We start from the raw sequence: 144,179 nt of genomic DNA, 5'->3' as shown, positions 1-144,179 counted from the left end.
GTTCAGGTTGGAGGACTTGGTTTTGACGGCTGATTCTGAGACCGTTTAACCCAAGAATCTTTCATTGTTAATTGAAATGTTCCATGTTCAATTAAAATATGGTAAAGTAGTGTTAGTAGTTCTCCCTGGCAGTTTGGAGAAGGCGTTCAAAAATCATTTACACCAACGTGTAGAAACTGTATAAAGTTACAGAGAATATCATTTAACAGTTAAATTAATAAATAAAACACAAAATGTTGTGATGTCCTTTTTCAAATAAGTGAAGTTCCTGTCCGTATGGTCTGAACACAGATAATAAACTACTAGTACACATACATTACAGCTGCTAAGGTGATTGATGACTCACAGAAGTGAGACGAGAACTGTTGTTTAAAGAAGTGATCTCATCCCTGTGAAAAAATACACAATGTACAAGAACATGGAGGGAGAAGCCTGAGGAGCAAGTATTTTCAAAATAAAACCAAAAAAAAAAACCCAAAAACCAAATATATCTAAACCTTTGTAATAACAGACAGAGAGAGCGTTGAGAAACACAATTTGTGAAGAGAGGAGATGAGGAAAGAGAGAACTACAGCCCTGCTGTTGGGGCTGTTGCACAGTTGGATTGGTGCATTTTCTCATAAATATTTCAGGAAGGTAAACTCCCACTCAACACCTCCATCCTGCACTCACTGCTGTGATCTCAACTGCAGAGGGACAAAAGAAAATAAATTGACCTCACCATTACCACAGCTCTGATATGATTTACAAAAAAACAACAGCTTCTGTGGAAGAGTGGAAAATCACTAACGTTTTCATCTTTTCCACTCTTCGTGGCAGAGAGAAGGAATTGAGGGGGGGGGGGTGGAACCAACACTGCTGGTTGTGCTCAGGATGTTCAGTCGAGTTTAAAGGACAAGGCTGATGTTAGTTTATATTTCTCACTATTGTCAACAAATCACATTAAAGGATGTCGATACTTTCTCACTTTCCTTCCCTGTCTATGGCGCTCTACTTACCTCTTCCTGAAGTGCATCTCGGCAGTGTCTGACTCCACCCCTAACTCTGCTAATCGTGTGGAGCTGAGACTTTGGTGCCAACTTTAGTCCTTAATAAAATGTAAACAGGTGAGTTATATAAACAGTTGTCATGAAGGAGGAAATTAGCTCTAGAGACCAAAACTGTTTTTGTACCAGGCTGTAAACATGTTTATTTCTGCTGTGAAGTTGAGTCAAAATGACCTACAGAGTGTGTGTAATGAAGGTTGTTGTTACCTCATGCTATAGTATGGGTCAATGCTGAGAATCATCATCATCATCATCACTGGATCCAATCACTTTATTCAGTATGGCCCAAAGACTCATACTCATTGACTATGTAATATGTTCACTGTTTTCCTGAGCTAAGTGAACGCATCACTGTTCACATTGCCAGATGTTCAAATCTGACTCTAGCTTTGTTCAGTAGCACGTCGGTTGCTAGTTCACACTATGTCCAGTTCAGTAGAAAAACTAGCAGGTGCTACACACAGCTCAGCGGCCTGTTTACAAGTGAGTTTGACAAGTGATCACAATTGTTTCTGTGGCTTATGTGGTTTTTTAATAGGCTTTTAACAAGAAAGTAACACAGCTGAGTTGACAACAGCGCTCTCTGTCAGCAGTAAGTGGACCTCCACCGCTAAAAGCTTCTGTGGTGATTTATTGTAGTCAGGTCTTTGATAAAGCTTGTATATGTACTGAACACCTGTATAATGGAGCTCTATGGCACAGAGAAAGAAAAACATCAGGCTACTTATTAATAGGATACATTGATGTGCAGTGACTTTTACAGACGTAGGAAGGTAGAGCCAAAGAACGTATTCCTTTGAAATGACATTAAACACATCGTATGCGTGGACTTACTGCAGGTCCTGCACAACGAACCCTACAGCTTCATTACCAGAAAGGTATTATGTTATCTGGTTAACTGTAAATATGTATATTGAATAAATATGAAACACCAAGGCAGTATAATTAAATCTAGATACCAGGTTATCTTATAATTGTGAGGAGGAAATAGAGTCCTTTCATCCTGTGGGTTAAAAGGCAACTGCAGTTGAGTAAATGAGTGAATTACACTACATCTTATTATCTTATTGTCATACTTGACAGCAGTTTTTCACAGTGTAATTTTCTCATTTACTTGCTACTGCTGCCTCTTAACGCTGAGGAAGAAAAGACGAAAGCAGTCATGAACAATTGAGGGCGTGGCCTCTTTGAGTGATAGGTGGGTGAGCATATGCACGCATCAAAGTCGCAGCTCCACTCACACCCCTCCTCTTTGACCATATTTGAATATGCTGGGAGTTAGAGGCGGAGTCACGCACTGCTGAGATGGTGGAGCAGCTCACTCTGAGCTTCAGAAACCTGTGGCTGATGTCACAGCGGCTACGTCCATCTTTATTGACAGTCTATGGTCGCTACATGTGTAAAATAATGCGTCACGACTAATCTCAGAACGGTGGAAGCTGAGTCAAGGGGCAACTTGACAAGCACACTTCGGCTAAAGCCAGTCACCCGTCAAAGATCACAGGATTCGTTCGTCAATGCTGCTTCCCCCTCTGCTCGACACGCCCCCAGCCTTTGGCCACGCCTATGAAAATGACAGAAATGGTAGATTCAACAAGCTGTTTGCCAACTGCTAAAAAACATAGAAAGAATTGTGTTTTACAGCACCTGGCATGATAGCATCTTTCAGCTAGTCAATGTAATGAAGCCAGTGGTGGAGCCTGAACCAGCCTGCGATCTATTTTATGCTTTTGAACTGCTGCATCATTTGGTTCATGCAGCTAAATCAAATTTCCTTTGCATCTACAGGATACTTTTACTACACCTCTTTTTTGCATTATAAAAAATATAGGCCCATACAGAGCTGAATTACGTCGGCAAGCCAATCTGTTTCGAGTTGTCCTGTTTTATGACACATTGTTTAAGTGGTAACACATTGACTCACATCGTTTTTCTTGGCTTTTAAAAGTCATCTCTGTCTGTGGCTCTGTCGAAGTATACAGTAACGCATCTGGTTCAGGAAGCGGCAGTGATTGGACGGATGGTCGGAGGAGGCTGTACCTAAAAAGAAAAGCTCAAAGCAGCTCATTAAAAAAATGTGAACTTAATGAAAAATTGTGAACTATGATCATGAAGCAGTTCGTTTGAACCTGTGTGAGCTGAACTCTGAGCTGGCTCTTGTGAGGTGTGAACTCGCACAACACTGACCCTCATAGCTGGTACGAGTCAAACCAAGCCTCCACATCATTAGCAGTGGACGGAGGGACAGATGGAGGTGTGGTCCACCCATGAGTCTACAGAGAGGGAGACAGGCAGAGGACAGAAGCACAGAGAGGCAGACAGAGACACACAGCTATTTAAACTTTGGTGTTGTCTCCCAGCCTTATTGGGAAACCGTCCACAGTGAGCTCAGCACTGAAATTAGATATTGATCCTTCCATCTCCTCCCCTGCCTCCCCCCTCTTTTCATCTCTCCCTCCCTAGCTATGGGACTGCATATATTCCCTTCTGGTGATCCCTTCTCTTTCATTTAGTACTTCTCTTCTTCTTCTTTCTCTCTGCCACTCTTGGGATTCTTTTCAATTGGGATTATTGTCATTTATGCATCCTTGGTTTGCATCTTCCCACACAGGACATCAGGAGAAATTAAGGAATGAGATGTGAGATTGGATGAACACACAACACATCTGTCCTGAGTGGGACATTCTTAGATCTTCTGTAAAACATTGTGTTTTTATCCATTTCCTTCCACGGAACATGACATTCAGTACATAAACATAAAATATTATAGTGGAAAATAATTCTTAATCTTGGAAATATTATTTTGACAAAAAACTTGTGTCACTTTTTCAACAACTCTTCCAACCTAAACAACCATAAAGGTTGTTGTTTTCAACGATAAACACACAGACGGTACTGAGAACAGTGTACCTACCTTCATCGCCATGGTTACTATAGCTGTGTCCAAATTCAGGGGCTGCATCGTTCGGCCTATGAAGGTGTGGCTTGCCGTTACCGTGTCACAAAGCGCGGCTCCTGTCGCTTAGCAACCTTGACAACATGTAACATTTTTTCACAAAAAGTGAAAAAAGCAGGGTCATCCCATAGACTTCTATACAAGTGAACTTATTTTTTCAACCAGTGGCGTTGCCCCCTGCTGGTCATTAGAAAGAATGCAGCTCTAAGGCACTACCGCATTGGCTTCACTTTTCATACCTATGTCTATTAGTCTATGGTTCAAATGGCTTTATTTAAACATGTACATGTTAATATCCAGTATTCTTTATATGTTTTGTTTTAACTTTATTTTAAGTCAAGAAGTTACAGAGTAGGTGGCAGCATGCAGCTTTAACGCTGTAAGTCTGCCGTGTCAGGGAAACCAGAGGAGAAGAAGAAGAAGAAGGTAAGACTGATGGATTTCATGGTGCAGATTAAAAATATAAGTAAATTGAAAGGTTAGAAAATAAAATAGCTGGATGTTCTGACAGAGTATGTCGGCTAACGTTAGTTCTCTGAGTCTGCTTGCTAAAGAGCTAACTGATGCACTTTATTATTTTAAAGTAGTCGCAATTGGAATGATGTTATAAATGGATATACATCAATTTAGACCTATACCAATTTTGACCTCATTAGATTATAAATTCTGATTGGTTTTTATGTTGGGCTTATGGTTGACAGCAATGGAGAGAAAGCAGGGTGGAGCATACTGCAGTTATAATGCCAAGGCAGCCTCTGTTTTACCCACAGTCATTGCAATGATTTCACATAACTAAGCAGTGTGATACCATGTCATCACATTTGGATTCTCCCACACCTCCTTGTACGTTACACATACAGTTTGTTTGCTTTATTTATAATCAGATTATGTCATATTCTCGTTGAATATGTTTGTGTGTGATTATGCAAGAGAGAGACAGAGAGGGGTGGAGAGAGAGAGAGGACTGAGCGATAGAGAGAAAGAGCAGTATGAAGCCCCCTCTGCTTGGTTTACTGTGCTGTTGCTGTGTTTTCTGGCCCCATGCATATAAGCCTGAGCATGGCATCAGTTTATGATGGGGCAAATCTCCTCACCCAACACGTGCATTATGGGTTATGTTTAATTTAATTTGTTTTAACAACACAACACCACTGCACTACTGACTTTACAGATTCTTCCCATTTAGTTCTTTGTGTTTGTTTTCAGAGAGGTGCAGGGATGATGTATTATTGTAGACCAACCCTGAAGTTACCATCCCCCTGGTTCCCTCCACTAACAGTCAGTGGGATTTTAATATTGTCTCTTGGATTATTAGAGAAAATAAACAACAGTTAATGATCCTGACAGGTTTAGTTCAGCAGGATCATCTTCACTAATGAACTTCACTTCATGATGTTTGAAGCCTCAATACAATCAGCAGAAGTAAAGAGCTAATGTTAAAGTCTGTGTTAACCACAGACTTTATTTCAGTCATCTTACCTAAAAACACATTTAACAAACCAGAGACTCCAGGACGGGGGGACCAGAGGAGCTAAAACAATACATTTCCTGGTTTTAGACTCATTCCTGCACAACTCTATAACAGCAGGAAGAACCAGGTGAGAAAGTGAACATATAGTTCACTGGACTGCTTGATGTGATTGTGGTCTGTTCCCATGTGGTTCAGAGACTGAAATAAAATTGTGTACATTTCTGCTCGATTCATATCTGCTTTGCTACGACTGAAACTTTTACTTTGGAATGTTCTGGTCATTATGTGTCTTTGCCTCAGGTTTGAACTGACTGAGCATCCTCTAAACTGAACCATTATTATACAGTGCACTAATAGACCACCCAACTAGTGAACTACTGAAGTGAGATGTGTCAGAGTGAGTGTTGAATACTTTACTTTACTCTCATGTAGTCCACCTGGAAAAGAATCTTTTTGCATGTCTGATCCATCCCTGGCAACCTCCTGACATCCAGCATTCACTGTGTCTCAGAGAGACATCTGGACTGTAACTCAATACAGAGTACGTCAAGCTCAGACTCCTGTACTTGGGAGTTTTTCACACGTTCAACTCAGAAGTCCAGACTCATGAGGACGGAAGGACTATTTGCATTTGAAACAGCAGCCTTCTTCCCAATATCAGCAGCTCAGCTCGGCACAGTTTACACTTCAACACACCTGTACCTGACTTAACTGTGATACATTCATCTAAACTCAGATCTCCACAAACAGATGGAAAAACTAAATTGACAGAGTGTAATAAGATATAGGCTTGTACTTCATATCCAATCTGTAACATATATTCAAAATCGAAAAAAATTTAATATGAAGGCCACTGTTCCTTTTCATTTATATACAGTATATATTTATTTTTAACAGCAATGTGGTGGTATATTTACACACAGAAGCAGAGCCGTTGTTAAAATGCCCAAGAAATCACATATTTTTAGCTTCATCTCCTCAGACTAACCAGCAGCAACAAATATTATATTTAAACTCGGATCAAATTTCATCTTCCAAAAGGAATTTTATCATATATCAATACAGACAACAGAGCCACCAGCAAATGACCAAACAGCTGCAGAGATAACACTTTTTCTACCGGCACAACGGTGCACACTGACCGGCCGGTCATCTCAGGAGCTGGGCAACGGGCTGCTTATGTCACATCTCCAAACACGCCAGAGCAACAGTCTTAGGATGAACATCGTTTCAGCCTGGCTTAGAATATCTGCTGCTGTTGCCATTTTGTGGGAAATGCATTCTAGGTTACTTAGCTGTCCCATGTCTACTTTGTCCGACTTTGAATTGGAACAGTACTTGGGCTGTGACTGAGGATGTTTCACAATAACACAATACAGGGAAGAACGCAGAGTGAAAAATGACTGATCACAAACTGTCCACCTCTATTAAGAAAGGAATCCATCAATGGGGCTGAGGAAAGGCGAGTAAGGTGGAAGGAAAAGTGACACGATCCTGGGATTGGTTGTACACCACTGGAAGAGAACGGTGCAATGCCAGATTTTTCCATACGGTTACAAAATTCTGGATCCCCCCCCCCCCCCCCCCTTACCTTACCTGGCACAATTTACATGGGTCATCGAAGAATATAGCAGGCACAGTGTTTAAGGGTTTAAGCTTCACACATATGTGGTGTAGTGGAATCCTAAACATACTGTAGATTATTTTCCAAAGAGCTATCATGCCCAAGTTGTTCAATACTCATATTTTCAATAATATGGATAAGAGTTTGTGGGTAGCAAATATTGGTCATTCTTGCAAAGATGAAAAAAAAAGTCTTTGAGATATCTGAAATATATGCAAGATCAAATAGGAAAAAACAGGTAACATAGGTAGATGTTTAGAAACTTAGAAGAATAATAAAAAAAAAAGATTGGAAAAGGTAAAAGTTCTTAGGTACTTTTTGACTAGAGAATCTGTCAATTGAAGAAAGACAAAATATACAAAAACACAATGTAATATAATTGATATTGATAAAACCTTATTTCATTAATTACTGAGGAAATTTTATTGTTACTGTAGCTTAAGTGTGACATGAAATCCACATTCAGACGTACATTCACCATCATCACCTTGCGATCAGCATCACTTCTTGTTATTTGCTTTAAACCGAATTTTACAGAACAGAAATGGTACAATATGCGAAAGCTTGCTGAGAAGAAAAAAAACAACCAGCGCTTTACTCCCCTCCCATCTCTTTCCTCTCCTCCTATTTCCCTCGGGCTCACCTTCACTCATCACCTCAACTATTTTTCCCCTTCTGTTGCCAGGCAACAGACAGGAACAGCATCACTTGGAGACGTCAAAACCACAGGAAGGGCTTGCAGATAGACACATCATGTAGATGTTCCATGAAAGAACCGGGCTCTTTCTGTTTGGTTTAAAAAGATCTTCTCTTTCCTTTTTTTACCTCTGATCCCTGATGGAAAATGTAAAGGAGAAAAACGTGTAACAAATGTAACTATAATGAGTTAAAACATATTTTTAGAAGTTACACATTTCTTGTTCTTTAGACTCTGAGCTTCAGCACATTGAAATTGAGATAAAATAAGAGTCTCAAATAATAAATAAAGATCTGATTTGAGTAGATTTAGATCAATATAAGCATGTGACTGGAAGATATAGGCCTTTCAACACAGTCACCAAAACTTATTTTAAAGTATTTGGACAGATACACGTCAACAAAATCATCATATTTAATATGTTGTGGAAAATCTATAGGTACATTTAGATGGAGCCTAATATTAATATTAAGTGGCCTTGGGTATCTTGAAAGTATCTATAAAAATCGGAGTTATTATTATTAATATTCCAATTATGGTTGCAGGATAAAAATGCTCCATCAGCCTCAATCAGAATAAACAGGGCCAGATAGACCGAAGTGGCAATCAGTTGCAGAGGGGTGGTATAAACCTTTTCATAAACCGATCAAAATAAAAATTGTACCATGTAAATGATTTAACCTGTTTACTTTCTAGCTGCTCTATGTATGTTTCTCCATTTCCCAAAAATGGCAACTTCTCTCCGGTCCTCTGCGGAAATGTTCTTAAAGAACTGAAGATATTTGAAAGCCTTGACAATAGGAAAATATATAATAATCAAGAAAACATGAACAAAACATGAACAAAGCTGAGGCAGACAATGTGTTGAACAAATTAAAAATCGCTGGAAAACTTTGAAGGCTGCCTATTGCAAAGCTTTACAAAGTTGGATCTAACCCTACTAACCCAGGGCTGCAACCTGGGTGTGTGTGTACACTACCATTTGGTGGCAGTAGTGTGTCGACTTTCTACCTAATTCAGACTGCAGACCGTGGAGGAGAGGTCTTGGCCCCTGGATAGGTCCCTGGGAACGAGGGCCTGTCCTGGGGCATGGAGAGGTTGGGGTAGGGGGTCTCAGTGTATAGATTATAATGAACTGGACCCAACTGGACATGTGTTCAATCTCTGTAAGAGTTCTGACTTTGTTTTCTTCCATACATTCACTGCACCTGTATCAATCTGACTTACGGCTCGCTGCCGTAGTGCTGTAGTGAATGTTGTAAATATACACTCCCATGACATCAGCCCCTTTTTAGATGCTGCTCACGTCCATAACCTCTGAACATTCATTGCTCAGAATACACACCCATGACACAGATTTTGTCCAATTCATGTACCTGAATGCAGAGCCTAGGTTATGCCAGATGTACAAATGTCTTATCTCCCAACATGCAATGATTTTAGAGGTGGAATTTGAATATGGTGGTCCTTGGGGGTCCAGGAACCTGCTCTGTAAATTTCTGCCTCCTGGCCCAAGGCATTGTGGAGATTTGTCCTCTGTCCACTTGGAATAACCTATACCCTTCAGTAAGGTATGGTAAGTGGACAGACTTTGCACAGTGAACAGACACCAGTGTACAGCAATACCTTTCAGACTGTGACGCCATGGTACACAGTGGCAATACCTTGTCCATGCATCCCTCTGTCCAAATGCCAATACCTTGTATTAAAGAGCCATTGGTATACAATGGCAATACCTTGCCATGGTGCAGGATGGGATGGGAATGGGAGTCCCAAGTCATTGTTTTATTGCAATTTGACACCTTGTCCAATGGTAATAACAGAGAGCTAGCCATCTGGTGGTAGGGGACGCATTGCACCAAAGTAGGGGCCAGAGCTCCCATTTCTTGACCAAGTCAATCCTTGGAATATCTGGGGTTTTTTTGTAGAGCCTTTTCCCGGATTTTTAAGACCCCAGGCAGGTCCTCAAAGAGATATATTTGACTTGTCCAATCTGAGTTTTGTACCCAATCACAAGATATTTGAATTGGATGCCCGATCCGATAACTTCCCTAAATGTTAGTCAAACTAATACCAAACTTTCTTGGTCGCTGATCTACCTCTGCAAGTTGTGTTAAAGTATTGGACATATACTGTTTTTATAGTCTTACAAAGGTAAAGCCAGGTAACGTCTTTTTCTTTTTCCATAATGTTCTTCTGATGACGAGCACAGCAGCATGGAAGGGGGGTGAACATGATGGCTCTCTACAGAACACAGATACCGGAGAAAACAGCAGCTCCCAGAGTGTTGGTCTGACTGTGCAAAGGGTTGCAAAAAAAAGAGTAAGTTACATGCAGAGTAATCAATCTGGCAGAACATGGTTAAATGGAGAACATGTAAGCTGGTTTGGCCGCTGGTCTGTCTGCTCAAAGTATCAGGCTTGGCACAAACAGTGGACGCAAACTTCAGCTCAGGGTTCGCTACACAGGAAGTTAGGTGGGGAAGTACCAGGCATCTGGGGACCTTGGTTGCAGTTTGAGGATTAGAGTTGGCTAAGGCCGCAGGTGAAGGAGACTTCGAGTGAAAACAGTTTCTTGAACAATCTTTGCTCTAAGCTGTGACTCTTCCTGAGGACCAGTCTGTCTGAGGGTTGGAGTCTAAACCAAGGGTACCCCTGAATGAGTGGATGTTGGGGAGCATTAAATAAATGGAAACTAAGTTAATTTTGTTTCAAGTCACTTAACCTGTGTATTGTGAAATACTGTACTGTACCCAGAGCTGAAGAGGACAATGAAGAGAACTGAGCAAAAAGACCTGAGCCCCTTTTCTGTTGGTCCAGTTTTTGGTCCACTTTAAGAGGACTTAATGTGGTTCAATTAATAAGGACTGCATGTGAAAACATCATGGAATCTAATCCTATCTCATTAATACAAATATTTATGTTTTGCTAATTTTTTGTATTTTAATTTCCAGACTTTAAAACTTGAGATATTGAGATCTTCAGACTTGACGAGTTGAATGAACTCCTCAGAGTTCACTCAACCCATTAAATTAAGTTGTTAAAGAAACAAAACTAGCATAAAAGACTTCCCAGCATGCATTGTTTGAGAGTTAAAACTCCCCAGAGCCTCTTCTCTTTGTAGCTTGAAGAACCCATAATGGAAACTTGTTCTGTGTCTTTAACATATGTTGAAATAAATCATGGTTGTTTCTTTTCATGGTAATAAATGAATTCAGTCCTGACATCATACACTTGATAAAGTCCATCTAACATGTCTTTGTACTGACTCTGGTACAAATTGAATGAGAAACAGTGGAAGGAAATCAAAGCTGTTTGTAATCACTTACTCTCCTACCATTTGAGATCCTGCCACACCCTCCTGTCCTGCAGTAACCCCTGCTTTCCCACCTTTCAGCCACCTGAGTCGTCTCTGCCCACCTCCTCACCTGTTCCTAATACTCATCATCTCTTAGAATCTATGCAGGCCCATTTCCACTCCTTCCCTGCCCAGGCCCTGTTTTTACGCTTTGCCTTATGAATGGTTTATCTTCCTACCTGTTACCAACCGCTGCCCACACACTGATTTCACATACTGTTTGCCCTTGCCTGCTTCTGCCTGTTGAGCCTTAATAAAGGTGGACTGTTACCTGTGTCTCTTAGCAGCTGAGTCCTCCTAAACCTGAGCTGTGACAGATTCAACTTATTTTAATTTAACCTTTTTTTCTCAGATTCAGTTCCATTAACTCAATTTCAGTTTTTAAAATGACATTGAATTAACTATTTAACCTGAGCTCAGTTGAGTCCCATTTTTAAGGCAGCAGGCTAAATGAACTTAAAATGATTTACAGTGTACTTTTGAAATAACACACAGCTGACCAAGAAAAAATTAGTAGCCAATTGGGAAGTTACATCTGAGCTCTTGGGTACCATCTCTTTCACATTTCTTTAATTTATGATCTTAACTGACTCAAATTAAAAGTGAGACCCTCCATTTTTTTAATTTTTTATTTTAAATTGAATGTGCTGGAAAAAAACCCCCCAAAAAAAACATTTGTAACTGTCCAAATACTGTAAGTGTCACAGTGAGAGTAAGGACCCAAATGCAGCCAACACATGGGGCTGAAGTGCAAAAATGCTTATTAATGGAAGACTTACAAAAACTGGTGAACCAACAGAACAGGAAACCGAAGCACAAGGAACAACAAGCGACATGAACAGGCAACATGAACAGACCGAGGACAAACCAGACACGAACAGACGAACGGGAGCACAGAGACTATAGTTGCAAGGGAGGCCAGGGTGATTGAACACAGGTGCAACACATTAGGGCGGGGCAGACAATCACCACACAGAGAAACAGGACCAAGACAGGAAGTAAAAACATTGAGACATACAAGGAAACTAACTACAAAATAAAACAGGAAGTGACAAAATCCAAACATAAACTCAAACATAAAATGTCCACCATGGCAAACCATGACAGTAAGCGCACAAATTCCTAGAGGTCCTAGGGCGCATGAGGTGTTCAATTCTCTGTGTAAAATACATCATTCACTGGACAGACAGTGGGCTGAGAGTGTATCGTTCAAGGAATCGTAGGAATGCAAAATCTACCATAAAGGATATTTCCATGGCCAAAAAAGAGGACTGAGTGTCAGGATCTGTATTCATTTTATTGGCATTTCCTGTTTTATTTTGAAGTCTTGGTTATGTTGTGTTGCTGTTTGTTTTACTTCCTGGTTTTTCCCTCCTGTTTTGATTGCTGTGTCCGCCCTAATGTCTTTCACCTGTGTCTTGTTTCCTGTGTATTTAAACCCCGCCTCATTTCTCATGTCTTTGCCAGATTGTCTTTGTTACCCTTGTGTTCAAGGTCTCTCGCGGTTAAGTCCTGTTTGATTCCCTGTGTATGATCTGTTTTTGGTATTTTTGTGACTCTCGATTCTGCCTGTTCCTGATCTGCTTTTTTGCCTGGTCTGACTGTCTTTTGGTATTTTGACCTCTGCTAGGTTTCTTGGATTAAAGATTTGGATTTCGGACATTGTACTTCTGCCTGACTCTCTCTGCACTTGGATCCACACACACCTGCCTTTACACTGAGGGGCGCCCTGGTAGCCTAATGGTTAAGGTGCACACCATAAATTAGATGAGCTAATGCCTTTCAATCTCTTTTAGCTGATCCGGGGCAGCGTGAACACGTGTGTTTTAATTGAGTTTTAACTCTTGCATATATTGTTTTTATCGACTTAATATGTCCTAAATTGTGTTTGTATCTTTGGGTTGTATTCAGGATGTCCTTGAGAAAGACAGCATGTTGTCAGTGGCTATCCCTGTGTGAATAAAAGTTTGAATGAATGGTTATACCCCACACTCCCCATCCTCTCTCTCCATGTTTCCTATCCTCCTCTCGATACAATCAAAAAATAATCTTTAAAGTGAACATTTTTTTTTGCTACAACATATTACTTTGCTTCAAATGAACAAAACCCTGAATTTTTTTTCATTGTTAATTTACATTTGTGGGAACTTACAGGACAGATTTTCTGGGACTCATCTGTTAACATTGCATCAATTACAGGTAATTGCACCGTGAAGACACCTGTGGGCTACAGAGCTGCTGAGGTGACAGTAGGAGTGTATCCAGTGCATTGTTTTATCTGCTGAGGTCTGAACAGGATAACTTTATGGACAGCTACCAGAACTTTGATATGGGCTCTGACACAGAACAAACTGCAGCACCATCTCGTATCTGCGGTCTACTCTACATTCAGTATGAAAATGAGATGCAGTAGTTAGTCTGACAGTCACCGCCAAACTGTCCACATCTGTACGGTGACAGACTGGAAGAGGAACTGTTGGACTCATAGCGGCACTACAGCCTCCAAGTGAACTGGATCCATACTAATGTCATACTATGTCCACACCTGGCCAAGTCTACTTGATTGCTGAAATGTGCAAGCTAAAGCAACTATGTTATAATTTCGTATTGTTTAGCTATTTTATTTGGAGAATAGACCTACTCTTACTGTTTTTGGGAAAGTTACTTAGAAAAAGGAATATAGGAAATCATTTATTATTATTCTCCTTACTGAATAATATGGTACTCCTATCACTATGTCCTGTACAAGCAGCATGAGCAAAATATTTTCTCCTCTCTGCTACATTTATGTATCAAATTCTTTTTAGTCAGACTGCCTCATGTTTCTGAAGTGTGGAGTTCACTATATTTAGTCATGATTTACATGACACTTTTGCAATAATACTGTTATAACCTGGCGCACAGTTGGAGAAGAGGGAAAGCAACATAACCAGTTGGAATTGGTAAAGCTAAATTGGGTAGTTAGGAGGGTAAACAAAGTAATCTACGTGAGGGGATAACTAAAATAGGGTAACAGGGCAAGAAGATGCTACTTAAATGAAAAAATACAACCACAAAAAAGAGGACTAAAAAGACGACTAAAATTAAACATGAGTTGGCAATTTTACACTCTAAGCTAAAAATAAAATGAGAATGAGAAAAACCTTTCTGCACTCTTGTCCTCTTGTGAGTGTCTTCAGCTGCTTCGGCGGTGGTGATGACGTCAGACGCTCCAATGACGTAGACAGTGGACATGCCCCCTCCAGTAACAGCAGCCAGTCCCAAAGAGGGGCCCATGAAGCCTACATTGCATAGGAGTCAACAGGAAACAGGGTTAAGCACACAAGGGTTTGCTGGCTGCAGCTGGTAACCTTTATATGACCTTGATTTTTTTTTTTTTTTGCCGGGCTCCTCCCAGACAGAACATTTCAAAACGTGAGGAGTGGGAACCGAATCGGGACAGGTATGGAGACTTGGTAACATAGTATGTGCCATTGTGTGGGGTTAATACATCCCCAACTGTCACTTTTGCATCAGCTACTGTTACCAAGCATAGTTAGCAATGACTCTCAGAGAATCTTAGGTTAATACAAGATGGAGGACCTATCTCCACCAGAGTCCCCCCTCTGATGATAATTAGTTAATACTGCTGAGGTCCTTATCTTTTTCCTTTATTAGTTTGTTTCAAATAACAAACTAATAGACGTGTATTGCACAGTATATGAAGATCCAGAAGTGGATCCCAATGCAATTAGCTACAATAACATTAGGCTAATTTCTAAGTTTGCTTTCAGTTGGACTTGGAGAAAAGTGTTTGGAATAATTTATAATTTATCTGGAGAGCTTTAGGACGTTTGGGTAGCCCTCCCTACTTTACTGTAGTTGTTTCACGACTCTGCATTTCATCACCCCCGAACACATTTCAGGCACAGAAGTTTTGCTTGTTTTAAGCCCTGTTGAGACGTTTGAGATGTTTATTCAGTGTTTGTTTGATTTCCTGAACCACTGACACTGAACGAATCCAAACTGGGAGGAGCTTACAGTAATGGTGGTGAAGACAACAACATCGTATTTTCTCATTGTTTCGATCGAGACCCCTAGAGACAGAAGTGACATACCTGTGTTAAGGTCCTTCGTTTTGTTGACCCATCCATCCACCCGACCTCCTCACACGGACTCTTTGTCAGTCTATGTCACCTGACTTCCTCCTTTGCTCCTGTCATAATTACGACAGCAACTAGAGGTGACAGTAAAACTGAACTGTGGGTCACAATAAGTTGCTTGCATAGACAACATACAACAACAATAATAATAATAATAATAATAATAATTCTGGTGTTATTGTGTGCATGTGTCTCGACTACATACACATGGCATGTAGAGCAAGGGTTGGTTTGTGTGTGTGTGTGTGTGTGTGTTCTTGTGTGAGCCCAGCTCAGTGCTCATCAGTAGCTGTGTGTTGTTTGCTGCTGCTAAGAAAATGTCCACATATTATTTATCTTCAGTCAGTAATGTGGCTTCTTTTCATGCAAGAAAAATTCATCCTTATCTCTGTGCAGCTCTCTTTCTCTCTGCTCTGCTCTGCTTTTGATTCTCTTTTTCTTCCTCGTGGCAAGCACAGCAGCAGCATTTCCTTCTCCTCTGTGTCACCTCCACTCCCTCCCTCCCTCGCTGCCTCCCTCCATCTCCTGCTGCTTCCATCCTCTCTTTTTTGTTGTGTGTTTGCAGATGAAACAGGCAGCCTGCCAGTTTTTCATATTTCTTGGCAGTAAAGTGGCTAACCAACTTCCTGGGGAAGGGGAGTGGGGGTGGGGTAGCTGGGGTTGGGGCTTGCAAAAGGTTACATTTGCACAATGTGTCGGTGAAAAAACAGCAAAGAAGAGGAAGGGAAGGAGGAAAAGAAAGAAAGAAGGAAAGAAAGAAAGGAAGGAATAAAGAAAGAAAGAAAGAAAGAAAGAAAGAAAAAAAGAAAGAAAAAGAGCTGGCTTGGATCAGCTAAATGACTCCACTGTTCTGGGGTAATGGAAAAAGTCCTCTGGGGGAATATTCACTATGCAAGAGTATCATTACAATGATGTCTGTCTCTCGCTGCTTCTCTCTTCGTCTACCATCTCTGGAATGTTCCCTCCCTCCAGCACACACACACACACACACACACACACACACACACACACACACACACACACATCCTGACTAATCTTAAATGCCAGGAGAGAGACCTGGCTGGCACCTGCGACAAAATCATGAAACTTAAGAAAACACAACACAGGAAGTCAAACTGCCACAACAGACACACACACTCTCTGTGTATGTGACAGTGCTCTGTGAACTGATGGATTTAGGATGGGGGAGCTCGTTGAATCATAGTAGTTCCTTCTTTGTGTATATATGTGTGTGTGTGTGTGTGTGTGTATGTATGGGGGGCGTTGCTGCTGCCGATTATACCCCAACAAATATCTACCACAGAACAACTGTATACTCTGTCCTGCTGTGCCGTCAGGGCCGACTGAATGTGGATCAGCAGTGTGAGACAGAGGGGAAGTTAAACAATGGCGCAAAGAGACTGAGGGGGAGAAAATTCAGTTGTTTACCTTCAGCCACATCTGTCTCTGAGGAGAAAGTCTATGAGTATGTTATGAGTACATGCTCTGATTTAATTGTGAAAGTCCTAAACGGAAGTTGTGATTAATATGTTTCTGCAGCTTTGGCGCTTTTTGTGAATGTTTGACTGCTTGCAACTATTCTTCACCCAAAATGCTGTCTTCAATTTATAAATCGTGTTACAACCTATCTCACTTTTTGCTTAGTTCATATGGAGTATTCATTTGGACAGTGCTTTTATCTATTAATGAGGTGCTATTTGTAAGTGTTTTCATTTGAATGTTCAGTCGCAGCTGACCAGCTAGCCCCAGCTAGCCCCAGCTAATCCCGCTTCACTTTTCCCTCTCTTATCCTGCGGGTGGACTGTAACTGCAGCTGGTGAAAGTGGTTCTTGTTCTGCTCGGGCGAGACCTGGTTCATGTGGAACAACATCAAACTCACCAAGGCTGCAGAGGCACAACAAGGATTGCTGTTGCTAGCTGCAGTTAGCGAGCTTGGCTAGCTGTTTAACAGTTGACAGTGGGCTTGTTAGCATCGATTGAACTTAAGTTATCAGAGAAGAAAAGCCAAGCAAATGTTAGGCAAGCTCAGCTCCCAGCCGTGGGAGATGTCCCGTCCTGTGTGAACCTGCTTTATTCATTTACCGATTTTAATCCCCTGGTCTGCTTGTTGTGGAGAGGATGGCTCTTTGCCGATAGTTCGGCTGCCGGGGAAAACCTGTTGCATGTCCTCCAGCGTGTTCCGGGTCTCCCCTGGGGTCTCTATCAGTTGGACGTGGCTGGAAGACCTCCAAGAGGAAGGCGCCCAAGAGACCCGAAGAGATGCCGGAACCACATCAACTGGCTCATTTCAATGCGAAGGAGCCGCGGCTCTCCTCCACAAAGGTCCTTACCCTGTCTCTAAGGCTGAGCCCAGCCACCCTCCAGAGGAAACTCATTTCAGATTTTATTTGCAATCTTATTCTTTCAGTTACTAACCCAACTCATGACCACAGGTGAGGGTTGGAACGATGATCAACTGGTAGATCAAGAGCTTTGCTTTCTGGCTCAGCTCCCTCTTCACTGCTGACGCTGCACCACTCCATCCTACCCTCAAACCAAACTTATGTGGAAGAGAAAACTAAGGTCTGTTGTAAACATTAGTCACAGTTTACAGACCCACTCCCTGCTTCTAGCTTGGACACCAGACCAGTCAGCGAACTGCTGTCTTTTCTCTCTCACAGATGGGTCTGACCCCCCCCCCCCGGTCAAACAGATTTCTGTCTGTCCAGAAACTGATCCGGCCAATCATAACTGCTTATTTAACATGGGGTAGGTTTGATATGATGACTATGTCAGTCAGCAACAACAAAAAAAGGAGGCTGCCGCTGATGTGAATAGGTCTGATAAATCCACTATCACAACTGTATTAAAAGAACTGGATGGTACATTTTCTCTGGAGGCACATTTGCACTTATGCTGTGGTCTGTTTACATTTTTCTGTTGCTCTGCATATTTCAGCCATTGATGATCCTCCTTGATAATGAAAAACTAAGAGGTTCATGACCCAATGCTTTAGTTTTGACCTACCATACCTACTGTCGTGGTGCAATGTCATTGAGGTGAACAAGAAGAAAATCCTTCACCTGTGGATTCTATGTGCTTCAGATTTAATAGCTGAAAGAAAAGGTGCTGCAGCTGCTTCTGAAGTTCGCTGTCTTCTTGCAGCAGCAGCAGCAGCAGCAGCAGCAATAACACATTTGCTATGAAAATGCACCTTATAGTTTTGATTGATCCAAATCTTTATTATTCTGCTAGCAGCTCCATTCCAACTCAAACATTTTTCAATTCAATCTTCATCACCTCCATTTTGATCAATTAATGGTTGTTTCTTCCACCCCTCATAATCATTGTTGCTGTTAATGACATTATTACACCTATACATATCACTTTTGTTATTATACGACCAGTCTGACAGTGCTTGAATTCAAGAGTATAACAGTATGGTCTCTCTCTCTTCTCTCGCTCCCTCTCCCCCCTCTCTCTTCTCTCTCCCCCTCTTTCTCCTCTCAACCCAACCGGATCTGATGGATAGTGCATTATGAATGCATGCAATTTATATGGACATTTGAATTGCATGCAATTTTATGTGTGCTCATACGGTCTTTTTATATCAAGTAAAATCTTAATTCCATAAATTGGTTGTTTTATTTCTATTGTTGTAATACTTGATGATCAGCCACTCCCTTACCCCCCTACTGTAAAGAGACTTAATTGCATCTTGTGTGCAGGCAGAGACAAGGGGCTGGACGGATACTTTTATATAATGCAGTATCCTTAGCCTACACAATAACCAGTCCCATGGCCCACTGGGAATTCTTATGACCCTCCCTATTACCACTCTGCTACTGTACCAAACTATCTATCCCAAGCTAAAAGCAGCAGTGCTGTAACAACATCCCATTGCCTGTGCCTTTACATCTGAGAGAGAAATGTGTTTATTAGCATGACCAAGAGTACACTTGTTGGGACAATGGTAAGCTTTTGAAAATACAACTGATGTAAACACTCATCATCATAGAGTTATATTGTGGGAGGGTGTATTAGAGGTTGTGACAATCATGGCCAATCACATTCAACTCCATCAAGAGGCGTGAACCCAGAAAGAAAAGACTGGAACAGGGGGGAAGCTCCAGAGGAGACGGCTCTTTCTCAAGGAGCTGGGCAAGGCATTGGTGAGACTTCGTATTCAGAGAAGTCAACATATCCCAAGATCCTCAGCTTCTGCAGCCATCGTGTGGAGGATTCAAGAGGAGGATGCAGGTGCCCCTTCTGCCAGACCCACAGAACCACCATCTGCAGATCCTGAAGTAAGTGTGTGATGCTGTTGCATATACAGTATATGTGTGACTCTCCTTCCTTGACCGGCTGTAGTTTGTGTGTGTGTGTGAGTGAGTGAGTGAGTGAGTGAGTGAGTGAGTGAGTGAGTGAGTGAGTGAGTGAGTGAGTGAGAGAGAGAGAGAGACAGAGAGAGAGAGAGACTATGTGTAAAACTCCTGAACTCCTGATTCATCATTCAAGGTTGGGGCCAGTAGCAACAAAAAGAGGTGCTGCGATGTGTGTGGAAACAAGATGGACAGGAAGACACAGTATACATGCATCAAATGCAAGAAATACATCTGCAACACACACACAGTAAAACTCTGCCCCTCATGTGTTGGCTGGCATGAACTGACTATGTGTTCAATGGGGCTTGTGTAGAATTACATGAATTTGTTCAATTTTTAATTAAGTTCAAAGAAATAAACATCACTTGTGACGAAAAACCTTGTTTCATTTATATTAGTTTTTTCCACCCATATCTTGAATCAATAGTTATTTTTTATTACATTTTATCACAAGAAATGAAAAGCACGTTTTTATTCATAAATGTGATCTAACAGGGGCAAATCGCAAATATTAACCATATATGCTTTCTATATTGCTTGTAACTGGGATAAAGTAAAAGTAATTTTACATAAATTGGCTGAGAAACAAAAAGATGAACACCACACAAACATTTAGATCCAGACGTCCGACGACTAAAATCCTTCATCTGGTTCAAATATAGAGCTGAAAACCACCAAGGTGTAAAAAGTGTATGTGACTTAAAACTAGATAAAAGCCAATCTTGAGCTTCTGTAAGACAAACACACTGACACACGATCATAGAGGATATGATGTCATTGACAGGCGACCAATGAAATTTACATAGGACATAGGTCTAGTTGTTTTTAGACATTTAAATGTAGAAAAGTTACAGATTATAACTTTTTTTAATTCACTTTGGACATGTTGAAGATCTTATGATCATCGTGTTTTTTGTGCATCATTGTGCACCATATTGTTTATCATCCAATGATCCACAACCATCTGCTGTTAAATTTGTTTAACGTTTAGTTTCATATGCACAGTGAACATAGAACTTAAAATGTGGTTCTTTTATGCTGCAGTTCTTCATTTCCACAATGATTTTTTATCTTTAATTTAGTCTACATTTGCGTGTTTTACATGAGAAAATGATTGCTGACAATCTTGAAATAGTTGTCTGCTTAATTTCCGACCTAAACATGATCCTGGTATGAAGATGTGGCGCTCCAGGTGTTACTTCGGAGTGCACAGTGTCCAGTTACCCGATATTATGGATGGAGGTGCTGTAAGAGAAGAAAGGAAAGGATGGTCCTGAGGGAATTATCAGCAGAGAGAGAAGTTTTGAATATTATTACATTTTCCTTAAACTAAATGAATGGTTTTCAGAGTGTCAGCATACAACCATAGGTGGAAATCACAAGGGGGACATGTGCCCCTTTCCAGAGGATTGTCCCTCTCATTATGTCATTGTAAATCTAACTATGTAAATTTAAGTAATACATTAATATGTACTTAAAGTGCTTGTGAAAATTATGAATGCAAAACAATGTGTTTATAAGTTTTAAATGATTTCGCCCCCCCGCCTTAAGTGGTTGTGGAACTGTTAACATAAAGGTGTCAACAGGCAAAGGAGACAGAGAGAACCATGGACGCGGGAATTGGGGTGCTGCAGCATTCCCTATTGACAAGCAGTGGAACACACATTGTGTTAATACCATAAGTAATTGCCTATCTGAACTTTTATATAAAATTTTGAACAGCATATGATAAGGTTAATGTCAGAAAATACAGTATATTATTAAAAAAATTCTAAATGCACAGATTTAATTAATTCAATTCAAAGTGTAAGGTGAAAGTCTAAGCGTCGGGATCAGCCAAAGGTGAGGAGGAGAGCTAATCAATGGTGCAGAAAAGAATATCGGATTTTTTCACTAAAAGCTCAAAAGCTACCAAAATAGAAACAGAACAAGAGGACATGTTGTCCAGTGTCAGACACACACTGAATGTGAATGAGGGTCACGTTCAGAGTTTTAATCAGTACAAAATCGTTACACAGGTGATCAGTCAATCTGGCAGAAGTATCAAAATCGTCAGGCAAAAAGTGATGGTCAAAAAGCAGGCAAAACCACATAAACAGTAGGGACTACATGAGAGAATGCTGGAAAGCTCACACGGGGGTAAAGATGATCTGGCAACTAATGAGGGGAAGACAAGGACTAAAATATCCGAATGCAGGGGAGACAATGAGACACAGGTGAAACACATTAGGGCAGGGCAGGTAATCACACAGGAGGGAAACTTGACAGAACGTGGGATCTGAAACAAGACAACACAATGGTTACCAAAATACAACAGGAAACACAGGGAAACATTAAAGACAAGGAACCATGAACCCAAGTCATGACAGTACACCCCCCCCCCCCCTGTTGAATCAACAGTGCAACAGAATTTTTTGTAACAAATATAATCATTATTCATCATGAGTCCTAATGTGTGAGACGGTTAATATTTATTTGCTCCAGTAACAATCTCCCTGTAAATAAGTGATGCTATTGGAACAGCACACTGATATTAACTATAATGGCTGAGGACTATGAAATATGAATCTAATGTTTGAAACTATTGACAGTTTGTTACAGCTACAGTGGAGTCCAAAAGTCATCTGATTGTATGTGTGACATGGGGCAGAGAGTGTAATACGACAGTGAGGGTGAAGGGAACAAGGAAGAGCACAGCTGATCAGACTGAACAATGTTATGGTCACATGTGTTACATAAAAAAAATACTATATTATCATATAAGACACTGCGTGTATGTTTGGGAAGAGAAGATCTTCATGTGTGGACACTGCAGGTGGAGGTGGTGCAGGGCCTCCATCATTGCTGCAAGAGGTTGTAGGTGTCCCCAAAGATCCAGACCTTGGCTGGATGGAAAAAAACATTATAAGAGAGAAATCATATCAATATCATATTGTAGAGTTTAGAGAAAAAGACAAAAGAAGCAGCACTCTGATTAGATGATCACATATATCTGAAAATACATTATTCCCTCAGCTTAGTTGTAATTAACAGTCTGCTGAACCGTTTTACATTAAATAACAATAGAATAGAAACTAATACTGAGTTTGGAGTCATTGTGCAGGTTCACATGTCATGATGGTTCTCAGCTCTCAGTCATGTTCTTTATTCTGACAGAGACAGAATCATTCCAACAGATGTTTTGACTCCTGTCATCAATAATGAAATGAACTAGAGCTGAAAACTATCCGACTAACACTGAACCAAACGTAATATGAACAAACACGACACACACGTCCGCTGCTCTGCTCTTTAACAGCTCGTCCAGACACGACAGTTCACTGTAATAACGGGATCGTTTAGTGACCGTGACTTACTGACACTGACCCGCTGTCTCTGTTAACACTAAGTTCGGTGACGTCACCTTCGCTTTGCAGAACTCATTTTAAAACACGTTATAACATGTTTTCCCTTGGTCTATGGTTTTAATACAAGCGGTTACACCTCACAGTTAGCTTACACACAGTAACTTCAGCTAATATTACAAACTTTCTCCTCATATATGTGATATTTACCAAATGTGGACATGTATGCAATTAGCTACTAAGATTATTTTAACACTAAACTATAAAGTTTACTTCGAGTTATGAATGGTAACTGAGTTAGCAGCGACTTCGTACTGCACATCCAGGAGCCTGCTGCGGTCAGGTAGCCGGAGCAGGTGGGCATGCACAGTGTCCTCTGTTCTTGGGGTCACATTGGGTCAGATCCACCCCTCACTCCTCCCCAGCTCCACCCTTTCCTCCAAATATGGTTTCTTCCTGTTTCAAAAAACCAAAATGGCAAATGGCCAAAACACAAACTCCTGGCATCAAAACGACAGTTCACAAACCAATGGGTGACGTCACGGTGGGTTGCCACTTGCTTTTGTCATTTATTTTGGGTAAATTCGTTGTTATATTTATCGAGCAATAAGAAAAATAGATGAATCGAAAAAATAATCGATAGATTAATTGATTAAATCGTTAGGTGCAGCCCTAGATGTGCAGAATCATCAGAGTAAAAGGAAAGGCTTCAGTATAGACCACTAACCTACTAACTGATGTGGATTGGAGAGCTGGTAAGAATAGCTACCAGGGCCCGTATTCACAAAGCATCTTAAGGCTAAAAGTAGCTCCTAACTTGCCCATTTAGGAGAAACTTAAAAATAATGGGTGTGTCAGTCCTAACTTTAGGACCCCTAATTTTTCTGACTAAGAGTGATTCACAAAGCTACTTAGTGCTAAAAGTAGCACCTAAGTCTGGGAGAAGTTAGAAGCAGTCGAGAGGACTCACTCACTAAGACAAAATGATAAAGAATTTTAAACGGCTGCTGTAATTCCAAGTTGCAGTGTTTTGTAAACGTTAATCAATACGACTCAATCACGAGGCAATAATGATCATTGTGGAGTTTGTGAAGGTGCAACAATATCTACCAACTGAAACAACCCAATCAGTGCGGAAATTGAGGGCTTGGCAATGCTGCGTTACTTGGCAACAGAGAAAAGTTGACTGAACAGTTGACTCAAACAATAAATGTGCTCTGACACAACATTATTGGACAATTCATACGATTTCTTTTAGATGTTCAACAACTACAGAAAAAATGAAGCAGCTTCATGGTCGGTCTACCCACTGTGATCAGTGCCAGAGATGGAACGCATATAAAAATGATGGAGTCAGGCACTGCCAAGATGGCGACAGTGGGGCAGCTCACTCTGAGCTTCAAAACCGCTCATCTTGTGGTTTGATGTGGTTTATGACCAAATACCTGCAAACATAATGACATCACCATTAGCTACATTGCAAGTTGTATTTATTGCAGTTTGACAGATGTTAACATGCTAAAATAGATTAAGCCAATCACTAGCTGCCAAACAAGCACAAGGGGTTTTCGCTATTTGGACCATGTATATTTAGATTTGTTTCACTACATCTTCAGTGTTGTACTGTATATTGCACTGAACACATTTAGGTCTTATACATTTTCCTCGTTGTTATGGTGGGGTGAGAAGAAGACAATTCCAAACCTGCTTTTCAACAATGCCTTTGAAATAACAGCTTCCACTGCTAAAATAATTGTCTCTCTGTGTTTCCCTGCCACACAGAAACAGATGCACACACAGAAACGTGCACACACACACTGAAACACACCCTCCTCTTCCTCCCCTGCACCCTATCCTCTTTGCTGTGCTTCCTCTATAATTCAAATTCTGTCATGCTTGTTCCAGACTGCTGGCTCCAGTCCCCCCCCCCCCCCCCCGCTCTCTCTCTTTTTAGGAAAAGAAAAGCGAGGGGGAAAAAAGAAGAGGGAAAAAAAAGCTCTTTGAGGGACAAAGCTGACAGAACCACACACAGACAAATACACCAAGCTGAACTAAGCACCAAATGTGTAAAAGCTGGCTGTGCATTTGGATTCTTGCAGGAACACTGAGCATCATCTGCACTCTCTTTTCTACTCTTTCTATCACTTTTTGTATTATCCTTGATTTCAGTGGTAGAGAGAGGGTGTTTTTTTTTTATCACTTCAATCATGCAGTTGAAGGGAAATATTGCATGTCACTAAAGTGGGGGACCTGGAGGGAAATGGAGATGATCATGAAATGATCAAAATGAAGCAGCAGAGGTCAGGATATTCTGATTTTTAGTCCCAAGTATGAGTCAAGCTCCAAAAAGATTGCGTTCCACTTATCCATGATGCAACTTCATAGAATATTTTTGTGACTGTCTCCATGTCTTGTAAACGCCTTGAATGTAGGTTGTTTTCTCAGACTTGATAAAGCTCTTCCAGAGCCTCAGAAGACATTAGCTTTCTAATAGACTTGGTTTGGTTTAGGGAAAGATTTTGCTTTGGGACTATCATCATCAAGGTCATCACATGGTTAGGGAAAGTTTAAACCTTGATTCTTGGTTAGAAATGGGAAATGAACAGCAGTCCCCTATTTTTAGTATAAATATAGTATAGTGACCCATCCGTCCAACCTGAGCTCCCTATGTGGATTTTGTTGCTCTATAATAAAGCCACCTCACTACTTCTGTTGTTCCCATCATAATTACCACAGCTGCTAGAGGACTGTAACTTAAACATAAACACACTGCTCAAAAAATTAAGGGAACACTTAATAATCACAGTATAACACCAAGTCAGTTAAACAGGGACATCAATCTGTCCATTTAGGAAGCACAAGTGACTGTGAATCAGTATCACCTGTTTTGGTGCAAATGAAAGTGACAACAGTTGCAATTGAAATGCAGAAGCAAGACAACCTCCAAAAAGGGAATGGTTTTGCATGTGGTGGCCACAGACAATTGCTCTCTCCTTATCCTTCCGGACTGATTCTTCTCTAGTTTTGTGTTTTGCAATTGTCTTTGTAACTACTGGTATCACAAAGTGGTACCTGCAGCCCAATCAGGTTGCACAGGTAGTCCAGCTCCTCCAGTGCCTCCAGCTTCCAGTACCTGCTCATTTGTGAGAGGAGGAACAGGAGTAGCACTGCCACAGCCCTACAAAATGAACTCCAGCAGGCTACTGGTGTGCATGTTTCTGACCACACTGTCAGAAGCAGACTCCATGAGGGCCCGACGTCCTCTAGTGGGACCTGTTCTCACAGCCCAGCACCGTACAGCTCAACTGGCATTCGCCAGAGAACACCAGAATTGGCAGGTCCGTCATTGGTGCCCTGTTCTCTTTACAGATGAGAGCAGGTTCACACTTTATGCTGCCTATAACATCATCCAGCATGACTGGTTTGGTGGTGGGTCAGTGATGGTCTTGGGGAGGCATATCTTTGGAGGGTCGCACAGACCACCATCACAGCCAGCGGTACCCTGACTGCTGTTAAGTACCGGGATGAAATCCTCAGAGTGATTGTCAGACATGACGCTGGGGCAGTGGGCCCTTGGTTCCTCCTGGTGCAGGACAATGCTCGGCCTGATGTGGCCAGAGTGTGTAGGCAGTTCCTGGATGATGAAGGCATTGATGCCATTGACTGGCCCTCACGTTCCTGACCTAAATCCAATTGAGCACCTATGGGACGTTATGTATCAATGCATCTGACGCTTCAAGTACTGCCACAGACTGTTCAGGAGCTAACTGATGCCCTGATCCAGGTCTGGGAGGAGATCCCCATGGACACCCTCCGCTGACTCATTGGGAGCATGCCCAGACCTGGTCGAGAGTGCAAACAGGCGCGCATGATGAGTTTCTGTGATGAAATTCACGCAAGTGGTACCAGCCTGCGATTGTGAATCCAGCCCTCAATTGGTTGATGATTTATGTTTCCATTGACCGTCGTTACGTCATTTTGTTCTCAACAAATTACACAATGTACATGAGTGAAGATTTTCAACTTGAATAATTCGTCCATCAAGATCCAATTTGTGATGCAAGTGTTCCTTCATTTTTTTGAGCAGTGTATATTTACAGTGGAAATAAAAAGTAAGTGAAATGTTGGGACGCAGCTATTTAAGATGGTGGAGACCACATCTTCTTTTGTTCCACAGATAAAAGAACTCACATCACCATAAGTGACAAATTTTTCACACCTGGGCACTACTCTCCCCCAGGTTCCTTACTGCCCAGTGAGTATTGGTCAGTGTGTAATATGTGACCCCAAGTGGGTCAGACAACAAAACCAGATCCCCTTCTTTGTTCTACCTTGCTTGCCCAGGAGAAGCAACTCCTCTCTTCCTTCTTGGCTCTTCAAGGAGCAACAAGGCTCCCAGACCAGGTCAGCATCGCTACCTGAGACAACAGCTCTCTTTGCCGGCCTGCCCACAGCAGACTGCAGCATTCTCACTTTGCTCTTCAACAACAGCTATGGGAGTGAACAAGTTTATTTCAGTGGCTATGACACAAAGTCTGCCAGCTAATTTTCTGAGCACCTGGACCCACAGCAGAGTTAGCATGGAACAGTTAACTCTGTAAGAAGAACAAAGGTGAAATCAGTGGCCTCCTCTGCAAAACAGAAGCCACACAACCTGACAGGACTTCACTCCAGTGCACACTTTGTCATATTTATTTGTTTTAACCCTCTTAAGCCCGTGGGAGCGTATTTGCTTCCAAATTATGTGTTGTCTGTAGACCATCATTGCTCTGCGACTGTTTGCGCTAGAGATGGTTTTTTTTTTCTCTAGACGATCAGCACTTTCATTCTCGCCCCTGATCATCCATGTGTCATCACTGACTTAGAAGACGCTTCTAAATATTTGGAGTAGCTTTACCGTTTTCTCTGGCACGTTGCTGCTTTCTATCTGTGTGTTTATTGGTTGATTCTGATCTGCATTCTTTGCTAGTGACGTTTAGCGTCTCGTGACTGAATCAGACATTCCTATTGGATCCAGTGGGTGAGGTCACAGCCAATCAGACTGTCTAATTCAGAGGCTTGGCCTGCCTTGGCTTTATACCCAGACGGAATGGGAGCAGTGCTGTTTTACTCTGATATCAAAGTGAGCAGAAGTTGTTTAGAGTTTGTTGAAGTGACAGAATAAAGACAGAAGGATGTGACACTCACATATTAAGTGCAGTGGAGGATTTGGAGCTCATTTTTTTTAAGGACCATTCAAAATACGCAGATAAATACTGCTCTAGAGAATGAGCATATCTCATTAACAGATCTCTAGAACAACTCAAACAAATAAATACAATTTTCTGTTTTGGATTTTTTTTCTTCTTTATTATGGTTTACAGTGTTTTTATCATTAAAATAAGGAAAAATTCTAAAATCTGATAGAAAATAAGTTGAAATTGTTGGTGAAGAACATGCAGTACTAAAAAAGGAACTTTATGCCATCCTAAAGGTGAAGCAGGGTGGAGGGAGCATCAGGATCCCTCTGGACCTGGACAGCTCCACATCATCAAGTTCATCTAGGTCTCTTTAGGATCACGTCAGGGTGTCTGTCTACCTGCTGCAGCTCAGGAGAAGCTGCTGATGCAGCAGGACAATGACCCTGAACATCAAAGGAAATCCACCTTCTGGAATGGTTCAGTCATAGTCCAGACTTGAACCCAGTACAGATGCTTTGGACTGAGCTTGTAATGGGCCGGAGGTAGACCCAGATGCAGCACACAACTCTCAGGAGTCTCAAGGTCAGCTTCAAAAGGCTAGTTGTGTACCGGGGAACAGGCGATGAGGGGGAATCGAAAAACAGGCTGAATCGGCAACGGGAGGTCCAAATGGCAAATGCGGGAAAGTCTTGCATAAGTGACATCGAAGAACAATCTGGCACAGAATGACTGGAAGGCTGGGGTTTGTATACTGGGTGAGGGTAATCAGGAACAGCTGTGTGACCAGGTGAATAATTGTTCTTGTTTTGATGAGGTGGGAGTGGCTAATACAAGGAGGTGCAGGAGAACAGGGTGAATGGAAAATTACTGACTGGATTCTGGATGACAAGGAACACTGAAGTGAGGGAGGTGACCTGAGATGCAGAACTGTGACAGAGCTCAGAGAGCTGCTCACACCAGACATCCCGAGAGTCTGTCCGACTGAAGCAGCTCTATAAGGAGAATGGTCCAAACTTCCTCTTTAACATTGAGCAGCTCTGATCAGCAGCTACTGAAGAGCTGGTTTCAGGTTGTTGGAGCCAAAGGAGGTTCAACCAGTTATTGCTAAATTATTGCTATGGTGCTAAATGATAATAAGGCTTCATCTAAAGGCTAATATCAGCATGCTAACACGCTCACAGTGACAACTGTAATAATAAGTGACAACTATGATAATAATAATTTCATTTGAGTGTGGTCGCATGCTAACATTGGTTAATTAGCAATAAACACAAAGTACAGGCTGATGGGAATGTAAGTATTGGACAAACTGATATTTTGACCTGTTTATGGCACTAGATAAAAAGTCAGGGCATCACAAAAGTGACTTGGATCCTCTGTTGAATGTATGTTGTTAAGATATAGTCTAGAAAGTTATATAGTTATGGACCAAATGTCCAACAGCGCCATCCCTTAAATAATAAAAAATGTGAATGTTGATTGTTATTGTTGAATTTGAAATTCAAGGGTCAATGTATTGATTTCACCTGAGCGTCAATTAACTTGTAAAGGGCGTACTACTACGTTATATTATAAAATATAATTTATTGGAAAATTATATAATTAATGTATGCTGAAGTTCAGAGTTCACTCTTGATCTTAGAAAACAGTCTAATCACAAGGTCCATTTAGCAGTCATTCTGGGGCATTCAGTCATATCACCTGATTGTAGATAGCTCAGATCAATAGATTATAAGTCAACATGGATGAAAAATCTATATTAGAAGGAACTTTAAATTTAAACAATTACAATTCAATTACAACTGAGCAAAATCTCTCTTGTCAGGGACAGTTCATTTCTAATTTTAACTGAGGTCCAGAAGCCTAAGTAGAGCAGGTTTAGTTCAAAACTGTAGGCCTACATTTGTTTTTTTTGTACATTTTTTAATACTAATGTATTTATTTATTCATTGAATTCTATTTATCTTTAAATCTGTCCCTTGTGAATCACTCAACTTTATAGGAATGCACTTTTTCCTACTACTTCCTCACCTTTGTGTCTGGGTTTTAATACTACATTCCCTACATTCCTGGCAGTTTCACTATAACAGAATAATTCTGCCTCTTTATTCTCTTTTTCTTAAGGGTCTTATTCTGTGTAGGGACTTGAATGTCCTTGGAGACAGACAGCTGATGGACGTCTTTTTTCTTGTCTGATGACCTCCACATCTGATGGCAGGAAAGCGCACACACTGTGGCTAGCCACTCTTGTATCATAATGGAATATTTTCTCTGCCCTGGCCCAGCTCAATGCCCCCATTGCTCTGATGATACAACAGTAGCAAAAGGAATGGTTCTCTTAGTCACATCAATTGCTATCCTGGACCAGAGCAGCCATGATATCGCTTCACCTCTCCAAATACAACAAATTTTCGAAATTCACTCTCAGTGGATGGATTATCTCCATGTTGCCTTGAAAAGTATCCCCAGGTCAGCACTTCCTCAACAATAACCCCCAAATATTCCTGTGAGGGAGCTGGCAAGCATCCCCCTCTCTAAGGTGAAAAGACAATACCCATTTACTAATACAGGAAGTTCATTTTTGTTGTGCTATTATTTTGGGAACCCCTACTAACCACTCTCTCTTTGAGGTCTACTTCCAGGGGGCGTGTTTTCATGGAGTGCACACATGGGAATGCAGCCACCAGACTCAGCAGGTGTCAATTACCTTATCAGGCTGTACCAAGTGGGCAGGAAAGAGAGAGGGGAGTGGGTAGAGGGGTTTCAATTAAGTTTGGCTTTTTTGGCTTTTGGCTTTTTTGAGAACTTCAGCTCTACACTACTCAACATTTGATAAGCTTACGTTACTGGTTCCTCTGCCTCTCGGTTTGGCGTGCACATGTACCGAATGAATGCAGCCAGTGCACATGCAGAACATATCTGGGTACATAAATTCCCAGGGACAACTTTAGCGAAGATGGATATTATCAGCTCAGTCAGTGGAGTAGACTCATTGTCATGGCAACAGCAGACAAACAGAAGTTTGAAGACCCTCCCTCATCAATTAAGTCTGTTGTGTGGGAACACTTCGGTTTCACAGTCAACTATAATGACAATGGACAAAGACAAGTGGATCGTACCAAAGCTGTATGCCGACATTGTGCAACTGCAATCGGGTATGTAGCTGGTAGCACATCGAACTTGCTAACTCACCCAAGTGATAAGATTAGTGGGACGAGGAAGAAAACAAGTACAGTGCAAACCCAGCTCCACATGGCATTTGAGCAGCCGCTTGTTAGACCGTGCCAAAGCAATAACAAGCACCTTAGGTGTTTCTATAGCTGCGGATATGCGACAGTTCTCTGTTGTTGAGAACACAGGGTTCAAACACATGTTGAAAGTAAGTGAGCCTGTTATGAAGTTCCCTCTCAAATGCATTTCAGCCAGCAAGTCATACCAGCCCTTTATAAACAGACAAACACTAGAGTTGTCCACAACTTATCCAAGGCATCTGCTGTCGCTCTCACAAGGGATGGCTACTGAGAGTTACCTGACAGTAACCGCACACTACATCACATCCAACTGGAACATGGAAAGCCACGTTCTGCAAACTCGGGCCATTTATGAGCAGCACACAAAATCAAATCTGGCAGAGCAACTGGCAGTGTCAGAATGGAAGTTGGAGAGGCCAGGAAGCACAATTCCACTGGGCCCCCAAATTGGATGCTTTGCTCATACAATTAATTTAGCAGCACAAAAAGCAACAGCCATCAACCAGGTGTCCAGGCTACTAGGCAGTCACAAGTGTTGTGTCTTTTTTAGCATAACAGCTGCAAATATATTGCAGAGCAAACAGGAGATGCTTAATATGCCAAAACACAAACTTATTCATGACATCCCCACTAGCTGGAACTCCAGTTATGATATGGTGTAGTGGGACCTGGAGCAGCAAGTTCCAAAATGCTGTTTACTCAGCATTGACAGAAAAAACCCTCAAGAAGCACAAAGACATAACTACTTCGTCTGACCAGGATATGAGAATGGCAGAGTCATTGAGGTCCTTAAACCCCTAAAATCTGTCACAACACTGATATGCACTGAAACCATCAGTTTCAATGATACTGCTTCTCAAAACTATGCTTCTAAAGGCAATGGAAGAAAATAAGGAAGGTCGTCCAACTGTGAAAGAAGTAAAAGCTGCCATCAGAGGGAGCCTGAAGGACAGATATACTGATGCTGCTTTTCAGGATTTCCTTCATAAATGCACAGCTTTAGACCCGAGGTTCAAGGCCCTTCCTCATGTGGAGAACACCTACTGTGAAAGGATCTACAACCGTCTCCCCACAGAGATTGTGACCACTAAAGAACAGGTGCTGAACTTATTTTATACTTTTTTTTATTGTGGATAAATGGCATTATTGCTTTTTTATAATTTGAAATATTTTTGCTAATACAATCTTTTAATTGCACTCTTTTTTAAAATATAATATTTTTGTCATTTAAATCTGCAGAGTGAGGCCACAGAGAAAACAGAGGCCTCATCATCTACAGGGAGCGCACATTCAGGGGAATCTACAGTATCTCCTCCTGTCAAGAAATCAGCCATGGCTGAGCTGTTTGGTGAGCTCTTCCCGACTGAGGCGGGAAACAGGCCTACTTTGCGGCTGGTGAATGAAGAGGTAACCTCATACATTGGAGCAGACTCCACCTCACTGGATTCCAAGCCCCTTGCATGGTGGAGTACCAATGAGCACAAATATCCTCATGTTGCCATGTTAGCAAAGCACTACCTGGCTGTTTCTGCTACCTCTGTCCCTACTGAGAGAGTGTTCTCTCAAACTATGTGTTCAGACTAAAACCATGTGTAGACCTAGGCTACCACAAATAAACAGATGCCTACCGGTCAGTGTGATCCCTGGCCCTGTTGTGCTTGGCTGAGCTTCTTTATTTGGGGGGTTGTAGTAAGTCACTTTAAGTTGCAAACATGCCTCAGAGTGGTCTGTCGTTAAACGACTGCTGGAGGGGCTGAGCACGTTTTTCATGTGTGAGAACATCTGCTCATAGAGGTATGTTGACCCAAAGAGTAGAGCCAGTGCTACGTTCCAGAGACAGCTGAACTTCTCCAGTGCAGATATCCAACAGGTGAAGATGCAGGCTCTGTGATCTTGCACTGCTGTGGTTTCTAGTTGTTTATGTAGCACTGCAAACACAGTCACCCACAGTATTGAGCTCTTCAGCTCAATCAGCTGCATTTCCATGTCCCGTGTATCCAACCAGTCTATCAGAGATAAATCCAAGTCATGTCCATCAAAGCTGTCAGGCTTGATCAAGAAAGAGAACATGGGTCCATATCTCTTAAAGGCCCCAAATGGCGTTGTGAACTCCGACTCAAGCTCACGCATGAATGCGGCTGTTTCAGCTGTGCTGATGTTGCCCTGAGAGGACAGCTCTCTGAAGTGTCTGAAGTAGCGGAAAAGTGGAGGTAGCAATATCACTTGAGAATATTGCTAGCTTGCTGACAAAAGCTGTCCATGAGTCAAACATGTCCAACATGCCCTGCACTTTGCAATCGGAGATTGAGCTCATTGAGGTGTCCAGTATTGTCTGTGAGAAACATAAGTTTCACATTCCACTTCTCGTCATCCAGTTCTGGATAGTTCTGGCCTTTTTTAGCCTGAAAGGCCTTGATCAAAGCAGCTGACAAACCGCTCCAAAAGTTTTAGTGCTGAGTGGAGAGGGAGATCTTTGTATGCACAGCCCATCTCCTCAAGCAGGGACTGGAACTGTTGGTGTGTCAGCGCAGATCGCTTCACTATGAAGTTAATAACTTTTGCCACCGTAGCCATAACTTCATTAAGATCTGAATTGGAAATCTTTGCACAGAGGTTTTCTTGGTGTATTATGCAGTGGAGTTTCATGATCAGGTGGCCGACTTTTTCTTCAATCAATCAGACAGCTCCCCTTTGTCTCCCGACCATAGCAGGGGTGCCATCTGTTGTCCCTGCAAAGATTTTCTCGATGTCAATCCCTCGTTCCTCAAAATGTTCCATAAATACCTTGGCTATGTTTTCACCTTTTGTTGTGTCATACATTGGCTTTGAGCAGCAGAGTTCCTCTCTTAAAGTTGAATCACAGTGTCTTGCCATGACTGCCAAAAATGGGATGTCATTCATGTCCATGCTCTCGTCAAGGGCAATGCTAAATATGACAGCATCTTTTAACCCAGCTGTTTGCTGCACTCTGACATTTTCTGCCATTTCATTGATGCGTCTTCTCTGCCTTATCTGCCTGTTCTTTGAAACTCTTCTCGTGCTTTGTCTCAAAATGGCGCTTAACACTTGACATTTGGCAAATAACATGAGCCCTCTGTCCACGAGGGCTGGAATGCCCTAAACTTAGCTTTCTTAGCTAGCGGTGCTGCCATCAGCTACCACATATGAACCTTGTACCGCTGTGAGAAATATGGCCAGGACAGCAGCCATGCACAGGTGGGAGGCTGGGAGGGTGCACTGTCAATCAAGCTAAACAAGTTTAACAGGTGATTTTAAATGCTGCTTAGAGGGTACTGCTTATTGCCAGTGTGCCCTGCTCTAGAAGGAGGCCTTTCACAGCCTCCAAGTTCAAGTTCTGCAGTCCCTGAAGAATGAATGCCTAGAACTCTTACATTGTCTTCCTGTTTGTAATTCAGATGCACATGGTTCTCCCACTTTTTGATCAGAGACACAGAAACCATCACACATGTTTTCATTTCCATTTCCTTCCAAACAGAAAACAATTCATGCAGCTGCCAGACTACTCAAAAAACTATGACAATAGATCATATTACTCCCCTCTTAAAGTCTTTACAGCGGCTACCAGTCCATTAGAGAATTGATTTTAAGATTCTACATGTGACTTTGAAAGCACTTCATGACCTAGTCCCAGACTGAATTCCTAAATTAATTGCCTCTTATCAACCTGCACATAGTCTGAGATCCTCGGACAGGAACTTGTTGGTAGTTCCTATGTTGAGATGTAAGACTAAAGGGGACAGAGCTTTTGCTGTTAAAACCATCTCAAAACCTGGACAAATAAAACCCAAATCCATATATCTGCATGGCCTGATACCACCAACGGTAAGTTTCATTATGTCATTAACAGCAAAGTATACTGTAAATTGCACTAGGGCACTTTACCTAGGCACATTTGCACTTGAGCAAAATTATTGGTGTTACACAGAACACAGAAAACAGAACACTTTTGGGAGACCCCTGGCTTCATGTCTCTAGTCCAGCCCAAGATACAGATTAAGGAGTTTGATCCTGTTCAACAGAGGAGTAACAGGATTTAAGAGTGGTTGGTACAAGTGCTGAAGAAAGATTCAGCTGGAGCTGATGGAGCTGGGAAAGAGTTGATGACCTGTTCAAGTGAATAGTAGGGGCAGGGTACATCACACACTGGACCTGCATGAAGGTCAATGGCAGCTGGTATTGGCAGCAGATGCAAGGGAGCTCACAGCCTACAAAATACTGTTTGGTAAGAACCAGTTAAAAGTTATGCCATTTGGCCTCCAGGGGGCACCAGCCAAGTTTCGGGTTCCGGTCCTACCCTGTCCTCATCACTAAGAGGAAGGTGAAAAGCTATGTGGGATTGGTAGGGTGGTACAGAAAATTTGTCCCCCATTTTGCACAGAGAACCATAATGCTGAATGACTTAATCAAGGACTCTGTCCCCAACAAGGTGCACTGGACAGAGGAGTGTGACAGAAGCGTTCAAAAACCTTAAGGAAGCCATCTGCACCCAACGATAAGCTGTTCATCCTGCAGACAGATGCCTCAGGAATGGGCCTTGGAGTGTCCCTCCTACAAGAGACAAATGAAGAGAGGAGACAAGAGAGGCTCCTGAGCCGAAAGCTGTTGGACAGAGAGATACTCAAGCACTCAAGGCAGCGCTTTTTCCTACAGACTGACCATTATGTATCTAATGGCTGAATTGCATGAGAGACACCAACACTTGCACCTCTTCTTGCAGCCATATGACTTCACCATCCACTACCGGCCAGGGTAGTCTAATGTGTTGGCTGATTGTTTGTCTAGAGTATTGAAGGAGTGAGGTGCAGTGCTCCTACACGAGAGGGAGTGGAAATGTTACAAAGAGGTACTTAGTCACCAGAAAAATATAAATTCCACTCGGTTTTAGGTCACTTTTGCACTTGAGCTAGCACTCTGCCCTAAAAGATAGAGTTGCACATTAAGAAACAGACAGTTGCTCACGGAATGTCTTAATTATTTAATGAGTATTTATTGAATATTTTAACATTTTGCATGTGGTTCTGTGTCTGCCAGACACTGAAGTCACTATTTGGTTGACAAATTTGAAAATGTATTCTTTAATTAGTATATGCTGCAATGCAACAGAAATGCAATAGTGTACGTAATGTATTAGTGGAGCACTCACGTGTATTTTTTATTGTGCCCTCGGGGGTCTGTAGACCTATTCAAAGGTTCCTGAAAGAACTACAAGATTAGATAGCATGGGGGAACTGTTTGTGGGCATTTAGGTGTTTGGTTGGGGTTGTTTAACTGGTATTAATGTGAATTAATTTTGGTTTGTGTGAATTTTAATTGTATATTTGAAACATGGAGAAATATTACATGGTTTAAACGCCATTTGTAAAAGTAGAATCATCCTTGTTGGGCTAGAAGAAGTTGCAGTAATTTCGGCTCTTCAGCAGCACAGAAAAAAAATGCTGTCTGTTTCCCACTCTTGTGCTGCTGCTGGTGTTGGCCACACATGCTTCACAACAACTCCATGTTTTCTCACTATTTACTTTTAAAGTGTTTGGAGTGAATAAATCACCAAATGGTTGGTCTGCAGCATACTGCCTTAGCCTCCATCACTTGATACCAGCTGCACATTGGTCATTCGTTACACTGCCCTTTAAAAATAGATTGGTTCTATGGGTGTCAATAGTCTCACTGCAGTAAAAGCACGAAGAGCCTAAAGAAGGCAAGGAGCCAGGGGAACTCGTAAATTGGAATTATTTCATTTATTGTGAAAAAAGAAAGAAAACTTTAACGATTAGTTTGAAATAATCCTACATGTAGGCTACATGTTTTTTCCACCTCCAGAATAGATTTCATAAATGCTAATAAAACCGTTAGAACTGGAGCTGAAATAAACCAACAGCAGTCCTCATTCAAACAGAAGACGTGCAAAAAAAGGAGACAAAGCTGTGAGGGCTGTGCGCAGAATGTTTGCAAGCTTTACTTCTGTTCCACTGCTCCCCTCCCTCATTCCCTCCACCCCAGTTAGCTGGAGACACAGAAAAACAGAGGCTGTTTGGGAAAAAAATGGAGGCAAAACGGAGCTACACAAAGGCAGCGCTTGCTTTCTCCATTGCCTGCTTACTAATCGGCGTCTTTGCTGTGCTCGATCCATGCCTGTCGCCTGTAACACGGCAGCATTGCCATGGCGACCAGGGTCTGAGTAATCATTTGTGCAGTGACCCCTATTCTCCAGAGGAAAGACGGAGGGTTGGAAGAGCTGAGGGGGGAGGAGGCTGGAATGAAAGCAGAGCCAGCAAAAGCAGAGGAAGGGAGGGAGGAAGGGAAAGAGGGAGGGGTGGTGAGCAGCAGAGCAAAGCAATAGGGACCCAGACAGAAAGAAAGAAAATAGATTTTCTTTCTACTAGCAGCAGGGAAAGAACCTTTTATGTTTTTATATAACGAACAGAACTTGCTCTAAAAAGTAGGCACATGGAGAGCACAAGTTTAAGAATATAGCTGCAAATGGCAATTAGCAGGGTCCAGGAACATTGTCTGAATAAATGCATTGTAAAAAGTGTCAACATGTGTGAGAACATGGTTCACAACAAAGAGTGGAAAACAAAATGCACACAGCAAGTTTTCCTAGCTGGATCAAACTAGTGATTCTGCTGTCACAGGGCATGTGTCTAGATCACTAGACACACGCAGTAGGCTTTGCAAGTTGAGTGGGTCTGAACTGAGTTGAATCCTTCCTCTCGAAGACATACATTATAAAACGATGCAACAATCTCCTCACTGAACTGCACATTTTGATGTTTGACTAGATACTAGATGCACATCACAGTTTGGTGCTATAATGAGGCTCCAAGTACCCTGGTGAAATTCAGACCAACAGCTTGATTGACACAAGGCAATCAAGAAACATTGACACTGCTTGTCAGATGGCCTACTTTATGGATGCTTTAATGTAGCAAAACTATTTACAAATGTGAGTGGAGAGTTGTGTAACTGTATCTGGATCTATGTGTGTGTAATCAGATGTGTGTCTTGAAATGCGTTCTGGGATCTGCAAATGTGTATTCAGAATCTGTGTGTGTGCATAATCAGATGTGTAAATGTGTAAAATAAAAAGTCTCCAATTCCCTATTAAAATTTGCATGTTATGTTTTGAGATCTGCGATGCATAGACAACAAACGCTGACCTGCCAGTGAGGGATAGAGGATAGAGCAGCAGTTCCCAATCTTTTCCAACTCGTGGCCCACTTTTAAATCCCAAAAATATTGGCGGCCCACATCCGAATGCGTAACAATACACAGGCCAAATAATGTGTTCTCAGAGCACTTTTTATTTGAATGAAAGTGATTGGAAAATTCAGGACTGAAGTGAAAACAGGGCAAACATGTAGCTCAATTCCTCCTCTCCGTTTGACAGGGGGTAGATCACTTGTCAATTCACCAGCTGTCTTTTGACTCTTTCCTTTTAATTATTCCCGTCGGTAACTAATTCTTGATACTCTTTGCCATGTTTGTTATAATTTTGTATGTTATGTGTTATAATGCTATAATGATACCTGCCTCCATTGGGCTGGTAACCTGTGTTAAGTATAGACTGTGGGGGTGTTCAGCCAAAGCCCAATAAAAAAGCTTAAAGTTAAATTTAACCAATTAACATTGGTTAAAGATAACAATGTTTGTTTTGTGTTTCTGGAACATTTGACCCAGTTTAAGTGTATTGAGATTGGATTGAGAATGCTTGGGTAAGTAATAAGTGCAGAAGAAATCAGGAGAAAGGGGAAGCTTTTATTGATTTTTATCTAGAACCAAGGAATTCTTCACTGAGTTTTTGGTCTTTTTTTGTTTTTGTGGGTTTTTTTCTTTTCTTTTTTTTGGGATATAGCATAGCTCTCCTGTGCTGGTGAAGACTCTCTCATAATGACAACGGAGCTTGCTCTATACAAAAACTTTATGTAAACAAAGGTTTTATCCAGAGAGTGATGAGGAAAGGCCAGGGTTCATCCCCCAGGGAACAGGATGCGCTCAATGAATTGAAATTAATAATTGTTTGAGATATGGATATTTATTGGATAAATAGAGTACATTTTGGACTGATGGTAGTGTTACAGGAATTATCACTTGGATTCATCTTCTGAAAACCTTGAACATCCACTCCTTCATTGCATCAGTTTCAAGATGTCTTGCTTTGCAACTGTTGTAGCAACAAATTAACAGATGATAAAAAAGTATAAAAACAAAGATAGTAGAGAGAAAGCAGTATGCATATATATTAAAGTGTCACAGTCTTAGTTTCCCTCCTATTGTTTCCTCTTTTTTGCCTAATTTCTCCTGTGTCTGTGTCCTGTATGTGGATGTGTCTTTCTGTGTCTCTCTGTGTTGTGTGTCTGGGGCTGGGCGGAGAGTCTGCTGTTCTGGTGCCACCTTCATCACACACCTGCAGACAATCAACAGTCAACAGCTCACCTACACTGCTGCCAGATAAAAGGACCGGTTCATTCCTCCGCTCTCCACCAGATCATCTGTGTACCCTTGTGGTATTCTGTTTTGCTCAGCTTTTGAATTCAAGTTTAGTCTAGTTACTTTTGTGCTCTTTGTTCTGGTTACCACTGCTCTCTATCTTCAGGTCCTCCATCTATGGTTCAAGTTCACTGCGCCTCAGTAAGTGGATCCAGACCTCCATCCAGCTCCAGCTCTCTGCTCCTGCCTGGCTTAAGGACCAGCTCTGTATACTGCCTTTCCTCACAGAAATCTGGATCAACCAGCCTACCCTGCTACTGCCCTGAAGAACACCCTCCAGATCCCAGAGAAGCCCTCCAGCCCTGGCTCAGCTAAGCACATTTGCCTATTCACAAACTGTACAATAAAATACCTTGTTATACCACAAGCCCGTCTCTGAGTCTGTGTCTGCTGCATTGATCCACGTTGTCATGTTCATTATAACGGAACAATCTGGCCACCATGGATCAAGCAGACACAGGTCTCGGGTCCTTGCCTATCCACCGAGCAGTAACTCACCAGGGAACCATAATGGGTCATCATGATCAAAGCATTCGATCCCTATCTGAGTCAAATCGGGCCCTGGCGGCAAATGTCAATTGGATGGAGGAGACACTCAGAGCAGTCTACATCAAAGGGTTAAGTGAGCAATTAAAGGATGAATTAATGTCTCAAGATGATCAAACTACCCTACACTGTTTGGTCACCTTAGCAAACTGTATCAACAATCGTCTCCGGGTTCGTAGTCGGGGGGGGGGGGGGGCACTCATCAGCTTCTACCTCAGCACCTCATCCGATCCCACATCCACCTCGCCCGGCCCCGCTCCGTCACCTGCCACTCCACCTGCCTCAGAGGAACCCATACTACTAGGTCGAGCACACCTTACCCCAGAGGAACGCCAATTCCGCCACCTGGCAGGTGAGTGTTTGTATTGTGGATTAAAAGGGCATTTTCTAGTTGCCTGTCCAGTGCACCCAAAAAAAATCAGGCTTGTTAGTATGTGTGGGGGTGCTGGTGAGCCAAACCAAGTACCCAAATCAGAAAGCTAGACTGCAAATATCAGCAACCCTTTCTTACAAAACCTTGTCCTTACAATACAATCTCTCAGACTCTGGAACTGAGGAATTTTTTTTTATTTATTTTTTCTTTCTTTTTTTAGATCTATGAGTGGCAGAGAAGGCAAGGATTGTGCTGGAGCTTTTGGAGGAACCTCAGACTGCAGTGGCTCTTGATGACAGATTAGTGGCAAGGGTAACACATTTTAGGCATTCCGTGGCTAGTTAAACACAATCCAATCACTGACTGCTTTCACCCCACTTCAAAGAGCTACTGTCTTCTCTAAACTGGACCTGAGAAATGTGTACCATTTGGTACAAATCCATGAGGGGATGAATGGAAGACGGCTTTCAACACGATTGGGTCACTTTGAATGGGGGGTTAGGGTTTTGGTTTAACTAATGCACCTGCTGTCCCCCAGGCACTCATCAATGATGTACTTTTTAACCTTCTTGAATTGTTTTGTTTACCTGGATGACATTCTGATCTTTTCCAAGGACCTGCAGGAACACCAGGAACATGTGTGCCTAGTACTCCAAAGACTACTGGAAAACAATCTGCCTGTGAAAGCAGAGAAATGTGAATTTCATTCCAACAAAGTCAGTTTCTTGGGTGTTTAGAGTAAGGACAGGTGAAGGCGGATCCAGAGAAGGTTCGGGCAGTGGCCTCAACCAATTAACAGAAAGCAGTTAGAGGTTTTTGGGATTTGACAATTTTTATTGGAGATTCATTAAAGACTTTGTGGTGGCACCTTTTGACTAAGCTTACCTCTCCTTCCTCACAGTTCTCCTGGATCCCAGAAGCTGAGTACGCTTTCACCAGACTCAAAGAACTGTTCACTTCCGCCCCCATTCTGACAACCTGACCCGGCTCAACAGTTCATAGTGGAGGTGGATGCCTTGGACACTGGTGTTGAGTTGTCCTCTCTCAAAGGTTTGGTCCAGATAACTGTTTACATCCCTGTGCCTTTTTTCTCTTTCAGTGTTTGTCCCCAGCAGAGAGAAACTACAACATAGGAAATCATGAGCTGTTGGCTGTGAAGATGGCCTTGGAAGAGTGGAGACATTGGCTGGAGGGGGCAGAACATCTGTTCCTGGTTTGGACCTACCATTTTAAAAACTTGGCTTATATCCAGTCTGCCAAGCATCTCAATTCTCACCAGGCCCGATGGGTCCTTTGCTTCATCTGGTTCAAATTCACCCTAACTTATTGTCAAGGATCCCGCAATGTAAAACCAGATGCTTTGTCCTGCCAGTTTGCCCAGGAAGAAACCCCTGTAGCCTGTGAATCCATAATTTTACCTACCTTTGTGGTCACAGAAGTCTCTCAGGAGATTGAAAACATCAAGGTGGCTCAGCACTCTCAGCCTGACCCAGGTAACAGTCCTCCGGGACATCTCTTTGTACTGGACTCTGTTCGTCAGGATTGCAGTACCTGGTGGACCAGGAGGGGTACGGACCTGAGGAACAGTCATGTGTTCCCCAGTCTCTGATTCTGTACCCAGTGGAGAGTCTGCTGTTCTGGTGCCACCTTCATCACACACCTGCAGACATCAGTCAGCAGGCCACCTACACTGCTACCAGTTAATTCCTCCACTCTCCACCAGATCATCCATGTACACTTGTGGTATTGTTTGGCCCAGCTCTCTGTTCCTGCCCTGCTTTACGGACAAGCTCTGTATACTGCCTCTGCTCCCAGAAATCTGGATCAACCTGCCTACCCTGCTACTGCCCCAAATAGCCCCCTCCAGGTCCCAAAGAACCAGGACTCAAACCCAAGCCCCAACTCAACTAAGCACATTTGCCTATTCACAAACTGTACAATAAAATGCCTTTTTTACTATGCAAGCCCATCTGTGTCTGCTGCATCGATCCACTCTCTCACATTAATTATAACATAAAAGCAAACTACAGTTTCTAACATTTTAGTTAGTTTATCCAGATTATGCACTTGAAACTCACTTTGGAGGTCAAACTGAAAGTCATCACACTCGCACTGTCGCTAATAATACCTCATAGCACAGGAAGGATTTAGCCTAAGTGGTACCCTAGGTAAGCCCTGACAATAACATGATATGTAGCACCCCGGATATGCTTTCAAGGCAGATGTTGAATTAAATTTCAGGAGAGACTGAACTCAGTGTTTACATGCCATATTATTTTAGACAAGCCGCACTAATGGCTGTCCTTTGGTGCTTTGAGCTAAACACAAATGTAAAAATGCTAACTTTCTCAAAATGTCAATGCTAACATGCAGATGTGTCACAGATAAGTCTACCTAGGGCCAGAGGCTCCAACATAGAGGCTAATCTTTGGGTGCTGGCATCAAGTAGGGAGAAACAGGCACACTGCAAAATTTGTTTTAGCAACATTGTAACCCATGTTGGCACCAATAAGGTGAGGATGAAGCAGTCTGAGATCAGAAGACAAAGCTTAGCCAGGCCATTTGAGTTTGCAAGAAATATTTGTCAGCATCAATTAATTGTCTGGTCCCTTACCTGCATGGAGTAACTACTGGCTGGCTTGTCTCTGAAGTGAGCAGGGATTTAGTGTTGATAACCGACCTTCTTTCTAGGGTTGGTCCTTTATCCTACCGGAATAGGCACTGATATTTTATCTAGAAATAAAGACAGTTGTTTAAATTAGGTCTGATATTAAGGACTTAGTGTTTGGCAGGATGCAGATAAGAGAACCTGCTGGATTTATGGCCAGTGTGGTTTTGGAGTCCACTAGCTTAGTAATATGTCCAACCAGTAACCGATAAACCCTCAGATGGCAGACTATCAGTTGTAGCTCAGTCTATAGCCCGTGTAACTCTAAAGTTCTCAGATAAACACGTGATGACATCTATCAAAAGAAAAGTTCTAAGATAATCACAATTGTATCTCCACACTGCCATGTGTGTAGGCCACCAAAATTTTCTACTAAAAACACAAGAGTCCAAACAGTCCAAAGAACATGGTGAAAGTGCACGTGGCTATGACTTCTTGAAAGAAAGCAACTTTGAACTAAAAAAGCCACTGCATTTGTTAAGCAGGAAGTACTGCCCAGGGAGCGTAGTCAGTCTGAAGTGAGGTTAAGCTGCTCGGAAGCAACACAGAGCAGGTGCAGTTGCAGACTCTTAGTGAATCGCATTACATTTTTCGCATCCTAGATAAGATGTGTGCCATCTGAACTGCTGAAGCCTCACGTTGTCAGTCCAGTCCTTTTCCGATGCATCCATTTCAGTTGTGTTACCTGGGGCTTTAGCCTCGGTGTTGTCTTCTTACACTCCCCAGGAAGTTGATCTAGTGCTGCAAGATGCTCCCGTTCTGTGTGCTCAACTGCAGAATTCCCTAGTCTCCAGTGATTTGGAGAGGAGGGTTTTTCAGGTCAACATTACACAACCTGCTGAAAGTGACCCAGCTGAGGCTGATCAGGCCCCAGCTTGTGTCCAGATGCGAGCTGGCTACTTTACTCCCGATGGTTCTCCTCTTTTAAGCCACAGAAATCTTGAGGCTCTCTCTGCCACTTCGGTTGCTTTGGTTTGTTTTTCTCTTCGTCACTCCTTCAATTCCCGATGAACTGAAGGCTCTGGGCAGGGATCAGGCTACAAAACCCCTGAATCCATCCCCTACTGGGAGACAAGTAGCTTTCAATCTGATGTGTTGACACTCGCTGATCAGTCCCTTGTACTTGGAAAGCTTCCTTTCAAAGGCCTCTTCCAAGCGGTTTTCACAAGGTACTGTAAGATCTTACACTTGTTTGGTGAGTTCAGACAAGAGAATGATGTCTGGTTTCAAGGTGGTGGTCATGACATGGTTGGGGAACTTCAGTTGCCACTTAAGGTCCACCAACAGCTGCCAGTCCCTCACAGAGGCAGGATACCTGCATATGGTTTTGCAGTGGTTCTTGGCTGCTCCCCAGCTCTCATGCAGGTGATGGCTTGCTTGGGGGGGAGCGGGAACACTTGGCCCTTTCAAGTCCTGCACTGATGGTTTCAGCAATGGCCTTAAGCACCTGGTCATGCCTCCATCTGTACCGTCCCTCACCCAGTGCCTTCGAGCAGCTCTCCAGAATGTGCTCCAGTGTCCCATGCTTGGAGCACAGTGGACATACTGGTGACTCTACTTGCCCCACACATGTAGATTGGATGGGCTGGGAAGCACATCATACAAGGCCTGGATAAGAAACTTCATCCTGTGACTCAGCTTTCCACAGCTCAGCCCTCTTGAACGTGTTCTCCCATCTTGTCCATGCCCCCTGTTGCTTCATTCCCACCATCCTGCTAGATCTCCTCAACTGCTGCTTTCACCTCTTCCTGGACTAAGCGATGCCTTCCCTTTGGTGGCGTCAGTGTGGGGACTTGGAAAGTCTCCCCAAGTACTAGATCTGATGTAAGAAAGTGACATTTGAGTGAAATGCAAATATAATCTCATAACTATAATAGACTAAGAAGATATAAAAAGACTACAAATAATTTCTAAATCTAAAAAGTAAGGCTAAGGATATACTGTTAGTAAGTGCAGGCCTTCTTATAAGGGTCTAGAATAGAGTGAGTATTTCTTGTTTTAACAAGTAAAGTGTTGCATGGAATGCTGCCGAAGCAGAGAGGGGGATAAAAGAAGTTAAAGTCTGATAAGGTCATTCTGACTGGCATGCTGCAATTATAATCATGGGGAATATTGTGTGTGTGTGTGTGTGTGTGTGTGTGTGTGTGTGTGTGTGTTATTTTTTATAACATAAAATAACGGTTTCATCTTTTTTCCCAACTATCACCGCAAAGTGGCCTCATGTTATTCTGAGCTGCAGTGATGCAGGAGGAGTGTGAAGCATTGACTCTGTCAGGAATCCTCCTGGGAATGAAAGAGTCTTTGTCCAATTAGAATGCATCTATAATCAACATCATGTAGTTAGCAGTGAGGTAAACGTTTGTTAGAGAGGTAACGCTCCCTCCCTTTTGTTAGAAGCTCTGATTTAAAACTGGAGCTAAACATGGAAAAGCTGATCAGGCTCTTGACAGGAAGCTGTGCAGTGCAGGTTACCATGGTGATCTACCTCAGTTAAAAGTGAGCGAGTCTCATGATACCAGAAAACCTTAGTTAAACCCATAGATAGCTTGATACCCCACTAATCCTTCTTTGTGGTACAGACCCTTGTTGTCTCAAATACTCACTTGAGCACCAAGTGTGGATTAATACACTGCTCAAGATAGTCCCCAACAAATGCACCATGTCATCCTGTTTCAGTAACGGTTGCTAAAAAACAAGAGTGACCAGCTGGAAATGATTTAAACTTTTTTTTTAAAATAAACTATTTGTGAGCCTTTTTTTCAGTGGCTTAGAGCTAAGAGCCACAGATGAGGTAGCCCATCTGAAATCTTACTGTAACTACACCTGATTCACACCTGACCACACCCAGCACCACAGGTGGGTGTGGTCAGGTGTGAATGCTACACCCAGCTGTGACTGTGCTCTGTGATGTATTGTAGTTAGAATGTGGAAGAGGAAGCAGAAACTGCTTAAACAGGGTTTTCAGGCTGGGTGAAGTTACTCTTTCAAAGGGGCTTACAGGAGCTGATGTGATTGGTCATTACTGAACTTGCCATCATTAAAATTCCATCTGCTGATACTGCAGCCTCACATTCAGCCTGTGTCGTGCTGCATCACGACTGTGGTGTCTTTGGTCAATAAAATTGTTAATATTAGTTGGTAACACACTGTCCCCCAGGGTTGTTGCTGGATATATTATTGAAAATAGTAAATTCCTAAAAAAAATATATATATATATATATATACTGCATATATTGAATTTTCACCATATGGAAGATATTATGCATAACCCATCAATAATTATATATTAATAATGGATCAAATAACTGTATTTAATTTCAGAGGCATATCCTGTAGTGATGAACCCACAGAGAAGTATCACCTGAATTTGCAGTTCCCTTCAGCTCTTCAGAGCATTTTAGCATCTTTCAGTGCATTGTTTTGGTTTTACAGCTCAGAGCTTTACTGTTCTGTCCTCATCAGCCTCATTTCCAGGAGAAGCAGGTGGCTGCCAATTGTACAAGCTCTGAATAACTCACTGTATACTATTGCTCCTGACCACACAGAGGAGCTGAAGAAACAAAAATATGCTACAAGGAGAGTGAATACTGGGTGTCGTTGGGTCGCCAGCATGTGTAAATAGGCAGTTGTGTGTTAAAATGTTGGCTATATCAACAGAATTATAGTCCGATGTTGTGTTAACACCAAAGTAGAAAAAGTCAGGTGCTATTGTAACAGAAACTGTTTATGTAATCAGGAGTAACCACTTCACTGTCTTTGCTTGCTCTTCTGAATACTTAGTTATCATTGAAATATCTTGGGTCATTTATAGAGCAAAGGCTCAGTTTACCCAAATAACATTTTGCAGCAGTTCCCAACCTTTTCCCACTCATGGCCCTCTTGAAAATCTAAAAAACTCTGGTGGACCACATCCAACCATATAACAATGTGGAAGTCAGAAGATGCGTTCTCTTTTAAATGGTAAAAATCAAACATTCAGGACTGAACTAAAACAAGTATACAATGTGGTGTGGTGGCAAAGTGGTCTGGCTGGTACCAACATACAAGACCCTATTGTCTTAAAGATCATTTTGTGTGACAAGAACATCTAACATTTAAAAACATTATTTTTATTTTATTTTATTTTCCTATAACTACATCTTTTCATCAAAAATGATTTGTTGGCCCACTTGCAATACCTTCACGGCCCACTGGTTGGGAACCACTGCCTTATGGAAACTGCTGGCAGTTATATGAATAATCCAGAATGACAGAGGCAATGAGATGTTGATGTGGATTTTTAATCTTTTCTTTTCAACTTCTCTAGACTGTTTTCTCAACACATGGAAAAAAAAACTCCTGTATGAATAGATATAGATACTGCATGGCTAGAGATGCGTTTGTAATTTGGGTGAACTAAGCCTTTAAGTATTTATATTGATTTTAATATTGATTTTACTGTAATTGGCAGCTGCTTATAAGCAATATACATATGTTGCCCAATCTTGTATGCATCAGCCAAACCTTAGGCCAAGCACTCACAGGCATTACTCCACAAACCCTCATTAAAAATCCAATCAACAGAATCTGATATACAGTACTTTGTGTGAAAGACAGAGCGGTGGAGAGATCAGGTGTCATGGTCCCTCTTAAGCTTCACTGTGGGAGAAACTGACTCAAGTCTTCGTCAATAAATCATCATACTCCCAATTGTTACAGTTCATTGCCTTCTCCTTTGGAATACATTGTAATGCGATTGGCTCTGAAAGCTCTTCTGCAAATTCAGACAAAGTAGAGGGTGTAGTAACTGTGGGTAAGGATGCAGGGCTGTGGTAGCAGCACAGACAGATACCTCTCTCTCCGGCGCTGGCCGTGCACGCAAAGGAAGCCGAGAGAAAACAGCATCTGCTTTGCTGACACCTGCAACTGTGCTGCAATGCTGCACTCTGTGCCCGAGACGCAGAGAGAGAAATAAACATGCTTAAGAAGAAACACCGGGGTGAAAAATAAGAGGATGTCAGTAGAGTAAGCAGAGGAGTGGTAAAAGGAGACAGAGCCTATCGAGCAGCGAGGCTGAATAGATGAGGGGAAAACAGAGCAGACGGGTGAGGGTGGGAGGACGGCATTGAACAGGGGAGTGTAGATACAATGTGGAGAGACTGAAGATAGTGACTGCAATGTAATGGGAGCATATGAGGAGGGAAGGAGTGCGTAGTGCTGGAGTGAAAATGAATAGTAAAATCTTAGACGCAATAACAACTAATATACAACCTCAGACAATAATATATATTATGTTTCATTTTTCTTATTATCATAGTAGGAGTAATTAATGTGTTAAATGTCTTCAGGAGCTGCACAGCAAATTTCATTATAAAACAGTGTGCAATGACAATGAAGGCTTTCTATTCTATTCTAATACAAAACATATAAGTGTAATGTTGACTTGAGAATCTACTTGACAGTATTAACTGTATATGCTGATATGTATCCAGAGGTAGGATTAAATACAGTAAGTCAGAGTAAACATACAGGTGAATTATCCTAGTTAAAAGTATTCCTTTTTCTTCTGATAATCTCTAACTAAGAATAAAGTGAGTTATTTTAAGTCATGCTGTTTTATATTAACTGAATAGTGGAATATTTTGGAAAAAATCCTTATTTGCTTTTTTTTATGACATAAGAGGATGTAATATTTTGTTATGTTGCAGCCTCATGCTGAAATAAAAAAGAAGGAAGTTTCTCCATGTCCACACATGATCTCTGCAGCTCAGCGTGACCATCAGGTTCTTGGTCTCCTCTCCTCTCCCTGATGTCTCAGTCCAGGTCCAGCTCTAGAAGAGTCCTGGTGGTTCCAGACTTCTTCATGTCAGAATGATGGAGACCACTGTTCTTCTCAGGAACCTTCAATGCAGCAGAAATGTTTCTGAGCATCGACACAGTCCTGTCTCTGAGCTCTGCAGCAGCTCCTTCCTCCTCGTGGTTTCTGCTCTGATCTGTTTGTCGGCTGTGAGACCTGATACAGACAGGTGTGTGTCTTTACACATCATGTCCAATCAGCTGAGTTTACCACAGGTGGACTCCAGCCAAGGTGGAGAAACATCTGAGATGATCCAGAGAAATGGAGGAACCTGAGCTAAACTTCAAGAGTCAGAGCCAAGTGTCTGAATACTTATGTCAATGTGATATTTAGATATAGTTTTTACTTTAATAAATTTGTAAATATTAAAATTCAGCTTTTGCATTGTCATCATGAGGTATTGAGTATAGTATCAGGCTGCAACATAACAAAATGTGAAAAATTGAAGGGGTCTGAATATTTTCCAAATGCAATGCATATACACATGTATATATATATATATATATATATATACATATATATATATTAATTCTCATATCTGCATTAATAGGGGTGGGGCTCAAGATGTGGTTAACTTAGCTTAGCATAAAGACTGGAGGAAGTGGGGAACTGCTAGTCTGGCTCTGTCCAAAGTTCAAAAATACAACCAACACCTCAGTGTCCTGTAACAGTGTGATCAAAATTTAAGATACAGTGCAACTACATACAAAGAGAAGCAGAGAATTCACCTCAGACAGTGTGGAGTGGCTCAGCACTTCAGGACCAAGAAAAAAGAAATGTGGGCGGGGAGCTGGTGTCAATCATATTATCTCACTCAAGCAATGAAAAGAAATAAGTGAATTTACCAAAATGTTGAACTATTCATTTCAATCTTGTACTTAAGTTTGACTCATTTACTGTCTGTAACAGCATGGATTTAAAATGTTTATTAAACATAAAGCATATGAAGAATGACCCCAAGAAATTCAAATAGCCTAACATATTTCCTCACTCACCTTTATCTATAGTAACAGAGACGGGTTCTGGTGTTACATGTTGCTATTGATTTTTTTTCTATTCACCTCCATTGTGCTGGAGTTGAAGCGGAGATCTCAGAGAGAAACATCTCAGACTATCTGCATGTGAGTGAGAACACATGTTGTGTATGTTGTAATGTTGATGGACTCTATTCTAAACTACAACACTGTCTCTTCTACTTGGATTAAGAGAATATTAAGTTCCCTGTTGGTCCAGATGCCTCTCTCACTCTGTTCAGTGGTACACACCAGTGCACTCTTTGTCATAATGTCGCTACATATATATTATTACGATGCATTATGTAAAGTTGTGTTTTTTTTAATTCACTGTACTAACATTTAAAAATATCTTATGCTTGAAGAACTATCCAGAACCAAAGGTTCCTTCAGTACTGAAGCGGGAACTGTGTGTTGCTGCTCATTGAGTCTTAGTTCCATCAGCTCTATCAAACCTTCATCTATTGTGAGCGGTGATCTTCACATATGAAGTCAGAGGAAACTTGTTGCATCACAGGGACCCTCTGTGGTGCACTCCTCTTTGCAAACAGCTACCCCCTCTGGAAGAAGAGACGAGCCCGTGTCCTGCTCTGCATCATACATTCATCATTCATGGAGCACAACACCGTCAGGCTTCCTGCAGACGCCCCTCACTCTGGTCCTGGTCTCATCCTGACTTCCCTGTTGTCATGACTTCTGCTTCCTCCTGCATGAAAATAATGATGCTGTTACACTCTGTGGGCTGCAGACGCACCGACCCACCTCAGAGGGAAAATTTGGAAACAGTAACAAAACACTAATCACACAGGGCAGAAAACTAGTGCTGCACTGGCCTCTACAGGTTCAACACAGGTTATTGCACTCACTTGGCAGGCGTTTGAACCTGTGATTAATTTGTGGAGGCCACTGCAGTGCTGCTTTCCTGCACTGTGTGACAAAGTGGGGTTTTGTGTGGTGTTGCTCAGACACAGATAACCTGGTCAACATGTGTTTTCTCTCATTCATCCTCTGCCATCCTTTATTCATTCCAGGTATTCAGCTGTCTTTACAGTTAGATAATGTCGCAGACGTGTTAATGAGAGGAAATTGTATTATTCATCAATTATTGTTTCCTCACATGCAGGGTTATAAATATTCAAGGACATGGATGACTCAGACTATCACAGACATGTCCATCCACTGTGATGTCATATCAGACTGTGTTAATGCAGGAAACCCAGTCGTCACTCTGGAGCTGCTGCCATTTATTCTGTAAAAAACACAAACCCTGACATATTATCCGCAGTGTCAGCCACAGGTTAGTGGTGAAGGCTTTTGTTTTGAAGCCTGGGGTTTAGGTTTACTGCTCGCTGCCACCCTGAGCCAGTAAACCAGGATGTTGTCAGAGACTGTGCAGTGAGCGTGAGGAAACCACCTCGGCTGTCTGCGATAGACCGACACACCTGTCAATCATTCAAATGTCTCCAAAGTGTACGTCTCTCTCAAGCTCAAACTAATACAGTGATAATGATGCTAATTGATGCGTATCGAAAAACTGGTACAAGAGTCAGAGATTCATCTTCCACACCACACAACTCAAATTCACCATTCATGAAACTCTGAAAATAAATAATAAAAAATGTCAGTCAGTCTCCTGCTACCTCCAGACTCCAGCTACCAGTCTGACAGAAATGTGGGAATCACCCTGTAAAATGATGCATAACATCTGTCCTCAAAACCTGCAACTGTGTCATAAAATCTGAATCATAAACCTTTCAGATTATTTAAGAGGATAACTTGTGTGCTGATTGTTCAGTTATTGACATCAGCAGCTAATGTTACTCCTCATGGATCATGAAGCCATGTCCTGTTTTCTTTATAGGGACATGCAGTATGCAGATACTGAATAGGCCTGTACCAACCTCAGGGGGATAACAAGTGAGGTAAAACAGTACAAAGTTCTCCAGTGGTGATGAAATGAGGCAGAACAGTTTGAGGCTGTGAAACCAATCAGCTGGAAGATGCTGAGAGGCTCCACAGAGCAGAGGTGGTGACAGGTCTCACTGAGAGTGACCCCTACAGTACGAGTGACACACGACACCAGACGTCCTGATAGTTGATTTCAGGACAGAGGTTCAGAGTGTGATGCTTTGCAGGCGGAGATGATTTTGGATCTGGTGTCTCGTGGCTCTGTATCCTCCTGCATCAGTGTTCAGCCATGATGATGTCCGCTCCTTTGCATTCACTGCATCTTCTCCCGTCATGAAAATGATGCAGTTGTTTGTCCATGTTTTGACATGTCTCTGATATTTCAATATGAATTGAACTCTGTGAACTAATCAGTTTTTAATTTGAAATCAATTTCATAGGAACGTTGTCTTTGGTAAAATGTAGCTCCAATGGAAATTGATGACAGTGAAGTATGTGGATTATCCAGAGAAGCACTTTCACTTTTTGATTTTTTAAATGTCATTTTTCAATGTTGTGAGCCCCACAAATGAAATTCCACTCACCTTTGGGTGGAGGCAGAAATCTCACTGCCTAAAAAACCTCTCAAAACCTGGACATATTAAAACATGAAACCAAAGAAGCGTGGCTAAATACAACTAGAGGTAAGTGAGGTACGTTTTTTGTGTAATTTGGAAAATCCTTTGAATAAACTGCTTTATCTAAAAACCCTAGTGCTTCCTTCTACTGGAAACACAAAGTTTGTAACAGTCTCTTGTAATTTGGAGCTAATGTCGCAGACAGTTGAGAGAACAACCGATCCCTCATGTCCCTTACTGTGACTGATATCCTGCTCTCAGCTGTTTGTACACGGACTCACAGCTTCAGTCTCCTATTCTTAATATGAGTAGTATTTCATTCTCAAAATATCTTTTTTTAATTGAAAAAGTACAACTCCACTTGATGATGCTGAGCTTTTCTTTAGAGAATCATGTTGTTGTTACTGGATATTTTGCTTATACACAAATCCCATTCAAAGTTCACAGTTTTGAGATGTGTCGTATTAAACACTGAAATTTAGAAGAAAATTATTTTATGCAAATCTTCCTTTTGTCTCAGGAGATATTTTTACATTTGCAATGTCTTTTTCTGTGTGTTGATTTCTTGCCATGTACTGTAGCTTGATGATACAGTTTTGGGAATAAATTAACTCCACAGTTGCTTCAGTTGTTGAAAAGGTTAAATGTAATTTTTTTTTCACTTGGGAAACTAAAGTGAAAAATAAACTGTAATGACTTTATTTGTTGGATTTTAAAAAGTCTCAAGTGTAAGATGTAAGCCCGGGAAACTGAGTGTTGTGGAGGACAGCTGAAACATGGACCCTCCTGTTCCATCGCCTGGGTGGAATTTGAATAGAACTGAGGAACCGCCGAACGCTGATTGGTCCAGAACGAAATATTTGCAGCACGCCTGCTTGTCACTCAACAGATCTCGGGCAGATGGTTGGCTCGTGCAAAAGAGGGCGGGCCCGCTGTCTTCACTATCCTACATATTCTGGATTCAGGGCATCTGCAAATGATCGCTGGCTCTCACAGGGAGGCGAATCATTGTGTCCAATGTTTCTCCACAGATCTGACTGGAACCTTTCTCTCCGAACAGCACGGTTCCCACCGATTCAAGCGAGAGGCGATCTTCCTCTCTCGGACAGCAGCTGATGTGGACCTGGGGAACACATTAATGATCACCAACATGGAATGCGCAGTGGACGCGCAAAGCCTGATCTCAATTTCCTTAATGAAGATCCACAACTCCAGGACGCAGAGAGGGGGAATCAAGCTGCACAAGAACCTGCTGGTCTCCTATGTGCTGAGGAACGCCAGGCAGGTCTACATCAAGGAGAAATACGCGGAGATCTACAGGATGCAGCAGTACGAGGAGGTGAGGACAGTCTGCAACGAGATCCAGGAGCTCAACCCGCTGGATCTGGACGCAGAGGACGCCGACGACGAGGAACAGGCGCGGGCTGCTTGCTGCGGCGAAGAGACGAGTCTGTGCGACTCTGCGTGCCACAGAGGCGCGGCACAGCCAGCGGTGCACGTCCGGGCAGCGAGCACTCTCCTCGGCTGCTCTCCTTTCGAGGACGGCAGCAAAGAAACGGAGCCGTCGGACTACAGGAGCTGCTGCATGGAGGCTTCCCCCGTGTCTCACTTTGACCAGTTCTCCGCAGACAACAACAGGCACTGTAACAAAACCACGGTGCTGGATTTGGACACGCATGTGGTGACCACTGTGGAGAACGGCTACCTCCACCAGGACTGCTGCTGTGACGCGCTCCAGTGCGGCCAGGGCGCGCAATCGCCGGGCAAGAAACGGAAGGTTGAGTTCGGCGGTTGCGTGTCCGACGCGGAGGAAGTATGTGATTTTACAACCGCTCGCAAAAGAGCGAAACGCGAGGACTGCTCCTACTCCAACCCGGACTACACGGACACTTCCAATATCTCCAACCTGATCTCCATCTTCGGCTCGGGGTTTTCAGGGCTGCTGAGCAGACAGGCGGACTTGGAACAGATCTGTAGCAAACAGGCCCTGGCCAGTCTTGGAGCATGGACCCGGGCGATTGTGGCATTTTGAATCAAACACTATTTGACGGGAGACCGGGACCGGTTGTAAAACCTCATCCCATAAAGTATTAGTAAACAAAACCAAATGGAGAACTGTGTGCTACTGCCAGTTCCTGTTGAGGAACATTGTTCTGAGCTTTGAGGCATGTTCCTGAATGTTAACAAAGAAACGTTCTCATACTGTTCACACATCCACAACGTTTCTGCCACCGAACACGTCATTGGAACTTTTCGTGTTGTTACAAGGTCAAAGAAGTTTCAGCAAATGTTCTGAGGAGACTTTTTAAAGGAGTTAGTCAGTGTTTCCTGACAGAATTCATGTGACATGACAGAAAGCTGTCTGAAACCTTCCAGAAACTTTACTGGAAGGTTCCACCAGATGTGACCAAGGTACATATACAGTGAGGAAACCAACAGTTTTTTTTTCACGTATTACAGAATATGTATTTGTTAAAACCATAAATAGAGCATTGCTACCATCACAGCCCCGTGTGTGGGGGCAGCCGAACACAAAATAAATCAGCTTTCTTGTGACCTATATCAGATCTCATCCAACTGTCCGCTCTGAACACGTTCAGTGATTAAAAACTGAGGGACCTGGAAAAAAAAGTTGAAATCAGGCAAATGACTAATCTCTGCATTTTTGAACATTACAAATGTTCTTTATTATTAAATATTGATAGGGACATTTTATAGACCTCTGACATTGGCCAACATCAGTATCTTGTAGTCCTCCACACTACTGTAACAAAAAACACTTTCAAAATGTACATGAGCTGAAATGGTGAAGAATTACACCTGAACGCACCCTGACCTTCAACATCAACACCATGTGGTTCATTGGTGTTTTTACTGGGTGACATCGCCCCACACTTTCTTCTGATTGGAAGAAAAGCAGGTGTTTACAGCTGAAACCGGTCTCCCCCCCCTATCATGTAGAAATCAACTTTATTTTTGCAAGAAAAAGAAAAGCTATTTAAAATTGAGCAATTTAATGACAATAGTTTTGACAGGGAGAGGAAAGTGTTTGTGCCATATGTACCACGTGCAGGCTTTCCTGTTGTCACAATGTGAGAGAGGCTACATGTCTGAAAATACATTTTGGTGACTCAAATCTGATGAAATGGACTGTCATTGCCTTAAATCCGATGCGCACTACTGCTAGCTACTGTCCGAAGTGAAAGTACATAGGAAGTGACTGAATGTCTCCGCTGTCTCCTCCTCCACCTCCATTTATATATGGACCTTGCACATTCAGAGCCGTTTGTTGTCACGTGAAAACACACGTTAAAGACCCAAGTACCTCCCAGGTGTTCACCTGGGAGGTACTTGGGTCCTAACCAGCTCATATCACACACTTTTAATTGTCTGATGTTTTGGGGCTGTTCCTGTGGTCATCACTACACCTCCACAGTCTGGGTTCTTTTGGCAGTTTGACGTCTCTTTAATCACAGTTGTTGCTCAAAGCCTTCACAGCGATTCATAATTCCAATATGTCTTGGGTTTGTGAGTTTCACTTTATTTTGTAAAAGACTGATCTTAGTCCTTTTGTTTTAAAAAGGCAAACTCATGATTTAGCCATAACCTGAGAATCCATGCATTAGCTTTATGAGCACTATGTGTACCAAAATAAAGAGAGTATTCAGCCATTCTCTACATATTTTGTTGTTATTCTTGTATTTTTGTGTTTAATAAATTGTAGCTTTCCGGGTAAAACTGTTTCAGAAAATATTTGTAAAAAATTTATAATCTTAATAAAAAACTAAAACTTTTAATTGTTGTGTTCTGTTTTTTGTTACAGGCTAATGTTGTGTGGTTCTGAAGCGTTTGACATAAGCTCAGATATGGACCTATAGTTACTGACTGACAAACAAGTGACCCTTTAGACAGGGGTTTTAAAGTGTACATAATGGCTTTATTAGTAGTTAATAAATCCATTACTAATGCTTTATGAAAATTCAGTGTCTTCCCTTTCTGTTTGGTAACAATAAAGTTTTCTTTTTAATAATACATCAGGTCTAAATGTGTTAAAGAAGTAGTTTGACGCTTTGGGAAAGAGGGGTATCAGCTGTCTGGTGCAGAGTGAGATTAGAAGATTAATATCACGTTCAAATCAAAGACAGTGATGTTAAATCTTTGTTTTTCAGCTACGAACGCACACAGCCAGTTAGCTTAGCTTAGCACAAAGACAGGAAACAAGGTTTAGAAGCAGCTAGCCCGGCTGTGTCCGGCAGCAACAGAATCTGTCCATCACTGCCTCTCAAGCTCATTAATTAACATGTTACATCTTGTTTGTTTGATCCGTATGAGAGCGGTTCTTTCTCTACAGGCTACCAACTTAATCACTGTTGCTATTAATGACTTAAAACTAATTAGTGAATAATTAGTGAACATTAATAAAGCATTAGTTGCAACATATAAACCCACATGACTATATAGTATAGTGCAGTATAATGCTGTCCAATATCTGATCTAAACAAACACTTCACATCCACTTACTGGCTTTTTCCAGGGCTTTGAACTCATGGTCTTCCTCAGTTAACATTGTATTATACTAAACGTCATACCTGTGTCACATGTTGGCAGTCGAGCTTTTTTCATGAGCAAACTTCAAGATGAGATGTGGTAGAAAGCTCTGGAAAAATCCACTAAGTGGACTTTTACACAATCAGCCAGTGTTACAGGTAATTAATCATCAAATACCGGATGGTCTAAAGATATAGTTTAGGTTTGTTGCACAGTATATGTACTAAAAGTTATTCTTCATATTTATGTGTGGCTCAGCCTGCACTTCTCATCTCAACCTGATTTCCTCCCCCAGCAAAACTTTGAGTCCTGTTATCTCTGCTCTGTGCCACTTGGTGGTGTTCTTTAAAATCAATGAATGAAGATATCAGCTGTGTATGCTGAGCAGCGCCACATCAAGCAAACCCTGTCTCAAACTCTCTCTGCTCTCTCTCCTCACAAACCTCCTCCTCCTTCCTCTTCCTCCTCCTCCTCCTCTTCCTCCTCCTCCTCCTGGCTGCCTCACATCGCTCTGCCCCGACACATCACATGCTGCTCGCTCACTGCTCCGGCTCTGCAGGCTGTTTGCAGCTGCCGGTACCAATAATAACTTGCAGTAGGTAGGTCGTAATGGAAATGATGAGGCAATGTGAACAATGCATTGTGTAATTATGCAGAAATGAGATGCTGGGGGATTAAATATCTGATGGCATCTGCCTGCTGCATTAAAACACACAACCTTTGCTAGGAAATAAAAATGACTGCAAAACAAAAGTATGAAATGACAGAAAGGAACCAGGGTGTAGCCCCTCTGCTGCTGACTAATGACAATGGTTTCGCTTCATAGTGTCTACACAGCTCCTCCATCTGGATTGGGAAAGACTGACACCCGTGTGAGCACACACAATCAAAATATATCTGATTCCCTCTTAATTTATTTATTTATTTCATTTAATAAGCCATTTAGATATGCACTTATCTTTTTTTTTTTTTTGCTTTGTTTTATTCATAAAACGCAACATAGAACAAAGAACACATGATTCAGTACTGTGAATATGTGAGGACAATAAAATAAAGAATACGTTCAAATAAAAAAGGTACAAATAAAATAAAAGGTATCAATCGCCCAAAGTGAACTTATTTATTTAACCGATGATCACCTGATCCACATTAAAGGACAATACCAGGTGGCCGGGGTGACATGAGGGAGGCGTTGTTGTGTAGGGGTACTGAGAGGAGGAGGAGGGGAAGACAATAGAGGGAGGGGGAGAGGAGCACTCTGGAGGGGGTTAGCAGGGGAGGGGGGGCAGGGAAGCATGCTTTGTCAGGAGAGGGGGTTGATGTGTTGGGGGGTTTGCAGAGGGGGAAGGAGGAGGCCACATGTGACATGTGTGTGTGGGAAGGGGGTGCGCGGGGGGGTGGGGGGTGGGTTTACTGTAGGGAATAGGTCTATTGGGAGGGGGAAGCAGACTGTGGCAGCAGCAGTGACTGCACAGGTCAGCCAGGTTGCATAGAGGTCTGGGGGGGAGGAATTTCTGTCTTCAGGACCTGATGCAGACCAAGTCCAGGTCCACTGGTTTTGGTCGACCATGCAAACTAACCCAGTGTTTTCTGCATCTATGACGTTTGTCTTCAGTGGTGGAGATATTTTGGTTTCATTTGTTCAGGTTTGGGATTTAAATCTGAATATTTTGTTTGGTTTTGCCCATTGTACTGAAAAATGACATTTTAACAAATTCAGCTTCAGCTAAATGCTAACATGCTGACACTAACAAAACAACAGACAAAAATGTAACGCAAAGGCTGATGGTTTACAGGTTTAAACCATAAATAATTGAAGAGTGAAATGTCGGTGAAACAGTGAAATGTCTGACCTGCTGTTGGTGTTAGAGGAACAGTTAGGGGATCGCCAAAGTAATTTCAAGACTTTCTAGTCTTGAGGTCACTCTGGATAATGTAACCTCTTTCACTGGAGCTACAGAAATAGTGTGTATAAAACCTGTCTACAATGAGGTAGTGTGTGTAGGTGCAGTACTGCACCACAAGGGATGAGAAAAAAAGTGTTTTTGTAATTTGATTTAATTCAAGATAAGTTTCTGTGACTGTGATTTTCTGAACTCACTCATTTTGACTGTAAACATAGTCTCACGTAGTCACATTGCAGCAGGGTTTGAGTATCATCAGATAATCTGCCATTCATTTTTAATAAAAAAACAAAAAAATAAATAAATCTGTTATTTGTTTAAAAAACAAAATGGAAATTTTATTTATTTATTGATTTTGGTTTTTGGCTATTCCTTTTATCATTATTTTGTTAACCTGATATTCTTTGATTTTTAATTCTAAACCAAAAACAGGAAACAAAATCACAGGGTCTATTTCTTTTTTGTTTCCAAACAAAAAGCAACAAAATCTAATTAAAAAAAAAAGGTCAAATCCTCGCAAATGAATTCTTCCATTTCTCATTTGGCAAAAACAGTAGAATAGGGTCAGACAGGAAGGGGAAGTTCAGTGTAAAAAAAGTCAAAATAAAAGCCAAAAAGACATAAAAGTGTAACATCAAGAAAGCACTGGATCTATACCAGGGTAATGTTAGAAAATAGATAGATGAATGAACAAAAAAAAGTCACCATATAGAGTCAACCATTGTTTTATCTCAATTGTGTTATGTAGTGAAGCACATCTGTTTTGAAAATTGCTGTCTATTAATATTATTATCAGTATTATATCATAATAAAATCTGGATTTTCAGACATGAATATAACTGCTTACATAAAACCAGACAGTGACACACACCGTATGAAACAAAGATTTTCACCAAAACACACCTGGATGTTTGTCAGTCAGTTAAACTGATTTTCATTTTGTGTTTTTATACAGACAAAACTTTTGTTGTCAGCCACACTGTTGACCACAGTTGGTCGTAAACACGCTCCTCTGGCTTCTGGGAATATACAAGGAGGGGGAAAAGTCACAATGAGCTGCTGATGATGCAACACAGGGAAAATGAAACAGAGAACTCTAACAACACGGTGTATGGGCAGCAATAATAAATCCAGACCCCTGCCTAATTTACATATTTCAGGAAAATGAGGGAACTGAATATTTAATGAAAAGTATGCCACGCCCCTTGTCCCATATTAAAGATGACGTAGATTAATTAATCCAAACATGGTTGTCTTCTAACAATGAACAGAACTGCCTGTGCAGCATTCAGGAACATCGTTAGTGAAAATGTGAATCTGAAATGACTTCGGTGAGTTTTATTAAGAGTGAACAATGTGTTTCGGTTGTAGCTTCTTCAGGTTCACTAAGTATAATCACTGGAGCGTTCACAGGTGTGATGAATGCACATGGGTCACATGACTAATTATCATCTTCATTCAGTCATTTTTTAAGGTTTAACATATTTTTTGCAAAGGGTACATTTCTTTAGAAAGATTAGGACAGAGTATTAGGGCCACATCGAGGAAAAAAAATCTGAAATTTTGAGAATAGTCATAATATTACAAGAAAAAAGTCATAATATTTTCAGAATAAAGTTGTCATTTTAGGTTCCATGTTGTTTTAGAGGGGAAATATAAGAAGCTTTAAAATTAGGAACATTGAGCATTCTACTTTAGTTCAACTTTAGCAGAGGTTTCACTAATAAGGAGATACTTCATCTTTTGGCTCATCATCATCATCATCATCATCGTCATCGTCATTGTCATCGTCATCGTCATCGTCATCGTCATCGTCAGCATCAGCATCAGGACACTGAAAAGAAACTGAATCTATTCTATTTTTAGACAGACAAACAGCAGCTGATTTGATTATTCCTCAAAATTATGTTTTTTCTATCAAAATTTTACGTTTTGTGTATATATACATACACAATATATGTATATACGGTATATATATATACATATATTGATATATTCATCACTTCTTGCAGATTTTTTTTTTTTCCCTTAATGTGGCCTTAATACTTCCTCATAAAATATAGATAGATATAGATATAAAGATATCTTGAGAGTGAATGTCAGGGGACCCAGTGGCTCGTCTTTCCCTAAGGAACCAGATTACCTGTGGAGGGGGAAATAAGTGAATGTTTTCACAGAAAGAAACTCAAATCTTGTGTTTCATTAAGTCCATGAGGTTCAAAAAACTATTTTGTCCCTTTTGCTCATGTTTGTGATAGCTAACCTCAACTGGTTAGTTAGAAAGCAGGTGTTACATTTGTGTGTCTGATACTTGCCCACAGACATTCAGCTTACTGCTCTAGTTTACCAAGATCTGCTGTTGGTGTGATGTTAGCTGAAGTAGCAGGAGAGTTGTGAGTATCGCTGTCTGCAGCTGGCGAGCTGGACCTGGGAAACTGTCACATCCTCTCTGCATGTTAGCTTAGCAGCAGAAACTGTGCTGTCTTGTTGTCTGCTCTGTATCATATTTGCCTGTACAACGTGCAAAAGGGGTTTATAACAAAGAAAGACCTAAAAACACAAGTTTGCCAGCACAGTGGATTATTTGGATTCATGTGTAATTCAAAATGCGATGCAATAATGTTATTTCCTTATTTTTAGCTACAAACCAACGGTTGTCTGAAAACAATCTAAACAGCTAACTTTCTCTGTAGTTTTTACTCAGTTGTGTTTACGATGCTGTTTTTGTGTGCATGTAGTTTGTTTGATGACGTTTCATATTATAAGTCACGTTGTGTCGTTGCCTTGGCGATGAGTATCCATGAATTTGGGGGCGGAGCTTCTGAAGGAGAACGGAAGGGAGTGGCATATTTGTTTTGCTGTTGAGTTCAAATATCAACAGTCTATCTCCTTTAATTGAGTCTCTCACCATCCCCTCATTTGCATAACAAAATGGGCCACACCCTCATATCATTTGCATAGGATTACAGTATTTGCATATACTTTGCATGTCCCAAATGGTAACAGGTTTATTTGCATAAGTTAAAAAGCAAAATTAGACCACATGTCTTGTCACACACAAAAAAAACGCCACTGTTTAACATTTAAAGAAATAGGACACACCCCTGTTTGAATATTAAGCAGCCCACTGATCACAATGTTGCATTAGTAATGGCCTTATTTTGCATATTTGCACATTTAAGACAACCTACAATACTTAATGTTTATAATAAAAAAAATAAGTAGGGCAGTCTTACTCACACTAAAGGGAAAATATAGACCACACCCATGAGGAAATTCTCCTGAAAGAAAATCAATTAAGATTTCCGTATGTGACTTAAGTGGAGTGGCAGTAGAGCTCCCAAAACAACAGGGCTAGACCAAAATCTAGTACATGGCTGAACTGTGTCTCAGGCCTAGTATCAGTTGGTGTCAGTCTAGTATCAGTTGGTTTCACTCTAGTGTCAGCTGGTGTCAGTCTAGCATCAGCTGGTTTCAGTCAAATGTCAGCTTGTTTCATCTCCATATCTGTCCTCTCCTCTCTGTGCTCGCATATACAATATTTTGAGTCAGCTGAATTCACAATTGACATGTTCTCATTGATATGTTTTATAACCATGACATCTGACAAAATCAAATCTCAACACATCAGTTAAAGACAAAGCTTGTGCTGTCATTGCAGCTATCTTAATGCAGGTCATGTGTTCTATCAAACGTAGCTAGGGTTTGTCCAAAAGGTCGCCAGATTTGTTGATAGGTTTTTTTTTTTAAAACAAGTTGCTAAAGGGGACTGAAAAGTGGGTTAACATAGCGACAAAGGCACCAAGTTAGCAACACTGCCCTGTTCACGTTGAATTATTTTAAAAGACCAACAACTGATGGGGAAACTCCAACACTTGGCTGGCCAACCAATGCTGTAACTTTATCACTCAGTCACACAGCATTCAGCTGACCAATGGTGTAAGTTGTTGCAGTTCAGTCAAAAAATCTGACCGTCATACTTTGGTCTCATTGCAATCAAGTGTTGAATTTGAACTTCTTGACAGTGCTGAGTTACACTAACACTGACTGTAGCTCTTTGGGCAATAACCATCGCTGCTTTGGATTAACATTGTACCAAAATAGAACAGCTGCAGTTTGGTTGGGAGAAAGGGTTGCCCTTTCTTCACAGGTATGATGTCCCATTTCCATTAGAAGTAAAAGCCTGTCTTTTCCTACTTAAGTGACAGTGTAAAATTATATTTAGCATGTAGCCTATAGTATTAAAATAAAAGTATAAGATATTTGTTTGTTTGTTATAAGATATTATACTATTAGATTATTCGTAATGCATTAATGTGTATGGTAAATATTGTTTTACTGTTGTAGTTGGTTGACGTGGGACTAGTTTTAACTTTACAAACTGTTTTCATAGACAGTTTAATCCAATGGTTTAAATGGAACCATTTGAAAGGTTCAGAGGGATTGTACTGTATTTTATAAACTATTTATTTTTTGTATAATCTTAACCTGAAAAGCAACTACAAATTTCAGGTAAGTAGAGGTATAAAATGGCATATATATATATATATATAGTGCATCCGGAAAGTATTCACACCCCTTCTTTTCATTTTGTTATGTTACAGCCTTATTCCAAAATGGATTAAATTCCTTTTTTTTCTCATCAATCTACACACAATACCCCATAATGACAAAGCGAAAAAAGGTTTTTTAGAAATTTTTGCGTCGCTGCACAGCTATTTTCAGGTCTTTCCAGAGATGTTCAATCAGGTTCAAGTCTGGGTTCTGACTGGGCCAATCAAGAACATTCACAGACTTGCCCTGAAGCCACTCCTTCGTTGTCTTGGCTGTGTGCTTAGGGTCGTTGTCCTGTTGGAAGGTAAACCTTCGCCCCAGTCTGAGGTCCTGAGCGTTCTGGAGCAGGTTTTCATCAAGGATCTCTCTGTACTTTGCTCCGTTCATCTTTCCCTCGATCATGACTAGTCTCCCAGTTCCTGCTGCTGAAAAACATCCCCACAGCATGATGCTGCCACCACCATGCTTCACCGTAGAGATGGTATTAGCCAGGTGATGAGAGGTGCCTGGTTTCCTCCAGACGTGATGCTTGGCATTCAGGCCAAAGAGTTCAATCTTGGTTTCATCAGACCAGAGAATCTTGTTTCTCATGGTCTGAGAGTCCTTTAGGTGCCTTCTGGCAAACTCCAAGCGGGCTGTCATGTCCATTTTACTGAGTAGAGGCTTCTGTCTGGCCACTCTACCACAAAGGCTTGATTGGTGGAGTGCTGCAGAGATGGTTGTCCTTCTGGAAGTTTCTCCCATCTCCACAGAGGAACGCTGGAGCTCTGTCAGAGTGACCATTGGGTTCTTTGTCACCTCCCTGAACAAGGCCCTTCTCCCCTGATTGCTCAGTTTAGCTGGACGGCCAGCTGTAGGAAGAGTCCAGGTGGTTCCAAACTTCTTTCATTTACGAATGATGGAGACCACTGTGCTCTTCGGGACCTTCAATGCTGCAGAAATTTTTTTGTACCCTTCTCCAGGTCTGTGCCTCGATACAATCCTGTCTCGGAGGTCTACAGACAATTCCTTTGACTTCATGGCTTGGTTTCTGCTCTGACATGCCCTGTCAACAGTGGGACCTTATATAGACAGGTGTGTGCCTTTCCAAATCATGTCCAATCAATTGAATTTACTACAGGTAGACTCCAATCAAGTTGTAGAAAACATCTCAAGGATGATCAGTGGAAACAGGATGCACCTAAGCTCACTTTTGAGTGTCATAGCAAAGGGTGTGAATACTTATGTACATGCGATATTTCAGTTTTTTATTTTTAATAAATTTGCAAGAATTTCTAAAAAACCTTTTTCGCTTTCTCATTGTGGGGTATTGTGTGTAGATTGATGAGAAAAAAAAAGAATTTAATCCATTTTGGAATAAGGCTGTAACATAACAAAATCTGGGGAAAGTGAAGGGGTGTGAATACTTTCCGGATGCACTGTATACACACACACACACACACACACACACACACACACACACACACACACACACACATTGTACCTATGTACCTAAGTTAATGTACCTGGTTACTTTCCACCACTCTTTTCCACTATCTTAAGTCTCTAGCTGCATCCTGTTTCAGAAAGTCCACTTCTCAAGCCCAGACGTGTCAGAACAGGTTGACACAGCTGCCCAATTCCAAACATTCTTCTAAATGTTGGGAAATATTTCTGACTTTTTGCAGCCCTCAGATTTGTACCCCAAATCCATCATGTACACTCATGTATCAACTCATAAAATCAACATTTTCCACATTCAGAATCCAGGAAAATGTGCTTACCAACAAACGCCTAAGGGATAAACCTCTGAGGTAGATTGTCTGTGTGATAACCTGAGTTTTACTAGTTTTGATATTTCACAATTGTCAATATAATTTAAATGTCTGTATCATAATTTGTGTATGTGATTGTAAAGCTAACTCAGTGTATCACTATGTTATCAAATCCACTGATGTGCCTGTGAGAACACGTCAAACTGATCAGCTGAAGCTGCTGAGAGGAGACTGAGAGTCTAACAGCCCACATGTTGTGTTGAGCAACATGTTCAGGCTGTTAGAAGGAACAACAGTGGAGTGTGTGTCTGGCTTACAGTTTTTTTTTTTAACATGATGGCTTTTTCAGTAGACCAGTTCATTTGATATATATTTACCTCTGACTGAACACCAAGACTTGGTGTTAAGTTTTAGAGTATCACCTGAATGCACCATTGCCTTTTCTCAGCAGCTCATAATACCATGTTGATCCGTCTGTACAAAGTCTCAGTCCTCTGAGGGAGACACCTTCACGGGCTACATTGTACAGCGGAGGCTTCGTCTGAAATGAGACACAGCTGCTCTTCTGGTTGAGCAACATTCATACGGAGTCCTTCAGTCTCCTTTGGACTGCTGTGCTTTATTCCGTCACTCTCAGCTCTGCAATCCAACATCGCGTATGTAAGGGGAATTCCACTGCAGTCCCTACAACTGCTGCTAGTAAATCTAAAAAAAAAAAAAAGTAAAAGCACATTGTTATGGAATCACATCTTTTAAGAAAACCATCCTTCACATTAAGGACTAGTGTTAAATATTCTGACTTGTGCAATATTCAAAACCTTTTCATCCTCATCTCAGAATCCATCTGCCTCACTGCTGGGTTCATCTCTAGGTCACAGGAGAGAAAGACAGTCTGTTTCCAATAAAAGGTTTTGCCTCATCCAAGAATCACTCCTACCAACAGGTATGTTTATCGGTGGCATGTATGAGCTAAGTCATTCACAAGACTTTTCTCTTCAAACTAAATTTACACATGGTCTTGATCATATATTTTTTGCCTTTGTAAGGCAGCTACATTTCTCACAAGCCACACTCCATTTCAAGGGGCTCTGAACTATTCGCTTGCGGCCTAATCACAGTGGTTCAGGCCAATTACAGTGACAGTGAAAAGCTACTGTTTGTTAACAACAATGGTGGCTCTTAGCGTAGATGCTGCTGTAGCATCAGTTATATTAGAACTGGTCAGTATTTCGTCATTGATAGAAGAGCAAAGAATCACATTGAAGGCTCCATGGAAAAGATGTTTTCACTCTTCTCCTGATTTCTGCAAGAGACAGATTCACCTACTGGCTCTGCTGGTAGTGAAAAAATGGGAAGGGTGCAGAATCTGATTGGTTGAACTTTGCCTGCGATAGATGGTGAAAGACAGAGATAAACAAACAAACTTTTTTTTCCAACAAAGCCTTTCTAGATGTTTCTGTGTAACAAACGCCTGGTGAAATATGTTACCTGTCATGAAACTATTTTACTTAAGAACTTAATCTAAATGAAGTAAGAGTTTAAACATGATGCTAAAATAAACTACCATAAAACGTATAATTTGAATTTGATGATTTTTATTGGTATATTAAAGCAAAGCAAAAGAGTTGCTCCTCTCACCCTGGCAGCAACTGACTTGTCCAGGATCAACTGATTGAACCAGCAGCGCAACATCACCTGCTGTAGGTTGTAATATTCTGTTGTCTAATATCTCAGTGACTGTGACGTGATCACCTCTCATATTAATCATGGACTGTTGGCTTTAAAAAACATTTTTAATCATCTAAACCGTTCCCTTAATTTCACACACAGTATGGCTGTGCTCTGATAACAGCTCACTGACAGCTTCATTATAAGTCTACTTACACTGCTAAATTTATGTTCCTGTCTGCTGGTTTCTAGACCGCAGGACTTGAAGATCTGCAGTGTGTAATTCCTTTTCTCTTTTGTACCATTCTTTGTGAATGTAAGTGAAAGCATGAACAGGTGGCTTTATATGGCAGTTTTATGAAATGAAGGAGGGGGGAGAGACAAAACAGACAATTTCTCACTTAAAGCCACAATGTGTTGAATTGTTATGTAACTATAGCATCTTTCGAATCAGGAGTGAGCATCACTGTCTTTTATCATATCACCAATAGTGCAGCAGATAACTGCATATTTCAGGGAAGTCTTTCAATGTGCAAGTATGCACAAGAAAATATCATTTATTTATTTACTATTTCCTTTATTTTTTGCAATAAATTCATCCACTGTTTTCTCATATAATTAATCTAGGTGTCAAATCACACAATGTAACAATTTGATCTTATTGTAGAAAAAATGAAATGAAAGTATATTTCAGCAAAAATATTACACAAAAAAAATATTGCTCGCAAATTAGCTAGCGAGTTAGCCTAGCAAGTTAATGTTAAGACAAGTAAACAAGTAGACTATCAACTTTTGGTTCATCATTCATAATAAAAGGTTTGCAATTACATTGTGTTTTATACTGAATTTTTTTACATAGCATGTTAGGAATGGCACAAATAAAGTTACGACAGAAATTAAGTTATGAATCTGACATCTGAAATTTTCGAAATCTGTCCTTTGTGTAAAATATATGTTTCCTATGCCAGAAATGGCTGTCATCCTGAAATTTCAATTGGCTATTGGGATTATTCAAATTAATGGCCCCAAAGGGATAAACATACCAATTTTAGTGCTTGTATCCACATCTGAAAGACTATAACAGTTATCTGCTGCACTACAATGGCTGTGGCAAAATGGGAAACTTTCAGATTTTACACATGGTGGCTTTAATATAACATAGGAACTTAGAACAAACTACATGTACATGATGAGGAAACAAAATAAAAGATGAGACAACATAAATTCATTAAGTGATGTCAATTCAGTAACACAAAAATAGCTTTTATTTGATTAAATTAAGAAACACATGAAGTGATCTTTCAAGCGTGCTAATAGAAACACATCCAGGATTTAACAGTCTTTTCAACCTGGAGTGATAAACTAATATTTTCCAATTGGGTTGAGAATTTTTGAGGAGAAAAAGCTGCACAGCACAACCACGAGAATTTATTCAAGTACACTTTATCAATTTACAGTGTTTATCACAACTGATGTGATAAAAACAAACTGGGCTATTAAAATGTGCATACATTAAAACATCTGACCTTAAAGGCAAAAACCAAGGATACAACTAAGACTGAACAGGAAACGAAAGATTTTCCACTTCACACAAAGTCTTATTTGTATCACCTCACTTGGTGGATGAGCCTACTGCTCAGGAAGATCCAAACTCTCAGGTAAATTCAAGCTTTAAGGATCAATGAGCACAATTCTACAAGAGGATGCTCCAAAATCACAACCACAACATGCTCTGCATTTTGTTGTGGACGACTTAAAAGCCTTCACGACCACACGCGCGCACATGTGGGAATGCATGTCAGACTATACGTGGTTGATTTCTGCTACTGTTTTGTTTGCACATGAAGATGCCAGAGAAAGGGGGGAAATGTTGGTTCCAACTGTTGGGATTTTGGTCTTTCCGCTGTGAGTGTGACATTCCTCGATTAGAGTCAGGGGTTCACTGGCTGGATGGACAGCAGGCTACCGAATCTGAAGTGCTGGATCACAGGGAACTTCTCCAAACACTGGAAATGGGACAAGAAAAAAGAAGGGACTTTTTACTAAACACTTGAAAGATGACTGAGGCCTTTGTTTGTTTCAAAATTTGCTGAATTTATCATGTCGTCTTAATAAAACATATACAGGTTATAGAAGCTCTACTCATAGAGCTAGTTGGTGAACTATTGTAGCGGGCAAGCTAACCGCTAAGGCTACGTCCACACTACTAAAGATCTCCATCCAGACAAGCATTTTAGCTCTATATCAGATATAATCTCTGTCCACTCTAACACATCTGAAAACACACACATACATGACCATTGACGTACACTGAGCAAGTGCGAGCCAGTGTAAAAAGGAAGCAGATTGTCTACTCTGCAGCTGATTAGTTACAGAAAATACAACAAATAAGGAACAACAAAGACAGTTGGATTATTAAAAATACAAAATTTAGGTGAACAACAGCTGCTAGCAAAAATAACAACAATTCATTATCATGTTGTTTTCACCACTGGTAGTCGAGGCTGATGAGAGCCAATCAGGAGCGACCGTGGGTGTTTACATCACTGTTTCCAAAGGTCTCGGTTTCTGTCGTCCGGATACAACACAACCCCAGAGTTTTCTAACTGAATCGGGTCCAGCAAAGTTTCTGTTTAAGGTGCTTTTTGATTTTTCTGTTGTAATTGTAGATAATTAAAGAGTTTCACTGTCAATTGACTTGCTAACTGTCAGCTGGCCGGCACCTTGGCTTGGTCACTAATGGGACAGTTCACAGACGTATTTGTCCCATCGACTCCTTTCTTATGTGGAACAGTTTATACTCTGACAGAGGAGGTTAAATAAATGTGGATGGTACAACAAGCTAATAGCTACGATGGTTTCCTGTTTTCCACACTCTCGGGCTCTGTGTTCTGAGATGCACATTGTCTTTATCTTACCCGTGCAAGCGCATCCACTGAATGTGGCAATTGAAACAATTTTCATCACATGTTATGTATAAAACCTGATGCAAAAATATGAGTGCTTTTGAGTGATTGTGACTGTCCAAAAGTGCGCCCCTTATATATTAATCGTATTGGGTCAACAAAGACATGCAAAAGTAAAATAAACTACACTGAGGTTAATTACATAAAACTAAAGAAAGACAAACGTTGTATTTGAACCCAGCGTCTGAGGATTTCCCTCTAAATTCTGACTTAAATCTCAGAACTGATCACACCAACCCACGGCATTTACCATCATTAGAGACATTTAGGTTTACTCACTTCCTGTTTTACCTCCACATAAAATGGTTTAGATAATCTAGATATGCCATTGGATTGTTTCCCAACTGCCTGATTTTGTGGTAGCTCTGGGTTAGTCCAATGGGTTTCTTGACCCATTGGACTAACTCTGGTGCATATTGTGTTATCATAATTGAAGGAAATGTTAGCAAAGTTGTATTAAACTGACATTAACTAAAGAATGTTTTTTATTTCAGCGTTTCTTGGCCATTTGGATTATTCACTGTCAAATTCTTCATATTCAGATCATACAGCAAAACAAACAACAGACCAAAATAAAACACCTTGAACCTCGAGTTACAATGAAGCCCAAACCCACAGCGTTAACCTTGACTGTTGAAGTTAACTCATCCCACTGGCCTTTCACTTTGAACATGTTCAAGATGGCCGTAGTCCAGCCCAGAGAAGGCCCTTTGTGTGTACTGACACGGACCCAGTTTAGGGGAGCAGGGGTGGGGGTTTTGGGTGTCTGGGTTGGGGGCTGGGAGACTGTGTTGGAGGAACACCGTGGAATTAAACACTTGTGCACAGTCTGTGTGTGGTGACACTGGTCATGTTGGTCTGGGCTGATCTGGGGTGGAGGAACGTCTGAGAACTTTTGAAATTTAATCAATGTTAAATCTGTGAAACCATCAGAGGGTTAGTGATCACAGATAAACTCATAAAAACAAGCATTTAAAAGCTTTTATAGTTTATCATTCATAGATTAATTAATGGTGCTGAATAAAGTTTATACATGCATTTATTAAATCTTTTGTGCTCCCTATCATAAATGGCTTCACTATGTTACATATGCTTTTAATTACTGTTCACCATTTCTCAAGAACACCACATTGTTCAAATGGTCTGTTGATATTGTCGTGTGTGTATTTTTGTTATTGTCAAAAAATCCCAAGGAAACATCCTCTGAACAAGTATTATGTGTGTATCCAAACACTGGTATATTTCATAGAGCTCAACTGTTGTTCTGTCGACACCATGAACACACACATTGTGGTTCCTTTTGATGAAGTCCGACATACACAGTCCTGCTGCACCAAGTACTACAGCACCAAATATGAATGAATCCACCACTGAAAATAGTCCCCAACAAATGCACCATTTCCTCCTGTCTGACTGATGTTTGCTGAAAACTACAGTGAGCAGCTGTTTTAGGAAGTGATTAAGGCTTTTTAAAAATTAAACTATATTTTTGTGAGCCGTTTCTAAAGATAGGAGACATTGACAAAACGAAATGGACATTAAACAATAGCTGACAATACGATATCACTGATGAAAAAAAGAGGTCACTGAAGCTGAGTTTAAAAATAAAACATGTCAGGAAATCTCTCCATATTTTTGTTGATGAAAAGGGGAGATGTAATTACAGGCCTTTCTTTCATTGGATGGCTGCGCTGCACATTTCTCTTCCCGCCGGCCTGAATCTTCTTCCCGGTGACTGAGCACCAGCAGGTCACCCATGAACGCTTTGCCAACAGTGCCAGCTTGAACCTGGCTTCTGTGTGCCTTTGACACTATGGCTGTGGGATACATACGGTGACGGGAAACGAACACGACGGCAACAGCAGGATTTGGCTGAAGTAAACGTGTTGGACCCGCTTCAAATATAATGAGAAAATTCCAGTGTGAAAACCACAAACCTGAAGAGACACCACAGAAACTTGTGTAATCTAATGTTAAGATGTTGAATAATGTTACATTTCTTTTAAAGCCATATTAATTATATTAGTCTTTCACAACAACAGGACATTGCTATGTGATAATCAGTAGCCCAGCTAGCTAAGTTGTCTAACCTCTTATTTAAGGTTGTTTATTTTGGGGCATTAAACATGCTAATGCATGAACAACCTAACTGCAATACACCTTTGATAGTTAGTTTTTGTTGAGTGTAGTCTATTATATCATTAAAATGCACAGCATATTCTGGAGAAGGTGCTTTTGGGCTTTTGAACGCCTGAAACTGAGACTTTTGGAAACGCTGCCCGTTTTAGTTTGAAAACTCTGGGATTGTGTTGTAGCTGGACAGGCTAAAATGAAGACCTTTGGAAAACATTTGGAAAACCATGGTATGATAGTACTGACGCAGAGCGTGTCTGACACGGAGCAAAAACGTCATTTGGATTTAGATTGTCTTTGTTTTAAAATGAAAACCAGGCACAGTCCTGACAAAACGGACATTATATGGGTCAGATTTATCGCAGGTCCGGGGTCCGGGTCTGGACTGAGACTCCATCCTACCTGGACCTATAACCTATAAATTATTGAGAACTATTACATTTTGACCGAGTGTTTCTAGCCTGAACGGCACTGACTGGTCACATGATTCCACTCAGCCAATCACTGTGACTGGAGTCAGTGAGTAAGATACACCGACACATAGGGATGATGAGACGAGAAACAATAGTCAGTGGGATCAGTGGGGAAGGTGGGGGAGTGGGAGAGAAGAGGGAAAGAAAGAACAGGAAGCGTTAAAGCTGTTCAACTGTTAAGACGTGTTGAGACTGTTTATTATAAAAATGATTAAGATGATAAATGGAGTTCACAAAGAAGGAAACTCAAGCTAAAATTAAGCACTTTACTTTAAGATGCTCATTTTTCAAAAGCTCTGTTCTGTACTGATTATAGCTCTTATCTTCCTCCAAATGAGAAAAGAACATTTAATTATTATTAGAGTGCTTATTATTTATACTACCTCCATGTTTGTAAAGTATGGTAGTAGAAGCATTTAAGATGCACATTGTAGATGAGAGGTGGGGGGGGCTGCTCTTTATGTAAAGTATGGAGAAGATAGACTGTACAATACATAACAAGTCTATTTAGCTACCATTGTTTCACTGAGCATGTTTGTCATTTCACACATTCAGTTCCACACAGGCGACTGGACCCCAGAATCAACTCTGTCTCAGACAAACAGTGGATTCTCCTCTCTAGCTCTCGTACAACTCTCTGCCCCAAACCCTGTGTGGGGCCAGGAAAAGGGAGAGAGGAATGCAAGTCTGCTGATGGTTGCTCCAGGCTCAGAGGAAGGTCGGGACAGAGAGAGGGGAGGATTTAATGAAGGGAATGGCAAAGGAGGAGGGGGGTGAGGGGGAGGGAGTGTGTGCGTGTGTGTGGGAGGGGGGGGGGGGGGGGGGGGTTGCAGACAGCTTGGCCCCTCAGCTCTTTGGGAAGACTCACAGGCCGCTCTGGAAAACACAGGATGTGGCCATGCAGGCGGGGAAAGAACAGGCTTAGACATCCCCCCAACCCCACCCCTAACCGCTCTCACTCACACACACACACACCACACACACACACACACACACACACACACACACACACACACACACACACACACACACACACACACACACACACACACACACACACCACACACACACACACACACACACACACACACACACAATTCCATTCTCTCCTTTCTTCTCTTAACCCCTTCCTGACTCTCTCCTCTACAACTCAAAGAGCGAGTCAGAGCATTTTGCTCTCACTAGTTTAGTGCTGTTTTCTCATTAATACTTTAATGTTCTATTCAATTCAATTATATAATTTCCAGGTCACTGCTATGTTATCATTTTAATAATCATATTGATAATAGACCCTTTGTGTCAGATACCGGATAAGAAAATGCTGGACCACAAATTCAGAGGGATCTTTGTTACACTCACTTGCCAATTTATTAGGTACACCTATATAAAACTAATGTGGTATCATAGAACAGGCCTGCACTAACTCCTCCTTCACGATTATTATCTTCAATATTTTTACTGAATCTGTTTTAGGGAGGAGTCAATTTATTTTAATGGTAATTTTGGAGGCTGTGATTTGTTGAACTGTACTGGGTGATTCTGTGAGGTGTTCCTAATACTCTGTCAGTCTTAATTCATATACATGGGGTGGGACAAAATATTAGGAACACCTCCCAGTAATGCCCGGTACAAGTTATAGTGCATCAGTGATTCCTCAGTCTGAAATCACTTGACACAACTGCTATGATCGGTGGGTTTTTCTTGTGTGCGGGACTTTAAATTCAAACAGTGCTTTGATGTAGATTTCAAAATTTGCACCATTAAGCAGTAGCAAATGAGAGCACGAACAATTTAGATTTCTTTTCTTTGTATGTGTGCAGTTCAGATTTCGTGCTTTTTCTATCTTAGCTGAAGAATCTATGATCTTCGGTTTATGGTAAACTGATACTTTAAAATATGCATGTACCAAACTATTTAATGGGCTGATTAATCAATGAAAAACTGGACTGATAGGTGAGAATGAGAGAGGGGGAAGAAGAAGGCGTACCTCGGCCTTGTACATTCTGATCAGGCCCTGGTTGACTTTGGACCAGGAAGGGACAGCGCTGATGTTCCACAGCTGGTTGGAGTGTTCAGCAAACGGACCCGTCTTCATCTACGGAACAGAGACAGAGTGATGAAGCCAAGGTGGAAGAGAAATTCCCTATCAGCAGGCATCATTTTGTGACGTGAGCCTTAAGTCACAAAATATCTCAACTTGCAAGTTTAAATGAGTTTTAACATTTTTAGTCATCTTGAAACCATCATTTAAGTGATACATCCAAAATCAGCCCCTAGCTGGCCTGGAAAAGTAGCTTTAAATAGTTTTTATTTTCTTCATTGATGAAACTTTGGCCGGCCTGAGTTTGCTCAGTTACAATGGATTCCAATGATGACCGATTTTCATGGCAGATGAGAGTAAGGCTACATCCACACTAGCATTAAAATACAGAATTTAATGGAACAACAGCTGCTAGCAAAAACACCAAGGTCAGTAACACTTGTAATTCATTATCATGTTGTATTCACGACTGGTAGTCGAGGTGGATGAGCGACCATGGGTGTCTACTTCATGGTTTCCAAATGTCTCCATTTTTGGCCGTCCAGACTACAACACAACCCCAGAGTTTTCAAAGTAAAATGGGGTCAGCAGCGTTTCCAAAAATCTCAGTTTTCGGTGCTCGAAAACTCTGGAGCAGTGTGGACAGCAGGAGTAAAGTAGGAAAAGAGATGAAAACGTAGCCTGTGTTTGAAATTCTGGGGAGATTTGTGCAGATCTGAGACCTTAAAACTGGTATAATCAATATTTTTGTATCAATAACGATAATAAACTCACAGAGAATTGTCACATCTTAGCTCTATGAAGCTTTTATAGCATCTTTCAGCTCATTGTTTTGGTTTTGTAGTCTACAGCATGCAGAAAAGTGACTGATTGCATTTTTACACTAATTACAATACATTACTTACAGTACTATAATAAAGACCATGCAGAACAAAAGGCTGATTGTTGCTCCTGCAGTCACCTGAGTAACGATAATACATTCTAACATACAGACAGACACCTCACAGTAAACCAATGCAGAAAAACAATATGCAGACAAGTACTGTAACAAGTTTGACTGACAAAAACAAATGTATGGATTTATAAATGTATGAATGAAGTGAGGACTTCAGACTGTTTTCCCACCATTTTCTCCCAAGAGGCTGAGGAACCCAAACCCAGACCCTGGGGCATCAATCTAACAACCTCTCCTTTTTCCATCCCCCCATCCCCCCCCCATCCCCTAAGCCCCCTCCCTCTAGCCCCCTCCCATCCCCCCAAACCCCCCACACACACACTGCTCCAGACACTTTCCAGGGCCTCACATGAGAACACATGGGGGAAGGGCATGGAAGAGGGAGGAAAGGGGGGTGGAGACAGCCCGTATTCCCTGGAGGAAGGAGTGATTCACAGCAGCATGTGGTGAAGGAAGTGACTCATGTTTAAGACGACGCACACACACATACACACACACACACGCACACTAGAGCCTTGTGTGTGAATAAAAAAAGAACATGAGTTTGAAGTATCCATGTGTGTGAATGGGAGGAAAATACTTGGCTGTACATGCTTACAGGCTTAAAGGCAAAGCAACACGCAGGCTTCCGGTCACAACAAGTTTCTGACCCGACCAAGACGAAGCTGTGACATGTTGTCTATTTAAATATATTAGCGGTTTAGAGTCAGTGTGCAGGTTAAAGCCTGGTCACAGCAGCATTTTAAAAACAGAAAAACTGGTGATTTCAATTCATTCCAATAGAAGCACTATGATCAGAGGATCCCTGAGGATCTGCGGTGCACTGACCCACAGAAGTCCTCTGCACTGAACAGTGTTAACCTTTGAGAGCACACAGAGCTGAAGAGTCCAAAATAGAAGAAGCTATCGTAGCTTATTAGCTGTGCTGCAACATTCACTTTAATGTAACCCTCCTCTTTTCAAGTCGAAACTATCCCAATAGTTTGCAGTTAAGAGACATTAGTTGAAGGTAGCAATGCCTTTTGAATAAGTTGTGTGAACTTATCGTCTCATTAGTGAGAGAGGTGACAAGTTTGTCACATGACCGTTAGCATGCTCATCAGTTCGGAGAACTTTATTTGCTCCCTCCAGGAACTTTTTATTGAGCTAAATGGTATGCAGCGATGATGTTTAGCGGGGAGCGGCACAGTGAACACAACAGTTCAGATGAATAGAGAGAATCTCCAGACACTGTCGTGACTCACTAGCACTGTTGAGTTAGCAGCTAGGCTGCCACCTACAGCATTTTTCTATTCTTTAGAACAAAATGAAACAAATTAACCAGTTCAACTTTCACATGTCCACACAGCACCATCTGTTATTGGTCAGCGGTGTCATCAGATGGATGTGTTTGACCCCAACACCACCTTGTTCTTTAAAATGGGTGAGTGAGTTAGCTTGATTTCATTTTTTTTTTTACGATTTGACGAGTCTGGATTTTTCAGTTCTTCAAAGCTGGATTAAAGTGATACTTCAGGTTATATGATGTGGGGTTGTTTGAGGCACTAATCTATAATCAGTGTACTACCTAGAAGATCTGTATCAGCGCCCTCTCAGTTTAAAAGAAGCAGCAGGAGCACCGGCACAGACGCTGAGAGCTGTGTTGCTGTGGAAGGGGCCTTCCACAAAAATCTGTTTGAGCCACTTAAAAAAAACACCCACCAAAAAAAAAGCGAATATCAGATTAAGTGTTGCTTTACACACATTGTATTACTCTGCAGGTCAGCTGTTTGAGTCAGGAAGAGTAAAGTGAAGTGTAAGTTTACTCAAATGAGTTTCTGGAGCTGTTGTCGTAGCAACAAGTCCTTAAGCCAAAACCTGCAAATGGTACAGACTTATTGACAGTTAGCTGGATCATGATCAGTGTTTTCAGGGTGAATCCCCCATTGTTTACTGATGTCCATGTAGAAATGACTCATCTGTAGACTGAGAAATCATTCCAATCTGTTGGTGTAAGTATCTTAAGATCACAAGAGGGTTGAACATATATAGTACTATAACAGAGAATTTAAACCTGAAACCAGTTTATAAGCTACAGGTAAATTATCTACTTCAGTCTAACGATTAACTCACTCCTAAGCCTGTTCACATATGAACTGCAGACAATGTTTGGAGAACCACGCATGCAGCCACAACTGGAGATTGTTTGTGCGAGATGTGTTCTCACCTACTGGACATACTTTGGTTTAGGCGAGGGGTAGTGACTGAGTGGAGCAAGCAGGAGGCAGGATAGAAACATCACCAACACGCCCCAACACGCCCACTCGCTCGCTGTGAACTCTCTGGACAATGACCTGCTCTGTTCACACATCGGCTCATTTGGACATTACATGGACTTTATACCAGGGAGCCGGCAGTCCAAACAGCTTGTTGTCAATCACTCCATACCTCCAAACACACCTCTCTCTGAGGCCTAAAATGTGTTAATTATGGAATTATTTTGACATTACAAGCAGATAATAACACCTTAATGAGTTATCAAATGTGAAAAAACACAATTGACTTTGTATTTGTCTATTTGTCTATTTGTCTATTGGAGTCAGAGATTTTTTTTTGGAGCCAGCCCCTAGTGGCCCTCGGTGGTATTGCACTTTAAGACACTTCCCCGTTGGCTTCACTTTTCAGAGCCAGAGTCTATGTCAATTTTTATGTACAGTCTATGATAATATACATTTAAAGAACTCCAGCATGGCTATACTCAGCAAAGGTGCCATGCAACAATAGCACTGTAACTGTACCTCACAGTGAGAGCAACTGCTATCTCAGTACTGTAACGGTGTCCACACTGATATCTGCTGATATCAAAGCCAAAGTTACTGCTTCCTATTGGCTGCAAGCCTACAATGTTTTCTGGGAGAACATGCAAACTCACATTTCATTTACACTTCATGATCAAATTATATCAATAATATACATCTAATTATTGATGTACAATTGACAAAGTCCCATTATTCATAATAACTATTTTCATAATAACACCATCTACCTCTATTATTGTGATGCAGAGGACCAGACAATTTGGCGAGAAGACGAAGCTGGGCCTGTTCTCGAGGAAAGTGAGGACAGTGAGAGCAGCAGCCATAAGGACAAGGTAGTTGTGGAGTGGAAGACAGGAACAATGAGCATCAGGAAGACAGTAAGGACAGGCATGAGGAGAATGAGGAGCCAGGCAAAGCAGCAGCAATGTGCTGAAAAGCAAGGCCGCTGTAAAAATGACAACAGCACTGGGCCAACAGGAGTGAAGTGCAGGAAATGTGAACGGCCTGGTTGAGTTTCATGAGTCACACATGCATATCAGCAGGATAATGAAATGTTCATAGATAATTAGGTCTTTGCTCATTAATTAATTTTTTTTTTTTTTACATTGGAAATCATGAAAAAATATAAACCCTAATGGGACGTAGTCTTCTATAAATGACAGCCCCCCATATAACGCTTATTTAGGCCTAAATACACTTGGACATTTCCAATTAATATTCTTACATTTCACTTGGACTTTAACTTGGAATGAGCCCAAAATGACATCTTCAAATATCTTGTTATTTATTCTGTTTAATTTAATATAAAACAGACAAAAGCAAATCCTCATTGGAGAAGCCGCAACCAGAGAATGTTTGGTTGGAAAAATTACCCTAAACGACTAATTGATTATCAGAATATTTGCTGATTTACTTCCTGTCGCTTGACTAACCACTGCAGCTTGAAAACAGTCACACCAAAGATGAAGAAAAAAAAAAAAAAAGGCAGAGAAACGTCACAAAAAACAAAAACCATGAGGAATGGCTGTGGAGAACCATGAACCCCCTTCTTGACACAACAGCAGCATCCTTTCATGAGCGCGAGGAGGAGGGAGAGGTCAAGCATCAGGAAGAGGAGGAGGAGGAAAGAGAGGGAAGTAGCGGTGTGTCTCAGTGGGAAGGAGGAAAAGGATGTAGCTGCTCCACCAAAGCCCTCCCACACTTCCTTTCCCTCCTTTTCCGCCAATAACCAAAAACAAAGTGCAGGGTTCCTGCTTGGGCATTCATACCCACAGAATCCATCTTCCTCTTTCCCATCTTCCTTTTCCTGAACAGAACCCCTCTCAGTTTTGACGCATCACTTTAATCCAACAGTATATGACGCATATGTTAAATAAAGAGATGGGTGACATGTTAAAGGAAAAACTGAATAAATAAGTGGAGAAACATATCGAATGCAGATACTTCCACACAGGAGCACTGAATGGTACAATTAGGCAGTTAATATCCCATCATGCCCCGTGATAGGTAGAAAACACTGAGCAGGCCCAGCTGATTCACATTTTGTACCGAGAGGAAAAGATCCAAGTGACTCTAAAACAGGGTTTATTGTTGGGGCACAGAGCAGGAGCTTCAGTCAAAGGTTACATCCACACTACTACGTTCTAGTTTTTAAACGCATCACTTTTGTTGCACTTACTCCTGGTGTCCACATGACTCTGAAGTTTTTGAGCACCTAAAACAGAGACTTTCAGAATCGTTGCTGGATTTAGTTTGAAACCTAAACTTGTGCTGTAGTCTGGACGGACAAAAATGGAGACCTTTGGAAACGATGGCGTTGCTTTCCTCATTCATATTATTTTCAGCAAGTAACAAACTGCAGAGTAGATCGTCTGCTTCCTGTTAACACCAGCTCGCGCATGCTCTGTGTGTGTGAATGGTCATGTGATATGTGTTTTCAGGTGTTATAGTCTGCACGGTGTCAGTTCTGTTATGGAGCTAAAACAGTCGTCTGGACTGAGATAGCTTTCAGTTTAAAGTGAAAATGTAGCAGTGTGGACACGGCCAAAGACTGCTCAACTGGCAGTGGCTAAAGTGACACCTGCATTTAGACCAATGGGAAAGACGTCAGTAAACAGGGTCAGACATATGTGCGATATGTAAATATACTGTTTGGTACCTTCAATAACAATTATAATAATCTTGAAAAATTATGTATTATTAGAAATTTCATATCCATAAATCTAAATTTAGCAATTCTTTATTTATGGTTATTTAAAATAAGACCAAACAGTACATTAAAACTATACTTAACTCAAAAAATAAGAAAGCAGCAAAACCACTGATTTGATCTTTTATTTAGATCAATCCCTCTGGCTCTAATATTGTTTTGCATGTATGAATGATTTCTCTGTTATATGAGACATCTATTTTCACAAGTTCCTCTTAAGCTTTCTGCCCTGCAGCCATACAAGTGGAATACCTAAAATAGGCACAACCAGTGATAATGTTGTATTGTGAATTAGAAAAAAGGAAGTGTTTTTTTATTGTTTGAACTGATTTCTTCATAAATACTACTAATACATTGGAAAGAAAACAGAGAAATATTACTGTAGCAGTTTAGACCAGTTAGTATGCTGCATAGTAACTATCAGCAGGTTTGTAAAGTGTATATGCAGTGCCCATGTTGGACACATGATAAGACAAAGATTGCACATGTACCAGATACAGGTGAATATGTATGGGTTCAAATTAGGGTCAAAAAGATTTTGAGCTTGTAAAGTGATGTTCACAAATAATTCAATAAATCAACTCTGTAAACCTGTAAAATAAATCTGCAGTTTGTTCATGTGTAGACACAATGGTTTATATTTGTATAAAAAAAGACTGAATAAAATGATGGGTGTGATGTGATCACATGATGTCAGTGGGAGGACACTGGGCCTCATTCACCAATATCTTCTTAAGTATTTTCTTAAATTCTGTCTTAAGTTGTACTTAAGTTAAGTTGTACTTAAGAAAGTCCTTAAGAAAACTCTGTCAGATTCATGAACGTGTTCTTAAACCGCAGAATTGTTCACACCTGTGATCTTAGATTGATGAATGCCACTCTCCTCGTAAATTGAAAGTGTGCGCCAGTTGGCCTTAATTAGCAGAGGTAAACACCCGAAAATGCCCTTAAAAGGGTGTGAGACTGAAGGGTCGTGTGCAGACACAGACAGAAGTCATAAAGAGTTACCGTAAGGGAAAGTTGAGAAAATGCCAAAACGAAAATCCAAAGACAAAGCACCGAAATCAAAACACAAAAGGAACTTAGTAGTTCTGAAGTGGAGGGACTGCTGCAGGAAGTCAGATGCAAACGAGGGGTTTAGTGTTAATGTAGCGTTCAGTTATTTTAAAAGACCATAATGCTTTGTAAAATAACAAGTTATTTAAAAAAATATATTATAAATGACAAAAATATTATTGTAATTTAAATAATATATACATTTAAATAATATTATGTAGAAGAGAAGAAAATGCAATAACCACTTATTTTGCCCAAACATGTCAGCACTCAAATGTGCATAAGAATACTCGAGTGTGCAAAGATTCTGTTCTCACCTAAGAACAGATTGCAAATAAGAAAACATTGGTGAATGTCAGAATCTTCATAAAAAGTGGGTTTGAAGAAGAAATTTCTTCTTAGGAATGGATGGTGAATAAGGTCCTTTGTGATCATCTGTCTACTGATACAAAGCAGAAAACTGTGTGTAAAACTCAAAGCTCAAAATTCCCACACAGTGTCTGACACTGAAGTTATAAGTATACATTTTGGCCCAGTTTTTACACCTGAATCTGATTGGACAATAACAATCCAATCACAAAGTAGCGTCCAATCAGAGGGCAGGTGCTTCCATAAGCTTCATCTCCACAGTGTTGTAAATTTTCAAGATGGTCGACGGCGCAGGCTCTTCCGATATCCAGGTGGGTTTTATCATATTTGATGATGCTGTAGAAAATGATGGTAAACATGTAATGTTCTGTGTAAGTATGCAAACCCACCTGCATCACAGAAGAGCCCGAGCTGTTGTCCATCTTCATTTTCTTCAGCCTCACCACTGATATCACAGATTTTATTTACACAGTCTCGTTTTTTACACATGTACAAACGTGAATTTCTCCTGCAGATTTATCTAAAAGTTTATTTACAACTATAAACTTTGGAATGATTTGTGAACATCACTTTACAAGCTCAGAAATATAAAAACAGTGATGGGTGTAGATGTGTGAGTTGTGCTTCATTGTCCCACCTCATTAATGAACTTGATGCACTCCAGAAACATATAGTCGTGTTGATGCTCATTCACCACCCTCTCATCGATGAAGTGGCGAGGCTCCAGTGTCGGGTGATCTGAAGGGAGATTAAGGTGTAAGTGCAAATGTTCACCACCAGGTGTCTCCATTCACCTTCCCAATGCATGGGCTCAGACTCACTGAGTCTAGCACTGCAGAGATGCAGGGATTTTTACGTTTCTCCATGTCACATGGTTTCAGATCTGAACCTTTCACCACTGTATAGGTTTACAGTTCTACAGCAGAGTCCTGTTATCAGTACAGTACAGATGTTTTAGTTCTTATTCATGGCTACTTCTGCTTCTCACAAACAGAACAAACAGAAAATATAACCTTTAAAAATCTCCTGCTTTGATAATTATGTGAACCTAAAGTCATAGCTGTAGATAAAACAATGTATTGGACAAACTGATATTCTGACCTGAGGATGACACTGGATGAAAAGTTAAGGGATCACCAAAGTTCTCCTGATCTGTGAGTTGTAAGTAATGTATAGCCTATCTTTATGCAGGATCATTCGGTAACCATAGTAACACATAAAATATGTACATCATTGCGAGTGCAGTGAGTTAAACCAGAGGCGACTAACTCTGTCTCTGCCCACTTTAAGTTCCCAATAAAAAGTGAGCGAAAGTGGTCATGTGTCTGTCCCTGAAATATTATGGTACAAAATCTTCTGTCTTGTCTGTCGGTTCTTCACTGTTGTACTCTATAAAGTATGATAATGATCATGAGGACCAGTTACATACAGTAACATACAGTTTAACTACAGACCTGTATCTGTGCTGTAAAGGTTTTGTTTTGTTTCTACATGAATAAAAATTAAAAATTAAGCAATTATCTGATGTTGACCTCCCATAGTTCTTTTTTTTATTCATTATATATATATATATATATATATTATATGTACTCATTCAAAGAGAACTCGGACATGACACGTTCCCTTGTTTTCTATAAAAACAATCAATTCAGCTTACATTAATTATGATATTACTTAAGTTATAATACTCAGATATGATCATGACAAATGGTGAAACTGATGTGAGTCTATCACTTACATTGTTTATGTGGGAAACGAGTCATCATCTCTTTATTTTTTCATACATGAAAATGATTAGGAGTGGTGCTTCTCACCTAACAAAACCATCTTTGACCAAGCATAAATGTCCAGATGCAGCAAACTCATTAACCAGGCAACAGCCATGAGTTTGTTTTGCTGACTCACAGAACTGATTACGTTACAGCTGAGTAAATCTGCTGGTGACAGTTTTCTATGAATCCACCCCCGCTGTCACTGTCACTGTTGCAGTTTGAGACTCTGCTGGCTCTTATATAAAAAATGACATAAAGACATTGAATTGTTCAGTCCTCGTTACTTCTGTGTAGTTACAGTGCATCTTTCACGTCAACCTGCATTCACCTATGGTTAGGGACTATTCTGTTCCCCATTCTGGCACCAGCATCATATCCCTACATGTGACTCTACGTCCCCCTCACATACAGACACTTCTGTCATGCTTCATATTTTTACTGACCTGCTGCAGCAACGCTCTTACCTATAAACTGGGCGCTGCCCCATATGAAGGGCAGGAACTGAAAGTCATCCAGTCCCCACACACCTTGGCTTCCAGCTGGCTCCATTCTGTAGGTCCTCTGCAGCTTCCTCATCACTGAGAGATACCTGACACACACACACACACACACACGCACGCACACGCACGCACGCACACGCACGCACGTAAGACTCTGCTCTATTTCTATGTCAGTGATCAAATTTGTGCAATTTTGGGGATTTGACCAACTGAACTCCTTTGTAGCAAAGGTCAGATTTCCTCAAGTTATATCCCATCCATTGAAGCATACATTTAATTGACAGGTGATCTGATCTACTCTTCAGAGGCTGGTTGAAGTAACTCAACTTGCAACCAAAGTTCACCTGATATAAATAAGACCGTTCCTCACGTTTCCAGCAGATCATTGCTAAGTCGAAATGTAATAGTGGAAAAATGGCATCAGAACTAAGTGAAAGTGTCAGAAGTCAAATAGTTATTCTAGGCAAAGAGGCTTTTCTCAGCATCAGATCATCACTAGACTGAAGGTTTCTAAGGTGCAGTGCATGGACTCTAAAACGCTCTGCAGAAACTGGATCAGTTGTATCTGAAGCACAATCAGACAGAGCTGAAGTGACCACATCACCAGAAGGTTAACACATCAGACTCTTAGATCACAGAGAGATTGAAAAACAACTTCATCACAGATAAAGAATTTGCTGAAACTGGCAAAGATACTGTTGTGCTTTGAACTGGGTGTTCAGATAGGGCCCTGTAAGTATTAAATGACACATACTGTATGTTTTAGTGTTGACGATTAACACTATGAAAGAGTGATTAACTAAAGGTGAGTTGCATTTGATTCTACAGGGGATTAGTGTTTTAACTCCCACACTTAAGAGTTTAGTTTAAACTCCTAAAAAAGTTTAAAAGAAAATGTGCAGTAAAATTTATAACATCATTAAATCAGAAAAGATTATTCCCTCAATTGAGTGACAATTTCATCTTTGTCACAATGTTCATTGTGGACCATAAACCAATAACCAGCATCACAAAAGGCAGAGGCCTTACCCATTACGCCACAACCAAATATATAATCACAGGACAATACACTTATATAAACTGTGCTTATTTAATGCCTTATGGCACCAAAACCAGGTGGATTTTGGTGTTCCACACCCCTCTCTGCTCTGACAGACCCCGTGCAGTGGACGGGTCTGTGTTTGTGCTTGGAAATGACAGGAACAGGGGGGCGGGCAGTGCGTGCCTCTTGAGGCGGGTTTTAGGCTGCTCACCTATTCAGAAGTTAGAAATGGTAGTGGTATGTAGCAAGAGAAAAACTTACAAATAGCTCCTTTAAATTGTTCTAATTTTTGAGGACTCTGTGTAGTAGATAAATTTCACACTCAGAATTCAGATACATGGCAGCGGGTAATGATGATGATTTCCACACAGCCCAAGAGTCTGCTGCTGTGAGGCTGAAACGCTGATTGTAAAGAAAATCAAAGTATTGGTCAAACTTAGCCTTTGACCTAATGATGGTATAACATTAAAAGTCTGCACTAAAGTGGTGGAGCAACCGATCAACACGATTCACATTATCTGTATAGTGCTACTTAACATGAACAAGTCCACAGTAGCAACAGCTCACCTGTTAAAAACCTTGAATACAATAGCCAGCTGATCGTCTACCCTGAGAGCTCCGACCTTACAGAGGCAGCAGAGGAAAGCAGCAAAAGCAGCTTCATGACCTAAGAAAGCAAATGCACAGAAAACATCTTCAAACATCAACATAATCTGTGTGCACATCATTTCCTCTCCAAGTCTTTTAGGTAGATGTTAAGCCTTTTTCCTCAGCTGTTGCCTTTGTAAAGGTCTGAATGAAGCTACTCTGTACTAAAATATTGAAGTTGCAGTGTGTCACTGCACCTCCCAGTGGTCAAACATATCATAGTATCTGTGTTATGTGTCTGTAGATCAGGAACTGGATTAAGATTTGAGGAACCGCTATTGAACCCCATCCCTGACAGAGGCTTACAGCCAAATCTTTCAGTGGTCCATCAACTCAAACTCAAAGAATTTTGAGGGACTTCACTTGTTCATTTCCATTTTGTACAATTTTATATTTTGCGTTTCATTCCATGTTGCACTTCTTACTTGACTACAGTCATTCCACAGCTTTAGTTACTAGTTACTTTCCAGAATAAGATAAACATATCATAAGTGTTTAAAATATATTTTTAAAAAGGTTCAAAGATTTGCATTTGGTTTCATAGAACAAAAAAAGTAAAAGAGTCAAATGATCCAATTTCTGATTTAACTGAGTGTTTTGTATAAAACTATAGTGATGGACTGAAATAAAACATGGACACACAACACTGTTACCTGTTCCATAGTCTATCCTGGTGGAGTTCCCCACAGACTCTTTCAGATAAACAGCTATCTCTGGAACCGCTGCACATTTGTCAGCAGGGACCACTGTTGACACCAAGGCCTCTGCTTCCTATTCTCTCACACACAGACACAGACACACACACACACACACACACACACACACACATCACTTTCTACATACAGAGCATGTGGTTGCATGCATGACTGGCCCTGTTCACACCTGCATTAACATGTCTCTCAGGTGATCAGCTCTTAGTGCGTTGTAGTTCACGCCTGCTATTAAAATGTACCTCCACGTGTCTTGAGTGACCGCTTGTGATCAGATGTCCCTTCCCTGCTTTAAACACATACATATTTTCCATTTGCAAAGCCCAAACAACTTGTTGTTTTTAACAGGTGAAAGGCAGCGATGCACTTCCTGTGCTTAGAGTACTTAAGCGCTGTCCACTTGTGATCAGATCACCTAACATGCATGTTAAACACAGGAGTGAGAGAGTGAACATGTGTACTTACCTGGTCTAGTTTGGCGTACCAGGTTCTGTAGGCCTTATTACCAAAGCGTGACGGCTGATCAACAGGAGGAGTCTCATTTATCCATCGGTCAAGAGTCCCCAAGAGATCTAGTAACCTCTCCACTGTCTGTCACACAAGACACCAGGGACTGTAGCAACATGTGACTGACCTTTACACCAATAAACATCATCATAACTACCATGTTAGTTATGATGAGCATAAAGAGAAATAAAGACAAAACAAAGCAGCACATGTAGCTGAGGGGCAGGTATAATCACACGTTAAATTATAAGACGTAATATAATAATGTATATTACCATAATATAACATGTTTACAATTATTATATTTATATTTTATTACAGTCTCCCTAGGACTGTATTTGTATTGCATCATTAATATCAGATACAAGCAACTACACCAGATATAAACCCTTCGGAAAATACACACACACACATACACACACACAATATTATTTTAATTTGTACGTCTCTATAACTGTTTATTGTTTTTGTTGTCATTTACATGTCTGTCCATTACATGTACCCTTCATGTCAAACTTGTTTTTATTATGCAGAGTAAGTAATAAAGAACAACTCTCACAGTGAAAGATTTCCTTCACTATTTTCAGTATAAATTTGTGAATGGATGAAGCTATCCTCAAGCCCCCAAACAAGATTTTAAAAGCTCATGATAAAACATACAACATACCTCAGACACTTTATATTCACATGTGAGCTTCTTTCCTTTCACACCTTCATTCAGTGTTAGAATGAAGCCCATGTAATCAGCGTATGCCTGGAAGAAGGAGAGATGTGTGGTGAGATGAACCACTACTACAAATAAAACCAGTATTATTATATTAATACAAATATTTTTTTACAAAACTGATATTGTTCACATTGAGGAAAATGCACTGAAAAGGAATAAAGTAAAATAATCCAAATGATATTCAGTGTAATAAAAAATGTTCCACTGTGGTAGATTACTAAGAACTTAATAACTTCTAGGTTTTAATTATAATTTGATCTCAAATCTGCAAACCATAAATTATATAGTTTTAAGAAACAATGATATTTAAGTTAAGTCTTTGTGGAATTTGGAACTTTTTGTACACAACATGGCAAGTCAGACAAAAACCTTTAGGACAGAGATAACATTCACAGGCAGGAACCTACTTGAGATCGTTTCCACTTGCCCATGTCAGGCACCATGCTGATTTCTTTCTTGGGCACCATGAAGGTGACTTCAGATGCTTCATCCTCAGGAGTGGATCCTAACAAAGGATTTAACACTATTCAGAGATGTTTCCAGTTGGAAAGTAGATATTAAGTTTTCCAAATACAGTGGAAACTGGATCACAGTTACAGTGATCAAAATGGATCAAAAAGCTTGGGAGAAAATCATTCCAATACAAATGAAGTTTAAATAATTTGTAGCCAGTACAAAACTTTTTTAGGCTAATAGCCAGTACAGTTATTTAAGTAATTTGAAAGCGTTTGAAACAGCTGTACTGTATTTTTTAACAGTTGATACAATTTAGCAAATAGTTACTGTCTGTTTCAATACATTACATTCATGTAATCAATACACAAATGTCAATTACATGGTTATCAGCATGAGAAATAAAGAAATAGAAAAAAAGTGATTATAACAATCATCCACTCATCAAGTGGTTTCCAGTGTAAGTGAATTCAGTATTTACTAGATCTACTGTTTTGTTTTTATTTTATGCACTCTTATTTTCTGACTACATACTTATAAATAATGTAACGTGGAGTATAAAAGGATTGAGTATGCTTTTGAGTTGCATTGTGGGAAATGTAGGGCTCAGAATTTATGCACCTTGACGCAAAGTAGGAACTGAAATTCAGGGGATCTCAGCATAGGTGCTGCTTCAATTTTAACAAATATTTAAATTTGTCTCTTATGACTCGACCAACACTATGAAAGTGCAATTAAATTGTGGGAGTAGCCGAATGTTCAGCTTGACCGACATGAACACTTAGCTACATTCGTCCTATCAGCGTTTGTGTATGGTTGGTTTGAGTTTGTAAAGCGCATGAATGTCATCATTTCTCTGTTTAACTTTTAAATAAAGTTTGTCCTGATTATATTCCTAATAAATGAGTAAAAGGCAGCGGTGCATCCTGGAACCTATCTCCTGTAAACACTCTACGTGCTAGCTAACCTGCCACACAGTTAAACAAGCACCTAACCGTTTTACAGGAAGTTGACAACAACTGCTAACAAAACAGCACTTGAGTTCAAGTTGGTATACAAATAGATGACATGGACAAAGGTGACTAACCTATATAAAATGTACATGGTAGCTTTGCCTGAGAACAGCGACGATATGCTCTCCAGGCTTCTCTAACGTAAATTTAATTCGTTAAATGCCCCGTGTAGTAAATGGTGCACCTGCTAACGATATTAGCTTTTAACATAACAGAGCACACGCGAATCAAAGCTATCCAATGCCCAGTATAAACATTCAGCTGCGCTTTACCTGACTGCTGCTCAGTTTCCGCCATGGCGATGCTTGACAACGTTCTTCGTGGGTTTTAGGCAGATTTAAAGCAGGCATGACTCCTTACTGCCAACTGTTGACCGAAAATTAAACGACAGCTTGGGTTCTTCTGTGTTGCTTATTAAACACAAACATATTTTCACCCTCTGCCGCTTTTTTCTGTGGATGCCTATTAACACAATAATAACTGAATAAAAGTCATGCATTTTCCGTACTTAAATAGTTACATACACAAAAGTATTATAACTAAATGCACAGAAAAGTATCAAATATAAAAAATTATGCAGACACGGCCCCCTTTTGTTCCCATTCAGTATCTCTATCAGATATGATCATATATGTATAATATATTACAACACTGTTCCTCTTCAGTATCCTACGGAAGCGTAATCCATTAATTTGAGGAAAAATCTCATAATTCTGAGATAATTTAAGTTAATTATTAAGTTAATTTCCAAAAAACAGAGAAGAATTTTTTTTAAAGAAAACTTTTTTCAAAATTGTTAGGTAATTATGTCCTTAATTCAGAAAAACAGCACGATTTTATTCTTCAAATTTTATATTTTTTAAAGAAAACTTTATACTTAAAAAATCCTCTGTTTTTCTAAATTAACAAGATCATTATCTCAGATCTCTAAGGAAAGTTTTTCTTTAAAAAAAATTATGAGATATGTCATTTAATTTAGATATAAATGCCGTTAATTGAGAAAAACAAGTGAATCCATTACGCGTCATTAGTATCCGTTATTAAAGTGTATGTAAATATCCTCTGGGCACACCCTCCCTTTCTTTATGGCAATCAGACACCCGGCGTTCACTGCTGAGTAACTTTACCCAGTCACTGTGTTCAGCAGCTGTGCTGTGTAGAGTTGCTTCGAGAGGTCTGTCCCCGGTGGGTCTGACAAAGCGCAGGTGAAGGACTCGGCTAACCCGTTACAGTGGACCCGGAGGTTTGACGGACCTGAGTTTGTGGGCGTTACTTTGAATGCAGAATGTGGGGCATTTGCAGCAGAACTATGGTAAGTAACGTACCTTTAGCTGACTGTGCTTGTTTAACATTGGCCCACAGCCAATATAGCTTAGCAATATAGCTTGACTTGATAACTACTGTCGTGGACATGAAGCAGTCTCAATGATTTTGATGAGGAATCGGTTAACGCTGCTGAGCTCACTAGGTGGTGAAGGAATGTTGACTGGCTAGCTGTTAGCAAAGTTAGCGGTCGTTAACGGTTAGCTAACCCAACTGGGTCAAAGGTGATTTTACGCTCAGCCAAGATTAAATATAGCGAAAAGATACTAAGGATAAGATGGACCGAGACTATATTATTCACCTTTATTTGGTGTAGCGTTAAGCGTTTATGATAAGTGAACTGTAGCAACTTTGCCAACATAACATTAAAGTCGTCACCTTCGTCATCATATCGATCTTTCCCTTCGGCATACACACTAATCTGAAGAAATGTATCACATTGCGCCACAGATAAATGTGATCAGCTGTTTCCTCTCTGAAAGTTATTCTTCAGCTTCAACACTAACACATGCTACCGGACACTTGCTAAAAACAAATTTTGTTTTTTTACACCCTATCGTTAAATTCTTTAGAAATGGATGATTTAAATAAAACACTGTGCACTGGGAAATATCTGATAGCATCTGAATATTTAATGTTCCTTTCTCGAAGCCCTTTACTTAGTAGCAGAGACAGTATAGAGGATCTTTTAGTAGTGCTTCTGTTTACATGAACCTGCTGTGGTCGAGTTGCAAATGAGTACAGATTGCCTCCTAGCGGTGATATGTATGTCGGAAAGTGATGACATTGTGGTCGTCCTGAGGTGCAAAACACAACATTTCACTTAACAACAAGGCGGGAAACACTACAGTATTTCACATAAGGGAAAAAGTAGGGACAACAATGGTCCTGATTGGACAGAATCAAAGTCAATTCAGATTATATAGAAGTAAACCCCTGCTCCCTGTATTTAATAGAAAATAATAATAACTTTTATTTATATAGCACTTTTCTTAACAGAGTTGCACAGTGCTTCACACAAAAATAAAAAACAGATAAAAGAAAAGGTAAAAGAACCTGAGTAAGGTAAAAGAGTGGAACAGTAGAAATAAAAACATACCATATATCAGCATTATGTAAAAGGGGCTGGCAGGATTTAAGGATGTATAATAATGCTCCCGCACCAATTTTAAACTGAATTGTGTGAGATACAATATTAAATGATACAACATCAGGACCAGCTAATGATGGATGCCACGAAAAATGGAGTAACATGCAGTAAAAGGCAAGAAGGTGCTCAACACCTGCTGCTAAATTTATTATAATTAATAATAATATTGATTACTGTTGTTAGTTGGTATTATTACTTATATCAGTAGTGTTATAACTTACTATTATTGCAACATCATTATTGTTGCTGTCATGTCCACTACTATCATTACTATTATTACTATTATTGCACAATTTTTGTAGGGTGTCTGGGTGATAAAAGGAAAAGCCTGTAGCCATAATGGCTTACTGTCTTTGGAAAATTTGATGTTTGCCATCAGTACAATTTTACAAACGTCTGTCTTTTTTTGTCTTCTTCCAGAGAGTGCTGTGCCTATGCTTCCTTATTTTGTGTGACCACAGCCAATCACACAATATGCTTGGTTTAGACTGAAATGTTAACAAATGGATCTTGATGTGTCTTCAGTATAATTTTAATTGCAACTCGTGACAACTGAAATGTGTCTGTGAGACAAAAAGCTGATGTGGCCATACGCTCTGCAGCTGCTGTTATACCAGCGCTATCAGTTATACTTATTAATATATTTAAACTCTGTGGTTCTACTTCTCTTCTGCATTGTATCATCAAAAAAAGTCTAGCTTTGCACACAAGTATAAATTCATCTTCAGCTTGCATGACAATCAAGATATTACATCATATATCCCTTAATAGACAAGTAAGATATTTAAATACACTATATTAGATGCAATTTCTTAAAGAAAAAGAAAGAAATCAGTTATCAAAAATGAAATAGTAAATTGGAAAGTACATGGGATTCATAACAGCAGTGGCATGTCCATTAATTATAGGTTTAAATTGAAGTGTTTAATGGGAGGTGGGATGAAAGGCAGAAGCTGAAAGTGATGATTCAGTGGAAGGTATGAGACCTCTAAGATTTTATCTGTCAATCTTGCAACTACTTTGTCATGGTGATAATCTAACGGGTGTTGTTTACAGCCTGATATCACACTGCCAAGTTGGACTATGCTGGAGAGTTCGGCCTTGTTCTTGACAGCCAGGAATCCGAACCAGGATACAGTGTTGAAGGAAAGAACACTTTGTATGAGTGATTGATTCACTGTTCTCAAACCCCCTCAGTTTGTTGTCACTTTTAATATATTTAATCAACACAATCAGAAAAGGTGAAGGCTTGATCCACAACCATCTTAAGGTATTTGAAGGCGCTCACTTGCTCCAACTCTTATAAGGGGTTTGGCAGGGTGTTCTTATTGCTAACCGAGCCGACTTGGATTCTGTCCAATCATGAGCAAGATTTGTTGTCTCTACTTTTTCCCCAATGTGAAATGTTGACACTCAGTATCACATGTATGTTTCACATATTCTGAGAATAACTACCAAAAACTATTATCTTGATATGCTTTAGAGAGGGTCACAGTTTATGATAGCTGTTTACCAAAAATACCAATAGCAGAAACCAGAGAAGATTCCAATGAGAGGCTTGACATTTAAAAACCAAAAAGTTCACTAACTGAATTTTTGAAAATGCATTAAGAAATCAGATTCGGCATGATCTGTTTTACATTGTCACTGACCTGCATTTATCAAACTACTAAAGAGTTTTGTTTTACTTTCGGAAATTTAGCGTTTCAGTGCTCTGATGTCATTTTGGACAATAAAGTTTATTGTTAAATTATAAAATATCCTGCTTTCATTACATATCTTTTTCACAAGTGTTTTTATACATATCAGACATTTTTTACTCCCTAATATCTGTATAGTCATCGGCCCCAAAAAATCCAATAATGTATCCTCTTTGTGTCTCAGGTGAAGGTGGGGATGGCGAAACCCTGCGGCTTAATGAAACCAAACCACTTAGTGAAGCCTGTATCAGCAACTCGGGTTGCTGGCAGATACCTGACCCACCAGCAGGGCCTGCCCCATCTGCCTGTCCCCCCGCTGCAGCAGACCTGTGAGCGCTACATTACTGCCCTGGAGCCCATTCTGGAGGTGGACGAGCTGAAGTACACCAAAGAGCTGGTGCAGGAGTTTCAGAAAGCAGGAGGGGTCGGAGAGAGACTGCAGAAAGGCCTGGAAAAGAGAGCAGGCAACACTGAGAACTGGGTGAGCTCAACTACACCAGCTGTGGAGTAAAAAAAAAAATATTGAGTGTGAGAATGTGGGAGAATATATACTTATATGTGTTTCTGTCTCTGTAGCTTTCAGAGTGGTGGGTGCAGCTTGCTTATCTTGAATACCGGCTGCCTGTGGTGGTGCATTCAAGTCCTGGGTTGGTGTTACCTCGAATGAACTTCAGTGATAAGCAGGGACAAATAAGGTGATCACACACACAGCGCATGTTTAGTCGCAGTTAATTAAAACCTAAAGTAAACCTATAATTAAAACCTATACATACACACACACACACACACACACACACATATATATATATACTGTATATATATATATATATACACATCTCAAGCCTTTTCCAGCCACTGGTAGGATTTCTTGATATCAGCCACTTCTTCTATATGTCTGTGGTACATGTCATGTAGGGGTTTGTCCCTCCATGATGGGGTTATGGGGTTTCTGCTGCCTGAGGTATTCAATTAACAGCTAATCTACAGGGGCCATCTTCCTGATGTTTTCCTGGATCTTGGTCGTTTCATCCTGGACAGTAGCTCCGACGCTCACCAGTCCTCGGCCTCCCTCGCTCCGCTCAGTGTACAGTCTCAGGTTGTTAGACTTGGGGGTCTACCACACCAGACAGGACCCCAGTGCAAGCTGTGGAAAGATGATCCTGAGTCCAGCATATAATAGCAGGATGTAAGATGCAGGCAGGAACAGCATACATTGGATGCCAAAAATACCAAGTGCTGAAAGAGGAGCTAGAAAAGATGTGGACAGTAAAGTCAACAGTGGTGCCAGTGGTCATCGGAGCACTGGGGGCTGTGACCCACAAACTGGGAGAGTGGCTCCAGCAGACTCCAGGTACAACATCTGAGGTCTCTGCCCAGAAGAGCGCAATCCTAGGAACAGCTATAACCCTCAAACTCCCAGGCCTCTGGCAGAGGACCCAAGCTTGAGGAAGACACACCACCCACACACCAGTACCTTGATCCACTATTCAACATGTGGACTAGAGGAACCGGGAATCGAATAACCGCCCTACCGATTAGTGGACAGCCCTCCCTGGCTCTACCTCCTGAGCCACAGTGATCCATTCTGGTTTTTAAAAGTGATGTTTTCAAAAATGTAATCACTTTCTTTGTTACCAACATAGGGAAATATTCTTACAAGTTAACATTTAAATGATTTGTCATGTTCTCTGTGTTCAGGTTTGCTGCCAAACTGATTGCAGGTGTTTTGGACTTTAAGACAATGATTGACAAGTGAGTACTGAGCTGAAAATGTCCTTCAACGACACACGTGTACTTCAGCATCCTACAACTTTTATTAGTTTCTGTCTTCTAGGAGTGAATCCATCTACTTTGGGATGTGAAATTTAATGATGTAAAAATGGACTGTAGTTTAAAACAAATTCTGTCTTCCTGAAGATATTTGCGTATGTTTACATCATCATGTACAATCACTGCAATCAATGCAATCAATTGTATGTATCTTTATAAAAACCTATAACACTCCTCTACAATTATACTACTTTTTCTGTAATACTGTGTGTTCATCAAACCCTGTATTCACAGTTTAGTGTGTAATGGCAGAGCTTGTATCTTTTGCAGTGAGACACTACCAGTGGAGCGCCTGGGAGGAAATCCCCTGTGTATGAACCAGTATTATGAAGTGCTCTCATCCTGCCGTATCCCTGGTCTGAAGAGAGACTCAGTGGTGAACCACGCAAAGAGCTCACCGTCCCCAAAACACATCATTGTAGTGCACAACCTTCAGGTGAGGAGCGCTGGTCTAAACCATGTGTCTCTGTCTATGTGCTTCTTGGACCATGAGCCTGTATCACAAAGTTCAACCTGGTATGGGTCTCGTTGGGGAGCCTGACATTGGTGATCCAGTATAACTGGAGCTTGAAACTGGTTATCAATGTGTAGTTGCTGGTTGGTGTTCAACATGTTCAGTAGTTTAGATTGACTAGTATGGTAACAACTGGATGTTCTGTCTCATGATGAACAAATTATTTTCAATAAGTCATAGAATTAATCACCAAATCAGAGAGGAACGTCAACACAGTCTGTGCAGATGAAAAGAAACTGTTGCTCTGGTCTAAGCTACAGGATAATCACCATTCATTAGACTGTGAGTGTGGTAAACTATAATCTCTCTAATTGTTAGCAGCCTTGTTTCAATCCCAGAGTGGACACATGAAAGTGGTAATCATAGTTATTATACTGATCTATTAAAATTACCTCTTTATTACCAGTCACTTAATTGGTTTGATTTGCTGAGCTGAACCTGTTATTGAGCTGGTTAGTTGTGCCCCTGAGGTTGCTATGGTGAACCGGCTTCATGATACCAGCAGACCTGCGTGAAGCCCTAAGAGCTGAATAGCCCACTAATCTCTCTGTGTGATACAGACCCCAGGTCTGCAGACATAATGTTCATAATTTATTAAGTTTGTTGTTGTTACCAGCTGTAGCTAACTAGCTGCAGCTGGTAACATTTTCCAGCTACAGTTGTTGTTTCATCTGGAAAACTAACAGTTGTCAACTAAAAATGAGAAGCCAGACTGAGCTTTTATTTTCTTCACTTGGACTTAGTTCTTTGTGCTGGACGTGTACAACAGTGATGGGACTCCGCTGACTGTCAATCAGCTCTGTCTTCAGCTGGAGAGAATCTGCAGCTCCTCAGTACAGGCCAAGGTGGAGCCCGTCGGCATCCTGACCACCCAGCATCGTGACTCCTGGGCCAAGGCCTACATCAATCTCACCAAGGGTGAGCTAACTGACCACTGACGCTAAGCCGAAGAAGGCAGGAGTCAGGGCACCAGTCACAGTGATAGTCTTAAGAAATCACAAGCTTGTAACTGCGTTTAAAATTAAAATAACTCATAATAACTTGAATAAATAAGGTACATTCCTAATAAGGGAACTATAAATAAAGTATGTAAAAGTGACTTGATATGTATATTTGTAACTGTTGCAGTCTGACGGCACATTTGCTTTGCGTGTGTGTACTTGATTTGTTCAGATAAGACCAACAAAGAATCTGTGTCCGCCATCCAAAGGAGCATCTTCACATTGTGTTTGGATGGAGCGAGGCCTGGAATCTCTGACGAGCTGCACCGCAGCTCTGCTGCCGTGCAGATGCTGCACGGAGGAGGCTCCCAGTGGAACAGTGGCAACCGCTGGTTTGACAAGACACTGCAGGTGACACGTCAGCACTTCTTTAGTCATTATGAGGAACTTGACATGTGATTTGGATTTCTTTGCTTTAACCCTGTCAACAAATTCCTTAGGAAGGATGTGATACAAATGCTTGTTTTTTTGTTCTCTGAAGTCTCCATTCTTTTTTTCAGTTTATTATTGGAGAGGACGGGACGTGTGGTGCAAACTACGAGCATGCCCCCGCTGAAGGCCCACCCATTGTGGCCTTGATCGACCATGTTGTAGAGTACACGTAAGTAGGTCAAAGATTATTGAGGCTCTGTAGATGTTTGTTTGGACATTATTATATTATTTTACAGTGAGCACTAGGACAGAGTGAGCACACTGACTCACAGCATGGACTGGTTGACCACAGACAGAAAACCAGGGCTTTATTAAGTACAGTTATGGTGATGTTGTTTTTTACGACATTTGTTTCTGTTCTTCTCTCTTCTCTTGTGTGTGGGAACAGGAAGAAGCAGGAGACGGTGCAGCCTCCCATGGTTCCTTTGCCCTCGCCGCAGAAACTACACTTCAACATCACACCTGAGATCAAGAACGACATTGAGGAGGCCAAGCAGAGTATGAACATGTGAGATCACCTTTTATAATGACACTCTAAGATAAAGACATATGTATATATACATACATATATGTATGTATATGTATATACATACACATATAACCTCTTAAGCCCGACGGACTTGGTACCGGCAGAACAGTGCGATACATAATTCCCTGTAAAAAGACTTTTTTTTTTAATGCTTCTAAAAGATGACGCTTTAATGCTACCAAAACAATAGTCCAAGTGTATGTAGTCCAAAGAATATTTGTTTGGCAATACTTTCAATATTTCTGTTTCAAAATAAGACACCTATCAACGTAAACAGACAGTCGAAATGAATCACGATGGTACATGTAATCTGCTCGCTCAAAAGCAACAATATTGTTTCCTTACCCTTTCATAGTCATTTTGAGGCTACCGATACAGTTTTCCAGTAAAGTCGGTCGAGATGGGGGCCTGGATAGAAAAGACTGAGCCCCAAGCCCCGCGCTTTTGGTGGTACTACCGTTTAAATACACAGCGCTAACTTTTTTCTACATCTCACAGATGTAGAAAATATGTAATAGCTATATGTAATAGGTATGTCACACTCCCATAAAACTTGCTTCCTTGCAATACTACACCCGAGCGTAGGGACAAGAGACTTTCACCACAGATTCGGATTTTAAGCGTGATACACAGCCAATTCAACTTTGTTGAATTGCATGGGGCCATTGTTATCATAGTGTTATCCACTGTCTAATTGAAAATAAATTCTAGGCGAGAATTTTTTTTTAAAATTATTTTCCTTTGGTTTATCACAATTTACTCAGCTATAGTAACAGTCAAAATGTTAATGACACATGGAATAAATTATCTGAGGTCTTACCTATCCATACTGACCAAGCCCTTACAAATGGACCTGATGGTCTGTCTAGGCGAGTCAGACCCTCCAGCATCCCTAGGGCTTAATAGGTTAAATCATGTCATAAAGCACAGAGATAGTCCAGGTCTCTCACTGTCCTGACATTTCTCCCACCACAGACTGGCCCAAGACCTGGATATGAGGGTTATAGTGTTCGGCCACTTTGGGAAAAATGTCCCAAAGGCCCACAAGATGAGCCCTGATGCCTTCATACAGATGGCACTGCAGCTGGCCTACTACAGGTGAGATGCTGAAAAGTCTTTGTTTGGATGCTTTTTAATCTTTGGTCTCTAGAACAAGGGTTACTGATAAGATGTGAAGGTTTCATGTAAAAAAAAAAAATATATAATATAAATAATAAAAAAAAAATTAATCTGTATATTATACCAATGACTATACATATAGATAGATGGCTGGATGGATGGATACTTAATTCAGTAGCTCATTGGTAGTAATAATAATAAATAATAAACAATAATAATTAGTTTAGTCCACTTCCTTTGGCTGTGGTGTTGTACAGCCTGATGGCAGTGGGAACAAAGGATCTCCTGAACCTCTCTGTTCTGCAGCGCAGTGAGATGAGACGTTTGCTGCTATAGCTGCTTCTCTGTCCTGCCAGAATGTTGTGGAGAGGATGGTTGGTATTGTCAAGATGGCCTCCATCTTATATTGAATGCATCTCTCCACAACAGTCCTGAATGAGTCCAGACTCCTGCCAAGCACAGACCCAGCCTTTTTTACCAGCTTATCCAGTCTCTTTGTGTTCATGTCTGACATGCTGCTGCCCCAGCAGACTGCAGCATAATAGAGTACACTGGCCACCACTGACTGATAAAACATGTGCAGCATTTCACTGCAGACGTCAAAGGACCAGAGCCCCCTTCAGGTAGATGGCATCCGTGTTCAGGGACCAGTCCAGTTTACTGTCCAGGTGAACACCTAGGTATTTGTGTGTGTGCACATAGTCCACTAAAGGAATAGTCTTAATAATGGTCAAAAATTCATATTAAATAGAACTTCAAACCTTTGTAGCCGAACGCTGTGTCTACACAGAATGTGGAGTGAGCAGCACGTTGGCAGCAGCAGCTCTGGTGCTCAGCCTGTGGCTACACAGGATGTGTTTAGGGACAGTATTGACTGGAGTTCATCTGTTTTGGAAGCACCCAGAGCCCCATACAGAGTCACACACACATAAAACACGGGAAGTGTGAAAAAATGGTGTATAGTGAGTAAAACACGGCCTGTGTAGACAGCTGGATTGATTAAAATAGAGCGTATCTGTTCTAATGACATGCGTCACAGACGAGTGAGAGACAAACGCGGCTCAATCATTCTTAAGTGCTGACTGCAGTATTGCAAAATAAGGGTTACAATAATGTCCACTCACAATGCCCCACCTCAAGAACCGAATCAGCCAATAGCAGACCTGCAGAAATAATATGTCACAGCTGCATCTCATCAGTCAAAATCCACCTGGTGAAATCTACCTGGAGAGGAAATAGCAGGGGTCGGGTTGTAAATAGGGCTGTCATGAAATCAGACTTTCACTACACGGTTATCATGGCCAAAAGAATGTACGATAATATTATCACGATATCTATATATACAACTTATTTTATTGTTTGTTTTGTCTCTTTTTTGGCAAATGAACTAGACTCAAATATGAGTGTGGTGAGGTGGAAAAAGAGTCTGTAACCATAATGGTAACCACATGAACTGATCATCGAAAGATCAACACGGTCCAACATCTGCCATCACAACATTATCATATTTGTATATTAACACAATATCAATATTTCCTTTTTTAAATATCATGGTTATCATCCCGGTATATTGAGACACTCCTGGTCATAAACATAACATAAGAAGAGGAGGCAGCATGGCCCACAGGCTAACAACAGCAGTGCACAAAGTTGTTAATTAAACAGCATTTAATCAAACATTTTACTGTCATTACTTACTTACTCTCTGCAGCCAAACAGCTTCTTGTCTGCTGCTAAAATTATTTCACCTACGGTCAGAAAACAAAATAAACAATCAGTATTTGTTGAAGGAGAGGTCAGTTCCACTCCCTCTCTCAAACCAGCTGGACTCGAGTTCAGTCAGATTGTCCTGTGTGAAACAAAGGAGGCGTGTCGACCCGTCACTGGAAGTGAGGTTGTCTCACCCTACGCTCATGCACCACCACAGGTTCATGATCAGCCCTCTGACAGATAACATATCTTTCATTGTGTCCAATATTATAAATGTTTATATATTTAAGCATGTGAGGCTGAAGATATAGGATGTTTCTCTTATCTTTTCATCATCTTACTATATCATCATACATTTCCAGAGTGTGTGTGTCCTCTCTCTGTTGTATGACAGCTGTCTGCTGGTGACTCTTCACTGGCTCCTCAGACCCCTGAAGTTCTTTTCATCTAGGAGCTGAGATCAAATATTAACAGTTAAAATGTTTCATTTACCAACTCTTACTTCAACGTCACTTCTAAAAATTGGATGTAATTAGGACCAGCTTGTTTCTCTGTGCAGCTCCATACACTCTCAGAGTCTCTTCATGGTTTTCTCACTGTCCCTCCTCTTGTTTCGGCAGGATGCATAAACGATGCTGTGCCACGTATGAAAGTGCTTCTCTGCGTATGTTCCGATTGGGCCGGACAGATACGATCCGCTCAGCCTCCAGTGCCTCAGCTGCCTTTGTCAAAGCTTTTGATGACCCCAGCAAACAGGTATGATGAGAGGGAAAAGTCTAATGAGATGTATTCATGACTGAGCGACTGATGAACTCAGGTCACAACCCGGAAAAAGCCAGAGACAAAGTGGTGATGTACCATGGGAATCACCTGGTTTTCTGCTTTAATTTGTCATGAAAGCTGATCTGATCTTCATGTCAAGTCACAAATATAGACAAACACAATGTGCTTAAGCTCATATCACATGTTCAATTATAACCTTTCATGTCTTTATTGAACACACATACTGAAACAGTCCGTAAACTTTGGGTTTAATAACTGGTTGAAGCTCCTCTGAAACCAGCTCTTCAGTAGCTGCTGATCAGAGCTGCTCAATGTTAAAAAGGAAGTTTGGACCATTCTTTCTACAGAGCTGCTTCAGTCAGACAGATTCTCAGGATGTCTGGTGTGAGCGGCTCTCTGAGCTTCAGTCCTCAGCATCTCTACTGGGTTCAGGTCTGGGCTCTGACTGGACCACTCCAGAAGGTGGATTTCCTTTGATGTTGAGGGTCACTGTCCTGCTGCATCAGCAGCTTCTCCTGAGCTTGAAACCCTGACATGATCCTGAAGAGACCTTGATAAACTTGATGATGTGGAGCTGTCCAGGTCCAGAGGCAGCAGAGACCCAGATCTTGATGCTCCCTCCACCCTGCTCCACCTGTGGGAGGATGTTTTCATGATGATGTGCAGAGACCTGTTTACACCACACTTAGAGCAGCACGTTCCTCCCAAATAATTCAACCTCAGTAGCAGCTTTCTCTGTTGTATCCATGGCAACAGGACTCTATTCTCCATGATGTGTGTGTGGTGGACTCATGAGCAGAGATGTTAACCAGCTCCAATGATTCCTTTAAACCTTCAGCTGTTACTCTGAGTCTCTGTGTCTCTGGCCCAAACTTCAAGTCTGGTTTCATTGACTGGACTCCCAAGTTTGATAACTCCTGACTCCAGTTAGAATGATGTATTCAATATGAAAAAGAACAGCACAATGATGTGTTAATAGTTCAAGTAGATTGTGTTTGTTCATAATTTTAACTGAGATGAAGATCCTATCATATTTAAAGACAAATGTTTATAAAATCAGATGACTCCCAGGGGTTCACTCACTATTTCCTGCCACTGTATAATGAGTGTAAATGAGTAAACTGTACCATTTATTATTTTAATGTTGAGGGATTCAACATTTCACTGTTACACAGGCAGCTTGAATCATACTTGAATATATTTGAAAGCTGTTAAACCTGCTGTAAGACGTGTCGTGACATTCTTGTCTTCTTCCTGTTTTTCACAGAACGGAGAGAAGCTTGATATGATGGAGAAAGCTGTGAAAGCACACAGGTCGTACACTAGCATGGTGAGTGGTGTGTCTGGTGATTCTATATTTTTCTTATTGTCAACAAATCCCATGTGCAGATCCAAACTATGAATAGCTCTAATGTGTGTATTTAAAGCATTATATATCTTATTCCTGCATATAGCTCCATTATTGTCCAGAAGCTGTTAAAACACATCAATGTTACACTGGGTGACGTGTTTCTTCATTAACATAAACACACACATTGTAGTTTATTTGTGACTCAGTCCCATACACAAGGTGTGCCCCAAACACCCACCAGAGCACCAAATGTAGATTTTCAGTATAACACTGTATGTACTGTAGATGACGCAGAAAATAGTCCTCAAAAATGCACTGTATCAGCTGTTAAAGGAACTGTACCCTGTGTTCACTGCTTATTGCATACATAGAGAAAAAATATAAAATAATGCTTCCCTTATTTGTCAGTATTATTTGACATCAAATGATTGACATTTCAGACTAATGAGTTCTCCTGTTCACAGGCGATCAGTGGCCAGGCCATAGACAGACACCTTCTGGGCCTTAAAATGCAGGCTGTGGATGAGAAGCTCTCCATTCCTGATATCTTCAAAGATACTGCCTACGCTAAAGCCTTACACTACCAGCTATCTACAAGTCAGGTATGGACCAGGGTTGAAGCTGGGGATGGGTCACGAGAACTGGTTCCAATTCCAAATTGATAACATACCCACATTTGTGAAGCTCCGCGGCCGACAAATCTTTTTCATTCATGTCCTCTGTTTAGTTTCTTTAGCCTCTTTCTGACTGATGACATAACAAACCTGTGATAACTCAGCAAAACTGTTGTTAGAAGACATAAACACATGGCTTCACACTTTCCAAATTCAACAAAACAACTTCAAAATGTCATATTTTCAGAAGAAAACTCACCACAAAGAGTAAATGATAAGTTCCTGGTTTAAATATTTATCTACCGTCCAACATGTTAAAGAACTTAGCACAGTATTCTGCCACCTGCAGCCATGCAACAAGTTCATCTTCAGCTGAAGTCAAGTGCAACGTGCAACAAAAATCAGACATTTACTTTCATGATATTGTTTTTGAGGATCAAACTTGAGTCATAACAGGTTTGATCCAGGAACTGTCACAGAGCGCACAACCCTGCAGCACAGCAGACTGTCCATGCTTTAGGACTGATAGTGAATTACTGTAGTTTCTATCAGTATTAGTCTCTTACTTGTCTGGTAATTAATTGTTTTATTAACATGATTAGAAGAAGCAGATTCTTAAATATTAAGATAAATCTGTTGTTTCATCAAACAGTTGATATTTGTTTTGTTGCTGCACTGAGTGGAATATAACCACAACGTTTTAATGCGTCTTCATGCCCCGTCTGAGAAACTACTGAAAAGGTTTTGATAAGGGGATCCAGGAATGGATTTATATTCTTTAAAATTCTTTTGAGCCCATTTACTGGTTGAAACTGACTGAAAACAGAAAAAAGACACTGCATAGTCGTAATTTTCTCCCAATGACCTCATACATACATACTGAAAACTACAATCACCTCCTCTTGGTTGTCTGCCTCCACCATTCAGACTAGTTTCAGGTTGCATCCCTGTTTATCCACAGACATAGAAAATACATTTTACTTAAACTTTGTCATAATTGCTGTGAAGTCTTGAGTTATGGCTAAAAAGTGTTTTATGAGGTCACACTGACCTTGATCTTTGACCGTTGACCACCAAGATCTAATCAGGTTATCATTAAGTCCAAGTGAATGTTTGAGCTGTCAGAGTTACTGAGATATCATGTCCACGAGAGTAGGACAGACAGACAACCCATAAACATTATGGCTCCGGCTCCGACTGTCGCCGGCACGGAGGAATAAAAAATACAGTGAGGAAAATTCTTGCTTAGGGCTAAAACATTTTAATAAACGCATGTGAGCAGTTTAACATAGTAGATGTTATTTTTAACAGCATGCTAACTAACTAATTACATCCTCACGTCTCCACCAGGTCCCGTCCAAGACGGACTGCGTCATGTGTTTCGGTCCAGTCGTACCCAACGGATACGGCGTGTGCTACAACCCAATGAACAATCACATCAACTTTGCTGTGTCATCTTTCAACACCTGTGCAGAAACCAATGCAGCACATCTGGCCCGGGCGGTGGAGGACGCACTGTTAGACATGAGGACACTGCTGGAACAAACTCCCAGAGCTAAACTGTAAAACCAGACATTACTGATGTCTGCAAGACTATAGAGCTCCAGTTAATAGTCTGAGCCAGAATTCTGTTATCGCTTATCATCAAGGACTTTAAATGATCCTGCGGTTCCTGCTGTGCAATCACTGGGAGCTGCCACTCCCTCCTGTTAAAATGCAAACACACATTCAATTCAGTAATTATAAATAGTATTACACACTTTTTACAAATACATCTGTTGTGTTACAATGAAACATCATCATCCAGAATCAAGCAGCTATTTACAACAGAAAGTATCACTTAATGAATGTGGTTGAATATTTCATTATCAACAAATCACCTGCTTGGTTTGAAGCTGTGTGCCTCACACCTCCATGGTCCAAAACCTTCTTCATGGGGTGACATTGTGTTTTATCACAGTGAAACTGGTCAGTGTGAATTATTCTGACATAAGTTTACAATGGTGTTTTAAATTGTATGGGTCCCATCAGAGGTCACACAGCAGAAAAACACAGATGTAGAACTCCTCCTGCAGGGATTAGTAAATCATACGCTCAGTTTGGTAATTTATCAGGTCATGCTCTCAGAAGAACTCTCTGGACCTGTGGATGTAGTTTCTTAATATGTGCAGAGTCGAATTCTTTACATGTGGTCCCATCATGTTAGCCATGCTGCTGTACACAAACGTGTTTTTATTGTTACAGCACAAGTTAAATTTAAAAATGCTTCTCCTGGCTCATGTATCAATCATGCATTAGCTGCTGATCAGTCCATTATGACACAGATCAATAATCAGGGCTTTCATTTAGTGGCTACAAAGATTACATAACAAATTGTATTATGTATCTGTCTAATCCTGCTTTGATTTTATTCGTAAGGTCAGTATCAGAAATGTTCTCTTCCATTACCACGTTAATGAGCAATTAAAAAAAATTTTTTTTTTAACTTTTCAGTTAATTAACCTTGCTGTGCTCAGTGTGCAGCACAACAGTCTACTGTCTCGGTTTATTCATCTGTTTGCTTTAAACATTTCTTATATACAGTCTGTTTTCATATTTTCAGTAGGAGTCAACAAAGTCAGAATAAAACACACAAGGTCTTTGATCAGTTTAAAGTTGCCATGTTTGAAAGGATGTAATATTGCTTTCTTCAGTGAAGTGCCATGCTATGTTTTTTTTCCTGAATTTAATATTTGATTGGAAAGTTTAGTAAACCTCAGTTAGTGATGTCAGACTTGATTGATTGACTGTCTGAGCATTAAATCCAATCTGTTGCCAGATAGTGAACATACAGCAGGTGTAATGGAAGAGATGTAACTATTATGAATGTAGAAATTAGGTTAATTAAAGGGAGGATTGTCTAGAAGGAAAATTGCATAAGAGGAAGTGTGTGTGAGTGTGTGTGTGTGGGGGGGGGGGGTGTCAAATTGTTCAACACTTCCTCCTAATTTAAATACATTTTTAAAAAACACTTGCTGTGGCTTCTTGCTGGTTTTGTCCTTACAGTAGAATTATTTGCAGAAGTTTTAGAGAAGCACCACTGTCCTTCTCAGCACTGTCCTGGTTGCTATCAGTAGCACTTGTGCAGTTTTAGATTTGCACTTCCATAAAGGTCAAACTCATGGGAAAAAATACATTTTAAAAACTTCCTGGTTTTCAGTCCCTTGTATGAGTCATGCCCTAAAAGCACTGTCGTTGATCTTTAATCATTTCCCATGATGCAATTTATGGCATCTTTTCGTTAGACCCTCTATGGCTTGTTAACAGCCATTCAGACTTCACAGCTCCAGGTTGTTTCAAGCCAAACTAAAATAATCCTGATGACATCATCAGGGTTGTTTTCTCAGACGCGATAAAGCGTCTCCAGATACCGAAGACACTAAACATCTGTTTTGATGTTGCTGCTTTTATGAGGATCCCCAGTAGCTTTGTGAAAACAGAGGCTTCAGTCACAAATGCCAACACTCCCTAACACCAACAAAAGTTAAATAGATTGAATCAATAAAATAACTGGGGTGCCAGTTGTGTAAAGGAAGCCATTCCTTACAGAGTATTAGATACAGGAAGCGAACAAGAGTCTGTGGGCTGAAAGGAAAGTTGATGATTGTGAAATCTGTGCAAAAGACTTAGAGTTAAGTAAGCTGGAGGAGTCAGAAGGGCAGAGTATTAGTAATATTGTCTGGTGTGGCGATTTTCTGGACACAACACAGGTGATGGAAGAGTGGTTAGGTGAGAATTTAGTAGAAATTAAGAGTTTAGTTTAAATGACGGCAGTAACATAAGAATAGATGTAATACAGGAAAAGAATCTGTGTCTGGTCTCAATCATCAGTGTGTGGTTGGACAGTGCAGTGACCATTACCCAGTTTAGTGCAAGATAAATATGCTACCACACTGAGCACGGACAGGAAATGGATCTTTGAGACATTTCTGGAACCAAGAAATAGATATTTAAATTAGGTTAATGATGGAATGAGCTCAGAGACACAGCAAATTAAAGTATAATATTGGCTGCATTAGAATCCATTCATAAAAGTCAAGGCAGTATAAAGAAGAAGGTGGTACCACGGCGGGACAATTAGTTTAAAGAAGCAGTGAAAAATAGAAATAAGGTATTTAAGCTAGCAAAAATATCTCATGATTTCCAACATCTGATTCAGTATAAGCGAGCTCAGGCAGTAGTAAGGTGGACGGTAACACAGAGACACACTGACAACCAGTAAATTTTACACTTAAAAAAATGATCCATTTAAAAAGGCACCCTGTGTCTGGTTATTGATAAGGAATAGAATTATCACTTTGAATGACATTCCTCACATGGAAATTTACTCCTCAAATCTTAGAGAGGGAAATTTAACATTGGGCTATTTACTGGTCTGGCTGACAACATCAAGCTGTCTGTTATAACTGGACTTGTGGCCATGCCAACCACCAGGCTGCTGAGAGGGGAGTCTCAGGACAGGCCTCCCTGCAGGCTGTTAAATCCCTGGCTCAGGCTGCTGAGCAGAGCAGCGACTGGCTCCGACTCAAACCAAAAGACAGGGACTGGGCAGCAGGATGACGTCCGCCAGCAGAGGGCTAAAAGCATAGGGGGGGGTGTACCTGGGATGCCAGGTGTCACTGTTGAGCCTTCTGGAGGTGTCATCAAAACACAGCTTACCCCCCACCCCCAAGTGATCATGGGGGGTGATAAAAACAAGTGATCTCAACTATTTTAAAGGCATTTAACTTCCATATTTTCAACATATAAACAAAATTTCAATTCCAATTTTTGCAGCTGAGCCAGGTTCACTTCAAACCAGTGAAATAAATCAAACACCAACACAGAAATGTAGCACTCTCTCATTTATAAACAAACACACACGTGGTGATCAGTTGCCTGTGTGTGTGATGCAGTGGAGAGCATCCTGTACTACATGTGACCACAGGACCCCGTAGTCGCCCTCTCTTCCCGCCACCTTCAGTGTTATCTCAGTGAAGTCCCAGCCCATTCCTGAACACTGACACACTCCACCCGACCCGCACCACCCCTGTCTGGTTTTCATGCCAACAGCCCACACAGCAACCCTGGTGTGAATAACAAAAGCTTCAAGGGAATAGAGGATAAACTTCTTTAAAACTAAAACAGCAACTAAGTTGTTCAGGTTCCTGATTTCTTACTTCAGGGCATTTGGCTCTGTGATGTATGATCATAACAAATAAAGGGCAGTCTTCTTACTGTGTTGATTTGGGCCCACCACACTGAGATACTCGAACTAGTTCTTGTAAAGAGTCAGACGTGCCCGATCTAGCAACTGTGACTCATGATTACCAGAAAACACACACACACATCCCATTTCCTGCACTGAGGTCCACATGGATTTCACAATTGTTGTGAGCTCAAGCACGGCATTTATCATTGGCTGCTTTGGAAGGGAGTGTTGTTCCAGGGAGTAACTTGACACTATGACTAAGATCCGCAACAACTAGTCAAGATTCCTTACATCATTTCATTTTAGTGGCACTGAAACAAACTGATATTTACTTCCACAGCCTGATCAGCTGATATTTTTGTATTTTCTGTGATGAATCCATGAAGACTTCCTGACATATTTCTCATCAAGGAGCAAATGTTCAACAAGAGCTTCAACAACTGACTACAAACTGTCATTTTAAGGAGGATTATAATGATTACATGGTTATTACTGATCTCACTGTTCAGCAAGAGCACACAAGATGGAAGTGGACAAGAAACTGGTGAGTATGTCTTCCACTAACTTCTCACAGCCTGCAGATACAATGAATATCTGGTACTCTGAGTAAAAGAACAGCTGATGCTATACTGTATTAATGACATAAGACTGTTGCCCATGGTCTCTAAACGTGTTCACATTTACTGCAGATTGTAAGCGTTTAAGTGCGTATGCAGCCAATTTCCTGTCGTAATAATAAATACAATTTTTCTTTTTTTTGTTTCCTATAACTGGTGTGAAAGTGTTCATGTTGAGATGAGAGAAGACTTTGGCCTGTTGGTGGTTGGTGCTAGATGAAATGTTATTAGCATTATATACTCTGAGTACCATGAGTATCTGTACCAAATCTAATGGAATGAAATATTTAAAATGACATTTCACAAAAAACCAATGATGTAAAATTGCTGGCGGGGCGAGAGGTAAAGTTAGGGAAGCACCAAAATCATCCGACTTCATCTTCAGGGAAGAGGATGACATTGCCGCTCATAAAACTTATTGTTTTTGAATCTGCTCGTCAACATAATCAGCTGTGTCCTCTCCTGCTTCAGTGTTTTCCAAAGACAGAAAGTCGTCTGATCACACATTGGCCATTAATTTGCTTTTTATCCACATAAATAATGCAGACAGGCAGCTGCTACTTTCCAAAACAATCTCTAATTTGATCATTTCTTAAGTGCTTCATCAGTACTTTCTTCTAAGCTAGCGCCTCAAAATAGAACATAGCTCTCAAATTTCTATTGTTGTGTGCTGGTTCTACAAGTTCGAGTTCTCAGTTTGTTAGTGGTTTCTGTTACAGATTTTAACACAGAGGGTGGATCTAGAGCAGGATCCTACTAATCATCTGTAAACCCTGAGAACATAAAGGGACAATTAACCAAACCAAAGAATTTACTTTGTGCTGTTTTGAGGAGTAAGTCACTTTCTGGATGCACTGACTCAGAATCAGTAATGGACTCTTTGGGCTCATATGGTCTCTATTAGAGACACTGTATGCCAACCAGATGGGTTTTATAATGATGTAGGGAATCTACAGGCCTGGCTGAAGGATCTCAGGGGTCATGGGAAAAATCCCCACCCTCCATGCCCCAACCTCCACACATTTATCTCATAAACTGTGCTCTGAACACTCACACAAAACTTTACCCACAAACAGAAGAGGGAACAGTTTCTCTACTTTTTGTTTATATGTTTATTTATATAGATATTGTAAATAAAATTCAATGTAAATAAATATATTAATATGCAAAACAACAATAAACTACAGCAGAAATGATTGAAAAGAACATAGTAAATGAAGCTGGTAAAACCATATCAGTCACTGAGAGCTCCAGATAGCTCGTAATAAATCCTTCCGGAGCTTTCATGTCATGGCTTCTTTCAATGTATTTGTAAATAAATACACAGAATAAACAAATATAATTAACATGATAAATATTTTTGACAAATTAGTTTCATATTCATATAAAATATGAAGACAGCTGACATTATTACACCAGTGTTTTATTCTTTTGTCAATCATTCATTATCTGCTTCAAAACAGTGTATAGATGTTCATGTTTTTATTGTTGACAAATACACTAATAAACACTTAAAATGTCATTCTGAGGTCACTGTGACCTTGACCTTTGACCTTTGACCTTTGACCAACAATGTCTAATCAGTTTGTCCTTGAGTCCAAGTTCCCTAAAGGCGTCACTGAAACTTCGTGTCCATGAGGATGGGACAGACGGACAACCCAAAACAATATAATAAAAGCTTGAACCTTTTTTTATAAACATATTTGTGGCAGTAAATCTGTGTTAACTATAACTACTTCTATTATAGATACATGAAATGAACTGTGTAATACTGTAGTAGAGCAATCAGCAGTGCTGTCATGGTGTTTGTAGTTGCTGTAACACTGTCTCCAGCTGTTGATGTCCTCTCTACCTGTCCTCAGGTGTTCTGCAGTGCGGACCTCAGAATCTGACTCTCACCGGCTCTAACCAGATGATGCTGGTTACATGGGAAGACGACCCTTCATGCTCTGCTGTTAAAGACCTGCTGATCTATGAGCTGCTTGTTCTTGTCACAGACGAGCAAGTACATCGAGTACGAGTTGATTTTTATTACATCACAGTTGCTGACGTCCATAACAATAACCTCCACTTGTCGAACAGTCAAACAAACATACCTCTAATTTCTTTATGATTTGTTTTAGGATGAAGTGTCTGTGACACCTGACCAGATAGGATCCACTCACTCCTGGAACTGGACGTCCTATTTGGCCTTGGAGTGTGTTTCCCATTCAGTCAGACTCAGCCTCCGATACAGAAACCAAACAGGCCCATGGAGACAAGAACAGACTCTTCCAGGTTCATATTGATCTTGAATATTTAAGCTATCCTTCTGACATATTTGGCAGTCATGGTGTTCATTATTATGTCCTGTTATTCTTCTACAGGAAATGAAAAATCCACACAGCTGGAGATTTATCCAAAGGACAGAGTGTTTGAGGTTGGCAGCAGAGTCACCTTCTGCTGTGTCCTGCCAGCAGGTTATATCTTTGACGGGATGAATCTGATTGGGTACAGCAGCGCCAACAATAACATTACCCAGATCAGCAATTGGACATATGCCTTGACTCTCCACCTGAACCTGCCGTCAGAACACAGCTGCACTGATGTCAAATGTAGAGCAAACATCAGTCATGGGAAAACAACTGAGAATGGAGCTTGTGCCTTTATTGGCTGTAAGTATGATTCAGCCTTGTGCTGAATTTTGTGATCTTAGAATTTGAAACATGTCTTGGAAATAAATGCTGGCTGTTTTTTGATATTCACCATGGCCTAGACCCACCTGGTGATAAGGATCTTCAGTGTGAAACCCAGGATCTGGAATCAGTCAGATGTCACTGGACAGTAGGAAGACACACACACCTGCCCACAAAACCCACAGAATACAAGCTTCTTGGAAGGTAATAAAACTACAGTTGATGTAGCCACTGATTGGAATATAGAAGCAAAAAAGGGTTGTAAGCCGGGGCTAAAGTGGACTAGAACGTGGGCTGGGAATCATCAAGATAGATCCATAGATGAATAAATGAATAAATAGCTGCATAAATAAATAAACAAAATAAGCCTGTATTTGCCTCTGTGTGCTTTCACTTATGATCACATGATCAAATGTTAGACTGACTTAACAGTTTGATTATGTTGAGAATCTGACGCAGCGTCAGACAAACATTCAGTTCAGTAAGACCATAGCATGGATGTAGCAGGTTGTATTAGCGTAGCATTAAGCAGCAGGTGAATGAACACAAGTAGTTTGTGTTGTCAACGATTTAATTTACTGACTTGTGTCGAGCAAACGCAGCTGCATTGAAAACATCCGTTCAGAGGAGAAGCTGCAGTGCAGGCAGAGGTCAAGCTATGCTAACAGGCTAGGCTATGAAAGCGTAGCTAAGCTAACAGGCTAGGCTATGAAAGCGTAGCTAAGCTAACAGGCTAGGCTATGAAAGCGTAGCTAAGCTAATAGGCTAGGCTATGAAAGCGTAGCTAAGCTAACAGGCTAGGCTATGAAAGCGTAGCTAAGCTAGCTTTCATCTCCAGCAGCACCAGCTGTCCAAGTGGAACAGACTGACTGTCATGTTTCTGTGTAAAAGCATCACAGATAAAGAAACTTGGAAAAGTGAATGATGAATGAAAGGATATTTTCTGTCTTTTCATCTTTACTAATTAACAATTTAACTCACTGAGCAGCTCAGAGGCTACCAGCAACTACCAGACACTTTTAAGGTGGAATATTGTGTTACTCAAAGTATGAGTTGACATTTGGAAATCAATCAATAGGCTACACCTTAAATATCAATATGACAACTTTGACCATTCAATTTGTTTTTATTAGCTCTCTACATGACACACGCTTTAGAGATGGTTGGATCTTCAGGCACTTAAAAATATATATATTTCAACTGGATTTCGGAAAGTGTGGACATTTTATTTATCAATTGGAGAAAAAAATGGAGGAGCATCAATCCGATGCACTCCAGCAGTGCTGCACCTATGCCAACACCTGGAAACACGAAAATTTAGTTCTCCTTCAAATTTGATATGTAAATATTACTGGATCATTGCATTGCAATAAAAAAAATTTGTTGAAAAATCATTTATCTACATTTCCAGCTTATTCAAAGTAGTAGAATTTGAAAAACTACTGTATTTTTGAAATTGAACTACTTTCAATTTGTTAAGTTACAGATGAGCCAAAGTTTCACAAATTCATACACAAAAGAGAGTCTACAGCCCAGCAGCTCTGTGAGGCTGTACTGAGGCATATGGATTGAGCTAAATGCTAACAATGTGACAATGCTAACTTGCTGATGTTTAGCAGGTATAATGTTTACCATGCTTATTATCTTAGTTTAGTGTGTTAGACACTACATTTGCTCAGCTGAGGCTGGTGGGGATATCATTATTTTTGCAGGTATTTAGTCATAAACCAAAATATCGGACAAATAAAAGTGTTTACCTGAGACATTTCAGTGTGGACCTAACCCATTAACTGACAGATCGACAGTCATCTTTAGCACCACGCCTTTAGCATAAGTAACAACTGGATTCAGGTTCTCTTAGATTCTTTTTACTGATTTAAAAATTACAGTTAATTCAAAAAATCAAGTTGTAATCAAAGAATTTTTTATTTAAATTAGTAAACCAGAAAAAAAAGTATTTTACTGAATAACTGAAATTTTTAAATGTTAAATACCTTGTGGAAATGTTAGAAGATATTTTCAAAATAAAATATTTCAATTGCATTTAAATTTTAAATAAATGATAAAGTTTTCAGTGGTAATTCAGTTTAATAATTCCCAATAACTAACTGTTAAGTTCCGTACAAATTAACTTTTTTCTTTTTCTTTTTTTTTTACCTTTCTTTGCTTCCACACTGGAGGTGTAGTCCTTGTAGTTTATGTTGTGGGAAAGAATGAAGTAATTCATATGCATTGAACTATTACATTCTCTTGGCATTTGTATTCCAGAAAATGTGCAGATGGGTCTCCAGGGAGTTGCTCACAAAAAGTGCAAGTCAATGTTGGTGAGAGAAACTGGACCTTAATGGCACACAATGAACTTGGGACGGTGGAGCTCTCAGACAGGGCTGACCTGACTAAAAGAGGTACAGCTTTATTAAAATGCTTGTATTCATACAGGTCTCTATGCTTACATTTATTTTTAGGGGCACTGGATGAAATTAGGAAACACAATTATTTTAATTTTTATATATAATTATTATGCATTTGTTTTTAAAACATTAAATTTACAGTATGCATATGATGCAGAAGCAAATTGACTTAAGATAATTAAATAATTTAGAAACGCAAGCTGTAGTCTACTTGGGACCTAACAAAGGACCAGGATGCATTGTGCTTAATGACTGATTTTATGTTTTAGCCTTTGATAAACAGGGTTGGGGTTTATATAAGTTTTATATAACCGACCATTTTTTTTGTTAATCGGTGAAAACAATGATTCGCACTGGCTAAAAATGTGAAGCTGCTTCATAAACGCTGTACACTTGGCTTTGCTAATAAGAGTTAAGAACTACAAACATATTTTTTCACATTCCAACACTCTAATTTTCACTGGCATATGTGAAAGTGAAATGCTGCACTGGAAAGCCCTGTTCTATATTATATATTCTACTATATCGTAATTCAGCTGATCATCCTGCGTCTTCTGTTTCAGTGCACATGTTTGCTCCAGAGGGAGTGACAGCTTCTACTGTGAATGCCAGAACTGTCAGCTTGGAGTGGGGGTGGAAGCTGCCCCAGTACAATAATCTCAATATAACATGCCAAGTAAACGTTAGCCATGGTAGCACAAATACCATGGTGAGTAGACAGAGAACGAAGGGTGAGAAATTAGCAAGGAGTTTAAAGTAAAATCCGTCACTGATACCATCTTGTCCATATCATGTTCCCAGAGTGAGACCTGTGGAGTTGGCCTTAATTCTGCAGTTTTGACTGACTTGATACCACACTGGCAGTATAACGTGAAAGTACGATGTGGAACAACACAACATTTCTGGAAATGGAGTAACTGGAGCACAAGATTCAACTTCCACACAAAGGGTGATGGTAAGTATTAAGCAAGACTAGGTCAAAACCTAGTATTTGTCTTTTTCAGGCTTTTGGCATTATAACAGTCCTAATGAGCGAGAGAGCGAGAGAGAGAGAGAGAGAGAGAGGGAGGATGACACACAGCAAAGCGCCACAGGTCAGACTCAAACCCGGGCCGCTGGGGAAAAGGACTAAACCCAAATGACACATGCTCAGGTGGAGCACCAGGCAGAGCAACTTCCTTATTGAGTCTCTCACACAGAGCACAGGCTTTGTCTTAATCCACAATAGTTTAGTCTTTATTTTCTTCACTCCAGAACGTCACAGACTTTTATTAGAGACAGGTCTTCATGTCTAACTCCCTCTGTTTGATATGTAGAGTTGGTCATAGTCGTTAGTACGAAGCCTCGTTACCGATGACTTCTCTCTCTCCCTCCCTCTCTCCTGCTCTCTCTGCTCAGTGTGTCTTAAGTTTAGTTATTCCCCTGCCTCCTTTAGTAATAATGATACATGGAATGAAAGGTATTGGAAGCGTTTCCTCCTCTTCCCTGCAGTTCCCGAACAGCTGGGAAACCAGAGTGGCTCGGTAGACTGCAGCTCAGTACTCCACTGACCAGTGGTGGAAATATCATCAGTCAGTCAGTCAATCAGTCCATCAGTCAGTCAGTCAGTGACATTCGAGATTATAGGGCTGGCCCTGCTGCTGTGGTCCAGCCAAAAACACAAACAACAAATTGGTATCACTAAAACAGACTGCGATTAACAATCTAATTTTGTGATATAATAAAAAACGTACCCGTTCCAACTGATGTTTAATATAGGTGCAGTGGAAGAAAACAATACTGTGGTGAACAAGGGAGTAAGAACTGGGCATTTTAGAGGAAAGGAGGAAGAAAACATGCCCTATGTATATGCAAATACCCTATACGTACAAGATACAGTACTGAGTAACAAAACTTCATTTTCTAATCAAACCATCTCAGTGTAGTTTTACATCTCCTCTCTCAGGCTTCTCTCTGGAGCTCTAGTAACAACAGGTCAGTCAGCCAATCAGAAGGGAGGAGGCTCTGAGCCTCTCTTGAGGGAAGTGACTGCTTTGTTGTGACATCACAAATTTCCAGAAGTCTCGACTCAGTTTCTGAATACAGGCTGTGTGCATTTCTCTGTGGACTGAGGCTTTGATACTTTCACAGTATTAATATAGAAGCTAGACCTGATCTATAATCACACTACACATGGACATCTGCCTTTAGACTATATGGGACCTTTAAGGTCACCATGTAAAAGTAGAGACTACTTGTTATCAGCTTTTCTAAAGCCTCAAATACTGATATCGGCATCAACCTTAAAACTCCTGTACTGATCTGACTTTTAGCTATGCTTGATCCACCTACATGTTGACTTATGTTATAGTTTTTTGTCATCAGATGACAATAGAAGCCTTTCATAGCTGCGTACCTGTTATGAACTGCTGCAGTGATGGATGAACATGCATGCTAGGAGGTCATTTTCAAACATATGGCCCCATTTCTCAGCAGATGTGATGTATTGTGCTCTCCTCTTTTATATATTCTAATTTCTCTTATATACCAATTTGCTTGTTAATAAATGAATGTACAACATGCATTTGACATTTCACAGTGAAGCTACATCCACACCAATAGATTTTAATTGTAAAACATCATTTTGCTACGTTAACTTCTCTCGTTCACACTACTCCAGAGTTTTCAAGCACCTAAAACCGAGACTTTTAGAAACTCTGCTGGACCTGTTTTAGTTTCAAAACTCCAGGTTTCAATGTAGTGTGGTGATGGGCAAAAACGACAGTGACATACACACCCATGTTCACCCCCTGATTGGCTCTCATCAGCCTCGACTACCAGTGGTGAATACAACATTATCATGAATTACAGTGTTACTGACCTTGTTGTCTTTGCTAGCAGCCGTTGTTCACTTAAAATCTGTGTTTTAATGCTGCATCTGTCTTTGCTGTTCCTTGTTAGTACTCGCACGTGCTCAGTGTTTGTGAATGGTCATGTGATATGTGTTTTCAGGTGTGATTATATAGACACAGATTATTTCTGATACGTTTTCGTTTTAAAATGCCAGAACGTATTAGTGTGGAGGGGGTGTTTTCTGCCTTTTACTTTTTGACTACACAATAACAACCAGGTTCCCCAAAGTGAAAAGTCCAGTTGCTTCTTTCTTGTTCCCCACAGTCTTCTTTTCTTTCACTGTACCTTCAGCATGACTCACAAGTATTTTATGACATAGTTACACTGTAAATTTCAGGCTGTATTATGTGTCGTTCAACATTCTTGCTGATATTGGTTTTCTGGTCACTGATGTACACTGTACTCTGTCACTGTGTTTTTGCCCCACAGTTCCAGATGCTCTTGATGTGTGGATGCAGATGAAGGATAATGAGATTACAGTCATTTGGAAAGTAAGTCAGTATCAGCTCTTTTGGTGCCATAATGAACGTCCTAACTGAAGACCTGTCTGCTCCATGAGAGGACTGATAGATTGCACTTTCATTTTCATCAAAAGAACATGGTGTCATGTAAATGTAAATGCAATAGACTGGGGGTGCTGTTTTGTATTTGAACATCGTCCACTGTGGAGCTGGTTAAGTTTTTTGGAAATGAAATGTCAAATGCTTTTTTTCATTTTCAATTCTTTGGTAAATTGCATTTCCATTTGAATTGTGATTTGAATATTCTTTGCAAAAATAGAAAATTATGTTACATTGTTGTTCTTGCATTTTGATTTTCAAATTTGAACTAACAATTTAATACTGTGCAATGTACAGTGGCAGTGACAGACTTGATGGAGAGCAGTAAGACTTTCTCTACCCTTCGTTAATGACTTAGGAGCCTGATGGATTTTCACGACACAGCAAACTACTAGTTGCTCTAATTAATGACTTGCACCTAATCTATAAAGCATTAATAAATTATTTATTAACCATGAACAAAGTCATTGTCTACAACCTATAAACTGCCATGGTCTCCTTAGGTGCACTGTGTCAGGTTAACTAAAGTCCTGGTGTTATCTCTGCAGGTGCCGCTGGCCAACCAGAGTCATGGACACATCAGAGATTATGAAGTGACCTGGGCAAAGACCACAGAGACAGAACCACAAAACAGAACCACAGTGGCTCACACCAAGCACAATCTCTCAATTAGTATAGACACCGCTGAAGAGTATCTCGTCACCGTTACAGCAAGGAACATGAACGGCAGCTCATCCCCATCCACCATCACCACCCCCCCCTTCAATCCAGGTATGAAGCTAATAGAGCTGTGCACATCACCCTGAGGGAAGAATTCAGGCCTTAGAGGATAGGTTCACATTTTTTTTTAAATCCCTCCTAATGTAATTCCAGTGTAAATGGTGGGGGACAAAACATCACTGACATTGAAAGCACATTTTCATGGCTGATATGAAGAGGAAGAATGATATACAGCAAGAAAAGCCTGTTTCATTGTACACAGGGATACCTGACTATTGCTATAAGACAGACTTATACTATATTACTTATAATTTAACATATTATCACCTTATGAAGTTGAGATGGTGAACCTGTAAGAAACAGTTGCCTCTTTACAAATTCCGTAACATTATCATTCCTTTGAAGTCATGAAGTCCACTGTTTCCAGTTTACAGGGGTTCTGTGCTCTCTGACTATTTCTTGGCTGGGACCAGGCCAAGAAGTAGGGGGTTGTAATTTTATGCTTTGGTTTTTGTAAACACACTACTGTTCTAATTTGTGGGCTGGGTGTAGAGTTAAAAAATATAATAAGACCACTGAGATCTGGTGAATATCACAGCATGTTATTCACATCATTTTCACACTCATCAAACCATCAGTGACCCCTGCGTCCTGTGGATGGAGGCACTGTCATCCATTGTCTCCACTCATTTCTGAGGTTTTCCCTCTAATTTCTCACCTGTCTGTACATGTTTATGTGACTTCTAACTGAGTCTTCATTTTCAGACACAAACAGAGTGAGCACTTCTCGGATCGCTGGCGTCAACGGCAGCTTCAGCCTGTCCTGGTCTGCCAGTCCTACAGCAAGTTGTGGATACGTAGTGGACTGGTGTCCTACCTCAGGTCACAGCAGCGTGGAGTGGCTCAAAGTGCCTCCTCATGAAACTAACGCCATTATATCTTCAGGTATGTCTTATTCTTTGCCCACAAAACAGTTGCACCTATGCAATGTTACATTTCCTTGAGTTACAATACATCTCTGTTGTTACTTTCCAAATTCAGAACAATTCAAAGATGGACTGAGATACTCATTGTCCATATATGCCTGCACCCAGGGAGCTCCAGTGCTGCTAGAAAGAAGAGAGGGCTACATCAGAGAGAAAAGTAAGACAGCTGTTTCACTGTCCTGTGGCATATTGTTTGATTAAATGATCATCACTGTTGCTAGATGTTGCTGTAGACCAGCAGCATCTCACCAAAACACTCAGTCAGCAAACTGTCAGCATTGCTGTGATATGCTCCACAGCAACGCTGACAGTTAGCCAACTAGCGATAGCAAAATTTGTTGAACACATTTATAATATTTTTAACAGTCAGCTCACGTTATCATGTCTACTGTAGCCATCACTATTGAAAACAGATATGTAACATTATGAACCATCAAGTTACTGACATATGGAGGAGAGGAAAAACCATAATGTTCTCCTCTCTGTAAAACCAGACCAGTACTGGCTCCACGGTCGGGACAGGCTGCATGAATGACACTCACGGCAAAAACTTTAAAAACTTTATAGATATTTTTACAGTCCGCCGGCCGACCAGGATTTGAGCCGGCAGTCCCCATGGCCAGTCCACCTGTGCTCTGGTCTCATCTCTTTCTTTGTCTGAGGCCTTTTTAGACTAAAACTTGATTTCTTCTTCAGTGGAGGAAATTCTGGAAGGTCACTGTCACCTGAACGCTGTATGGCCTACTGCACACTGTCATCTCACCTGTGGTCAGAGCCTAGAGTTGCCATCCAATTCTGTATTTGAAAATAAAATGCTGCGTCCTGTACTGAATCGAAACGGGACGCAATTTGTCCTGTATTTTCGTTCATGTTATGTCCCCAAAGTGCTGTGATTAATGTAATGTCAAGTAAAACCGAACCAGTTGTAGCCTACAAGTTTATCAATTAACAATAGACTGACGAGCTCTGTGTGCTGTGAAAAAAGTAGAAGACAGCAGTATGACGCACTGGCGTTTTACCTGGTAGAGCGCATGTCATCAAGGATTAAGCCAAAGTCCGACCCGTGGCCCTTTGCTGCATGTCATCCTCTCTCCCTGCCTTTCTTCTCTAATACTAATTGTAAATTAGCATTATCAATCAGCATTAGGCTACATTTTTTGTTACCCTTGATATTTCTGTAATTGTGGTTTATAAGCACATAAAACAATGTGTATTGGCTTTAAATTCCCTTATACTTTCACTTAAAAGGTGGCAACTGTAGCGGAGCCTGTGTGTCTAAAAAACTTGGAGAGGACCAATGGTACTCCACTATATCTTTACATAGAAAATAGTTATTGTATAGCTGCTATATTAATGTTTAAAATCTCGTTTACACAACCATTAATAAATAGCACTTTTTCAGTGTTTTACCTGTTATGCTTTTCCAGAAATACAAGCGGACCTCTTTAAAAGACTGAAATGGAAACAGCAGGATTCAAATGTTGAGGTATCCTGGGATCCAGTGCCTCTGACAGAACAGACTGCTTTCATAGAAGGCTATATTCTGTATTGGAGAGAAGACAACAACAACAACAACAACAACAAAATATTCTTCAATGTGAGCACAGGTATTGTGATGTCCACTTATTTTTATGATAATAGGCTACAAATGATTCTATGAAGGATTGGAGCTGATAAAAAAAATCAAAATCTGATAACAAGCACTTTGTACTAACTCTCTAATGACAGTCTCTTTCTCTTGGTTTAGACAGTCCTGAAGCCATCAGCCTCACAGCAAGAAACCTGATGATCAGTTCATATAGATTTACAGTGAAGGCACTGACTGCTTTGGGAGAGTGTGGCACTAAGGAATTCCCTGCCAGCTTGAATTCGCAGAGTATGTTGTTTCCTTTTACTTCCAGACCTTGTGTAGAAATTCATTATCTATGGTAAAACAAATGTAGTTTATTTGATTCATTCGTTCCTCATCTGAGCTGTTTGTCTTCGCTCACCAGCTGATAACTTGATCAAGGAAGTCATCATCTCCCTAGTCACTGTTTTTAGTCTCCTTTGCCTCATCACTGTCGTTTGCTACAGACACTGGGTGTGGTAAGAAAATCAGCACATTGATTTTCTATGTAATTTGCTTCTGATGCTACTATGAATGAGAGCACGTTGTTACTGTATCTTTGTCTGTGATTTATTTTCATGCATTCTTACCTTCCAACAGCATCAAACAGAAGGTGTATCCTCCAATCCCAAGGCCACTGTTCACGGACAAGTGGTTAACATCACCGGTAGGTTCTTAAAACTGTCTTAAAGAGGCACGCCGCTAATTTTACACATGAAAAGTATCAGCAGTTGTATAATGCCAGCTGTGGCTCTAGAGCGAGCTTTCTAAAGTCTGTAGCACTAGTAAATAAACTAGTAAATTAAATTCAAGGCCTTTTTCAAGAAATTCAAGAAGTTTTAGGATGATTCCTTTGAAACATATCAAATGTGCACTATAGAGGAAAAATATTTTACAAAATCACTTCTAAAGGTCATTTTCAAAACATTTACCATTAACTGACAATGACACTCCAGTGACATGTAGAATCCTGTATTTTCCTGCCTCAGTATTGTAAACCTTTGTTGGCTCATAGTCTTGACTGTAGTTGAAGCTCAGGGGAGGCGAGGGAACAGCCTGAAGTTCTCATGCACTGATCTGCACGTTCACAGCTACACTGCTAACTGCTAACTAACTAGCTCTAACTCTCTACTCCAGTTTCCAGTTTCCTGTCTCCAGTTTCAAACTTACTGCAGATCTCACAGAGAGATGATAAAACAGTGCCATTTGCTTGTTCACTTGCTATTGTTGCCTCTTAATGCTTAATGTACAAGTTTAGTGTCCACACACGTCTATGCATGTGCTGCAATATCATAACTGATGTCAGAACAGTGGAAGCTGAGTCAAGGACAGCTTGACAAGAACACTTTGGCTGTAGCTAATCACCTGCCAAAGATCCCAGGATTATCCTCAATGCGCCAAGGCCCAAGAAATCAACAGTTAACAGTAGCATTAGTGCAGCTTCACAGTGGCACTAGCATAGCTGTAAACTTATTTTACATTATCTTTTGTGAGTCCTCCCGTTTTTATGGAAGTGAAATGCTAAATGCATTAATATTTATGGTCAATGACTGGTTCCTACTATGGTACATTATTGGTGGCTTTTTGTACTCTTGAAGCTTTCATGTCTGTTAAAAAAGGTTGCTAACAAGTGTCTAAATGAGGTTGTCGGAGACGTTAAACATCATCACGTTGAACGTGAAAACTGATCGACTCTCCAGTTCACCTTTACACACTAGTTGTGCTTATACAAACTGCTACTAACTGTGTATGAGTAAAGGCTTTTGTAGGAGAGGTCAGAGTTAAATCAAACTACAAGCTGAAGTTTAGTGGTGGTGAGGCTGAAGTCATGTGACCGTGGTGTTGAAGTCATGTGACCGTGGTGTTGAAGTCATGTGACCGTGGTGTTGAAGTCATGTGACCGTGGTGTAGTTGGTTTATAGTCTAACATTAGCTCTTTACTTCTGCTGATTGTATTGAGGCTTCAAACATCATGAAGTGGAGTTCATTAGTGAAGATGATCCTGCTGAACTAAACCTGTCAGGATCATTAACTGTTTATTTTCTCTAATAAACCAAGAGACAATGTTAAAATCCCATTGGCTGTTAGTGGAGGGAACCAGGGGGATGGTAACATACTGGTTGGCCAACAAAAATATGTCATGCCTGCAGCGCTCTATGCCTGGAAGAACTGATAACATTCCGATCAACTTCAGTTGTACTTCGTTTTTAGCACTTATTAGCAAATATTAGCACACTAACATGCTATACTAATGTGGTAAACATGGTTCACATTATAGATACTTAACATCAACATGTTTGCATAGTCATTCTCAGGATGTTACCATGCTGACATTAGCATTAGTGCAGCTTCACAGGCCACTAGCATGATTTTAGACTTTTGTGAGTCCACCAGTTTCTATGGGCGTGCAATAAGGAAATGGAAATACATTTTATTGATGCATTATTGGTTTACCCATTATCGCCATCTTTGTACATGCAGCTACGACCCATCTTTTCTATACATGTGAGGTCATTTTGTCTGTTTTCCAGGTTGAGCACATTTGCCGTCCTCTTCACGTGGAGGAGTGTTACCACAGTGAAGCAGATATCATGGATATTCAAGAGCTGCTCTGTAAACCAGGAGCACTGGTGAATGGTTATGTCAGCAACGAGAACACACTTTTCATTTTTTCTCCAACTTCAAATGGTTACTACAACCAGCCCCTGAAAAACTGCACCCCAGCACCGCTCTGTTTACCCACTACAACAGTCCCATCTCAGTCTGCTTTACCGTCTTCTCCATTCAGAAGTGTATTTCCTAACCCGTCATATGACCTGATAATGCAGACTGGTGATCGACAGTGCAACTCAGAGCCTGGGGTTCAGGAGGAGACTCATTTAGAGAGAAACTCTGGTGGATACCAGCCTCAGGGTCACACAGAAACCATCACCCCAAACCAGAAAGAAGAGGATCCAGTGAATCTCATGTCCTGTGTCTCCACTTACATTTTGTTACCACAGTCAACTTTCAAATAGTTGTGGTATGCATATGTAGTACGATATCAAATATGATAAGGCTGCCAGAAAAAAATGGAAATGAACATGAAGCTGCTATATGTGTACTCACTGGTAATTTAAGCTTAGTTTTGTTGATAAATGTTTGCTAATAAAGTAACAATGCACTGAGACTTAGCTTGACTGCTGTGGTTTTGCCCTTGCAGTTGGCATATGGAACATGATTCCTCTATAAAGCTAAATCATCATCGTCGTCCCTGCCACTCTCTAACAACACACTCTGAAAATCCATTTTCTGCTTGAGCTCAGTAATTGTGAAATCCATGTAAGGTTACACGCAGGAAACCCAGCTGTTGCTTTCTGGTAAATCTTGAGTCACAGTGGCCAGATCAGACATGTTGTACTTAAAACCAGAATATTTCAGTTCTTGGAAAATGACCAAGAGTGAAACAGATAGTGAAGCCAAACATTGTCCAAACCCTCAGAAGTTTCTTTTAATTTCAAGTAAAGGTCTCAAAGTTTCCATATTTGAGAGAAAATGTGAATGAAAAGATGTAGAAACCATGTATAATAACATGTATAATAACTTTATTTATTTAGCACTTTTCAATCCTGGTTTTCAACAGGATTACATCATTAAGAACTAGAGATTAGACAAATATTCGTAGTATTTGCAGTCCTGGCAGAGCCACAGTGACCACTGAGCTGAGTTCATGTCTTTGGTATTTGGTCTGGAAATGTTTAAGTTTTAGCAACCAACAAAACAAATAAACACTGTAGATAAATGAGTCAGAATTTTGTCATGGCAGTGTAGAGAAGGTTCATGAAACAGTGTCTAGACATTTGTGGTGGTAAAATCATCATATAAAATTTAATTGATCAGCTGAAAACATCAAATGTAAGCTACAGGCTCTATACCTGTTGATCAGGGTCAAATAGGCCTCATTAAATCGTTTATTCAGTTTGTAAAACAATAAAACTTTATAGGTAGAGGTGGTGTGCATTTAAAAATGTGAATGTAATATATATTGTTGTTCCACATTAAATCACATCCTGACTGATGCAGTTTTCTTTGAATCGTTAATTCTATTCAGTAAAATGTCTGCTTCATTAAATCCTCTCAGAGTGCCTTCACAGGATCAGCATCTAGTGTTTGAGTCTGTCTCTTGAACATGAACATGTGTTTATATTTCTGACTGAAACTATTTCAATTTATTCTCAGAGAAACACAAATTTCAGTTCAAATCTGACATAAAGAATAAGTGACCATGATTGTTGTTGACAGTTCCTGTATCGATCACTAGAGGGAGCCAGCGCTGTATCACCGATGAGAGGATTCTCTGTGGAGTGAACCTTTAACAGTCCTGCACCTGTGTGTGGTTTTCAAGGCTTGTACTTTACTTTCTTATTTGCATTCTAAACAACTTTATTATTGTACACCAGTATGTTTGAAGGCACTTGAATAAAAAGTAAAACAACACAAAAAAGACACATGAAAAGATTATAAAATACAATATTTATTACAGGTTAAACCTGTGGTCTCCAACATTTGTGACTTGTGTTCATACAAGAACATCACAGTATACAATACAATTCAAGAGCTGTCGGATGAACTGTGAGCCTAGCTGCTGCTAATATTTGCTCAGCTTGTCTCTGATAAGAGATAACTGATCATTCTGATTCAGACTTCCAGGGTTTTTTTTAACAGGAGCCAAATAACTTGAAGAGGTGTCCTCCTCTCCAAAACAAACCCGGTGACTAAATATGATTAAAACACCAAATAAAGCAGTTTCATGTTTAAAATCAGTGTTTCTAACATTTCCTCAGCTTGTTTCTCTAATAACTTAAGATTCAGATCTGGACAAAATTCTTCATTGGGTAAAAAAATAGGTCTTTGGTTAAAAACGTAATAAAAATAGTAGAAAAGTGCATCATAAAAATGCTCCTAATGCTCCTGGCGGACAACCACAATGCTGTTACATACACAAAGCGTTATTGACAAGCGACCTTGATTAAAATGACAGATTTGTATTTTGATGGAAACATTTGGGATAATGTAAGAACAAACCTTAACTAGTCATTTTTAAACATTTGAGAAAGAAAAGTCCAAAACTGAACATACATTTGTGAATCCGAACTTTGTTTTTTCTTCTTTCCTCTCTTCATTAATCATCTCACAACCCCTCAGATTTATTTTGTGTCCCTGTTGAGGGGCCATGACCCCATGTTCAGAACCACTTAACTTGTTAACTGTAATATTAACTAGCTCAACCTCAGCTACAACAGTAACATGGTGCTTACACACTGATCCATCAGTATTAATAGTCTAATAATGCCTTATAGTAATATATCAGTCACAGAGGATATTTTACTCCAGAACCACTACTTTTGAATCTTAATATGGCAAATCGTCCACAGTTAAAGTTAAAATATTAAGAAATATTATTGTATTGGAAGTTTGAATTAAGCAAAGGCCAACACTACCCTGTTCAGTGAGTAAACTGTATACACAGTGTACTACATGTTAGTGTGCTAACTGAGGTATCCCATTTGAGACATGGCCTCTCTCTCTGTCTCCTGTACAGTATGATGTCATCAGGCCTGTTTGTTCAGATGATGTCAGGGCAGCTGATAGCTCTCAGATGTGTGAGAGAGATTTTTTCCATTACATCTGGTGAACCCTCTCCCCGAGCAGCCGGGACTCAGAGGGAAGTTTCACCCTGGATACAAACAGTTTCAGCTGTGATCAAGTAGAAGTCCGACACAGTGTGTGCCACACTCTGATACTGTCCTGGTCAGACTTCTTTCTCTCTGCCTGGACTAGTTCCTGGCCAGACACAGTCACTAGCTGTGTCCCTTTTCAGTGGCCGCATCCTTCAGAGGCTGCACTTGAAGACCGACTGTGTCACATTTGGGAGGCTCCTTCGAATGCTCCTTCAAATTTCCTGGGCAACGAAAGCTTCAACGAGTGGTTCCTTTGTGGCCCAACCTATCCCAAGATTCATTGCACGTCAGTAATGACAATAATATGGCAGCAAACAATGTCAACAGAGAGCCTGATCACTTTTAGGATAGTTGAAGAACTAACAGTACAGCTGTTAAAAAAAAAAACAGGTGGCCTTAAAACCTCAAGTTAGAGTCAAACTAGAATCACCTCCTCCTGTGTCTGCGTCCTCCACTCAGACTAGTTTCAGGTTACATTCCTGTTTATTCACAGTTATAGAAAATATGAACCACTGGTGTAAATTTTGTCATAATTGCTGTCTTGAGTAATGGCCAAAAAGTGTTTTGGGAGGTCACAGTGACCTTGACCTTTGACCACCAAAATGTAATGAGTTCATCCTTGAGTCCAAGTGAATGTTTTTGCCCAATTTTAAGAAGTTCCTTCAAGGCGTTACTGAGGTATCGTGTCTATGAGAATGGAACTTATGTACGTATGGACAGACGGACAAGTTACGTGTTGTCAAGGTTGCTAGGTGACAAGGGTTTTGTTGAGTTTTGACACGATAGAAAGGGCCGGCACAGCTGGTCACACGGAGAGGAAATCCTCCGTTGACCAGACCGTCTCATTTCGGTTTAGCTTTCAGCTACAAAGGCCACATCCACATATATACATACATACATTACAGACATAAGAGCTCCATAATGAATGTTTAATCATGTACGACACTGGTTTTATTATCATTTATTAGATTTTTATGAGTCTGATTTTGATTCCCTGATTGCAAGCACGTTACTGTTGGTGATACTGGTTTGTAGCCATGCTGATGATGGATGGATTAGTTGGATGAAATAATGATGGATAAAGATTCTGTGCAAACAGACAAACTTTGGAGACTGTGCACCTTCAAACTGGTCAAATCTTTGTGGTTTCTGACTAAATACCATCAAAACATTGACATTACCTGCAACTGTACTTTGTGTTAAGTAAATTTTAACATACCAAGTTAAGATCGCAAACTAGACCAGCATGTTAACAGTTTTGCCTTGAGCGTTTAGCACAAATCTGTCACATTTTATGTTATCTGGACCCAAATGCAGACAAAACACAAATGCTGGAAGGTGGAGTGAAAATACTTTACTCAACCAAAAACACAAGGAGCACAGGAGTAAGGGACGCAAGGAAACATCAAAAAGCCAAACAGAAGTTCCACAGGGTAAAGCAGGACGAACCGACTCAGACAAAGGGGAGCAGAGACCCTAAATAGACACAAGGGAGGCAAGGGTGATTAAACACAGGTGAAACATATTAGGGCGGGGCAGACAATCAAATTGGAGGGAAAGAGGACAAAGACAGGAAGCAAAAACATCATGACACACAAGGAAAGTAACTACAAAATAAAACAAGAAATGACCATGACCAAATTAATAAACTCCAAACATAAAACAAAAGCTCAAACATAAATTGTCCGTCACGGCCTCAGCTACTAGGATAAGGCTGTAGACTCTTAAGGGCTTGGTGGGTCCTGCACCAATGTGCGCTTCATGTCCTATGAGACTGTGTCCACCAGTGGTCGGCAACTGGCGGCTCCATGGGCCAAAAAAAAAAAAAAAAAATAGCTCACTAACTGCAGCTGACAGCAGTCCTTGTTCTGCTCTGCAACCTCGGTGAGATTGTCGTAGAAGCACATGATCCAGTTCTCCACCTGACTAGAGCAAGAACCAACGTCACAAGCTGCAGGAGTTAAGAGTCTGGCTGTGGAACCAGAGACCTGCCTGCAGGAAGAACAACCTGAGGCGGGATGAGTCGGGGCTAGCTGGTTAGCAGCAAATTAACTTTTAAATTAAAACACTTACATATAACAGCTCATAAATAAATAACAGTGCTGTCCAAATGAATACGCCATATGAACTAAGCTAAAAGTGTGATTGGTTTGGTTATAGAAGTCAGTACTTTCAGAATAAAATCAGAGCAGAAACAGAATGCAGATCATGATTAAGTTTGTAGATTGCGAATCTACTCAATGATCATATAATATTTTTACCAGATTGCCTTCCCCTATCTGTGACTGTAGGTCACAGCGCCACATGTTAACAACAAACAAAGTAAAACCCGATTGCATTTTTATCAATCATTTTCTTAAATTAGCCTTTTATAATGATCTGGTGATTAGGTTCTGGCCCACCATCTAATGGATTAGAAAAAAGTTGGTCCAAGGCCAAACTTACTTGCTGACTGCTGGTGTACACGCTGTCTCCAACATTTAATTTGTATATACTTTCACAAGTCATGCTCTCGCTGCAGCACATGGGAAGGCTGCTGTTAAAGTTGATAACAGCTGGAAAAGCTGCAAGTACCTTTGGTAAGACTCTCACAGTGGCCCCATATCGCCATTGTCTGTTTTCTAGAATCCTCATTTTACTAACCTTTAAAAATACTTTGGCTATCTGACTGATGGTGTGTTTAGCAAGAGGTGGAAAAAGAAGTGATTGGGTTAGGAGTACTTGAGACCAACATGTAAGTCATTGACAAAGAGCTGTGTGTAGCTCTTTTAAAGGAATACTTTAAAAGTCTAGCTTACCCAGCCAAGCCTTGACCTCCAACTAAGTGTTCTATGATGGTCTATGTCAGCTGTGTAGACAAGCTGTCTCTGCCAGAGAGACAGTTAGAACCACTCATCTCTCCTAAGGTTATCTTAGATGTAAACACAGTGATAAGTAGACCGCACTTATTTTTCTAGTCTTATTGATCACTCAAAGTAGTTACCAATGGAAGCCACAACACATTCCCAACACATTGGGCTTTTCTACCATACACGCACACTCACACACGGATGATACATTGAGGACAATTTGGGGTTCTGTATCTTGCCCAAGGACACAAACTGGAGGAGCCTGGAACTGAAACACTGACCTTCCGATTAGTGGGTGACCTGCTATACCTATCTGGAGATGGGCAGTCCAGCCTTAGCCCATATTTAAAGGGGACCTATTATGCAAAATGCACTTTTCCATGGTTTTCTATCAGTAGTATGTGTCCCTGGCGTGTCTACGGACCCCCCAAACATGAGAAAAGTCCATCCTCTCGTTCTTTTGCTTTCTTCACCTTTCAAGAAATGTGTGCTCAAACGAGCGGATTGGAGATTCGCCCCTGGTGACGTCAAGAAGGGCGATGCCCCTCCCCCCGGGTGGGTGACGCTCCCCGAGCTAGGTGTGTGTTCCGCCCCCTGAGTCCGTGTTGCAGACGGTATCGTTACTTCCCTCGCGAACACTAGCTTTCGGTAGAACAATGTCGAAGGTACGAGCGAAACACAGTAGTTGCTTTGTTGTTGGCTGCACAAACCAACACAGAAGTCTTTTTTTAATCCCTACGCCCGAGGATCTGAAGACCCAGTGGATTAATTTTATTTTTGATGGAAATGTTCCCGCTCCAACTCCGAAAGTGTTGTACTGTGCTAACCGTTTCACCTCGGACTGCTTTCTCAACGAGGGCCAGGACAACGCAGGATTTGCTACAAGTCTCAAGATAAAGCTTGGATCAGTACCGACTGTCTGTGACCCAACTTTGAACTTCGAAGCTGTAAGTTTTACCATTTTATGTTGCTTTACTGTTTGTTCACGAGAGCCTGTTGCGTGTGTTGTTAGCATGGCAGCTAACGTGGCTAACGTTTAGCGTCGTCGACACGCAGCCGGGTATAGCGGGGTACAGATTGTATGCAATTCTTCTGCTTGGTATCGCCGTGTGACATTGATAAGAGCCACCCTGTTAAATGTATTATACTTTAAAGGCGTTTTAGCTGTCTGTAAAGTCAAGCAGGTAAAATTCGGACTAAAAATAAGCTCGTAGTGATTAGCATAGGTGTCCGGGCTTGTTTATTAGTGCTGTGAAAGTTATTATTGAGAGTCATGCCTTATAACGGCCGTTTTAACGTTTATATCATGTTTACAGATACAGTGCCTGTAGGGAATATCTAGATAAGCGCAGAGTTAAGTGGATATGTCCAAGGGGATAGTCTATAATACACATTTTTTGCATCTTGCACATATAGTGAGCTATTTGCAGCATTTACAAGCTATCGGCAACCCAGTTTACACATAATTGAGAGCATCTGTTATCATTCTTGCACTGTTTTCAGCTGTTGCCATAACTACACATTTGAGGAGATGTTGGTGTAATCTCTGTTTCCTCTGTTCAGGCCATCTATACAGCTTCCTGCAACAGGGGATGTTGCATGCCAGACTGACCCACTGCAGGCACACAGTTATCCTTGAAGAGTCTTCAGCCTCACATCAGAAGTACAGGTCTGTAGCCATCTGAAGTGCATCTACTTTTGATAAACCTAACAGTCATTTATCAGTCTTGGAATAATGTGCAGGTAAATGAAGCTGTGGTTACTTACAACTTGTGAGAGTGTGTAGGCTAAGGTTTCTGTCATCATCTGTCACCTGGCTGCCATGTAGTACAATGAAAATGCTGACCGACCACAAGCCCAAACAAAAGAAGGTGAACCACTGTTCAAGGTCCAATTTCCAAAAGCCATGAAGGGAGAATGCAGAGCTAAACCAATTAAGACTGGGCTGACATTCTATAAGTGTTATATTATTTTATTTTTCAACCAAAAAATGTTTTGTACACATTGTATTAAATATTGCACGTATAATGTTATGACAGTTCCATCAACAACGAAATACAGTAAAGAAAATATCAGGAGGTAGTTAGAAACAGACTTTCAATCATTGTTTTGTAAAAAAAAAAAAAAAAAAGTGAAAAATGTAAAAAAAAAAAATCTTTTGTGTTTTATCAAACAGGGAATGTGGTGGACCTCATATTTGAAAAAGTCTTTGTGACCTGGGACCATACACAGAAGCTGCTTTGGCCATCCCCATCCCAGAGGACCTCACTGCACAGTTCGAGCGGCCTGAGAAGGAGGAGGTCATATCCAGCTCTGTGTCCCGGTTCTATCATGGGCCAGTCTAAAGCCCACGTACCGGCCTGTGGCGTCAGGAAACACGGCATGGATGTGTAGGACCACGCAGGCTGGAATGACGACCCAGATTCTGCAACCAAGGAAGCCCCAGCACCAGCTCACAAAGCTCCTATAGGCTAGATACCTGTACTGACTAAAACAACTGGACAGGGCATTTAGTCTTGCAAACATATATCTATGTTGTGTCTCACAATTTTTTATATGGATCCAGTGAATCCTACAGTTTTTTTTTTATTATCACTGATTATAACTGCCTCATTTGATGTAAATAAATGCTTGATTGTTACTAAAGAAATGACTCCTCTGAATTCATATATTATATGCACACTATCTGCTGATAGAAGAACTTTACAAATCTAAGAGCAGCTAAACTAATTTATTTGAGTGTGTGTTACTCTATTTGTGGTGTGTTATTACCATTGTAAAATTATGTGCACTGAAGTAAAACAAGACTGCCTAACATCTTTTATTTAGATTGAAACTATGTTTTTACAAAGAAGCAAAACATACTGGTGTATTCCTCTCAACTGTAAAGGACCGTAGTCAGTGCGGTACATGTTGCAGGCATTCTGGAGGGAGTACACAATGAGGCAGAGCGGCTCCAACCCAGGACGGCCGACCGTACATGGTAAATCTTCCTCGATCTCCCATAGCCGTCTGGTAACCTACAGTGAATTGCAAATGGGACATTCTATGGTTTATTATAAATGTAATGTAATCAAAACAAATTAATGATTAGTTTGTCTAGTGAGAATGTTACCTGTGGTATCTCCTAGCAGCAGATATTCTCAGCTTCTGTGGGCATGGTTGCACAGTTTCCACAGGAGCACCTATCCAAAATATATAACAGATATAACCGAGGTAATTTATAACATGTCACTTATTGCATATAATGTGGAGCTTGACAACAGTGCAGTGTAGAAAACTGCCCAGTTTAGTCTTTGACTAAAGATTACTGTTGCTGTCAGACATGTTTATGCTGATTTACAGCTTTTACTGTAATACACAAAATAAATTTACTACATAAAGGAAGATGTCATGATGAGCATCTCTGCTCAAAACATGGAGAAAAATGATTTACTTTGTCAGCATCTATTAAAATATCTGACTAGTACTGACATTGAACACCTGTAGCAGTCTACATACAACAAACATTTTCAGACTGTAAAAGTATATCTAAGGAGGCATGACAGATAACTACATTACACTATTCACAATAGTGCTTATTTACCAAAAGAGCTCCAGTAATGACGAGACAGTAACAGTTAGCATTAGCTACCTAGCTACATGTTAGTAACTGTGTGCCAGCTCTCATCAACAAACTGAAAATGTAAAGTCAAAATACACAAAATTGGTTACCAACCATTCTTCAGCAGCCTCTCCCTCTGACTCAGATTCTGGATAAAAGTTGTGTGGTTGAACCAAATCGCTACCGACGCCAGGTTGCCGGTCACGGTCACCGTAAACATTAGCGCACGGTGCCAGAAGCCCGAACGGCATCCCCTTCCGGAGAGGGGCGTGGTCAGGCACAGCTCATTGCATTTAAAGCTACAGACACAGAAACAGCCTGTTCTGAACAGGGCTCAAAAAGAGGGGTTTACAGGCATGCTGAAATATAGGATCGGAGTGGATTTTTTAGCAAAAAGCTTCAAAGACATGTTTTGGGGACCTCTGAGACTTATTCAAACTTGTTGAAAAGGAGCATAATATGTCCCCTTTAATACATCACCAAGACTGCCCTTTTTATTCCTCAGAGCCGGCAACTGCCAGAGCATTTTGTTGCCTTCATGGAGGGTTAGTCACACCTTGAAGGAACTTCTTCAAATTGGCACAAACATTCACTTGGACTCCAGGACTACTTGATTAAATTTTGGTTGATCAAAGGTCAAAGGTCATGGTCATGGTGATCTCACAAAACAGGATTTTGGCCTTGTGAATGCAATATCTTGGGAACTCCTTAAGGGAATCCTTTCACATTTGGCACAAATGTCCACTGGGACAAACTCATTAGTCATTGGTGGTAAGGTCAAAGGTCAAGGTCAGTGTGACCTCACAAAACCCTTTTTAGCCATAACTCAAGACTTCACACAGCAATTATGACAAATTTTCACACAAATAGTTCATATTTTCTATGACTCTGGATAAACAGGGATGTAACCTGAAACTAGTCTGAGTGGAGGAGGAAGAAAACAACGAGGAGGTTAATTCTAGTTTCACCTATGTTACATAGGTAAAATTCCATCTTTTCTGTCTATAGCAAACGCAGAGACACTAATTCAAACCATTGTCTCATCCAGACTAGATTGTAATGTTTTGTTCAGTGTTGTTTGTTGAGGCCTGCCACATGGTAATACTAAAATTACTTTTGTTTTGTTTTTATTTTTATATTACGCTGATGACACCCAGCTCTACCTCTCCACTAAACCCTCATCCACTCTCCCGCCCACCTCCCTAACTGATTGCATCACTGAAATAAAAACCTGGTTCACTCTAAACTTCCTTAAATTAAACAGTAACAAAACCGAGGTTCTCCTCATTGGCACCAAATCTACTTTATCCAAAACCAACAGTTTTTCTCTCACTATTGATAACTCCTCCGTTTCACCCTCCCCCCAGGTTAAGAGTCTGGGTGTCATCCTTGACAGCACACTATCCTTTCAATCCCACATCAATAACATTACCCGGTCTGCCTACTTCCACCTACGAAACATTAATCGCCTCCGCCCCTCCCTTACCCCCCACACTGCCGCCATCCTTGTCCACAGCCTCGTCACTTCCCGTCTGGATTACTGTAACTCTCTCCTCTTCGGCCTCCCTCTTAAATCCCTCCATAAACTTCAATTGGTCCAGAACACAGCGGCCCGTATCATTACTCGTACCCCCTCCATCCACCACATCACTCCTGTCCTCCAACAGCTCCACTGGCTACCGGTTCAGTTCCGTATTCATTTCAAAGTCCTTCTATTAACGTTTAAGGCCATCCACAACCTCGCCCCCCCATATCTGTCCGACCTCCGTCATGTTCCCACTCCCTCCCGCTCCCTCAGATCCTCTTCCTCCACACACCTGTCTGTCCCCTCCGCCCGTCTCACCCCCATGGGGAGTAGAGCATTCAGCTGCTCTGCTCCCCGTCTCTGGAACCTACTACCACCCCAACTCAGAAATATCCATTCATTCCCCCATTTCAAATCACAACTCAAAACACATCTGTTTAAAACTGCCTTTTCCATCTGATGCCAATTGCTCTGTTACTTTTGTTTTGTTTTTATTTTTATATTTAATTTTTATTGTTGTTAATTAATTAATTAATTCTTAATGTGTTTTAATCTCAATTTGTGTAACTGTGTACGGTGTCCTTGAGTGCCAAGAAAGGCGCCTTTAAATAAAATGTATTATTATTATTATTATTATTATTATAAAAGTCTTCCATTGGTATAGAATGCTGCAGCTACAATTTTATCTACAACTGGAAAATTTGACCACACCTGTCTTAGCTTCCCTCCTTTAGCTCCCTGTCCACATCAGATCAGATGTAAGGTGCTTCTAATGTCATGCAAAATCTTAAATGGGCAGGCCTTTTCATACCTGTCTGATTTCCTGAAACCTTATATCCCAACCCTGTTGCTCCTTGCTCTCAGAGTGCACCGCTCTCGTCTGTCCTCAGACTGAAACAGAAGTCAGGTGGCTGCAGAACCTGTTGCTATCGTACCCCCTTCCTCTGGAACATCCTCCCCGTGGACAGGCGCATTTAAATCCAAACTTAAAACTCATCTTTTAACTTTCAGTTAACTGCTATTCTTTGATTACTTCAGGCCATTTACCTTTTACCGAGTATGTACAGTGGAGTCCATGTTGTCCTGCCTTTGAGATTACTGTAAACGTTCTGATAACCACTACAATTCTCTAACCATCTGTTGTTTATTCCCTCAAGCACATGGTACCCAGGCTGTGTGCCTCTCTCGCTCTCTCGTTCTCTCTATTTTCACATTTTCTCCTCCCTGTCCTCTCTCTTCACTCAGGCTCTCTGTGCTGGACAATCAGCTGCCCTGGGATCTCACTCTCTCCAGGAGTCTCAGCCTCGTCTCATGGCTGACACTCTCCCTTGTTTACATATTGTCCCGGTTTTTCCCGAATGTTCTTGACTGACAGACTGATCATATTCAGAGTTCACGCTCTTTTTTTTAGATCATCTTCTAGGACTTTTTCAGGATATTTTCAGTAATGATCGAGCTCGTATGCCAGAATATGACAGACAGGAATCACCATACACCAATATGTTCTTATCTGTGTAAGTCTGATTTAAAATAAGTAAATTCTATACTTGGCTGTTCAAATCATGCTTAATTAATTATGAAATTATGACAAATTGATTTGCAAGAACTTATCTAACTTTATCATTATCATCATCATTAATCTATAATCTGACTTTTTTCTTATGAATTACATTAACCATTGCTTTTTGAACGCCAATAACTAAATAGTAGCCTACAATTTTCTTCTGACAAATCTAGACTGAACTTTACAGCTAAATGTTCAATTCACAATTGAATTAGCTCAGATTATTTACTGCCGCTGGGTCTTGTCAGTTTATCACACTTTAGCCTCTTTACTAGTAACAGGAAGTGACGTCTTTAATGATATCCACACCCACTCTGAGCTACCTACAACAGTTAAATATGTCATGTCATATTATGGTCTGTTTCACCTGAACAACGCAGCATTAGGTTTGAAGTGATACTAACAAAGATGCTAGCAAAGTAGTTTCAGCTTCTCCTCTCTGTGTCTCTCTCTTGTTTTTATTATTATTATGATTTTTATTTATTAGTATTATTGATGACAAATGACTGCTATTATTTTACTGTTATAATTAACAATCAACAGTGTATACTGCTGCTCATGGTCTCTCTCTCTCTCTCTCTCTCTCCTCCCTCTTTCTCCTCCCCTACCCCCTCTTTCTCCTCTCAAACCCAAACGGTGGAGGCAGACACGCCCCCCCACCATGAGCCAACTTTTGTTGGAAGATTCTTCCTGTTAAGAGAATTTTTCCTCCCCCCCTGTCACCAAGTGCTGCTTGTTGTGGGAACTGTTGGGTTTCTCTCTATGATAAAGTAAGGTCTTGAATTACTTGAATTAAAAAGTGCCGTTGGCGAGTATTTAACTGGTGCAAACAATTTCTATTAGGGGTTGTTTACAGCTGCAGTGTTGCCAACTTTTTGTCACTAAATTTAGAAACTGTTTTTTCAAACAGACTGGGTATAAACCTGGTTCGGGTCTGGACCATGTATGGATGCCAACCGAGGGCTTAGGGCTACATCTATTGTCACGGGCAGTCTACCGAGCTGCTCTAGTTTCCTGGCTGCGCAGAAGCTGGAGGAAAGTGGAGGAGTGCTTCCAGTTCACTGAGCCTCACCTCCATTACAGCAAATAAACTACTTTCATTACTCACCTTTGGGTCAGTTAGACCCCAACTGGTTGAACTCCCTGATAAAGCTCTAAACTGTTATTAAACTCCAATAAGAGAAATCCTAATAAACTAATTTTGGATTTGGGAGGGGTAGTCTCAGGAATGAAGTCTTGTCAACACCAGTCATTTTCAGTACAGGATTTCTATATTAATCATTTTTATTCAAGCATGGTGATATAAATTAAACACAAGGGTGTACAGACTTCTACATGAGTAGACAGATATGTACACAATTAGATGACATCATGCTTAACTTTCTTGAACATACAATATGTATAAAAGAAAAAACACAAAACATAGCATAACAACTTAAAAAGGAAATCCCGCCCCCCCCCCATCCCGCCCAACTCATTGTTAGTTCTTTGATTAAGTAGGATGAGAAAGCCCAACTAATTTATACTTTATGTGGAAGGACGTGAACGAAGGGTGCCCAAATCTTGTTGAAATACTGAAGCTTATCCAAAAGGGTGTACCCTATTCTTTCTAAGTGAAGTGTATTTGTGAGGTCACTAAGCACATCTTAATACCAGGGACCTCTTTTTTCCAGTGTGTAAGAAGCAATTTCTTTGCAATAATGAGGCTGTAAGATACGAAACACTGTTGCGTATTGTTTATTTTATATAGATATACCTAGGATGATCGTAAGGGGTTTTGGTTCTAATCATATTTGAAGTATTCGGGATATTATATAGCATCTGTTGCATGTAGGGGAAATTTCAGGGTTTATTCTGTGCAACCTCTCCTTAGAGTAGTGAAGGTGTGAGATTTAAAATTGGATTAAACAATGTCTCACATTATTAGTGCATCGATGAGTGCTCTCTAATCCTTCTTTCCATTGAGTATTGTAGATTTTAGTGCCCATTTTTTCCTCCCATTTTGTTTTTATGGGAGTGGAGTAAACGGGACCAATAGATTGTAAGGTGTCATATATGCAAGATATAAATTTTTCTGAGCACGGTGAGAGTGAAAGGCATTTATCAAGACTAAATCCACTAAAAGTCTCAAAATTCTGCAGAATTTTTCTAATATAGTCTCTTATTTGCAAACATCTAAAGAAGTCGCTCCCTGGTAATTTATCATTTCTCCGTATTTGTGTTAACAAGGCCAACATGCCGCCAATGTACAGATCTCATATTGTCTGGATACTGGCTTTTTTCCAGAGTTTAAAAGTATTATCTAGAATAGATGGCATAAAAGTCGGTTTTACCAGCATATGATGTGGGTTTCAGATTAAAATGTGATTTAATTTTTTTTCCAAATACAATGAATCACTAAGTTGCATTTGTAAAGAGATTATTCAATGGTGTAAACACCACAGAAGGATGGCTCCTAAGGAATAAGGCTAGCATGCCAGCTTCAACCAGTTTGGATTGCAAGTCCCCCTTCTCTTTTAAATTTGCAAAAGTATGTCCTGCCATTTCTGTGAGTCTTGTAGCCCTATAAAAAAAGGTAGTACAGTTGAGTTTGTTTGAAGAAAGGTTTGACTAGAAACACTAAGACATTTTCATTGTGGTATTTTGTAATTTGGATTCATAAGAATTTCTCTGGTGATATGATAAATGGGAGCTTCTTTAACCAAGAAACAATATCTACTTGTTTGGGCATTAGCTCACTTTTACTCAAATGTATTCTATATCCAGAGAAGGATCTAAATGAATTGATTTTATCCAATATTGCCGGGATTGTTACTTGAGGTTGGGTGATATATAATAGAACGTCATCAACATAAAATAAAAGAAAATCGTATTTACAGATTTTTCCATGTTCAATTGCAAGGGCAAAAATCAGAGGACAAGGGACACCCTTGTCTCTTCCCCCTATATAAATTAAAATGGGGGGGAATTATTTGATTTGTAAGGATTTGCGCACAAGGGTTGTTGTAGAGAAGCTTCATCACTGAAATACATTTGTCTCCAAAATTAAACCTTTTTAAAATTTCAAACAGATAATGTCACAGTTTCAGGTACACAAGGGAGTAGGTCGAAAAACATATAATTTTACTTACAAAAACACGAGGTAACACAAGGAACATGAACAGATACCAGAAGCACGAGGAACACAGGGAACTTGAACAGGAACCAGAAGCACAGGTAACTTGAACAGGTAACACAGGGGACAATAACAGACGAACTGACCCAGACAAAGGGGAGCACAGAGAATGTGGAATGCACTTGCGCACTTTCAAGCATCTCTGCTTTTTACTACCCTCCCCTGGGTCAGTCCATGCTACTCTCTCAGGTGCTTTGGACAGGCAATTCACTGAAAAACAAAACATTTCTGTGTCAAGTCTTCAGGCTCTGACACAAAAACATTATCCTTGGGTACTGGGTTGACCTTCCCTCCAGCTATGTCATTACCCACAATAGGGTCAACGCCAGCAATTGGGAAAGAATCCTGCACAGCTACTGAGAAAAAAAACAGTAACCAACTTGGACTGTACATGGACATGATGAAGAGATGCGGGTACAAAACTTCAAAGTCAGCAACTAAGCGGCCAGGCTTGTGACAAAAAAAAAAAACACAATCTCTCTCCCTTGGAATTTGGGGATGTCTTGTCATGTGAAACTTGCGCCACCTGAGGGTTACTTCTTTGCATGGCTGAATCACAGGCGAAGGAAAAGTAGCTTCACAAAGCTGCTTGTATATGTAAGAGCAAATTCATCCGCCAAGACACCTGCTGCAGGATGGACACCTTTTGTTCATTTAAATAGATGACTAAACATTTAGGCACACAGTTTTTAAACTCTTCAACCAATATCAACTCCCGCAAGGAAGCTAAATGATGGTCTTGCAGGCCAAACACCACTGGTCAAAGAGAAAGCATTTTTCCCTAGTAAAATCCATGCATGACTGACTGAAGGTTTTCCTGAGTCCCCTAAAATGCTGGCGGTAAACCTCTGGCACTAACTCATATGTTCGCAGAATAGCACTCTTACATTTTTCGTACTGAGCCTTACCGGTTAACTTACACTGCAGCAACACGGCCCACACATCCTGCAGCCAACCTAATGCAGCGGCTATGCGTTCAAACACACTGAAATAAGTTTCAACCTCACTCTCGTTCAAAGGAATGTTTTAATGATGTCAAACACAGCTGATGACTTGACTGGCAACAACCTACCTACTGAACTTGGATTTGTCTGCAACTCCAACTGTCACATTTTAATTGCCGTTTCTGCCACCAACTTCCTAAACTCCAACTCCCTGTGAAGCTGGAATTCCCTCTCTTTCTAACTGGAGGCGAGCAAGATAGACTCTTATCTGCACATCCAGCTTAGAACCAGGAGTGGACTCAACTGAGAAGGGATCAAACTGTGGTAGTGTTATTGGTTTGATTTCTGCCACCTCGTATTGACCAGGAGTTAAACTAACCAGATTCCGCTCAACTGGCTCCTCCATCGGAGGAAGCAGTCAAAGACACCGTGGCCAAACCATCAACAATTAGACCAGGTTCTGCAGATATGTTCCCAGATGTGTGCCAGGGGATGAGGAGAAGTAACAAATGAAAAAAGCTTTCCGGGAGGAAAGGAAGATGAGGAGGCAAAAGAAAAGTGTGAGGAAACCAATGATTTTTATTATTAAATGCAAAAAAAAAAGAACAACAAAAATGCTGGCTTCTAAACCACCAGGGTTAACAACCACAGAACAAGATGGAATTCAATTGAGCTGACTCTTCTTCATTTAATTTAGAGAGGTTGCATTTATCTAAGAAACCTTTCATAGTGCTATAGTCTATATTATTTTTGGATTTGTACAGGTTTTCATAAAAGAGAAAAAATCAATCGCTAATGTCTTTAGGCTTCTTTAAAATCTCACCTTTGTCAGATTTAATTTTGTGTGTCGCATGGTCATTTTCTTGTTTTCATAGTTGTCATGCCAGAAGTTTGTGTGGTTTGTCACTAAATTCAAAAATATTCTGTTTTGTGTACAAAAGTCTCTTGCTGACTTGAGTCGACGGTAGGTAGGTTGATCTGGTGATCTAATTCCAGTAGCCTGGTCCTGTTCTTCTTCCCTCTAGCTGCGTTGAACAAAATAACACAGCCTCTAAGAAAAGCTTTAAATGCCTCCCAGAGTGTAGAAGGGTTAGTCTGAGTTATCATTAGCTTCAAACTAGAGGGATATCTGGGTCCTTAAATAATCACAGACTTTTTTTGCAGTCAGCGACAGAGGATTAAGTCTCCAGCTCCTTTGTGGCTTTACCATGTTTTGAAAATTTAAGGAGCAAGTGAGAGGGCTGTTATCTGAGATTACAATATTGTGATATTTTGCATCCAAAGCATAGGGCAATAATTTCGTATCCACAAGGAAATAATCTATCCTGGTGTATGAATTATGTCTTGTAGAATAGAAAGAGTATTCTCTACCAGTAGGATTTGTAATTCTCCAGATGTCAGAAAGGTTATTATTGTCAATAAAAGTATTAAAGAGGACGCTTATTATTATTTATCTATATTATTTATTATTTTTTATCTATTCTACGGGTAGAAACTAGGTCCAATTTTTAGTATTTAATGTTTGATGTCTGGTACTCCTTGTAGCATCTCTCTGACTTTGGTAAATGCAGCTCTTGAAAGTCTGGAAATATGAGTATTTTCAGTCCTTGGTATTCCAAGTTCTTCCTTTCTCCCACCCTCCGCAGCATTTCCTCATGAACATGGTAGTAGTTGTGTTGGGGCTCCTGGTTTGGCCCACTGGCTGATTCTATACATCAGTAGTTTCTCCCAAAGATAGCGATTCAGCCAGGAGTTGAGAGACAAAGTCTCTCATCTTTGACCCTTCTTTTCCTTCCAGTATCCCCATGATCCTGATGTTGTTCTTTCTCAATCGGGCCTCAAGGTCTTCACGTTTTTCGTCCAGTTAGTTGCTTCATCTCTGTTGACAAGCGGTCCGCTGTGGCTTGGAAGTGTGGAAAGAGTATCCGAGTGGGTGGTCGTGCACTCCAACTCCGTCAGGGTGACATCGTGTGCGGCAAGATTGTTTTTCAGTTCTGAAATAGACTTCTGAATGCTTTTATTTAATGACAAAAATCTCACGGAGGAGTTCACCTCTGAGCTTAAGGTGGCTATGGCTGCAAGTCTTGTTTGTGGGTTCTCTCGCACTTCTGTCATCAGCATCCTGGGTTTCCGAGTCCGGCCAGTCCGAGGCTTCTGGGCCTGGTTAGGTCTCCCCGGTCTTCTTGACTTTGCCTGGCTAAACCATTTTAAGATTCGGGTCCCAGCGACTGATATTGTGTTTAGATTAATCGGGAAGGGAGTCAAATTGACCTTGTTTGAGTTTGTGATGAGCTATCTTGAGATGTGTCTCACTCCTTCATCGCTCGCTAGTGCCCCTCTCATCAGTTTGCAAGTTTATAAGCAACTCTCATTAATTTAAGAAGTTCATTAAGTATCAAGGTGACAAAATAATGTTGAATATATTTTTGGGCTGTAAGAGAAAACTAAAAACAAAAAGAACATTATAAGGAAATACACAGTCCATATACATGAACGGTAAATACAAAGAAAACGATTCAGTTAAAATGAATAGAATTTATTTAATACCTTTAAGAATAAAGTGACATAACTGCAATTCAGTCCTCAGTGGGAACACAAACACAGCACTCACTTCCTCTTAACATTACAGTCCTGAACTGAGGATCTCTCTGGCACAGATACCTCCACTCTCTCCTGCTGCAGTACCTCCAGCTTGTTGTCCATGTACACAGCGACATTGGTTTCGAGTCTGACCAGGAAGTGCCCATAGTCACAACATGTAGCATAGTAATCGTCTTCTTTTCCAAAGAGACCTCTGGAGAAGCCTCCCTCCTCTCCACAAGTTGCTCCTGCAGCTCCTGTGTGGCAAAGACATGTGGACAAGCCTCCCTGTTCTCCAGTAGTCCAGCAGTCTGGACTGTGTGGTCCAGGTTTCATCGTAGTCCATCTGGTGGAAGGACTTAGACCGGTTGACAAATCCTCCTGTAGATGGGTTTGACCACGAATCATGCTCCTATGGTGCAGACACCAAGCACAAGATTCAAAGGAGCCGATCCAAACTGAAAGAGGCAGGGAACTAGTGAGTTAGTCAGCAGTCTGCCAATGGCAACACCTGCAGCTTTACTCCTATACTCCCATTCTCCTGCTCTGGTTCCTCCAGGAAGAATTTAGCAGTGTCCATCACCTCTGGTACCAGGGTCGCAGTGCTCAGTTCCACCTCCAAGAGCTCTGTTGGTTTAGCATCTGCTGTAGAGAGTGGAGCAGTAGAGATCTGACAGCCAAAGATGCTCAGGAGCTTCCTGTGCAGATTTGGGAGGAAGGTTTTTACATCCTCTCCTGCTGCTTGACGGACGACAGAAACA

The 144,179-nt window shown here is 40.7% G+C and overlaps 4 protein-coding genes and 3 long non-coding RNA genes across 9 annotated transcripts; 5 read left to right on the top strand and 2 right to left on the bottom strand.

Annotated features, from left to right (window-relative positions):
• The first annotated feature begins 35,744 nt into the window (after nucleotides 1-35,744).
• LOC130186061 (uncharacterized) lies at nucleotides 35,745-42,799 on the top strand. Its single transcript, XR_008830244.1, has 4 exons — nucleotides 35,745-39,957; nucleotides 40,047-40,838; nucleotides 41,080-41,171; nucleotides 41,761-42,799. It is a non-coding gene; the product is annotated as an uncharacterized LOC130186061 (long non-coding RNA).
• Nucleotides 42,800-53,892: 11,093 nt separating this feature from the next.
• On the top strand, nucleotides 53,893-56,698 carry ier5l (immediate early response 5-like). Its single transcript, XM_056404476.1, has one exon. The coding sequence runs from the start codon at nucleotides 54,040-54,042 to the stop codon at nucleotides 54,931-54,933; it is 894 nt and encodes a 297-aa protein (XP_056260451.1). The 5' UTR covers nucleotides 53,893-54,039; the 3' UTR covers nucleotides 54,934-56,698.
• Nucleotides 56,699-68,571: 11,873 nt separating this feature from the next.
• ptpa (protein phosphatase 2 phosphatase activator) lies at nucleotides 68,572-90,063 on the bottom strand. Of its 2 annotated transcripts, none has more exons than XM_056404146.1 (10): nucleotides 89,974-90,063; nucleotides 88,643-88,740; nucleotides 88,176-88,262; nucleotides 87,467-87,592; nucleotides 86,945-87,062; nucleotides 86,211-86,310; nucleotides 84,566-84,690; nucleotides 82,967-83,067; nucleotides 74,889-74,996; nucleotides 68,572-69,335 (listed from the first exon to the last, which is right to left on the bottom strand). In XM_056404146.1, the coding sequence occupies exons 1-10, from the start codon at nucleotides 89,996-89,998 to the stop codon at nucleotides 69,261-69,263; spliced, it is 963 nt and encodes a 320-aa protein (XP_056260121.1). In that variant the 5' UTR covers nucleotides 89,999-90,063; the 3' UTR covers nucleotides 68,572-69,260. The 2 variants fall into 2 exon arrangements, with proteins under 2 accessions (XP_056260121.1, XP_056260122.1); XM_056404147.1 differs by lacking the exon at nucleotides 89,974-90,063 and adding an exon at nucleotides 89,776-89,897.
• Nucleotides 90,064-90,811: 748 nt separating this feature from the next.
• crata (carnitine O-acetyltransferase a) lies at nucleotides 90,812-106,532 on the top strand. The gene is made up of 14 exons (XM_056404141.1): nucleotides 90,812-91,013; nucleotides 94,059-94,355; nucleotides 94,451-94,569; nucleotides 95,573-95,626; nucleotides 95,975-96,140; nucleotides 96,962-97,136; nucleotides 97,392-97,570; nucleotides 97,720-97,820; nucleotides 98,040-98,159; nucleotides 99,156-99,278; nucleotides 101,630-101,765; nucleotides 103,060-103,122; nucleotides 103,608-103,745; nucleotides 105,108-106,532. The coding sequence occupies exons 1-14, from the start codon at nucleotides 90,987-90,989 to the stop codon at nucleotides 105,321-105,323; spliced, it is 1,914 nt and encodes a 637-aa protein (XP_056260116.1). The 5' UTR covers nucleotides 90,812-90,986; the 3' UTR covers nucleotides 105,324-106,532.
• Nucleotides 106,533-109,208: 2,676 nt separating this feature from the next.
• LOC130186016 (leukemia inhibitory factor receptor-like) lies at nucleotides 109,209-125,514 on the top strand. Its single transcript, XM_056402707.1, has 17 exons — nucleotides 109,209-109,531; nucleotides 111,467-111,618; nucleotides 111,728-111,881; nucleotides 111,971-112,258; nucleotides 112,360-112,483; nucleotides 114,548-114,684; nucleotides 115,254-115,399; nucleotides 115,492-115,645; nucleotides 118,012-118,073; nucleotides 118,691-118,913; nucleotides 119,628-119,807; nucleotides 119,904-120,005; nucleotides 121,276-121,455; nucleotides 121,596-121,724; nucleotides 121,843-121,936; nucleotides 122,058-122,124; nucleotides 123,989-125,514. Exons 1-17 carry the CDS (start codon nucleotides 109,462-109,464, stop codon nucleotides 124,472-124,474), a joined length of 2,748 nt encoding a protein of 915 aa, XP_056258682.1. The 5' UTR covers nucleotides 109,209-109,461; the 3' UTR covers nucleotides 124,475-125,514.
• Nucleotides 125,515-130,509: 4,995 nt separating this feature from the next.
• Nucleotides 130,510-132,679, top strand: LOC130186564 (uncharacterized). The gene is made up of 3 exons (XR_008830306.1): nucleotides 130,510-130,973; nucleotides 131,590-131,695; nucleotides 132,203-132,679. It is a non-coding gene; the product is annotated as an uncharacterized LOC130186564 (long non-coding RNA).
• A 155-nt stretch (nucleotides 132,680-132,834) lies between these two features.
• LOC130186563 (uncharacterized) lies at nucleotides 132,835-133,850 on the bottom strand. Of its 2 annotated transcripts, XR_008830305.1 has the most exons (3): nucleotides 133,745-133,850; nucleotides 133,142-133,211; nucleotides 132,835-133,046 (listed from the first exon to the last, which is right to left on the bottom strand). It is a non-coding gene; the product is annotated as an uncharacterized LOC130186563 (long non-coding RNA). The 2 variants fall into 2 exon arrangements; XR_008830304.1 differs by lacking the exon at nucleotides 133,745-133,850 and having other exon boundaries at nucleotides 133,142-133,683.
• Between the last annotated feature and the right edge of the window lie 10,329 nt (nucleotides 133,851-144,179).

This window comes from Seriola aureovittata, chromosome 18 (assembly GCF_021018895.1).
Source record: "Seriola aureovittata isolate HTS-2021-v1 ecotype China chromosome 18, ASM2101889v1, whole genome shotgun sequence".
NCBI lineage: Eukaryota > Metazoa > Chordata > Actinopteri > Carangiformes > Carangidae > Seriola > Seriola aureovittata.
Note: the sequence above shows the minus strand (reverse complement) of the source record. Positions and strands in the feature narration are given on the sequence as shown.

What these genes read in the sequence shown, in the direction of transcription:
- ptpa (XM_056404146.1), bottom strand. Translation starts at nt 89,998, where the DNA reads ATGGCGGAAACTGAGCAGCAGTCAG. An exon ending in GGAAACTGAGCAGCAGTCAG is followed by an intron (nt 88,741 to 89,973) that starts GTAAAGCGCAGC and finishes ATCCTTTGTTAG; the next exon opens with GATCCACTCCTGAGGATGAA. An exon ending in GCAAGTGGAAACGATCTCAA is followed by an intron (nt 88,263 to 88,642) that starts GTAGGTTCCTGC and finishes TCCTTCTTCCAG; the next exon opens with GCATACGCTGATTACATGGG.
- crata (XM_056404141.1), top strand. Translation starts at nt 90,987, where the DNA reads ATGTGGGGCATTTGCAGCAGAACTATG. An exon ending in GCATTTGCAGCAGAACTATG is followed by an intron (nt 91,014 to 94,058) that starts GTAAGTAACGTA and finishes TTTGTGTCTCAG; the next exon opens with GTGAAGGTGGGGATGGCGAA. An exon ending in GCCAAGCAGAGTATGAACAT is followed by an intron (nt 98,160 to 99,155) that starts GTGAGATCACCT and finishes CTCCCACCACAG; the next exon opens with ACTGGCCCAAGACCTGGATA.
- LOC130186016 (XM_056402707.1), top strand. Translation starts at nt 109,462, where the DNA reads ATGATTACATGGTTATTACTGATCTCACTGTTCAGCAAGAGCACACAA. An exon ending in CAGACGAGCAAGTACATCGA is followed by an intron (nt 111,619 to 111,727) that starts GTACGAGTTGAT and finishes GATTTGTTTTAG; the next exon opens with GATGAAGTGTCTGTGACACC. An exon ending in CACCCCCCCCTTCAATCCAG is followed by an intron (nt 118,914 to 119,627) that starts GTATGAAGCTAA and finishes CTTCATTTTCAG; the next exon opens with ACACAAACAGAGTGAGCACT.
- ier5l (XM_056404476.1), top strand. Translation starts at nt 54,040, where the DNA reads ATGATCACCAACATGGAATGCGCAGTGGACGCGCAAAGCCTGATCTCA.